Here is a 115,984-nt window from a genome sequence, read left to right as displayed (position 1 = left end):
TGGTGACGGTTCTGGCGGAGATCCCGCTCCTCTCTTTTCGAAGTTGCCCCACCCCTGATGGCTTGCAGTAGCTTTGCGCGATTTAGGGTTCATCCTAGACCCATGACCTGCTGTCTGTCATAGGATTTGTCACCGGGATCGAGAGGCGGGGAAAGAGGGAGGTTTGAGATATGCAGTGCTGGTTAACGTCTAGCGTCCTGTAACTACGGACCAAGTAGACCAGGAGACCAAGTTTGTCGTTCCATGGTTTATTCTTCATTGTCCCTGTTCAAGGCGCCAAATTCTCTTATCGCGTTTTCCTGGTTCTTTCTACATCGCGCTCTATATAAGCTCATGATAATCACTTGAAGTCATACCCTGTCGCATAACTATCTAGCCGCTTCTCAACTCGATTTCGTCAGTCAGCCTATTGTAGCTCATGGCGCATGCTCCAAGATGGTCCAGCAAGTTACCTTACCGTTTTGGGTAGCAAGACTTCCGTCATGGCCCACACCAAGAAAAACAAGGTTCGGAAGAGCGGCTTATCGCTGCAGAACAAGGCACGGGACCTTGGGATGCGATGGCGGGCCTCCCGCATGTTGTCAGATGGAAAGTATCGGTACCTTGGAGGCCGATGATCCGACCAGGACCACTAAGGGAAATATGTACTGGGACAACCGCGTTGTACCACAGACAGAGAAGTTCAACTAGACACAACCAATCACGCGTCTGACAATCGGTACTGGATTTAAGCGGACCCCTTCGGGATCGTCGATACCATCCAAGCCGCTTAGCAGCCTGGTGTCGCATCGCGCCATGATGGATCTCGATTTCGTACCTCCAGGGCTCTCACCGGACGAAGAGGAAAATCCTGAAGATATGCAACCGGAATTCCCCTGGTCGAATTCCAAGTAGTCTGCGCGACTCGTCAATTTCGAGGCTAGCGGCTTGGGCCGGCTGTGCAATGTGGTTGGTCAGAGGCGTCCGGCTTCCGTGAGCAGGTCTGCACCCAGATTCAGGGAGCTTGGCCAAGCAAAGGGGAAAGAGTGGTGAGACCCTTTGATCCCCACAACGTTTCCAACGTAAGGGAATCAAACACTGCCAATTTGCTTCATCCGGGCTGTCATTGTTGTTATTTCGTCGTGTGTGTTATGCCATATAGAATAACACATGAGTAGTTAGTAGAAAATCCCATCATTATCAGAATGAGTTTATTCCGCGACGCCTACTCAATAGTTAGGTATATTGTCTCCACCTCCTTCAACACGATTCCATCAGACTTCTTCCTCCTAGCCAGTATACAAGGACGAGGAAGACCAGCGGCAATATGATTTTGAGGAGCTGCGTCACGGCCATCCCGAGTTTCCTCCTCCACCCCCGCGTCCCTGTTCGATGACCCAAGCTGTCTCATTGACGTATGGCTTGCCGGTAATGAAGATACAGCCTTGTGGTGAGCTTCAGTACTAATCTTGGCAGCAGTCGCTTGATGGCCTCAACAGCCCTTTCGACTTCTCTAGTTGGGAAACCGGTTTTGATCGCAATAGCCCAGTATGTACCTATTGTTGCAGTAACACCGGTCACACAACCTGACTTGTTGCGATCTAGAGTCCCGCACCCTCCCCTGGCATAGGATGTTCGCCAGACGAAGTGATTTTCGCGCAGCCGCCAGTTGTGTTGACGGCAGAGGATCAGTTACGGCAGTTTGAGGAAAAACGACGAATGCAGGATGTAATGGCACGCGATTCGCCATAAAGACTTCGTCCGCTGGCCACGTGTCGTCACATATTGAACACTTTATATCGCAATGATTGAAGGCTTCCATATGTTGGAACCGCGCCCGCTCGGAATCGAAGTAGCGGGAGCAGCTGTCGCACTTGAACGCCGGAGCACGGTGGCTCGTGGAACGGAGATGGTTCTCGCGAGCCTGCCTGCGGAAGGGACTAGGACCGTTTATGAATGGCATCAGTTTATTGTTGGTTCCATTTGCAGGATTGCACTTGGGACCGTACTTTCTTGCATGGCCGGTGAATCAAAAGCTCGAAGATGGCTATGGTACTATTGTTTCGCCTACGTAAGATAACTTCAGCTGTGTCGGTCAACCGGTGGCCGCATCAGTCAGAACTACAATACTCAAGAGCCATCCTAAGCTCTCGGGACAAACGAGCCTGAGGGCGATCGCAAAGAATATAACGGGGGCTTATAATTCTAGATGTATCATACCAGTAACAATTCGTCCTTTTTTCGCAAGAACTCAGACACTTCAATTTTACAAGCGGTGAGATAACGCTTCATTGATATACGTGACGCATAGGAAATGTCGTGTAACTATGTCCTCATACTATTTATTGCCCAATGGGCTACTGACACACAGCCGATGGCGGTCATACCGTGCGGAATGCATGCCATAGTAAAGAAAATCTGAAGCGGGCGTCCGCCACACATACGTCTCATTGACGCGCGGCCCTAGAGAGCTTGGTCTTCAAAGTAGCTTGAGGAAGTACTGATGCGATTTTCATGTGGCTTTCTCTATATAAAATGAATTCGGAAGTTGACATTTCTAGAATAAAACTGAGGGCGCGAATACAGGAGGCACTTTGCCCATATGGAGCGACCAGATGTCAACGTCAGCGTACTTCATATGCGCACACCAGCCCGGCAGTAGCAGGTTTAAGTTTACGAATCCATTGCACAGCAGCGGGATCATGCTTAAGAGCGGGTCAATAGGCGGCAGAGCCCGTAGCCGGTTCTGTATTAATCGAACGACCACGCTAGCCTATAGTAAAATGGCAAACATCAGCGGGGAAGTGTCAGGCCTCCCGCAGGGGGCAATATTACAGAATGTGGCCCTAAGCCCTAAGGCGGGGTTTGAGACGGGCTGGCCCGTAGCTTGATTTAGGGTTGGGTTTATAATAAGCATACTTCGAGAGGGAAGAAAGCGATTAAGTGATAGTCCTTCCACTGGTAAGAGTACCCTGCCCTCTAGGCAGAAAAATATTCAATTGGAGATAAACAAATGGCTATTATGTAGCGGCATTGGTACGGCACAAGATGTGTCTCGAGGATCACATATGTATGAGTTGGTCATTCCCTCCGTTGGTTGCCCTGATGGGAGTCGAGTGCACTTGGCGGTGCGATTGGCAAGCTCACCCCTGAACCCCCTGAAGGGTTAGCAAGGGATGCTCCAATTCAACCATGAATATGCTTGCTCTTCCGCCTTCTTATCTGACATGAATAGTGGGAACAATTTAATTCTGTAGAAAGTGAGACAATGTCTTTCACCTTTTGTAGGAATAAGGGGGTTGTATGCAAATTGGCGCAGTATCCACTGTAGCTATTTCGTGTCCCTGTTAAAAGGCCTGGTAGCTGCAGTACATCGCGGCTGTGCTACGTGAGAGCAGTTAGATGTTTTTGCTATTTTATGCCGAGGATCCGATTCACCGTTCCTTATCTGCCTCGTTCGTACTTTTCTGCCTCAATGGTGCGTCGACTATGTATTTACCAGGTATATGCCAACATTAGTTGAGGTAAAGCACATGAAAAGCAGTCAACAGGTCATCACCTCGTGAATGTCGGGGCGAGATTGAAATAGGTTTAGACCATGACACGATTCTTGTTTCGCTGGCTGTCCATCATCCATCCATCCATCCCGATGAGACGGTGCACTTCTGTGGTTCAATGCCGTTGGTGTAAGATTCTGCACAAATCCAGTCCAGTTTTATCACCTTGGGTATATATACCACTATATTGCACGCATATAGTGGAGTTCTATTTTGCATACGATAAGTTTCAAGCCAATACAGAGTGATACCATGCCCCCATACAGTGTCTGATATCTGAACTGTTGATCCCCTTGTTAAATCTTTACTTTTCTTTTCATCCATGTGTGTTGGCAGTTTCGATCGCCGGTATGGGCTGGTCACATCTCGTCTCATCTCCTGCTGCCGCAGTACTAGTCACTGCGGGAGGCCCATCTTCTTTTGTTTTGATCCCCCACGACAACAGTTGACTGCAGGATCGCTTAGAACCAGGTCGTCCACTGTATCACTTCTTGGGCTAGCCTCAATATTCCGATATAGTCTCTTGCTCAATCTTAATTGTTAGCTCAGCAGCTTCTTGCAACAAGCATATTTCCTTCATCTATCAGGTCATCGTCTCTGACCAGGGAACTGATATCTCTCCGTTCCCTGGCACAACTTGCTTCCCAGCTTGATTGATGAAAATCTACAGATTATTTAATCAATCTATTCGCCGAGTCTTTTCTTCTATTTATCTTCGTTCATCGCTTCCCAACCAACCCTTCAACCCGACCTGAGCGGTCTACTTCTCCACATCCACGCTTAGTGATTTCCACTGGCAGAAGGTACACATGCTGCAGTAAAAATATGGCGCCCTTCCTTGCCACCATTTTTGAACATCTGGTGCTTCCTGTTAAGCTCCCCGGGCAACAAGAGGAGAACCTCGAGGCTATTGAATCCGACATTGTAGAGCGGATGTCGCGAGCCTGCAAGTCTCTTGCTGAACACACGAGGCCTGAATATACCGCCGTCTGGGACTCTGTACGTCACACTCTGCACACCTGCGTTGATGTGAACAGAGGCTTCCTCGACAGGAACCGTCTTCAGGACTGGTTTCAATCGTTGGAGGTTGGCCATTTCCTGGTTTTGCACATCCGGTGCCAAAATGCCGGACTACTCGTTAGGCGTGAACACAGGTATGTTACCAAAGTTTCGACCTTCGTTGTTATGTCTCTGGATCTTGGAACTGACTGAGGTAGGGACGATTCCGATGTCGTAATATTTGAAGTCATGGAACTTTCGCCGCCATCTGAAGCCGTCCTGGCAACTGAAAATGCACTCCAGAGGGAGTTTCCCGGCCACGCAGTAGAGATACAGATTGACGAGTTTCGAGACGAATGTTTCCAAAAGTCTTTATCCCAGTTTCTCGATCAGGCAAACTCAGAGCATCTGTACGAGTTTGCAGCACACGCCAGCAAGGCCGGTGTGGCCCTCAACGAAGTTCGTGGTACGGTCAACCCTGCCTTGATCACACAGATGCTGATGCCGATGCTGGAGGCCGTTGGCAAACCATCCCAGGTTCCACGTCTGCGAAAAAGCACCAGAGATGATGCCAACCTCTCTCCTCCCGGCATGCCTTGGCGAAGATTGCCGTTCTGGCTGTTAATTCGCGTTGCTGTCCAGCGCCAGCTCTATTTGGCCCACGGATCGGCCGAAGGATATGCGTATTACAAATTACTAGTTGCTACAATGCTCATGCATCTTCTACAGGACGGAGTTGATGAATTAGCCCTCGACTCTGTGGGCACTCTGTCATCGAAGATTTGCCGCCGACTGGCAAAGCTCGAGATGGAGAAGGCCAAAGCTGTTCCAACATCACGGACGCTGAGTGTTTTACTCGAGAATACAGGCCAGATGTTCAAGGACGCAGTCAAGACCGCCACGGATCATGTCATCAAAGCTTGGGATGACTATAAACAGAGGACAAAGAGACCGATCCCCCGCTTGCCTCGTCATGCCCAGCCCAGAGACCTGCAGCTTTCGCTTCCTAACAGTGGCGCACATATTCAGAGACTTCTCAACACCAAACTCGTGTGGGACCAGGGGCGTATCAGCCGCGCACTCCCAGAACTGACGGGCTCAATGAAGCAGTTCAGCGAATTCTCTCTGTTGTACTTCCAATTAGCGAGTTCCGAAGACGAGGTCATGGCGAGAGACGTTGACTCCCCTCAAACTTCATTCCAAGCAGAATGTATTCACCTGGCGCAAAGCATCGATACTTTGATGGGAAAGCCTCTTGAGTCCTACAATTCCAATGCCGAGCAAATGAGCAACCTGGTCCTGAAGGTGTTTGAACGATGGACCCAGCTCGATAAGCTCGTCAGCTCGGCTTGCCCGCTTCTCAAGGAGTTCCATCCTATCTTCAAACCGGAACTTCTCAATTCACTACAAATCAGCACCTACACAGGTCTCCGTAAACTCCGTCAAATCCAGGACCATCTTTCTATTCGTGTTGCAGAGTCTCTCGATACGAATGGATCCATCCTCTCTGCCACTGGCCAAGACTCCTTTGCGGTCAAGTACTACAAGCAGTCTACGAAGCTCCGGGGCATGGGCAAAAAGATCGAGGCCGACTCGAATTTCTCACGAAATGCCAAGATACAGGAGTGGGAGTTGTATAATTCCAATTACGTTTCGTTGACTCAAGATGGCCAAGCCGCAACTTGCACTTGCTCTATTGGAACAGACCGAATCAGGAACTCCTACGGCTGTCGCAGATGCGGTATTTATGGAAAACGTTCCCGGTTGAGCATTTCTATTCACGAGGACTACCTTCCATCTGAGGAGCATCATAAAGCCGTCGCCTTATTTGAACTCGAGATGCCATTTCATTTTGCAGTGTATCGGGACGTAACCTGGAATATTGTCGCCACTCTGGCACATCCGGGCAGAGAAGCCGACCCAACACCCCCGACAACACTTCTGGATCAGTACGAGCAGCTCAATTGTCATCTCAACAAAAGTATTCCTCGTGGCAACATCACCCTAGCTTCAATTCCGAAATCCTTCTTGGGCACTCACTATAAGAAGCAGAAGACTAGAATACCAGTGAAAAATGTCACGCTTCCCAACGCTCTCAAGTTCGAGTACTATGATAAGACTCGCAAGCTTTGGACGAAAAGCCTGCGCAACGAGCTGACGATACAACATCTATGTGGTATTTACGTGCCACAAGCATTACGATCAACGGTTATACCACCTACTGAGCATCCTCTACCTTATATGTCCGGCCCGACATCGTACGAGATCGTGGCAAACCAGACTTTATGCCCCCAGGATGTCCCAGAAAAAGAGTTCACCACAATGCAGCAGCTCCTTGCGAGTAGTGGCTTGCGATGGCTCACGATGGTTCGTGAGCTAAATTCGCCCAATCTAAACTTCAGTACCGACGAGACAGTGCGATTCTTCAGTGCCCTCGCAATGCAAGCTGGGCCTGCCGACGGAGCGGCCGATGGTTTAGGTGTTGTTCACTCGGCGTTTAGGGATCCGACATTCCGCCAGCTTCTCCTTGACCAGATTGACAACCGTCTACGATCAATCTCGCCGAACTGGCGAGAGGCACCTTGCATGGAGATGCTTCTCACATTGAGTCTCCAATTATACGAACTTGACAGATCCGAAACTCGCTTGAAGGCTCTCAAGCTCATCAACACGATCCGCAAGACAACACTGGAATGGATGACATCCTTGCGACAAGAGACACGGCTCTCCGAAGATCCACATACAGTCCGTGTCACAGCGGAACGATCATTGTATGCTGCTTTGCTGTGTCGGAGAACCTTCACAGTTCTTGTGCAGACTCGCTCGACGATGGAGGAAGACGAACTCGCTGCGTATGTTCGAGCAACCATTGCGATTCAACTCAACCTCGTCATCGACCCGGAAAAGCTGCAGCCACAAGTGAAGGCCATGCTGATTCGAGACATCAAGTTGGCCTTCCGACTTCGTGATATCATTCGCTCGGCTATCAAGTGCTGTTCGAATGGTCTCTCGCGGGCAGTGAACGAGATTTGGTCTGATGTTGGTGGCAGCGATACTCAAGTTTTCTCCGCCTGGGAACCTGTGCACACCACAAAAACACAGGGCTGGAACAACAACACCTGGTTCGTATCAGTTGCAACTCGCACAATAGGGTCCAACCGCTTCCAGCAGGCAATTCACTACAACTGTCTCGAGGGCCATTTGCTCGTAGACGGAAAGGCCTTGGGCAAGCTTCCGTCCGAGATACGAGAATCGGAAGATGTCAAGGAGCTCTTTGGTAACGCTCATCTCATAACCATCCCCTCAAGGATGCCGGGGATGACGCATTCGTTGATTCAAAATCCGAAGGGACATCAGATCCATTTCGGATTGCGCAGAGACATGGTGGTGATCCGTGACCACACAAGAGAGGGCTTATTGGAATTACTTCCTCGAGCCAAGTTACGGGCAAGAGGCATCTATGACTTACCAGCAGGTTTGATAGACGACTGTATTCACTGGCTTCATCTCGACTCCGCTCGCCTTGAGATTCGGCGAAAGCCAAATATCTGGAAAGTAAAGAAGGCAAGCAACTGGATTTTGGATCTGCACAGCCGCACCGCTACCAAGAAGAAGGTCCAGCTTGTCGACCCTCATTCGGTGCTGGCCAGAGAGGTTGCCCTCGTATTCAAGAGTTTCGAAGACCCTCGACGTCTCACAATCTATCAGCCCAAATCTGGCTCCCTATGCGTCGAGCTGAAACATTTAGATCTGAACTTTGCCGTGCGTGACCAGTTGCTCTATTGCCGGGAGCTGGAGATGGAAATTGACCCCGATCAAGACGCAGGGACTTTTTGTGAGTTTAACAACCAATACTTTGAGCCGAGTGATTGCCGAACGCTAATTAAAATTGGATTGAAGATGGACTAGAAAGCAAAATTGTCCTCCGAGGCACTGAGAACCACAACAGTCGCAGTATTATTACTCCCTCAGGCCCCCTGACCTGGAAACGTGACGGCATACACGTTGCTGTTGATGCTGCGAAGGGGAACGAGTACTTCCGGTTTCATATCGACAGCACCCTTGGGAGGCTCACGTGTATTCCCGAGTCTCGACTGCTATACACGAAGGCGCTTTTCCATGCGATTACCTCTTTTCAACTCCCCGACCCCCTTACTGGGCGGACGGGTTCAGAAGAAGCCTTGTCGCTTCTCACATCTGGCATTTACCAGCCCTGGCAACCTTTGATGGGCGGGCACCGGAAAATTCTCGACACTATTTCATCACTGACCCCCAAGCGAGAATATTACCCAAAGGATAAACTGATCCTACAAACAGTGGTATGGGATACACATGCTACAACGACCATCCAAAGCGACCTTTATGCCAGTGTTGCCCGCCACATATTATCAACATCGTCCGACCTCTGCAATTTCAGTCTCCCGCCACTGCCCCAAGATTCCACAGCAGACGATCCCGAGCCTTCTCACCTCAGACGGAGAGGCGAGTTTTATAGAAGTCGATACGAGAGGTCAAATGCGGCGTCGGAAAAACTCCCAGCTGCAGTAGACAAGACGTATGAGTCGCGCGATGGCCATGCCCGGACATCACCACGGTCAGTAAATGTGTACCAGATCGCTATGTTCCTACGGGCACCAAAACTACGTTTCACAATGGCCAAAGATATTTTAGATCTGCTCAGCAAGTGGAAGTTCATCGGCGGCTTCAACGAAACTGATGACGCGGCAGCGGCACTTCCATTGGATGAACTCATCGACACGAGTGTAGATGAGCAATGGGGGAACCTCGTGAACTACTGCCGCAGATCGACACTGCAAACCAGGCCGAGGGTTATGCTCCGTCTGTGTTTACTCGCATTCAGCCGCACATCCAACCTGGACATGATCAAGATGTTCGTTGCATTTGCTAGCATCCCTCAGTTAAAGGACCTTGTACCTCCGGAAAGAACCTCCTTCATAGACTTCAAGGTCGACGAGCGTCCAGACCCGGCTAGACTGGAGGCAGCTATGGAACCAGCTTATGTGGACTATGTTGACGTACGCCGTCTGAAATCTCAAGCTCAGGCCATGAGAAGACAGCAGCACCGTATGAACATGCGAGAAAGTGGCCGGAAGTTTGTGGATTACCTCCTTGCCCAATGGCCCATCCATACTCCGGCTGTTGGAAGGTTTAGCACTGAATATGTGAAAACACATGCAGTGCTTCAGCTGATAAAGCCAGAATGGGACCGACTCGTCGGAAACAGGCAGCTAGTCCACTATGTTGAGCAAGTTCAATCGGTTCTCGATACGATCCGTGGATCTGAGGATGAAGCAACACCGACCCAGTGGATCATGGAACCCGACATTGTCGGTCCACGTCCAGGTGGCTTAGTTGTGCCGTCATTATCAAGAGACCTGATGTCCAAAACAAGATCGGCGAGCTCATACGTAGAACAGAGCTGGACAAAGGGCTCTCCGACATTCCCATCGGCCGCAGGTCATTCCAAGGTGACTGCGCATCCAGCAAGCACTCTTAAGGCCATGGAAGAGTTAGGCCGTATACTGCGGCATTTCTCGACTTCTCAGGACCAACTCCGCCAGCGGTACACATCGGACTTGGAGAATAGCCTTCGAGCCTACAAGGCAAGTTCTCCGAAATCCAAGAATCAGCATGTACCTCCGACCTGGGAGGAAATTGAGAGTTTAGTCAATACCACCAGCGAGATGGAGCAAGAGCAGTCGACTCTCATTTGCCAAGCATTGTCAGACAGAGATTGCCGACATGTATGGCTTAAGGCAGGACTTCTTTGGCCCTGCACGACACGCATAACTCTCTTGGAGCAGCTCCAGTCCCATGTTCGACTTTCACTCGACTCTGGTATGAAGAGGATGCTGACCGATCTCGGGGTCCTCATCACCACCTTACAAAAGCTTCGCCGTATGCAAGGAGCACTGATTCAGGGTCGTAATGACAGGTTTTTGGAAGAGTTGAGCAATGAGGGCCACGTTGGTTGGAACCCTGTGGAATATCCAGAGTGGCTTCTTATTGAGATCGACAGCGACCTCCTCATTCGACCTGACCAAGTCAAGGTTGCGCACGCAATCATCTCGCCGAAGTCTGAGAGGAACAGTTTGCTTCAGATGAATATGGGTCAAGGTAAGATCCAATGACTCGATGCTGGCGCTCAGATGTGATGACTGACAGAACAGTAGGGAAAACATCTGTGGTTATGCCTATGGCGGCATCGATCATAGCGAATGGTGATCAGCTCGCAAGATTGATTATTCCGAAAGCTCTCCTGCTCCCGACTGCCCAGGTACTAATGTTACGAGTGGGTGGATTGCTCGGGAAGAGCGTACTTCATATCCCTTTTTCGCGCAAGTCTCCAACAAGCACACACATGATGGATAAGTACATACGATTCCATCAAGAGACCAAGCGACGTCGCGGCGTGGTCTTGACTACGCCCGAGTCCAAACTCTCTTACCAACTAAGCGGGCTCCAGCGGCTCAAAGATGGCCACGTGGCAGAGGCGCTGAAGATGATTGAGTTCCAGGGGTGGCTGACGAAGAATGCTCGGGAGATCATGGACGAGTCCGACTTCACCTTGGCGGTGAAGACACAGTTGATTTACCCCAGCGGCTCACGGGAGGCTCTAGATGGGCACCCCCAGCGATGGGAGGTGGTGGAGAATTTGCTACAACTTATCGAGGATCACCTACCTGATCTCCAGAAGAAGTTTAAGAACAGTCTCAACCTCGTCGCTCGCGACGGTGGCTTCCCTATCGCCCACATCCTGGACGACAAGGTGGAGGAAGAGTTGAACAGATGGCTGATCCAGGATATCGCCAAAGGCACAACGCCGTTTCTTCGACTCGATCGTCTAGTAACGCCCAGACTATATGCCCAGATCATCGACGCCTTGTCAAACCGGAACACTACCTGCGACACGATCGAGGGGCTTTCGTCTAAGTTCAGCGACCCCCCTTCAGCCTATAAAAACCTTCTGCTCGTGCACGGCCTGCTAGGCAATGGGATCCTGGTACTTTGTATCAAGAAGAGATGGAATGTGCAATACGGGTTGCACCCCAAACGTGACCCGATCGCTGTGCCGTACGAAGCCAAGGGGGTGCCCCACGAGCAGTCTGAGTTTGGGCACCCGGATATAGCGATCGGCTTGACCTGCCTGTCGTTCTATTACGCTGGAATCTCGATGGAGCAGGCTCGAGAGTCACTGAGGGAGGTTCTCAAATCCGAGGACCCGGCCGCCGAGTTTGATCGGTGGACAGGGTCCACACAAGAACTACCTGACGGCCTTCAACACTGGAGTTCGATCAATATAGATGACGATAAGCAGATGATGCAGATATGGACTTGTCTTAGGCGCAACCGAAGCGTCATTAACCACTACATGAATCGCTTCGTATTCCCTGTCCATGCAAGTCAATTCACGGTCAAGCTGCAAGCATCCGGCTGGGACTTGCCTCAATTCTCTCCTAAGTCGGAAGGCGGTGGAGCAAGCCTTACCACTGGCTTCAGTGGGACGAATGATATTCGATCCCTTCTCCCCATGACAATCCGGCAGGATGACCTGTCAAGCCTGCACCAGACCAGCGCAGAAGTCTTGACCTATCTCCTCCAGGAACGGAACCGTGGATACTGCCTAGCCGCAAAGTCCACCCAGGCGTGGACCGAAGAGGAGCTTCTGAGCGACCTAAGAAAGAGGCGTATCAGGCTGCTCATAGACGCGGGGGCCTATATCCTTGACATGGATAACGCGACAGTCGCAGCCAAATGGTTGGAAATTGATTGGGAGGCGAAAGCGGCGGTCTATTTTGGGAACGACAATCGAGCTTGGATCCATCACAGAAGCGAGAAAGTGGACACCCCTCTACTGGCCACGGCTTTCGCGGACAGTCTGGGTGAATGCGTTGTCTACATCGACGAAGCTCATACTCGGGGTACTGACATGAAATTTCCTTTCGATGCGAAAGGCGCCGTTACACTGGCTCTTGGTCAAACCAAGGACCATACGGTCCAAGGTACACCGAACAAATTCAAGGCTTTTACGATGAAATTAGTACTAATCGTTTGACAGCTGCCATGCGACTTCGTCAACTAGGGACAACTCAGTCTGTTGTCTTCTATGCTCCGCCAGAGGTCCATCAAAGCATTCTCGATGTACGGAGCCGAGGCAATTACGCAATGACTACTGGCCCAAGGCCTGTCGCGATTGACTCGGCTCATGTAGTCGTCTGGCTCATTGAACAGACCTGCCGTGGCATGGAACAGCTCCAGGACCTCTACCAGGCACAAGGGGCTGACTTTTGTAGCCGTGCCAGTGCCGCGGCGGAGCACGCCGAACTCCTCGGAGATTCTATACATAGGCGAGCCTACCTCGACGTGATTGAGCAGCACGAGCGCCAGACCCTAGAGAATATGTATGGCGGTGTTTGTCTCGATAGTGGCGGCGATGCACCCTCGCGTAGTGCGGACATCAGATTGCCTAAGCTAGCCGAATTTATCAAGAAGCTAAGGAACCATCGCCGAGCTGCTACTAGCGCCACTTCCCACGCCGCGGCCGATCTCTTCGCCGAGGTCGAGCAGGAGCGGGAAGTCGAATTCCAGGTGGAGGAGATTAGACAGGTTCGAAAGCCTGTGAAATACACTGCGCTCGAGTTCTCAACCGTTGACGACGACATCTTGAAATTTGTCAAGACGGGTCATGGTGATCGCTTGCTAAAGTTCATGCATGTTTTCGAGTCACTTGCAGAGACAGGTATCGGCATGCAGTACGGCATACAGCGCACGCTGTCCCACCTCTACGTGTCCGACGAATTCAGGAGGACCATCCATCTTGCACCAGGTCAGCTGAACGATAACTTTTTAGTAAGTCGAAATATCACACGGGATTCAGGCTATTCTAGAGATCGGCTAACTTTTACTGTAGCGACCGGTGGAATGGGTCCTCTGGAACCCGTCTAGCAAGTTGGCCCTGGTTGTAATTCCAGAGGAGGCAGAGATCCTGTTGGAGACCATCCGACGGCAAGAAAGACCACACGTGCATCTCATACTATACGCAGCTCCCGCCAACAAATCCATGCGTAGCCTTGGAGACCTGACGTTTTACGTGGTGCCTGAGCTGCCGGCTGGCTACACGATGCCCAGGTGGCTTACCATCGAGCTCGGCGTCTTTGCCGGTCGGCTCTATATCGATTATGGCGATTATGCAGCGATCCGAGATGGAATTCTAGACGTCTACCCAGAGGCCGACTCGAATGACGGAGAGCCGGGGCTCGCCGGTACGATCACGGCCACCAACCCTACGGCATTCCTCCTGGACTGGCTTACCCTCCGGCGCCGTGGCCAGGACATCCTACACACCCCGATGGGCTACCTCTGTCAGGGCCGCTCTCTCGCTGCGGACCACTACCTGTTCGCGGCCGTTGAAGGGAGTCGGAATGGCATAGCCAAGAAGGCTACGCAGTCCAACGGTGTCTATAGTACCAACGGAGCCCATGATATCGACGATCATGAATCTGAGATTGAGGAAGAGGAACATGAACCCCGCCACGCCATGATTCCGGAGGACTCTAACTAGCGCCAAATTAATCGTTGTAACCGTACCATCACGTCGTTATATATATTTATTGGAGGCTGGTAGATTGCAAATAATATGTATCTACGGCGAACTGAGGAAATGCCACAATTGCTTTCCTGTCCCTTCCAACTCTCCCCTCGTTTTCTCTCGCGAAGCTTGGTCTAAAGCCTTTAGTATTGAGGACAGAGCTTCCCAGTTAGGGTTCGGATTTTTGAGTAAGCGGTATTGCGCTGGCGACTTTGCGAATAGCTTAACTTTGATCACATATTATGTCCACCCATGTGTAAATCCACCCGTGAATAACTTTATTACTACTCTACCTATACATTCAAGCCTCCCGGTTGATGGATGGTGAGCTAAGGAGCGGCTGCTGGAAGAGCTTCGCGTCCGCAATGACGGCGAGGATGGAGGGAGTCGAGACGTGCCCGCCGCAGCCGCAATCGAAACCTCGACCCCGACCACCATCTCCACGACAGCCAGTGTGACAAGGGCAATAAGGGCTTGGTTCTGATTCAGCTAATAATTGGCTATGGCACTTCTAGGGGCTCTGATCTGATCTGTCTTCTCTCCTTCTAGGAGGGTGATTCGCCTGACTTATATACACCTTGTCTGGCATCCTTTAGGCCCCTGTTTGTTTCTTTACCGCTGTATCCCTTCAGAAATGTGGTTATCCGTTGGTCCGGTGTGTATGTCTCTGCCTGATATGCATGTGACAGTTTCGTTAGACGCCTCGAAAATCGACCTCCCAGGCCCGGCAGATGGGGGCGCAGCGCTTGATGGCCAACGTAGCGCTGCATCAACGAGAAAAATGCCACAGGCAAGTGAGGTGCCGAAGGGACAGGAGCATTCAACTTCTACGGAAATGGCCAAGGCATATAAGCAGTATCAGGAAACCATCAAAGCGATTTTCACTGACATCAGCAATGGTGTCCTGGTTTCTGCCAGCACATCGCTGTTGAATGTTCCGACTGGTTGCTCTCGGAAGTTATGGAATTGGGTATGTATGAGGAATGTCTCTATGGTAGCGGCAGTCCTGCTGATAATAGGCTCTCCAGGTCTGGCTACTGATAATCCACAACTACACCATGACCGCATGAAGCTTTGGCATGATTTCAACCATGCATGGCTAGCTTTACTGCAGAAGCAGAAAGACATGGATGGCTGTCTCAGGCATGGCACCTCAGAGGGGCCAGGCACTCGTGAGCAAAGAGAACCTCAAGACAATGGGCAGCGATATTGTACGGCTTTGTGATGCGATCGAAAGACACGGACTTGTTGACTATGAGTACGGTGTGTGGGAAGAACCCATTATTGACAGTATGCTATCTCTGCAGGTGGAGCTCACCCCACGACTTGTGAGTCTTGGCTGATTTGGAAGTAGTTCTTACGGAATGTCTCGACTTCTACGAAAATACGGACGAGTCCGGAGACACATCCCTCGCGAACCCTTCCGCCTCGAGGTAGTATCGTTCTGCGTAGTGGCTCCGAGTGGCATGCTGACCCCTGAATCTGATGGATGATTACGACACGGAGACTTGGGCAAAGAGTGAATGTCGTTGTCATCTAACTCGGAAGACTCCTATTTTAACCTCACAGCCCGGCCTAGGCCATCTACGCGAGGTGTCGGATACACTTGGAGAAGGAAGTGCATACACATCAAGACTGAGATGCAAGATGTGCCGCGGAAATGTAAATACCATTAGCATCCTCGCAGCAGAAACATGTCCCGCGGTTGTTCATGCACTAGCTATCTAGTCGCTTTTTCACTTTCCATGAGAACTACTATTGGTTACATTCCTCGATGCAGTGCTGCCGTTGGTGTACAGCGATTCGGAACGCTTTCTAAATAGCTGGTGGGTCGTAATTGGCCGGGTCAAGACCAAGTGCATCGAAAGGGCTATACTCTAGCCAGGATGATTGAGGGTGGTGAGGGTGGTGAGGATGGTGAGGATGGTGAGGATGGTGAGGATGGTGAGGATGGTGAGGATGGTGAGGATGGTGAGGATGGTGAGGATGGTGAGGATGGTAGGGTGGGGTAAATTGGATTGGCAAATAAATAGTTCACATCCATTTATCTAGACTGGAAAATGGTTTCACCGTAAACCGGCGAATGGTAAAGCTTACACCGCCCACTTTCCTCCCGTTATTTAGACTAGCGCACAACACATACCAAGGACCCTGACTAAAATGAGGATACTGCGACCTTTTACGTAGAAACAATGATAGGATAGGAAGATTAGTAATGCTTTAAGATTGTTTAAGATTTAAACCACAATCTGACTTTTGCTTGCATTGTTAGATTCAATTATTAGCTGAATCAGAACCAAGCCCTTACTGTTCCCAACTCCCCCGAGTTGAATGGGAAGTGCGCCGGCCGTACGTCGTGTGCAATCTCTTCCCACCAGGATCACCGTGGAGGCTAGGACCAAGGGATCACGGGAGCGCAGAAGGGACGACAGTAGCGTTAGATTGTTGGTTACTGTACCGAACTAGAGCTGAAAACATGCTTCAACATAAGCATACACAGAGTTGCCGTGTGATATTTGACGCATTAACATGTGCCACGTCTTCACCCGAACTGCATGCCGCTGAGACTCGTCCGAAGGTCCTCCAGCATTCCCACCATCTTCTTTGCCAAGGTGTCCCGCTGCAACTTGCGTCTATAGTCCTTGTAGTAGTCTGGCGCGTGCCTCGCTCCATTCTGCACAGATCCTCTTGGACGGCTTGCCTGCGACAGCTTTGCACCGTTTCCCCCATTCTAGCAGGGCATTGCCGTGGTTGAGTCGACACGATCCTTGAGGTCGAGAAATCTCTGCACTGTAAAGGATCCCTTCTCATCTGTCCGGTTGTAGATGTTCACGACGTAGAAGTTCTCTATGGGCGTTTCACCTGCGACAACCAGCCCGTGAGCCTTTGCGTTTGCTGCAGGAACCTGTACTCGATGTCAATAGAACGATTGCGCTGGGCCGAACACACGGCGACTTACAGCTGTTCGACCTTCTGTGTGCTGTTCAGTCCTGTGGTTAGACATACACATCGCTCCGATGGCGCGGAAAGCCTACAAAGTCGTGAAACCGGTGATTTGTGGGTGCATGTAAGTCGGAGTCTTCTGCTGGTGGTAGGATGGTGGTATACTTACTTTTTAGTGGTGGGCCAGCTCGGACTGGACAGCCTCGAACTTGCCCAGCAACTCATTCACCTTGTGCAGCAGTTGGGTATCACCTGACGTTCTTCATTCTCAGTACAACGCGTAGACTAGATGTAGTGACCTTGAGGTGACGGCGAGCTGAAGGGAACTGAGTCGAGGCCTTTCTTTAAGGACCCGTTCAAATCGGACTCTACCATGTTTCGTCAGAGACGGAGAAAAAGAATATTTCTATCCCAATATTCGACTACATCTAGCTATTATAAAGGAAGATATGTGTATAACCAACAAGAAGGAAGAGGAAGAGCGTCTTGTTTGGGTAAAGGCTTTTACCGAGAATAATTGGGATTTGGTGGATGAGGAATAATAGTACTTCTCGAACCTTATAAACAAGCCAGCTAAAACAAGAAACTAACAATCAAACACATCCATCGACTCGATGGTACAGTAAAATTCAGGTTCAGCGTCCGCCATTCAAACATGAAAAGAATAAGCCTCAGGTACAGTACACTAATCTTCCACTAGCACATACCATTGGTTCCGGAGAGGGGACGTGCAGTGCTCAAGTACTAGATGGGAAACATTCGTATGTTAGAAGTGCAGCGGCAGGTATCAGTTCCATCCAAACGAAACAGCAGACAAACAGCAGAAATGGACAGTGCAACACGCCGCACCAATTAACGCATAACACCCACAAAGGACCACCTTAATCGTCAGGCAGTACGTCGATGCGTCTTCCAAGCCAGTAGAAGTAGACCCTCTTATCCAATTATCCGCTTTTCAAGTGAGAAGGAGCTTGACGAATCGATTCCCATTTTGGATTCTCGTTCCTTCGGAGGAACCTTTGTCATATTCCCACCGTCATCGATTTTCATGACGAAACAGTGTTCGTCTCCAATGAAACGCTGGCCGTTTATTTCTGATTCGTGGTCCTGTCTCTCGGCCAATTCGTATCCTCGACGGGATAGAACGCCCGACGTCTCACATAGTAGACCTGAGAACGGGTGGGCGAAGACTCGAAGGTAGGGTTCCAATGGAAAGGACCCTTTGATGATGGAAGAACGGAGGGAGATGTATTGTTGGATATAATCAGACAGAGGCTGGAAAGAAGCCTGGTCCATGTTCTCGGGGGAAAGAAATAAGTATTTCTTGCCCAGTGTCAGTTTTGGGCAAATGCACACAGCGTACTTTGCAGTCATGAAGCATAAATCCTCGGTGGTGATGGACGTTTGAATAAGGTATGCTTGGGGAGAGATGTCGTCGACACACTCCAGCACAATAGATGACTTCCTGGATTCGAGTAGCCGATCAAACACATATGCACCAGGCTGTGTATTGATCTGATATCCTTCGCGCTGTAATACCTTTAGGAAGGATCCCAACGCACGTGGAGGCCCGATGAGCCTCAGCTGCTTCGTATAGATCGGCTTCCCTTCAAGCAATGATACAGGTGGTATGACGAGTATTGCTCCAGATTCGTCCAGTGCGTTTCGGAATTCTGTGGGATTTTGTACAAAGGAAGCGAGCACACTATTTGGTGGCAGTACTTCGCTTTCTGCGTCTTCGGTGCGTTGCTCCAGCTCCTTCGGCTGATTCAATAAATCCTGGTTGTCCATGGTGGCTACAGCTAAGTGTAGAAGAGACAGTAATCAATAAGATCGGCAGTGCGCTGTCAATGTACAATGGCAGTTTCTCATTTGGGTATTGGAAGACCATGTAGTGAGAAATTTGACAGACCGAGGGATCTTTCCTGTCCCCCTCCCGTGAGGAGGTTTTAAGCTGGACATTTTGATTGCACTAACAAGGATCGACGGTGCTTTTACAATCCCTGTGGAACGTCGTGGATGCCTGATGACCCCAGAGTGTTGTGGGCCTAGGCAGCAAGGACGCCCAATTAAGAGATGCTGGGCCATTCAAGCGTCGGGGATGCGGTAGGGCTCAAGTCGCTTTATCTCAAGACTCCTTAGCTAAAAGAAGCGAGATATTGTGTACAACCAACTTTCGTCTGGTCTTATCTCTTCCATTAATCAATGCATATCCTCTGGGAGCTGAGTGGGCATTGACTGCTTTGAACACAGCATCATCCAATTCATGTTCCACTGTTGCTTCATGAATATTTGGAACTGTTAAAAGATAGTGAGGGCCAAAGGGCAGCGAGTACCCCGCATGCTCAAAATAGTACCAGCGCGGTCGGATTGCTACTATGGGGCCAATAAAGGTTTGCGATCCCCAACAGCATGCGATGAAAGGGAAATAATGGAAGTAAAACGCTGAGCCCATTGACGTCGCCTTTATGGTCAGGTAGCAAACAGCGGAGGCTGGAGTACCTCTTTTTCCTGCTGGATTTGTTTGGAATAGCTTGCAAGGCCAAATAGTCTTCTACCGTTCGCAGAACAAATGCTGCATCTTTGCATTATGTACAGTACAGTGTCTACATGCAGTGTATATGACTGAGAATCGAGTGTTGCCTATATTAACCCACATAAAGACCAACTGCGAAGTCAGCCTGCAGGAAAAGTCCAACTGCATGGATACTTTGCCACGAAGAGCCATTGAATGGCTTTTTTATGCACCGCCTTCTACGTCACCCCGAGCCCACAACCTCACTCTGGGTCATATCTGTGCGCCCTAGCCTATTGTTACCTAGACTAAGGCGCGTCGTCCTTCATCAACTAGTGGAAGGGGGTGTACAGTAGTAACGTCCGATCAGCAACGATTGTTCCTCCCAAACGTGTCTCTGAGCCCAGTGCCGAGAGCGCTGTCTGCCTTGCGGCTTGGCTCCACATCAACCTATCCAAATTTAAGGCAAAGAAGGTGGGTAGGCTGGGACAAGTTTTGCATTGCAAAATAAAGCTGCTTGCTGCCCCGCTTTGTTTATTAAGTAGTAACTCACCCACCTCTTTGTTTCATCATCTGGTTTATCACTCTTCTTTTCCTATCAGCCCTCAAACCCGTCTGGTTTCTATTCCCGTTCAACGCAAAAGACACTACTCGAGTCGTGAACGTCATCTCAGTGCTTTCACACAATGTCCGATATCAGACAGGATCCTTCAATCATACTCAAAAACAAGAACAAACGCAGAAAACTCGAATTAATGCGGCAAGACATGATTAAGAAGGCAGATTACCTTCAGGCCAACTATGGCGGCTCTGTTCGTATTGAAGGGGAGAATCTACGGTACTCTACAGATGGCCAACGCCAAACTTTAATATTCAAGGAAGGGCCAAATTGGCGCATAGAAGATTCCGGCGCCAAACCACCAGACCTTGCCGCACTCTTTGAACAGGCGCGTAACACTACTGCATCGAAATCCACTAGCGATCATCCTCCCGGCACAATTAAGATACCACAAAATGAATGCTCGGTTTCCACGGATGCGCTCCCTGCGTCCAGCTCCAAAGCGCGTCAGTCGGCTGGTAGAATTAGTAAGTCAATATCCAGCCCGTAATAATCCCGGCTGCCCGCGTGAAACCTGACTCCTGTTCTTTTTCCCATCATTTAGAGCGTCGCAGTCGATCAATGGGCAAGCCAGCTGGAGTAGAGCTTGGCTCTAGTCCGACCAAAGCATCGACAAGATAATCAACAACCTTGGCGCAACTCAACGGGAATACTGCAGAGGAGGACAGAGCAAAAGCGTCCAAGGTACCCGTCGCCCATATGGGCGGTGGAGGTTTGTCGCATTCCGTGCCCGTATTTCTTCTGGTCGCATACTAATGGTTGATGCGATACGTAGATTTCCTACAAAACAACGGTGTTGTGCCCGCTGCATCAGACAAGCCCGCCGACAACGATTCCGACCACATGGTCCAGAACGCACTCAACAAGCGAAAACAAAGCTGATGTTCGATAATACTGCGGAGGAAGGCGAGACCGAGATTGACAAGCTGCTGAAGCATCGCCGCCTCGCCCCCTCAATTACTGACATGTTCACGGCGGTTAGCCCTTAAATCTTGGAAGGTCTTCGATATGGACAGGCTGCACATTGGACTCAGCGCTTGGTCAGCTCGTTCTAAATTCCGGTAGAACTAGATAACACTCTAGGCCCTAGCCAAAACTTAGAATCGTAACAGTTTCTTCTATAAGATTGCCATTGCAGAGCGATACTATAGATATGGAAGTGGCGAGAGCTGTTTATTAGCTACAATGAAGTTTCGCAACGGTAGATATAGCTTGGTTTGCAGGTGCCAAATGGGGATGGCATGATGAGCACGAATTGGGCGAACGTCGCCGGGGAGCTGCTCTCCCGGTTCCGAACCCATGTTCAGGAGGATTGGGCAGTTCGTTCTAAATGACGCGGGCTCGCGAACCAGCTCTACGCTAGTAATGGTGGATTCTAGGCCTGGTCCGCTGGCTAAACTAGTGCGCTAGTGCGCCATTGCTACTCTTCCGACGCTGCACTCCAACAGTAGGGCCAACAGGTCTGCAGGCTATGAAGCCAGGACCGGAAACAGCGCGAGAGGATCTTCCAACTCTTAACGGATGCAGCGATAGGAGAATACGCTGCTGAATGATTCAGGCTCCAAGGCGACCGGCCTCTAACTGTCGGTGAATAAGCGGAACGGTGGGAACATCAGGCTCTGTCCTGCGCACCAGAATATGGTTTGCATCACAAATTGTCTGTCCGGCGTTCATTCCTGTCTCTCGGTTCCTATTTTGCATCACAAGCAGACCAACAAAACTCAGGGCCGAAAACAACCCGGGAGACTCTTCGAGCTGATGCAGCAAAAAGACAGTACTGCATGTTACTGGATGATTTTGATTCCATTCGGAATCGGCGCACTTTGAAAAGGGTACAATGGGAGACTACTGTGGTGCGGACTAGAATGGTTTCCACTCGGTGGGAATTGGAAAGACCTGAAAGTGCATCGTGTGAGCCAGCAAGTGCGCCACGGCCAACAACGGAATATAATAAAATTGGCGTTGCTGTTCGCTGGCTTTGCTCCTTTGGACCGGCGGCGCCAGCAGCCCTGCATCGTGAGGTTTACATCTGCCCTACCGCAGCTTAGCCAGTCTAGACTCTGTAGTCAGAAAGAATGCCGCTTTGCAAGTTGAACTGCGTCTAAGTCGCGTCCGTACTGTACTACACCGGTCTCGTGCTGACGACTGTACCTTGAGGTACGAGGCCACCAGGGCAGGAAGTCGCTTTAGGTAGCATGATCAGAAACAGATGCAAAGAACTGAGTTATGATACTGATAGGTACGAACCAGAAGAGCTGTATTGAGGCTTTCGGGTATAAGGAGCGCATGCTACTATTTTAGTACCTGGGAGAACAACCAGATGCGTTTCTGCTACCTCTCGTGAACGGACCGAACTAGCCCAAAGCAACGAGCGACAGAAGCACTTCGGCAGCTACGAGGGGCCCATACACATTGGAAGCGGTGGAATTGAGTCGTTGGCGAAGTCCAGCCATGGGGTCAGAACCTGTGCCAGCCGTGCGAGCCAAAAACTACCACGAAGTGGACGGCAAGGGTCACCAGCCGTATGGTTATTATGAGCAGTATGGCGGTAGCTACGGCGTGGCAAGCGGACAGCGAGAATGTCTCACACGCCCATAATGTACATACCGTACAGTACAGTACTCCAGGAAGCCGTAGTAAAGGATTTGACGAGAGTCACCATGACGACCACGAAAGCGCACTTCTACCGCCCCTAGCACTGGAAGCATTCGGTACTCTGGCATGGGCCAGGTCCGTTTTCAGACGTCCGCTGGCAACCAGCATGTCAGTGGGCGCTGGCAAGCGGTACAAGCGCTGCGAGAGCCGCTCCTTCAGCACCTACGGCAATACGGTAGGCGTCTACGTTGCGTATGTACGGGACCACAACTACACCGGCATGGAATGTGACGCAACATGGCTAGACCGGCTGCCAAGAAGCACTTCCTAATCGAGAAATCGGTATCTTCGCAATATGATCAACCCCTAAATGGCAGGTTGGGTACTGTACTGTGTGTTGTCGGGGCGCCTGTGGTTAGATGTATACCTCGTTGCGACAGCGGTGGAGACCTACAAAGTTATGAATCTGGCGAGATGTGGGCGTGCGTGAGTAGGAGAGCTCTGCTGTACGAGGGCGGGGATAGACTTGCTTTTCGTTGTGGTGGGTCAACTCGGACTGGACGGCCTTGATATTTTCCAGCAGCTCATTCACTTTGTGCAACAGTTCTTGGGCGTCGCCCGGCGTTCTTTGTTCTCAGTACAACACCCAGACTGGTCGTAGAGGGACCTACGGTGGCGGGGAGCTGAAGGGGCCTGAGCCGAGGCCTTCCTCGTAGTCGAATAAGTTGGGAATGCCTGGAAAGGACAGTGGTTGTTGGCTCTGAGGCTGGAGCTGCGTTGCAGAAGGGGCGACGGTCTTGGGCGCAGTCGCAGGCGCAGGCGCGGGTGCAGTCGCGGGCGTGGTGGGCTCAGTCTCCAGAAGTGACCAGCGCAATACAGAAGGTCGAACAGCTGTAAGTCACCGTGTATTCAGTCTGGCGCAGATCGTCAACTGACATCGAGTACAGGTTCCTGCAGCAAACCCAGAGAGTCACGGGCTGGCTGTCGCAGGTGAAAGCCCTGTTTGAGCGCTTCGTCCCCGTGGCCGATGCTGATCCCTTGGGCGACAGCTTTTTCGATCAGGTATAAGCCTTGAGACAGGGAGTGTTGGGGCGAATTGGGCCATTCGCAAACATGATGATCCCTTGGCGCGGACCCGTGTTGTCTTCTGGCATTGTATGTGTCGACCGATGGTGCTCTATTCCTCTGCCAATGCGCTGGCCTTTTGTAGCTCGTCAACTCTTTTCGCACGGATCATGCAGCGCTGCTGAGCTGCCGGTCGGACAATCGTCGAGTAGGATGCGTCTATCGTGCGATGATGCGTGTAGGTCAGTCGTGGCATGCCTGTCATGCTGGTCTTGGAGGACTAGGTAGCCTCGTTGGCCTCAAGGAGTTGCCGGCGTGCTTCGGAGTTCGATGATGATTCGAAACAATGAATAACAACCGTGGTTGCTGTGCTATCGTCTCTTAATTGTCGTCATGTTGCCGTGCTCAAGTCGCCAGCTTGTCCCCGCTCCTGTTGTGCTCGCCGCCATGCTGTGTCGGATTTCGACTCCTGTTGTCGGTCGTCTGTGATCGGTCATCGGTGTACGTTATGCGGCGCGCTGCCAGGGCGATAGAAGAATCGTCTTTTTCGTGCGTCCTAAATTACGTTGTTATGTCGGATAAATCGATTATGGCATTTGTTGCTGTTTCGAGCTACTGCAATTGAACTGGAAGCCTGGCCCCAGTGGCACAGCCGCCTCTCCTGTGGCTGACACCAGCCACCCCCTTAACCCGCTGCTTCCACCGTCCAATATTCATGTTCTTTTGACACGTGAGCCGAATAGCTTCCATGCAATGGTGCCAATTACAACAATCTTTCAATCATGGTAGTGAACCTTCATTTTTGATATTCTACCAACAATTCTACGGCAGGTCTCCGTGCTAGGCTAGCACTGCTAGCTTGTTGAGATCTCCAAGTGCTGCAGAATGTCATGTGCATCTCTGCCTTTTGTCCTCTCCCAACAAGGCTTGGCTCGCCTCCCGCTTGCCATTACTTTCTTCGTGGCTTTCCATCACGGCAGGCTCCGCTAACATCATCAGCGGACTGATCCGGGGAACAACGGGAATTGACTGCCATGCGCAAGTGACAGGAGCCTTGAATTTGTATCTTGGTAGCAATCGGTCGTCATGCTACCATGACCAAGTCGGGAGCTTGTCTCTGCACCAGTTGTGCTCGCTGCCATGTTGTATGGGATTGCGATCATGTTCTCGATCGCCAAACGTATGCTGCACTGTGCAGTCGGCGTGTTTCTCGGCTGCTCAGTTATGTCGGATAATGGTTATCCAAGCATGTGTCGCGGTTTGGAGCTCTACTGCAATTGAACTAGCGCCGGCTATCCAGGTTCCGCCGAGAGCGCCTGAAATAGGAAGACTTCCTACACGTACAGCAATGCGCCGGTTTCTTTTGGCAACCGTATCTTGAGGTACAAAGCCAATAAGGATCATGGTAAATAATGGTCCTAGGGAAGAGCACGGTGATGTACCTGATTTAGGCCCACTCTACCCCTCCCACCACTTCAACCTCCGCAGCGCTGGGTCAGATCATGATGGAGTACGAGAAGCTCACTGATGAGCACGTGGGCAAAAAAGGCACGCTGGCAACGGTCAAGGTTCACTGGAGACCTTCGAGTGTCTCGCTACAAGACCTGCCACGAACCGCTCTACCAGAGGTCCGTGAAACCTTTCTCAAGGTGTATTCAGAGAAAGAGTGGGATGGCCAGATGGAACGTCTCCAAGGCTCAAGCAGCCCGTCGAAAAGGCGAAGATTAGGGCTAGCTAGGTCCTCTTCTGCTGCTGATTTCCATTCGTTTCATAAGCTCAGCCCTTGTGTTTATGTCAACCATCAGTCGGGAAGCGGTGCCCAAGAGGCAGTGATCCTCTCTTATATAGGCAGCATGGAAAGCGAGTGATGCGTAGTAGAAATAGACATCATCGAGTAGCTTAGTCAAAGTTTAAGCTAGGACTGATCGTGCTGAGAACCAGTCATTGGCGTATATTAATACGAATAAGTCGCTAAGGGGTCTGTGACTGGTGGCTATCGTAATTAACGGCTTGTATGAGTTTCTTCTACTCCGCGATGCTACCCCGTCGCTTTGGGCTTCGACCCCGACCGGACTTCCTGCGGTCCCCCACCCTTCTCCTTTCCGTGTATAATCGTCCACTCCGCGTTCGGAGCTTCAGCTTCCACTCCTTGAGTAGCTCTGCCATGTCCACCAGATTGCTATCAGGCTCGAAGGTCGGCTCCCACTGGACCCTATAGTGAGTCGCACCGTCCAAAACTTCTTCTCCGATGATAGTACCCAGCCACTGATCACAACGTTGCAGCACCACATGGCTTTCCAAGACAGAATCACGGTTGGGAGCAACCAAATTGTCCATCTCGTCCCGCCACGTCTGTAGCAGTGTTGTGCTTACTTCCGTTTCAGGCACAAGAGTGGGTTTCCAGCTGATCAAATAGTACGTCTTCTCGCCGACGACATCCTCGTCCAGGATTTCCTGCGCCTCCCATTCCTCGGGAAGCCGGAAGTTGGTTTCCCGTGTCTTCGACATAGTTGAGCTAGTATCTTGGGAGTATAATGGGTTATGCCTTCCCGTTGGGGTGGGCATTGGCAAGTTCAGTGAGCGGCGTGACATGGAAGATTGCATAAGCCCCTGTGGGACTTGTTCGTTACGGTGAGTTAATATATATTTCGTAGAGTAGGTGTGGAGGGGTAGCTGAGGTGTAGATATCTACAGGTGATTGCTTATGTAGTCTGGGCGTACACTCAATGGGCCGGAATTCATGAGTCAGTGCCATGGCAGACAATAAGATATAATATTCATCCAATGACAACAAAACGACATCCGATGGTGGAGATGTGCAGATATGGACATTCTATACACCAGGCCTGGCTCTTGTTCAGCTCGTGGAAAACTCCAGAACTGGCTTAGTACGGCTCTTCCGCCGCGGCCGTGGGACCAAGTCATGATGACCTTCTGGCGCAACAAAATTCATGGCGCGTGTCGTGTTCCGATTTTCGCTCGAATCGCTTCTGACGCCACCCCGTGCCGTTACAGAACGGCTCCATTAACAAATCCTCATGATAGGGCCAAAGGTGGCAGTTTACCGCATCTAGGCGTGAATTGGCAAATCCTCTATATTTCAGGGAAGGGATGTGCGCGATACGCAGCCCACGGCGCCAGACATTAAAGCGACAAACCTACTACTCCTGTCGAATGGAACTTAGGAAACAATTGCCTTACGGATGAAGCCGGAGGGCGGTAGCGTTGCCCTGGTCCAAGAAGAGTTGGACTTCAGAGTTGTGTAAAGGGGCGTAGCAAGGCAGACACCATGGACTGGAACTGCGCCGGTTTTTGTTGTGTATAAAAGGGAGAGTTTCTCTCGATCAATGTTCAGTCATGGCATACCTCCTTTAATCATACCAGTCGTATACTAGCCTTTTGCATCCGTCTATCAATTTTGTACAACGCCTGGCGTAACTGTGCGGATACACGGACGCCCTCTTGCCTTCTTTGCCGCTTTCCATTTCCTTCTAGCCAAGCTACTCCCGCAATGGGCGCTTTGGACGTTCTTCCAATTTCGGCGGCGCTCTCCCTGACCTTCATCATAGGGGGTACTAATATCGCCCTGTACTCGTATTTTGCCTGGTTCACGAATATTCCCCTTCGCTCTTTCTTTGAGAGCCACAAAATGCCCACTGATGCCAAGCATACCCGGCTCGTCGTGGCGCTCTGCTGTCTGGGCGCAATCCTCTCTGGCTTGCTGGTTTTGGCATCCTACAGCGTCCTCTATTTCGCTATGGAAAGCAACAGCGTCACCCTGATCTATATCGCCATTGGATGCAAACAATATGAGCCGTGGAACTGAGCTGTAAACTGGGATCGGTGACGTGCTGCTCGATCCCTAGCTTACTCTGCGTTTGCCGTATCGGTGAATTGAAGGAATAATCTTGATAATCGTGATCACAGTTTAATGCATTGTAGCGAGGTATGCTCCGACTTTTTTTGCCTTGCGGCTCAAAGCCTACGTACCACCAACGTATGGAGGCAGCTCCCTATCTTACGGCCATCTTACTGCATCTCAGGCATCTTGTGCTTAGAATAAAAGGAAAAGTTATAGGAACGGTGTCTGAAGAGAATAGTCAGCAAGCGGCTAACATCTGGATAACCACAGGTATCTATTCAGCTAGGTCACTATCGAGGTCTTTTGAATTCGCTTCGGTCGCTGATTAAATCGTCGAATGCCGTCGTAGAAGAAGCTGTGCACGCCTCAGATACCCACCGCGTAGCTTAACTCCATGCCATTGTCACCGCCATTGTCACCGCCATTGTCACCGCCATTGTCACCGCCAAGATAGATTAGCGGCGACCACACTCTCCAATGAAGAAGGCCAAGATGCGCCAGCCTGGCAGCTATGTCTTCTATTCCTCTTTTCGCCTGGGCTTCTTGGGTTGAGATACCTATTGCATTACTGGACATAGGATGAGCGCTTGGCCCGCCCCATGGCACATAGTTACGGCGACCTACAGCTGCCGAGAAGAGGCCGAGACTGCCAAGGGGTTTGAGCGTCCTGACACATTCTTGAAGCTCCGCGATGAGGCGGATCCAGAAGTGCGATTCAACCTCTTGGAAGAGCTGCGAATGGGGCTGGTAGAGATGTTGGCCAAGCTCTTCCTCGACTTGACGAAGCGCCTCTGTAGGCGCATTCGTGAAGCGGAAGATCTCAACTGCGAAAGAATCCCTCATCAGCTTCCTTTCGCTAGCAGTCCCGGCACTAGCTGGGGCTGTCGACAGGAGGTCCGTGAGGGCGATGTAGAGGTTATATTTGCTCCTTTCCGTGTCTTGCGCATCTAAGATATCTTGGCGTAACATATGGTTTGATGAGCGGCAAGGCGACCTTATCGTCTCGGGTGCCGCCACGGAGAGTGAACCCAATGAACTCGTAATGGAGCCGAAACCAGGATCTTGCCCGTCGCTCCTGGCGTAGGTGGAGCCAGGAGTGGCTGGACTCGATGTGATTAGGGTTGGGGTAGGGACAGAGGTAGGGATGAGGGTACTTGTTCCCCTCGAATCTCGGTACATATTCTTGAGTTTGCTGGACAGGCGCATGCATATTTCCAGGTGGATGTCATTGAGTACGTCGCTGCGCAGCTTTGTTATTTGCTTCTCGTCAAAGGCGAACGTATTTGGGAGTTGCTGGGGGGCTGGAAGGAAGGATCAACCTGGATAAAGCCTCGAAAAACACTGCCATACCGCCGAAAGCAGACGCGGATCCGGGACTGAGGCCAATATCCCTAATGGCTGTGACATACCATTGGCTTCCTGGATGAGGGTTGAGCCTGCCGCTCTGGATCTTGTTACAGAAGAAGCGCTTTTCGAAATTTACAGTGTCCTCGATCAGAGTGGGTTTCTAACAGCGAATAAAATGGTTTGCAAGGTCGAGCTTCATCCCTTCCAGTAGGTTCAAGAGACTACGCAGTCCCTGAATCAAATCTCCCATGTCGTTCCTTCGGTTACCGTTTGCCAGCTTGTTGTACATTTCGTCCACCAGCTTATCCCTCCCAGGAGCACAGTAGGTTTTGAGCAAGCTGGAAAGCCAGGACGCTAATTTCTCCAGGTCGGTGGTTCCTTTGTAGAACTGCTGCATGATCAACTCTACGTTGAACCCCTCATCAAGGTATACTTGATCCTGAGAGGAGATAAGAGTGTGCAAATCTCCTTCAATTCTTTCAACAAGTCTGGAAGACACCAGTCGCGGTCCATTCCAAGGCGTTGCTGGGATGATGCCGGAGCTGTAATATACTCGTGCAATTGGTCACGAAGATTGGCCCAGAATTCATCCGCCTTGGCCTGCTTCTTCCTGCCCTTCTCGCCATCGCAGTTGGGTCGGAATTGCAGCTCCGGGCCAAAATTAAGGTCATGGCGTAGTCTATGATTGTTGGGAATCTTTTCAATGTCCAACTCGCTCAATTTGGCTTTCGTTACCGGCGGACTTGCATTGTGCGATCTGTACAAGTCTGTCAATGGGTTTCCTGAAGCCATTTCAGGGTGGTGGTTGTTCTGGCAAGACTGGCTCAGTTTCTTTGCTTCCAGACACGATGGATCTGCTCTCGGCTCAAGACCCCAGATCTCACGTGAATTTAGACTAGATTGCGGGCGTTGTCGTGGTTGTTTTCTCCCGTCCTGTTACCACCAACCTGGTCTCTTGTTTGGCTCAGTTTTGTGGGCAACAGATAAGCAAAAGAATAAATAAAAATAGTTAATCAGCCTCAGAGTATAAAGGTGAAGTTTGCGGAAAACGTTTTCTGGAAGTTGATCTAGGCAAAATTCGCAAGGATAACAAGCAATCAAAGTTCAGCCAGAAAAGGATTGGAATAAAGCAAAGCCAGGTAGTCTCTACCAAGCGAAAGTGGCGTACATTTATTTCCCAACACGCCCAGCCCCTATTATTTGCCACCGTAGGCTACATGGGCCGAGCAGGTGAGAAGCACCAACTGTTATGTCCATAAAAAGCCCTTACCATGCAGGAAGGTGTCAGTCATCTAACTAAGCCCCCATGCATCGAGCGAGCGGGTAAAAGGCAATGTACTCTGCACTGCCTGCTCATTGGTGAAGAGCGATCGGGTTAGATGGATGGGTGAATTATTATTGCATACAACGCAAACCCTTCCCTGCCTAGCTTCGTACGAATAACGTTGCCTTACCTAGTTGTCACTTCCAGGGACATGGAGGGAGGGCAGCTGGTTCCTTCGAATCTATTTCTTGAGCTGGCAGTCCAATGAAATAAAGGTGCTACTTGGGATGCTGAACGACGGCAGTCAGGCATGTCACGAAAGTCAGCATGGACATATCAAAAGTGAAGAGAGGCTCAGTTGATGAGATCAGTACAATCCGATGTGGCTTACCTAGTTTTGCATCGATAATGACATGCTTGTATGCATGGAGCCACTTTCGATAGGGATAATGACCTCCTCCTTGAGCGCTATAAACCGGGAGTCACAGCTAGATACTTTACAAGGGTTTAGATTGGCAGGTGTATAGTATTCTGATCCAATAACGAACGATCCGGCACCCTTAATCACCATTATTCGGTCCATAATGCCATACCCCTGTAGGTGGTGGCGTAGGCCGACTGACAGCATCTGGTGCTTCCCGAGGCACTCCACTGGGTCCGCCCTGGACACTGGCTGAATTATGATCTTGATGCGCTGGGTGCATTCTGGGCGGCGGCGGCCAATGAACAGAGAAGTGAGGAGAGGTATCTCCCAACACAAGGTCATTTCTGCTTTCACAGTGGCACACCGTACATGGTACTCAAGAGAGTGCAGATGGAAAAGCAGTAGTTAGTACAGTAAGTAACGCCAATTGCGTTGGACCATCCATGGACTTTCGGGTTCTATACTACGCGGGATCAAAACAGCTGGTGGATGAAGCCTCATTGTTTTCGGGTCAAAGCTACAACCAGTCGCACTGTGTTCTGTTACAGCTCTTCAGAGCCGCTTCGCCTCCATATAGATCCTGACTCACATTCACATTGGCTTTACTAGGGGCGCCCTCATCGACGGATGGCGCCCTTCTGCCTGCCAACAGAGAAGAACTTTTATTTCACTTCACCTCATGCGCCTGTAGCTTCAGAAGGGACGCAGCCCTCAGGTGCTCGCGTAATGTCCACAAAACTCCAATTGTTTCCCATGTGCTGTTCCATCGCCAGAGCCCGAGGCAATATCGGTCCGCTATCGTCTACCGTGAAATCCATTCTGCGCACAAAATTGCGCTGGGTCACAGCATATACACCAGAACCAATGGTTTGTGAGATGATTTGACAGCTTTCGCTGTGGCCGACTTCGGTTCCGTCTCGTTGACCGTGAGTCGGGGACAGCAATCACCAAATCCATAAAAGAAATGAGAACAAAGGCTTATAGTTTAGTATCAACCCGAATGTTTTACTGTCAATATGATTTTGTTTTTGGCATTCCCTTCCCCATCCATAGGCACGGCTCCTACCAACGGTAAATGATTGCTCAGGAATGAATGGAAAACGTCTCAAGAAAGAACCCAGGCCCTGTGCTGCCCACGCGTAAAAGAAGGGATAGAAGCAACGAAAACATAGCGAAAAACTGGAAGACATGGGTGAAAAGCAGTCGAAGGCTTCAGCGTCGATACGGAGCAGAGGTTTACATCTATATCAAAGCGCCCCGTAGGCGCAAACAGTATCTCTTCGTATCTCAAAGGGGCATGTCACCGTTAACACTAAGCGACGTTGTAAGCACCCCTCCCCGCTCCCCCTCCGCGACTCACGTGGCCACCGAATATGCCAAATTCCACTACACACTAAATAAATAACCTAGGAAAAGCAGTATCCGCCACCTACGGTAGTTGTTGGGAGTGAGTTGGATAGGCCGGACCAAAGCAAGGACGCAGCACCAGACACTGTTGATCGCGTGTTTTAGTCGAAGAAGGCAGGAATTCAAGGTATGTCCGAATGGGGCAGCCCCAACCAAGCATCTTACGGAACCGCAAATGCAGATGGGAGCGATTGGGTTCCCTGGGTAGACAGGGTACGACGGCTTCGTATAGAATTCAATGGATATTTATAGCCTGCGATGGCTACTGTCGCCGTCCAATCCTAAACTTGACCACAAGTCTGGCAGTATATGATCCTTATAGCTCCAACCAGGAGGATGGTCGAATCTCATGCCATCCAAATCGAAGTCTGTGGGGAAGTCCCCCTCGTTATTGATTCGAACTTGGTTTTCGGCATCAAGTATAGCATTTGAGCTAACGTATAACGCTTGAGTATTTGGCGAAGACGCTCGGGGGACTCCTGTCGCGAGCATGTGTAGCGGTATTTCAGCACTTGTGAGGTGAGAGGCTTCACACTGATAGAATACTTCAAACCCTCTTCCAGCTGGTACCACGTCGTCTCGAGCGAAACCGCTGGTTGTTGGATGTCGAAACTGGAATATTCCAGAACCGCAGTCGGTGTTCCTGGCTGGGTGACGCATAGTGTGTCCAGGTCCATTTTCCAGGTCCTGGAGTCTCCAATTCGTCGATGACTCCGGCTTAGTTCCTGGTGCGGGCTTGCATTCACCCCTAAACACCAGCCAAATTCACCACACCTTGCGATTTCGGCTCGGACATCCTTGTCCGCCCCTTTCAAAGGAAGCACCTCGTGGTCGAGAAAGGTCGTCTTGGGGAACACCGAGTAAGCTTTGTTCCAGGCGATGAAGTTCATCGCCTGCGTGGTCGGCGTGCGACTGAGAATAGCTTGGAGGGGTATGAGTCGTGTTTTCCTCAATATGATGAACGACTCGCCACGTCGTAACCGTGTAACCGACCCTAACCGGACCCGTTCTTCCCCAACCAGTAGGTATCCTTGCGTTTGAAGGTACGCCTGGACCGGATCCGCCTTAGTAGCCTTTGCCATAATTGCCAATGTTTTCGACGTCGTGCGAGAGAAGAACTCGGTAGCAAAGTCGCCATAGATCAAGGCCTCGCTTGCACCGAGGATACTGCGGAAGGCCTGAGGGTCGTGAACGAAGGGCATCAGTTTAGTGTTGATGTTCCATACACAGGATTGCACTTGGGATCGCAGACCCCTGCAAGTTTGGCATAAAGAAACGAGTGACTTGGTGTCGAGCGCACCCATCAGGCTCTTGAAAACGGGGTAGTAAATGGAGAGAATTACTACAAGGGATAGACCTGGTTGGTGTGGTAGACGCCTTCCAGCGTGACCACGCTGAACTGCCACAGTTACCGTCATTGAAGAGATGATGTATGACGGGAGCGTACGGAGTGCTAGGAGTTTGTTTATATTGTAAACGAGATAGAGTAGAGGAGCATCTAGCGGAGAAGCCAGTCATTTATATACCCGAGCTCGTGTCTAGCTTACGGTAGCCAGTAGTGCTTTCATCATTGAGGCCTACTCTCTTGCCACTGTGCATAATTACCCCTATCTGAGCTACACTAGGCATTCAACTCCAGCCCAACGACGTCACCTATGATTATGCCGTAAGCAATCACCATATAGCCTTCCGCAGCTAAACAGGCTCTCGCGATACATGGCTGCCAGGACCGCATTTACCCACGCAGGTCAGGCAGCCTGGTGGTGTTTGCGTGCAGAAATTTAGTCCCACCATTGTCCAATGAGTCTAGCAGTGATGGTTCATTCTCTCTTCCACCTCCGGCACTCTCTTGACTGCTACACCTCTGCGAAGGCCATGCCTGTCTCCTTCGTACCGAATACACTCCAACCTCACCAGTGCTTCGCGCTCAGCCAAACGAACAGCACCCTGCAAGCAAGCAGAAGACCTCGACTTGTGGAGGAAGGGATGCTGTGAAGCGTCAGCCGTTCTTGTTCGTATGGCATGCTGTGATCTCTTACAATCATGGGCGGCAACTGTCCTGCGTATAGTATGTCCAGGAAATCCGCAGCGTCGTAGGACCAGTAAAACCCCTTGCGAACTAAACCCGTCATGATCTGTTCTACGTACGAGACCATAAACCGATGCATTTCTCGTCGGTAACAGACGTCTGTCGATAGTCTTCCACTCAGGTCGAGGGCTATTGTTTCGTCATTAGATCAACTCATCGATTTGTTTATACTGGTCTGTTACTTAGTTTCACCGTCCCATTTGACGCAACACGTACATCCGCTACGCGGGCGTCCGTGGGCAGGGACAGAAGATACACGATGGCGGATACGATCTGTTGCCGCCGGTCAGTAGCTAGAAATGTTGCTCAACCCGGAACACATACCTGCATCATGATACTTGCAACCTCTATTTCGGATTGCAGTGGCGCGATGGCAAAGAGGTCCAAGTCCAAGTGTTCATGGACCACTGATGTGGTACGACCGTTGCAGTATATCCCTAGGAGTTGTGCAATACTGGGATGGCTGATTTCGGAGAGGACCCCCAACTCCGAGACCGTGAACCGGGGGCCTGCCGTACTTGTACGACGTGCCCGACACCCGACCGGTGCATTCCAAGCCAACCACTACCGTTGGTGCCTAGGTGGCGATAGTGGGTATGCGCAGTTTGGTCGATATAGAGTGGGGGCCTTGCCCGGACCGTCACAAGGTTGCGGTCACGGCAGAAGTCTGGCATGCGCTTGAGAGACATGATTGCCGTCAGGCACCATTACTTTGAACTTTACATATGGAGCTTATATACATTGCATAGATGGTTGATGGTTTATGCCACTTGGATACAGCTGGTGCCGCAACTATCGCCTGAGATAAGGGCCGCATGCGACGTGAGCCGTTCTGTGAGGTCTAGAACCACCGCAGTGGTGCTTTGAAACGAAATAGCACAATACGATATTTCAGCCTGTCAATTACTAGTTAGCTTTTGCGAAGCTAACGGACATCCCGGTTAGGAAGTGCTTCTTCGTAGCCCAGTCAGACGCGTCTTACTCCCAGCTCTGCATTCGCACTATGGGCCGGTACTGCATGTTAGTATACTACTGGCTCACATCTACCATTCGGGGGAAGAACTAAAGGAAGCCTGTACCCAATGCGGCCAGCAGTCTATGTATCAGGTCGGACCTTGGATGGTTCACGTCTGTCAGCACCGTAGCTGATATACAGCCGCCGACACTCCAAATCGGGCCTGACCCGACGCTCCGCCCATTTCAGAGTCAACTGGCGCGAACTAGAACCTCTGGACTTGGGCAGAAGGCGATATAAATGGTTCGAGCGGGGCTATTCTGCGATGGCTATCTGGGCGCACCACCCGCGATATCCGAACTGCGGCGTCAAAACCGGTTCAGCTCCGTTTTCGTAAGGCTTCGCGACCTCGCAGATATATACCAGATGAGCTTTCGTCCTGCCGTGTATAAAGGGCCTTCTCTCTCTCCGAGTCGAAGAGACAAAATAGAGTGGTTTCTCCAGCATGCACCAGGCTGATTCCCATACAGACCAACGTTCCGCAAAGACTCCCAGTTCACTCTGAATACGTATCACTTCCTATCTCGCAGCTCCCATCATATACCTTCATATTGTTTCTCTCCTAGGCCTATCACTATTCAGCACAATGAAGACTTCCATCCTGAATCTTTTTATCGTGCTTGGCCTCAATGGCCTCGCCAACGCCCTTCCTCAGCCGGTAGAAACGTACCCGTCTTTCGTTGTCCGCGACAGCCATGGCCCCGCTGAGCCTGAAGAACTTCTTGAGGACCAGATGAATACCAACGGCAGATCCGGATACAATCGGGTGGAGGTGAGAGGCCGCTCGGGATACCACCGCATTGGGGAAGCAGGGGCGGAGGGCGGTGCGAAGACAGAGGACTGGTCTGGGTATGATCAGATTGGAAAGGTTGAGGCAGACGGAAGGTCTGGATATAACCGCGTCCGGGTGAAGGGTCGGTCAGGATATAACAGCATCGAGGCGGATACCATGGGAACGGAGGGCCGATCGGGCTATAATCGCGCCTAAACGAAGGGTCAGGATAGACTTGTGTGCCAACACAACCAACACAGGGGAGGCGGAGGATCCGCAGATATTACGCTACCCAACAACTCAGGTGAAGTTACTGGAGAGTAGGGCTTAGTTGCAATATTCGCTTAGACGGAGGTACGGAGTTTTTTTGTATCATATAGCTCCCTCTGTACATCCCAAGCGATCGTACTTTATCCAGTATTTATCACAAGGTGGGCAGGTGGACAGTATTATTCATCTCTCCCAAACCGCACGACCTAACCATGTACCCTAAAGACAGAAGGTATCTACCTCGGTGGGCTCATCCGTCTGGAATTGACTTTCTTCTTATGCCACCTAAAGGTCAACAATACGCCCAGGGTAACCAACGCCAGGCCCCCGACCCCAGCTCCGACCCCAATGCCCTGTCGTGGCTGTAATACTAGTTTCAGGGAGGATATAGCTCGTTGCTGGCGGCACGGCGGTCATGGACGGGGCTACGGTGGGAGTCGGCCCAGTGTCAAGGGCCAGGACACTAGGGATGGAACCTAGGTTGATGCTCACACGCCTTGGTAGAGACATCGGTGCTGTCGAGACCCTGGAGCATCGACTTTTAGTTGCTCTTGTTCCGGGATGAAGCTGTGGGAGGATTCGTCCAATACGGGGTGATCAGACTGGACGAACCACGAATTGAACTCAACCACTCGTTTCCCGACTTAATGGTCAGGGACGGCGAAACCACTAAGAGACTCCTTCGTTATTGTTAAAGTCGTCGTAAGATGTCCTGTTGCTCTGTGTGCAATTGAGTGAATTAGGTAATACTCGTTTTTCATGCTTGTTGTCCAAGGTGGATGTTGGTGGAAGCAGACCACGCCTAGGACAGGCCTTGAAACGGTATGATGATGTCTTTCAATGAAATCATTCCAATTCGCAACCCAATTCAGGACTGGCATGCAACTGACTGAGTCACGACTAGGAGTTGCGATGATTCAGGACCATGACAAAAGAGGCCTTGTAGAGTCTAGTAAACTGCCCAAGTGCTTCTGGGAGCTTTTTTGTCTGAACTGCCACCGCGACAGTCAGCTCCAAGCTGCTCTTCTGTCCAGGGTGTAATCCACTGGCCCACTGTTGGCTCCAAATCAGCTAGAGTTACAGGGCTTAGCGGTAGCGGTACCTATCAGCGCCAAATATGCAGCCCTACAGAAGTCTTGGTGATGACTGTAAGCTGCGGTGGGGCAGATGTAAGTCTCAGGATGCAGAGCTGCTGATGGCGCCGCCGGTCCAAATGAGCAAAGCCAGCAAACTTAGAGTGAATGGGGACCCTAAGCAGACGCCGATATAGTTGTGTCCATTACTGGGCGTGGCGCACTTGCTGCTCACGAGAGGCACTCTGGAGTCCCTCCAATTCCTACCAAGTAGTATGCAGAAATGATACTGGGAGGCCAAACTACCATTCTGGTCCGCACGACCGTTATCTCTCGTTGTACTCTTTTCGAAGTGCGCCGATCCCGAATGGAGCCTGAATCATCCAGCAGCGTATTCTCCTTTCGCTGCATCCGTCGAGAGCTCGAAGATCCTCGCGCGCTGTTTCCGGTCTTGACTTCCTAGTTGCCTGCAGACCTGTTGGCCCTACTGTTGGAGTGCAGGTCGGAAGAGTAGCAATGGCGCACTAGCGCAGCCAGCGGGCCAGGCCTAGAACCCACCGTTATTAGCGTAGAGCTGGTTCGCGACCCCGCGTCATTTTAGGACCAACTGCCCAATCCTCCTGAACTGCACAAGAACTTCTCCTCAAGACACGCTAAAGAGAAGCTGGCTCGAGATTCCTCTCGTCAATATGGGTTCAGAATCGGACCAGCAGCTCCCCTGGTGAGGTTCGCCCAACTCGAGCTCATCATGTTATCAACGTTTCGCGCCCGCAAACCAGCACTTGCTATATCTACCGTTACGCGGGACGCTATTGTAGCTTAATGGACACTCCAGGAATACGGAAACTACCAAAGAGTGGGAAGGGGACGTAGGTTTCGCTAGTGACTGATATTACAAAATAGAGCCATGGAACCCATATCCATCGAGGCCCCATAGAGCGCGTCTGGTTCCGTACGCCCTCGGGGCAAACGAGCAATAATGGCCGACGTCCGGAACGAGACAGCCATGGATGTACTTAAGGACCGCTGACCCGCAGTACCATCATTCCTCGGTGTCTGGTCAAGATGAGATTGTCCATCCCCGTCTTGCTCGCCCCCATTGTGGGTGTGTTAGGCTTGGAAGTCTCACCTGGGGACATTGTCAAGTTCGAGTTCCAGGTGGGAACGCTCAAAGCCATAGGCTCCCTAGAGTTCGAACCGGATTACTGCCCCCACACACAAAGCTCGCCGCAACAAACGACGACAACCACTGAGAGTTCCTTGGATGCCCCGGCAACCAACGCCAACACGGGTGAGGCTCAACGTATCACGAGAACTGTAATACAAACTGTGTTTGTCACCATCACGGATTCCACCCCCAACCCAACTACAGTCCTGCACTTTGGCTCGGCCCGGACGGCAAGCGCCAATTGGACAGGTAGCGCAAATGGGACAACCCGCACTATGGGTATCATTGGTACGATGATCAGTCTCATGCCAACTAACAGCACGTTCGCCAATGTCTCTTTTATTCGCTCGCCGACCCCTACGGCAGGTCTAACGGTCACTTCAGATGGAAATACTCTAAGTCAGCCAGTCTGGTACTATTTTACGATGTTGATAATTGCAAGCCGTGTCTTAGGTATCTAGATAGTCCATAGTAGCATACATGGGAGAACCCGCACTACGATTAGATCTAACGACCAATGCGATCCTATCCCTGAGCCTTTCCAAGCGGAAGTAGGGGTTTGCGTTGCCATATTGTATTATGAACTCACGTCAACTGTGAATGAACCTGACAAGACTTAATGTGCGATTTGGATACTAACCGGATCGTAAACACTGGTGAAAATTTGTACCGTGTATGTATGTAGAACCGCCTCGTTATATATTGGTTGCCATGTTCCGGTTACGGCGTCACAGCACATGAGTACGTATCTGCTACTATCAGCCCAGCGATCAATTTACCCAAGGATCATAGTCGAAGACATCTCTGATTTGGGACAAAACACCAAGTCCCTCTGATCTATCTAAACTTCTAGTCTAACTGGCCTCTGCCTGTGTTACTACTCCGGTTATGGGGTACTAGGCTACCGTCGGTGGCGCAGGCGCAAGTTTCCGATATTGGATCAGTTCCTCAGTTTCGCAATATAGTTTGACTAGGTATTCCATAGCTGGAGCGTTCTTGAGGAACTTGGCCACTTGAGTACCTGCACTAATTAGCTGCAGGACATTCCTGTCGTCTTTTAGCGGCCGCGATTGGTGCTTTGCAGCATGGCGCATCTCCAGAGAGTTTTCTAAGATGGTACTGTCGCTAGCGAAACCAGCGTCCTCTCTCCACTCTTTGACAGTTTCCGTTTTAGACCCTTTTGCAGGGGTAGCTGTTGACGCCATGTACCCCGCCATGCTCACAGGTACAGACCCGATTTCTGCCTTTGCTTCTCTTTTCCTTGTACATCCATAAATTGATTACAATATTCTTGAATTACTTTATGCTCCATAAGAGCCAGAGCTAGAAACGCTTGACCGTCCTATTTGCTCTCCTCGGTACTACAGTCGTTCCTGTAAGGGTTGTAAATAGATGTCTTAACACGAATCCAGTCAACGTCGTATTTGGTGTTGAGTTGCGTTGAGTTATTACAGTAACGCTGACAGATTTATGGCGAAAGATCTGTTTGCAGACGCTTACAGGAAATTGCAGTGCCAAGTAGAGCATGTGCAAAACCTAGTGAATAGGGGACACCGTCAGGTGTTGTATTCGATTTATGGATGCATAGAGGAGAGATAAGCAAAGCCAAAAATTGACTGTACCTGTGAGCATGGCGGGGTACATAGCGCTAGCAGCCACCACTGAAAGGTGGGTCTAAAACGAGAGCTGTCAAAGAGTGGAGAGAGGACGCTGGTTTCGCTAGTGACAGTAACCAACTGCTTAATTTGTCCACCATAAATGACACGGCTCGGAATCCTCCTCTTGGTCGCCAGGCTCTTAATCAGGGCCACCCACTCCGTCCATTCCCGATCACTTGGTCCTTCGACCGGCCGCTTATCCTGGGTAAGAGGGACCGGAAATTGGTATTTTGCCACGAAGTCAAAAGCACATTGAGAGAGCCGGTCGTTGACTTGATTCAACACGTCATCTTGTTCCTGCGCCAGTAAGTTGGTGGGTAAATGCGGCAGCTCTTTGTCGAGCGAGTTGATATACTCCTGGGTCAGCCGTGGGAGAAACTGGCGTGGTCCGTCAAACCCGCCTCGTAGGGTTCGATTTGCATTGCTGCTATTGCCTCTCGCCATTGTGTTGCTACCCCTGTCACCGCCGCGGTATTCGATTGAGCCAAGGGCTATATTCGGCTGCCTATTCGATCCATAGGGCGTTGGTGTTGCCGTGGGGTAGACATTGTTGCCGATGCTTCTGGTGTCCAAGAATGAACTACTTCTTCTCATCAGTTCTCGTCACAGCTCGCCAAAGGGCCAATACCATATTTACTAAGAGACATCATCAGTTCCATCGGTGAAAGCCATAGCCCTTGGGAGGGGTCGTCGTTGTTGTTCAAGAACGACTGGTGTGGTGTACGTAGCCCCATAAAAGGTTCGATATGGTCAAGTCGGGGGCACATGAGTCACTTCCAATTGCCTGGAATTGACTGCCATTTGTGGCTGCTAAAATGAAGTAAGGACGATGGGAAAACAGTATCGAGAGTAGTACTATAGCCTTATATAGATGGACAGCAGCCCATTGTGCAGGCAACCGCAGTCCCTGCAGTTGTTTTAACGTAGGCCTAAGATATGATGACGGGGCAAATGGATGACCCACAGCACTCCAACAGGGCACCGATGGTACACCGAAGGCTATAGGGCGCTGGTGCTACCGTCGGGCGGAGGCCACGAGGCTAAAATGGCAAACGACCTGGCGTTCCCGGCTACCGACTGCTGCGATTGAAGAAATCGGTGTCCCAAATTATGCGTAATGCGAAAGACCGTACAGCCAGTGACGGAAAATCCTGTCTAAGAAGTAGACTTTTGTAATGCTTCTTATCGGGCCTACATCTTATCATGAGTCAAATCGCGTCTAGTCTGTTGCTTCCCGCATCGAATATGTTCGTCTTGGCTTCTTGGACCGACAATCCCACGAAGCGAGACTCCTCGTCAGGGAAGAGGTGATCTCGGCTTCCTGTATGTCATTGAGCATGGCAATACTTTCTAAGTGTTGTTGTAGTAGTAGCGTGGAAGAGGAATGCTACCTACGCACTGCCAGAACGCCATGGCTTCGTGTGACAGCGTTGGGAGTCGGCCGTGTACGATCACGGCCTCAAAAACACTGCCAAATCCTACGAGCCAACTCGTATTCAACATAGTAGCCTCCTCTTCGGATGGTCCAGGCGTGCATGACAGATAGGCAGCCTCAGATGCGCCCTATCTCACCTTGCATTTCGACCACATAGGAGATGAACGGCACTGATCTGTCAGCCGCAACTGTACCGATTTAGATTAGAGGCTGGCAATGCGGTACCTAGTCATGGCATGCCATCCATTGCACGACACAAGATATCGAGGGAGGCCTCCTTGAGAGAAAGATTATGGATGGCTGTACCGAGAAACAGGCTTTCAAGTCGACCAACAGGAAGCTGCCTCTAAGTCGGATGTGAATGTCCGCAGTCCTCGACAGCACTCGATGATCGATCTGCCCCGGCACAACTATAACACGTACATCTTTTATTAGACAGGATCCGAATTTCCTCCTTTTCTTCACTTTTCGCAACCACAAGCCCTCCATGACGATGTGCAGCGCCAAAAACATCACCATCGACACTACTAACGAAGCACACGGCTTACCCATCATGGCCTTGCCGCAGAAAAACGATCGAGCCCATCAACTAAAGGCAGATTATCATTCCTCCTGCTTCGAGTTCTCCTATCATAGTCTATCACTCGAGCTTGAACAGCTAGGCAGTAAAGGTATCATGCCTATTATCCCGCCGCGGACAGAGACCTCGAGTCGATCCTTGATCCCAACCTCCAGGAACGGTTGCTCCGTGAATGAAGGGTTTGCATACACGAAGTGGCGTGCGTTGGTCTGCCTGAGGCCCCAGGATAGCCGACTTTACCAAAGGCAGCTGGATTTATAGACTCTACTGGTTATCGATTAGTATCCCTTCGCGTAATTTCATTCAACCTTGAAGGGGCAGTGTCACATCGAGCCGGGATCAAGCTAGCCATTTTCGACATAACATACACCTAATAACCATGCGGCGGTGTTAGGGTCGCGCCAATTCGGCCCTCCCTCAGCCAACATACACCCGCTTGCTGCAGTGACGTTCTCCGAGAGTGGCCGATGAGGTAGCCAGCAGAAAGTACGTACCGGGCGAGAAAGACCCCGTGCCGCCAGCAACGAACTACATCATCCCTGAAACTAGTATTACAGCCACGAGATGAGCAATATCCCCAGCAGCAAGGTCGGCATTGGGGTCGGAGCTGGGGTCGGGGCCCTGGCGCTAATTACCCTGGACGTATTGTTGATCTTCAGGTGGCATAAGAATAAAGTCAATTCCAGACGGGTGAGTCCACCGAGGTAGGTACCTTCTATCATTAGGGTACATGACTAGGTTGTGCCAGGGATATAACCGTACCGTACGCGGTAGTGGAAATTTGTACCGTATATGCGTAGAACCGCCTTGTTATGTACATATTGGCTACCCTGTTTCAGTTATGGCGTAAGAGCAGATTGTGACTAGTCGTAGATACGGTCTTCGGTGTCTTGATGCGAGCCAGATGAGCAGGCGTTGCTACTGTTACGAACAGGCTAACAGGCTGCCCTGAAGCGAGGACGTGGCGCTATCGTAACCTCGCTAAAGCTCTCCAACTATCAAGCCAAATCCTTGTATCATGCCGTGTGATATGCCTGCCAAGTTACCAGCCGGGTTGTGCGTCCAACTTTATGCAGGGTACCAGTCAAATTGCATTCCCGGTTCAACCACGCCATTTTGGCGCACCCGTCGTGATCTACATCCGGTCCCATTAGCATCTTCTCGGAGCATCTACTCAGAGCAACTAGCCCTATTAAAAAAGGATATTGGGGAGGGATCTGTAAGGTGACATATTCCTTCACGAGCAAGGTGTCAGGGTCGTGTACGATAGATTGAATAGATGCTCATAGGGGTATAGGTGCCCATTCACTGGAGCCTGGGCGACTCTGAGAGGCCCATGGAGTATTTGCATAAATATTGCATATGACAATTACTACATGTAAGCTAGCGTAAAGGGAGATGGATGAAGACGTGATCCTATCTATATATTCTTACCTTTGCTCTATACCCCTAGAAGCATCCACGTTCTTTGTTCAAGTCAACAAACTGTGGATTGTACATCGAACATGTGCTGTTAGTACTGGACTTATTCGAGTACTACAAATGGCTAACAACCTGGTGTATGTAATGGTCCTCTGCCTTTACAAAGTCCCTAATTTGTTTTGGCTTGTCATACCACGTCAGTGCTTGTCGAACAGTACTAACCTGGAGATTAGGGATCCTCCCCAGGGAGCTCGGGATTATATAGAGTACTCCACAGAGAATGGTCGAGCCTATAGTACAAAAGGGAATTACCTATTTCCGATCGACGAGGGGGAGCAAGATAGGCTGGATCGTTTCCACAGCTTCTTCGTCCAAATCCGCCAGGCGATGGGTTCTGTCCGCGGCTTGCATGCACGACCTATAGAGAACAACGCAGTGCTGAGAGTTCTCGATCTCGGCTGTGGTACAGGAATTTGGTGTAACGAAATGGCCGAGTACTGATCATAGCACTCACTTGGAATGGGCATTCTTGACTGACTGATACATATAGACTCTATCCATCTGCAAAGGTCATCGGATTGGATACATGTTTAAGAATGCAGCCCAAACTGTATGATAACAGCAGATTTTGAGAGCTTTGAGGATGCTAATAAAAGCATAGAATCCCCCCGGGCGTCAGTTTTCAAGGACAGGATATCACCGACCCCAATTGGGACCTTGAAAAGGGTTCCATGGACTTGATCCATATGCAGCTTCTGGGAGGATGCGTTGCGAACTGGACGACCCTCTACCAAACCGTTTTCAAGTCAGTTACCACGTATTTTGTCAGATCTACGAAATAAAAGGCTAATTCTGTAACAAAGCCACCTGAAGCCCGGCTTGGGAGTTTTCGAACATATTGAGATCGATTTTCGTCCATTCAGCAAAGATGGCAGCTTGCCACAGGATGCAGAGATCTATCGCTGGACGGACCAGCTGTATGAAGCTTTTGACACACACGGGAAGCCTCTATGGCCTAGGGAGGACCTTGCCTCCACTCTCGAGGAGCTTGGGTTTGTAGAGGTGGAGCATCAACAACAAGAGATCCCATTTCACCCTTGGCCTGAGAGCGAGGACCAACAGGATATTGGACGGTGGTTCAATTTAGGGATGCAACCAGCGATTTCGTCCATGTCAAGAGCGCCATTGATGCGTTACGGCAATTGGAGATTGGAAGATTTGGTACTGTTTGAGAACAGAGTGCGACTCGAGATCTGCACTCATTCGAAAAGGTTTTCATGCACCATGTGAGTAATACAGTGCCCAATATGTAGCAGACAGCCTCTCTTTGATGGCAAGCAAGATATACTAATTACTTCTAAAGGCACGTTTGGCATGCGAGAAAGCCATAATGGGTGAATACATAGCTGTTTGAAGATGAAATTGGGATGAATTGAACGTTCCTCTAAGTTACTTAAAAATAGTTAATATAGGCTAAGGCACTTCGTCCAGAACTTCGCCTCTGTCCATAAGTGTAAGTGATGGATCAGTACTTCCCAACTGGGAATTCCAATTCCGTGCCTGACAGCCCAGCCGACCAATCGTGTTGAGCTGGCATCCATGCTTTGCTGCTTCATTACAGCACTGCACTTGGCCAGCTGTGGGGTCGAGGATCTCTCAGTGAGTTGCATATTCCACTACCTTCGTCCGCATTGCTCTCCACCTGTAATCTCTATTCTTCCATCCATGCCGCCATGCTTCCATCGCAGCGATACGGTGCGCAGTGTCCGCGCCAGCCACGGCAGGCCTGACCATCAGCAGGCCGCGCCACCACCGCGCACGCATCTGAACTTTATTTTAATCGTTTAAAGCATCTTTCCAGACGAAATTGACATATAGACAGCATATTTAGGACAGCCACGGCAATGCAAGCTAACAACCAGCTCCTCACAAATTATATTGGGAAGCACGGATACACAACGAAAGGGATGACGTGGGGACATCAGAGCGGATGTGCTCTGAGAGTGGTACTCACGCCAAGCGCGATGATGAGAATTCCAGGCTCTATAGTCATGCGAACCAGAACTGTCGATATATAGCTATCTACGTATAAGTTACGAACAGACTAGCAGGTCCCCGCGCAGTGTAATGGTTCAAGCGGTTGATTCAACGGATTTGATCCCACTACATACGAGTATTCTAAACCTAAAGAAAGAAAGGAAAAGGGACCCGTTTCGGGCTGTGATTGTGGTCGTGTAGAAATAGCTTCGTGATGGTTCGAGGGACGCCAAGGCCTTCACCCAAGCCATAGCCCGTGACACTACCCAAAAATGAAATAGAACAGAACGAACAAAACAAAGTGGAACGAAATGGATAGCGTGGTGTGTAAATGCCAAGCTCCCTTGCTTCAGCCTATGTCCGCGCCTCTCTCCCTTCCCCCTGTGCCCTTTATCCGAGCCCCCATCAACGTCGGCGCTGGTCAAAGATGATGTCGACGACTTTTTGAATACCAATATAGGCGGCCGAGGTTATTGCACCCTTGGTTACCCCCAAGCCAATGAACGAAGGAAACCCCCGTCATCCGGGGTCTTGTGCGAATGGCGGTGACTGCGGTAGTCTCCGTGGCACTCTGGCTCCCTGCGTCGGCCGCCACGATGCTCTTCTGTTTTCTTGAGATAGACTCGGTCGGGGCTAAAGTTGCGGTTTGCACGGGGGGGACAGCTCATCCGTGAGGTCTCCCTTCTCCCGTATTATTTTTGCGACTGTCCATCCCGAGAATGTTAACCACATAGCTCCTTCCGTCCAATGTGGGGGTTATCTAAAACACTGAGGATTACTTACAGGCATCTTGCCGAGGCTATGTATGTATATGAGTTTCTACTGAGCGATCTTAAACTGGCGATGATTTTGTGCGGATTTTCTGAATCTGAACGTTCTGTGTTCCGCGAGATGAAGACCTTTCAAAGGGAACGGCATGATACAGTCTTATAGTCGTCCAGCAGAGTCCTCTGACCGTGGAAAAGGCAGCAGAGCCGCATATTTTCCATTGTAGGGCACAGGGATTTTCCACTTTGTTATTTTGGGCGCTTATGAGTCGTATCTGCCCAGCGTTCCTTCGACCAGAGGCCCAGGCCCTCCTGCCAGTTCCTACGAATAGAGACCATGTGAACTACTATGATGTCACGGGCACAAAGGGGCGCGGAAAGGTCTATGCCCTTCTCGTGATGATGGAACTCGAAGCAGAGCCTCATTTTCGCATTCGAGAAGGACAAATGCTTCGACCACTCTTGACTTTCTCGGTGGGAGTTCCAGATTAATTACGCCCGATAACTAGGTCTACGAACACGTCTCACGCCGAATTCCACGAACAGGTGACTGCAAAGGCTAAAAGGGAAAAACGGGGGCACGCATATTGGGCTCAGGCTTTCTAGAACGACCGAGACAAGGCAGCCCAAGGTGGTATGGCCCTTTACTTCTTAGTCACATGGTGGCACAGCAGGACTTGGGGCCTGGCATGCCGCCGGGCAAAAAAGGCCGAGCAGTTCGGGTACATCGACCGTCTCTCTCTTTCTCAGGTTATTGGCTTTGTAAATTATTGTCCGAAAGTGCACTCTGAAAATCACTACTCTTCCTGACATCGCGCGCATCAACCCTCCTGAACCCTGTTCTCTCCAGCTTGGCTACTGTCAACAAACGTTCCCGCCCGTCAGCCAGCTGCTGCCTAGAGCAGCCCAAAACGGCATAACATTTCTTCATCTCAGCAGTCAAACACCCCATTACATCTAGTCTACGGATCACCCAAATATTTCTTCAATTATTTTGGCTATGCATTGAAGCATCCCTTGAACGTGTCCTCTTCGATACCCACCATCCATCTTCGGTTTTTAATTCCGTAGGGTAACTCGACCTCTTGAATGTCAGACAAGTCCACCAAACTCTACTGAATACAACATACCCATACTCCGTACCCCCGTAGCATCCTCCCTTCCTCGGCTACCTACCTACCTAAGGTCATGGGTCAGATCCTCCTCTGGCATGAACGGCTACCTGTACAATGACAGCAAGGCTGAGCTGGGCTTAACAAGGATGCCGCAAGTCAGGACCTTGCCCATGGGCGCAGCAGGCAGACAGCGTGGATATATTTTCCTCCCGTGTGTCACGGTCGTTAGAATAAAGCGTTAGGCGTTTGTAGGGTGTAGAGAACCCGCATTACGATTAGATCTAACGACCAATGTGAGCCTATCCGTGAGCCTTTCCAAGCGGAAGTAGAGGTATGTGTTGCCATATTGTATTATGAACGCACGTCAACTGTGAATGAACCCGATAAGTCTTGAGGTGCGATTTGTATACTAACATCGAGGACAGGTTCCTACAGCCTTCCGTCAATCCTCGCTGATACATGCACGGCTGTATTCCACTTCGCCCGACGCAAGTGCGCCCGCCACGCGTGCCTCGCCCTCGGCACTGAATGCGCTCGAGAAACCCGACAGCCTAGACGAAGCCGAGTCGTCCATCTGGGACAAGCTGACGGCCGAGTTTGCCCCGATCGCACTCCAAGTCATGGATGTATCGGGCGGATGTGGATCCATGTCATTGAGATAACCTCAGAAACGTTCCGAGTCTCAAACATGTTGAAACAGCAGCGCATGGTCAATGCCGCCCTCGAGACCAGATCAAGTCATGGCATGGCCTCCAGCTACGAACAAAGGTACCCGCCTGAGTACGGCCCGAACCTTGAATTTTCGAACAAAGGCTGGGTGAAGAGAGAGACATGCAGAGGAGGAGGCACACAACTGTATAACATCATCATCACTGTGGAATGTATCTTATCACCGACGAGGGCTTCTCCAGGATGCCTCGGACTTGGACCATTCACACCCACTGAGCTGGATCGAGCTACATGTACATACTTGTACAAAACTTCGACTAATAGACGCTATGTGAAGGATAAGAATGTTCAAGGTCTCGCACGTCACGATCTTCTTGCCCACAGCGGCCTGGATGATGACCTCGAACACCTGGCGTTGCATATGCTCCTTGAACTTGTTGACCCACTGCAGCTCCACCCGCTCGGCCTGCGACGTGTGCGCGATGCGCGTGATGGTGTCGACGGGCTCCTTGTTGGGGAGCAGCTGCAGCTTGACCAGGCTCGATCGCATACCAGGCGTCCTCGTAGTCGAGTGTCGCGTAGCCCTTGGTCGCGCTCTTGAGCTTGTCGAACAGGCCGTCGACCAGCTGCGCCGTTGGCAATCGGTACTTGATGATGAACGACATGCTGTGGAAGAACCGAATGGTCCGCAGAGGTAATTACCCAGCCCAGGTACTCCCCGTCGTTGCGGTTGCTGAATGTAGGCGACTCGTCTGTCTTCCTGGTCTTGCATTTCGTGCTCGGAACTGCCATACCCCCTGCATAGTATTGCAACCAAGGTCTGGCCGGCAGTTCGAGGAAGGGTTGATCGTGCTCTCTCAGGGAATCTGGACAAGCTCGTCGCATCTCCAAGGCCGTCTGGGCACGGTCGGTGGTATTGGGGAGAACTTCAGTGGGCTGGCTTGGGTGATTATCCGTGTCATGTTAAGAACGATGAGCAATGCTGGCCCGCACCTTCCGACGCTCCGCGGCCGCCTTCACTCAAGGTTGACTTGCCAAATACTCTCTTGTGCCCTCAGGGGCGAGGGAGCCAGGGCTTCAAAAGCCTTGGCAGCGGGAAGGGAACTCGCTGCAGACCCTGGTGGCGGTACCTCGGAGGCGATTGTATAACTTGCCTTGGCTGTGGGCGCACCCGTGAAAGACATTCTCCAAGCCCAGACGCTTAGGAATAGGAGCGCCACTGGTGAAAAAAGCCGGCAGAAGAGGCAACCGCCCTGTCTGGGACCGAAAGAAACTTGCATCCGGTGAATCTCGCTGCCATTGCCACTGGCAGAATCGCGGTCATCAGTAAGCAAGTTTTGCTTCTTGGAGTTGGCTCCTCTTACGCTGCCTATTGATGTTTTAGCTTCATTGGCGAGTTCACAACAAAGGTCGGCAGAAATTCAGCATCATCGCTCATCTTCGCCCTAGAGCAGGCTGCTAAACCTCTCCAATCAGGTTGTATTGGAAGTTCACCCCTTTTTATTCCGCACTCTTACCAAAAACACAAAACAAAACATACGAAATGATGGCAACTCTTGGCCTGCATGAGCATCCAATTGTAATTTAAACCTATCCCGTCCTCTAGATACCTGTGGATACCCCTGGCTATGACGAAGCCCTTGATGTGACCTATGCTCGAGGTTTCTACCAGTATCGTAGGGTTACTTGCTTCAAGCGGCTCCCCTCACAAACCATGACTTCTTTAACCATCGTGATCCCTCTAAAGATGCTGCCGTCACGATCCACGGCCCATACATCACTCTCCTCGAGGATTATCGCCTGTCAATGAAATGAACATAGTAAGACGTTCGCCAATCCGTGTTCCGAGCCGTGCTTCCTCTTCTGCGACCCATCTGATGGCGTACGCGACCTGCTGCCCGTATTTTCTACACTGCAACCATTCACTTTCCAACTTTTCCAGCTGAGACAACGAGATTATGGGACAGCCCAAGTGGACGGGCTAAAGCATTATTTTACAAGGACCACGACACCTGGTAACAAGTCATCCGAACCGGGCTCTCATGTAATAGAGCAAGGGGAACGAGCCAGGTGCCACAGTTGTATGATCCTAATCGCTGCACGTATAGTATTATTGCTTCGTCGAGTAATACGAGGATCCGTTCGTAATTGGGGTGCTCTGGTGGTCCAATAAAGGGGTAGATAGGCTGCCCAGGAGCACAACAACGGTGCCCACGAGGAGGGGAAGCGAGATGAGTACGGAGGCTATCCATGTAGGATCAAGAACGACGGGGAAGAAGCCGGCCTCTGTGACCAGTCTTTACCAGGGTGACTCATCACTTTCCTTCCCTTCAGCAACCAGCCTGTTAACCTGAGTGGCGGCACGTACTGGTACCGTGACGCTAAATATTCCAAAAAAATCTCAAGTCTACGGGCGGCGATTGAGCATCATCGCTGGTCTGTGCGGCTGCTTGAGTTGTCCCTGACGGTCAAGTCACATACCACTTAGCCTTGCGAGCAGTGGACGCCATACGCCTGGATGCGTTGGACCAACAGCCTCATGATACTGGTTACACCCACGATCACGCTTCTCGTAAAGGCCGCCTATCGAGCAGCTGATGACATGTGGAACGTTGGCTGTATCAGCAACCAGATTCTACCCACCGTTACGGTGGACGTGAAAGAAACAGGGGGGTCGCGGGAGACACTGAACTTCCTTTACCAGATCCTAATTTACCACAACCTCTCGCTACCACTGGGAACAAGGGACAATGAGTACCTCGCACTGCCTCATAGATCTAGCGATGCGAACGGCCCGGCAACCGCCCGCTCAAACACCCAACTATCGTCGGCCTTGTCCATTCTTCATATTTTAAAGGCTGTGTCAACTTGACGGGCACGCATTTATACAGATCGATCAGTACTTATTTTCTTTATATATTAGACAGTTACACTGGGTCCGCGCCAGGTTATTTCTGAGAAACGATCCGTCCCGCCTTAGTGAACAAGCTGAGAAATCCAGGCGGTCGACTGGATTCGTAGAACTTCATGACCAAACGTCTCTCATGGGCCCGGTGTAGGGCCCAGAGCGCCATGTTGTAGAATTTTGACGAGATCAACAAGTCTATCCTGACCCTTACCTGGACAATCCCAGTTCCTGTCCCCTGTATATTTGCATGGCCGGCTTCAGCTACTTACATGCTATTCCCCGTTTCTCGGCCTTTGCAGGGAAAAAGCTTACCCCCTAACTCGAATGGCTTAGCGGTGCTCCTTGCCGTATAAATACCAATGCCAGTGCACTTATTCGTCGACTTATAATCTTCTCATCAGACTCCCACGAGCGTCGCCAAAAAGCCTACTTTCGAAGACTTCAATACCTGGTATATATTCCTATCTCCTGTCTCCTATTTAAGGATCAACATTGTCTATGTTACAATCATGTTAGTAGTAACACTGAAAGTAGCCTACCACCCTCCGTCCACAAAAAGACCATTACTTGCCACAGCATTGCCTTCTTGCCTTCGTCATCCCCAACCCACGGGATCCCAGTTTCTGCGAGGCATATAACGAAGGTACGCCATAAAGTCTCTGGTATATATTATTCTAGTATTTCTTGTTAACTACGGTTTTACTTCAAAGTACGAGGTCTCTCGGACATATCACGACATAGCCTATATGGAGCGAGGTGCATATGACACAACTGGCGTGCCCAAGCCTCCCCCACGGCCGAAGCCATCATAAGAGTCCCAAGCCTGTATTTACTGCAGGGGATAACCAACATCAACTAACGAGTCGGGAGGAGACTTAGAATCATGGGCGAACGGTGCATGTACACTTGGCTAGACTGATAGAATGGAGAGTTTCTGAGATTCGTAGTAGGCTTCATATGAACACGCTTTAGTAGAGGCCTCGTAATGCGAACCCCAGGGACGTATTCACTACCAATATGAGTTGATTATACATTTATGGCTTCTCTTCCCCTCTCAGTCCCAACTGGGCTGATAGCAATCTGCAACTGAGTTTGACCCATAGTGATTGTAAAGGGGGCTGCCGGATTGAGTGTACAGGTCTGGTGCTTTGGAACGTGTCTTCAGCTTGGTTCGCACCTGTTGTGCTTGCTGCTATGCCTTATTGGATTGCAATCATGCTGTCAGGAGGGGGCTACACTGAGTTGTCGGCGCGGTTCCCGACTGCTCAGTTCCGTCGGACAGAGGTTAGCCAAAGCACGTGTCGCAGTTTGGAGCTCTGTCCGTAATTGAACTAGAAGCCTAGTCTCACGTAGCACAGCCACATTCTTCTATGGCTGACAAGAACAGCCACCCCCTTAACCCGTTTCTTCCGCCGTTCACAGCAGATTGGCGTCGCGCAGGTCGCCGTGGTCCCCTCCGACAAGTGACGCCTCTGCGCCTCCAGCTCCTGCCTTGCAACATAGAACCCTCTCGTCCATTCTTGTATAGATATCAGTTTTGGTGTTGAGTTTAGGCACACCCCATTTTCTATGGTGACCTGTAAGAAAATTTGCAGGTAGTGGTCAAGGCGGCGGGGGGTACCAAGGGGAAGCCCAACTGTGTAAGATCTAGGATACACAGATTCAGGTGATCCTGTGTCATGGAACATCATGTGGCGATCAACACAATGTTGGAACGAGAGTCATTCGTCTGGATCGTCATATTTTCTTGGTGTGTCATCCCTTGACAGCTTGTCAATCAGAGGCCGTCCATTTTGTGCATTCGGTTGTTTTCTCTAGTTGAGCGCATGGCTGATCATGGCCTGAGTAACCAACCTACTAAACTTAATCAAATTTAGGCGTTAACCGCTGCCTGTCAAGTATACCGACCTGTCCTATGCGGGGTTGGCGCGACCATTCCCGTCAAACCTTCTGTCACTCTTGATAACACCCACGATCGCAAACATTAGTCATATTGACAACCGCACAATGGGCACAGATAACGAAAGCCCAGAGACTCATGCGGAGTCGACTCCTGCATCCGAAAAGTCGAATTCGATACGCGAGAGTGCCGACGCATCTGCACCCCCATCGGTTCGACCATTCTCACACCCAACACATCACATCGATGGCAGCGTAATGTCGCACGATGATGTTGAGGTATCCTTGTCTAAGTGCATTTTCCCTTTCTTCCAGTAAGCGGTAGGAATTCCCTCCCAAAGGTATTCTGGTCCAATAGTGAACAAGACAGCAATCCTTAACCACTGCCATTCGGTCCATAATGCCACGCTTCTATAGAGGTGGTGGCGTAGGCCGACTAAGAGCATTTGGTGCTTCCCGCTGAACAGGAGTTAAGGCTCGAGGCGCTCCACCGGGTCCGCTTTGAATGTCGGCTGCATTGTAATCCCGATGCGCTGGGTGCGTTCCGGGCGGCGGGTAATAAACTACGTGTGGTACATTTGATGGCTTTGGGTGATATGGATCGATGGAACGGTCCGCCTCTTCAACGTTGTTTTTAGGAAGCGGATCTTGCCCATCACGTGTGTTCGTATCATCTGGACGCTTGGCCTTCTTCAGAAGAACAGACGCCAGAATTGCGCCAGTTAATAGAGCTAAGGTACCAACTCCAACGAGAAGACCTACCAAGAGCCCAATTATGATATTATCATTAGTTCCGCTAGATTGGATCGTCAAAGGATAGTAAGGAAGGTCTATTGGAGTGGTTTGGTTTGCCATGGTGTAATTGATAGGCTCCTCTGCGTAGCAGTTTATATAGCCTTCGAAGTTCACAAACATATAGATAGAATGCTGAACAACCTAGATATATATGTGTATTCAATACATCATAATACTCCATTAATGGTGAAGCATATAATATACCCCCTCTGGCTTTTGACTGGCTTTAAGCTCTTTTAACTTGGAAGCAAAAGTTGCTCTCGTCGATCGGGACCAAAAGGGCAGTTTCTGCCATTCCACATGTACTTGCATTTGTGGACCTTGGTTACCATCTTTCGATCTATTTCTGACTTACGCTTCTTCCCCTGGCAGCTCAGAAAATACTGCCAAAACAATTACCCAATCCTGGCTTGACAAGATCAAGAGGAGGCACATCATCGGACCGGGTTCCATGATCCGCAAAGCTTCAGGGACGGCAATTCCACATCCTCCAGCTTTGTCGATACCGCATACTTCTAGAAGTGTAAGCCCTTACTCGCTTACAGATTAGGGCGCACCGCCTGCGTCGGCAAACGAAAAGAGCGATACACCATCCAACTTCACGGATTTCGAGATGAGCGGGTACAAATACCCTCGCTCCCAAAGCGCGACATCGCTGTCGAGTGCAGAGCATAAGCCTCATAGTATAATAGGTTACTCTTGTCCATTGCGCCATGAATAAGCTTCCCAACTAGTGGAGCAGCACCTGTGACAAACAGCGAGAGTACAAGGTCAGGCTGGTCCAATGCGAGGCATTGGCCTATGTAGCCGCCCATGGAGACACCAACGACATGCGCTTTCCCGCCGTGGGCGTGCGATTGAATAAGCTGTGCGACATGCCAGGCTGAGTTGTCGGTTGTGGCCGGTTTAATGCAACGGGACGCGGAATGCAACGGGAGGTCGGGGAGAAGGACGTGGAAGTCAGAGAAGTACGGAAGGACGAGCGCAAATTCGAGACGACACGTAAAGCCTCCGTGGAGAAGGACGATAGTTGTAAGTTTATCGTCATTCCATGAGGTAAATCACAATGACTTGGCCGGTGTGTCTGCTGGAGAAGGCAAGGCCATGGTGAGAAATGTGAAGGCGAAGAGTCTTTGAAGTGGAATCAGTAAACGTACAGATTAGTTTAGGTATTCTTATACGTGTTGACTCCGGGCTCTAATCGCATGTTCTTGAATAGGAGAGCCCGAGTAACGAGAGAAGTTGTCATCAGTTCGGGCCAATCTAGAGGTCGAGCAAGTGAGCGGCTCCGGGCTGGCTTCGGTGCCCGAGAAGGAACCCGAATTACGGTGGTACATTAGATAATAGGTTGGATCTCGCTGCTGAAGCTGATGAGTCAGTCAGTAGGGATTGTGGAGGCGGGATTTTCGGTGCTTAGTTGGTTCGCGCGGGCACTAGCTTATTTATGTTTATGGTGGGGTGTTAAACCTCAACACCCCACATAAGTGTTCTTAGCTCGTGCGTTATGGCGCTCCCTAGAACATTTTTTAGGTGGAATCAGGAAGATGCAAAGTGAGCATTGACCAATAACAAGGATGCCGATACATCTATTATGAGAGCATTGACAGAATTGGATTGATCATTCTTAAGACACGAAAGTGTTCTCTTGAGCACTGATAACATGGCCCGATCAACTCAATCAATTACACGAACGGAGTTTATGGAGTGGAAGTGAGGTCCACGGATTTGAAGACGTGGAGTGTAGTAGATTGATCCGTGCAGGGGTTGAATGCAACGCTATTCCGAGATTGCGATGCCGAGTGGATGCCCAGAACTATTTATCTTCTGGATATCACAACCATTCGCTGGTCTGACCACTCGCATTACCAGTATCCTCGTCCGAGCGGTCCCTGACTTCGTGAGTCTCCACCTTTCCGTTTGTCGGTAAGAACAACGGGTCTAGCTCCTCAATCAGCCCTGCTGCCAGCCAGCTAACTTCACAACATTTCGCTCATCGAAATGGTAGGGCATCATCTCCCCGGAAACAACATAAAGTGGGCCACTTAACCTTCAACTGTATCAGCGAATGATCCAACACCATCCCTTTTACATACTATCGCTGTTCAACCATGGTGACCAAGGAAGTCTATGGATGAATGAATACCAATATGGAAAATGACGCATTATTGAAACGTTTGAAAGAGCTAGAGCGTCGCGCCGAAGAAGCAGACCAACGCGCCGAAGAAGCAGAGCAGCAACGCCAGCTGGAGCGACAACGCGCCGAAGAAGCAGAGCAGCAACGCCAGCTGGAGCGACAACGCGCCGAAGAAGCAGAGCAGCAACGCCAGCTGGAGCAACAACGCGCTAAAGAAGCAGACCAACGCGCCGAAGAAGCAGAAAAGGTTAACCGCCTAACGACCCTCTCCGAATATCTCGAAGCCTGCCACGAGTTTGTCTACGCAAAATTCCAGGTCGAGCCAGATAAAAGTCTTACATCGAAGGGTCCAACCACGAACCCCCAAAACAAATATTGCCCAACGCGCCTCATCCCTTGGTCAGACTTCATCGACCAGCAAAGGACGGTGTTCGGCGACCTTTATTCACTATACCCGACCGAAACTAGAGCTTTCGAGAGTCTGGCGTTTTTGCACGGGCTTGGAGAAAGGATAGCACGAAAACGGATTGCCAACGAAAAAGATCTCGAATACTTCCAGCACATCAGTGTGGAGGATCCGGTACGATCAATTGTCGAGCATCTTGTATCTGTCGATGAGGTCAGGGAAGCTTTTGCTCTTGGGGATGGTATCGTGTTTGAGAACCACCCGAATGCTATTAGCGACATCTCCGAAGAGGTCGTTGACCGCCTTGCCACCTCACAACGACCACGCACCCCCGACCAACCTCGATTCGAACGCCTTCGACTCCGGCCCGATCAAATCTGCATTTACAGGCAGGAGGGCGAGACTTCGACACAGCGCACAATGCTGTACATCAACGAGTACAAGGCGCCTCACAAGATCACTCCCCAGCATCTCCGCGTAGGGCTTCGCTCGATGGATATATACAAAGAGGTCGTGAATCGGGCTACGATCCCAACCGCAGCGGACCCCGAGGCTCTGTTCCAATACCATTCGGAACGGCTCGTCGCGGCTGCCATAACACAGACGTTCCACTACATGATTGAAGGTGGACTGGAGTACGGCCTGGTCACCACAGGAGAGGCAATTGTCTTTTTGAAAGTGGACTGGTCCGACCCTACGACCCTACAGTACCATCTCGGCGAACCGCGGGCAGAGGTGGTCGCGCACCCGCGTGATGCGCGTTATTGTACGGCGGTCAGCCAGATGCTTGCTTTCAGTCTGCTAGCGCTGGACTACTCCCAAGGTAGACGGTATCATCGCCAGGACGAGCGTGAAGCGGTCATGTCCAGTCTAAAGACCTGGTCAGAAGATGTCGAGACCATACTCAAGACGATACCAGTCGATCAGCGGAAGGCACCATCGAGCTCGCCTGCCTATGAGCCTGACCCATACAGCGATGCTGACCGATCGCCATGTATGTCGCGGAAGAGGAAACCAAGGAAACCGCCCGGGAATATGACGAGGATTGGTGTGCCAGCGCATTCGCCGGAGTCATCCGACGATGAGAGCACGAGGCGAATGCAGGAGACGCCCACGCCGCTTGAGCCAAGACGCAGCGGACGGATTCAAGCGGCGCAGCGGGCCTTGCCCAATCACACGCGGAAAGACGGCCACGACGCCTACCGCAGTCGCCAGCAAAACGATGGATACTGTACGGAGGAATGTCTGCGCGGTTTGACGCTACAGACGAAGACGCGGCTTGATGAAAATTGCCCCAATGTTGCTGCTCATCGACACGATGGGGATGGTCTCCACCACCGCATTCGCCATGCCAGATTTGTGACACTGCTCCGCGACCAACTCAAGCGCACTCTTGACGACGGGATCGAGAGCCTCGACAAGGGAGGTGCTCGTGGGGTCCTCTTCAAGGTGACTCTTCTGGCATATGGGTACACCTTTATTGGCAAGGGCACGGTGCCAGCATTTATCGAGGATCTCGAACACGAAGCAAAGGTCTACCAAGTCCTGCAGCCATTGCAGGGTAGAGTCACGCCGATCTTTCTCGGGGCAATCGACCTACGTACGATATCACGCACTTACTACTACGACTTCCGCGTCCGAGTTCAATACATGATGTTTCTGTCTTGGGGTGGTGATAGCTTGGACTCGGTGCGCACTGCAGGCGACGATGGCGATCTAAGCCGTCAATTAACCCACGCAATCCGTGCTCTGCACACTTGTGGAGTTGCACATAAGGATCTCCGGTCGCCTAATGTGCTGATCAATCAAGAGAATGGGCAGATTAGGATATGCGATTTCGAGAGGGCCGTTTTGATGGAGCGTCCTCGGCTCCCTCTTGGGTCGGTGGTGCCAAATAAGAGAAGGCTCCCGGCGAGAAACAGCGGGGTTGGAAAGATGGGTCGTAACTTGCCTTATAAACGGCAAATGCGCGAGGATTTGAACGCAGTCACCATGATATGCTTGCGATAGGTATAAGTACGAAGATATCACAAGCGGCAGCTTTGACTGGTTATCTTGCAGCATATTTTCAGGTTCAATTCATTGGCAAACGCTCTAAACGCTAAATGCTACTCCTTCTGCTCCCGTGACTCCCTGGTCCTAGTCTCCACGAGGATTCTGGTGTGAAGAATTAGTGTGCGACGTACAGCCATTTCCTATTCAAATCGAGATGACTTGGAGAACATCGCTAGGATGGATAGTAAAAACTTCATTCCCACGGATTCCTCCAGGTAGCTGTCCTCGGTATCTACAGACTCGAAGTTAATTAGTTCGCTTTCTGTACTTCAATACAAGCATAGACAGAGATGCCGCTTGTGATACCTTCCGTATCAACATGTGCCACGTCTTCACCCAAACGGCATACCGCTGAGACTCGTCCGAAGGTCCTCCAGCATGCCCACCATCTTCTTTGCCAAGGTCTCCCGCTGCAGCTTGCGCCTGTCGTCCTTGTAGTAGTCTGGCGTGCGCCTCGCCGCATTCTGCACAGACCCTCTTGGACGGCCTGCCTGTGGCAGCTTTACACCGCTTCCCGCCATTCTGGGAGGGAACTGCCGTGGTTGAGTCGACATGATCGGCGCCAAGGGTCTTCTGGCCGTCACCCGGCTATTCCAACGGACAGCTCTCTGCAGCGACGCATCCATCGCGCCGTGGTCGGGGTATCTTGTGGGTGCTGGCCAAGCACCTGCATTCGTCGCCGCGGCTGGTGCAGTGTTTGTCGTGGAGCTGGGCTCGGTGCGGGCGGGTTGCGCCACTGTTTGTCGGGGAGCTCGGGCGACTGTTTTATGATTAGCGTCACGCGGTTACTAGCCGAGAAGCTGTACTCACCTTGGGGTGTTTTGGATGGAGGCAGCTGTCTCGGACCCATCTGCCTCGTGGGACTGTTGAGAATGACAGTCCCGCCGTCATCGTCGGGGATGACGTCGTAGACAGACAGAGGCTCCGCCGCGGCAGCGGGAACTGCTGCAATATACTCGGGGTCGGTTTCGTACTCGGCATCCGCATCGCTGTCTATGCCAGCAACGGCATTCGCGTCGTCGCTGGCGTCCGCCTGGGCCTCGAGACGGATGGCTTCGACTTGGCCGCTCGATCGTGTCGCTCGGCCGTGGCTCGGCCTCGCGTGGGACGCGGCTGATTGTCGAAACTGCGGCTGTCAGCAACAGAGCTGGATACACTCGACGGAACGGTAACCGGGACATGGGGACGGACAATCCTGTTGAGGTCCGGCACCTGCTGCCCGCGTGGGACGTGCATCGCCGTCTCCATTCGCTCGTGCGTCGGGTTCCAGTACGCAAGCGCGCTGAAGACGTCGCAGAACCGCCCGAGGTCTTTTGTCTTGTTCTGCAACGACAAGCCGCTCTTGCGAACCTTGTCTTTCTGCGCCTTGGTATGGACCATGACGGAGGCCTAGCTACTAATATGGTTCGGGTAACTTGCTGGACTCTCTTGGAACATATTCCTGGTGTCCATGGAGCTTCAATAGCGTCCCGCGTAACGGTAGATATACTGTAGTCACGCTTGGCTTGCGGGTGTCAATGGGGATGGCATGATGAGCTCGAGTTGGGCGAACGTCGCCAATGCAGCTGCTGATCCGGTTCCGAGCCCATGTTGGCGAGAGGGATCCCGGGCCAGCTTCTCTTCGACGCGTCTTGAGGAGAAGTTGCGCAGTTCAGGAGGATTGGGCAGTTGGTTCACAAATGACGCAGGCTCGCGAACCGGCTCTACGCTAAGAACGGTGGGTTCTAGACCTGGCCCGCTAGTGCGCTAGTGCGCCATTGCTGCACTTCCGACACTGCACTCCGACGGTAGGGCCAACAGGTCTGCAGGCAACTATGAAGCCAGGACCGGAAACAGCGCGCGAGGGTCTTCGAGCTCTCGACGGATGCGGCGATAGAGAATACGCTGCTGGATGATTCAGGCTCCGAGGCGACCGACCTTTGCCAGAACGGTACAAGCAGAGCGGTGGGAACGTCAGGCTCTGTCCTGCGCACCAGAACATGAGCTGCATCACAAGCTGTCCGTCCGGCGTCCATTCCGTCTCTGAGTGCCACTTGAGGACGGTTCCGATTCTGCATTAGAATCAGGCCAACCAAACTCAGGACTGAAACCAGCCCGTGAGACTTTTCGAGCTTACGCAGCAAAAATACAGTACTGTATGTCACTGGATGATTCTGGCTTCATTCGGAATCGGCGTACCACGTCGATAATGGTACAATTGAATAATACGATCGGGCGGACCAGAATGGTAGTTGGGCCTCCCAGTACCATTCTGCATACTACTCGATGGGAATTGGAGGACCCCCAGAGTGCCTCGTGTGAGCCAGCAAGTGCGCCACGGCCAACAACGGAACACAACAATATCGGCGCTGCTGTCCGCTGGCTTTGCTCCTTTGGACCGGCGGCGCCACCAGCAGCTCTGCGTCCTGAGGTCGACATCTGCCCTACCGCCGCTTAACGACGCAGAGCTGGAGAGATAACTTTCGACCGACTACGAAAAGGCATTTCCTGATCGAGAGTCTAGCTTCGCAAGATGAACTGCACGTAAGTCACACCGTCAGTACTGCACCGGTCTCTTTTGACGACTGTACCTTGAGGTACGAACCCAATAGGACCGGAAGTCGCTTCAGGTAGCATGGCCAAAAACAGGTGCAGATAGCTGAGCTATGATACTGGTAGGTACGAGCCAGAAGAGCTGCAGTGAGGCTTTCGGGTACAAGGAGCGCACGCTATTATTTGAGTGCCTGGGAGGAGAACAACCAGATGCGTTTCTGCTACCTCTCGTGAACGGACCGAACTAGCCCAAAGCAACGAGCCACAGAAGCACCTCGGCAGCTACGAGGGCCCATACACATTGGAAGCGGCGGAATTGAGTCGTCGGTGAAATCCAGCCATGCGGTCAGAACTTGTGCTAGCCGTGCCAGCCAAAAGACAGCAGAGGTCGCCAGCCGTATAGGCCGTATAGGCCGTATGGGCCGTATGAGCAGTATGGCGGTCACTACGCATGGCAAGCAGGCACCGATGACATCTCACATGTTGACCAAGTATCCAATCTGGAGTAGGCCGTAGCAAAGGACTTCACAAGCGTAGATGACCAGCGCGACCGCGAAAGCGCACTTCTACAGCCACCACTGGAAGCATTTGGTACTCTGGCATGGGCCACGTCCGTTTTCAGACGTCCGCTGGCAACCAGCATGTCAATGGGCGCCGGCAAGCGGTACAAACGTTGCGAGGGCCGTTTCTTCTGCATACTGTAATACGGCAGGTCGTCTACGGTACGTCTGTACGGGACCATAGCTACGCCAGCATCGAATTTGACGCAACATGGTTAGACCGGCTGCCAAGAAGCACTTCCTAATTGAGAAATCGGTAGCTTCGCAACATGATCAACCCATAAATGGCAGGTTGGGTACTGTATTGTATTGCGCTGGTCACTTCTGGTTACTGGACCTCGAGGTACGAAGCCTGGAATATCGGAGTAGCTTTCGGTAGCATCATCAGGAAACGGTGCAAAACGAGTGTGCTTTGCCCAGAGATACGGGGAAGTACGAACCAGAACAGCAGCACGGGGGATTCGGCGTACAGTGACCCCGAGCTACTCCGGGACTGCGTACGAGTACGGCCAGATGCATTTCGGCTGCCCTCGAACGCTGGGTATGTCGTAAGGACGGAACTAGCTTACACCAGAAAAATCCTCTGTCAAACTCTTGCGACTGTCGGCTCCCGTTCAGCTTGTCTGGCCGAGTGGGCGGATTCAACCCTCAGGCTCTTCGCGACATAGGTCGCTCCTAGCTGCCACGGTAGACACTGACTTCCCGGAAGGCCCGCTGTTCCTGGAATGGCAGGTAGAGAAGACCCCGACGCTGAGATGGTGCGAAGCAGTGAGGAGCACAGGTCGGGCACGGTGCTGTACAGTCATCTTGAAGGGGCTTGCGTTTTTGCTCATGGTGGCTCGGTCACAACTACGAGGAGACTACAGACTACAGAGACTACAGAGACTACAGAGACAGCTGTCGTCTCCCAAGTCTAACCTCCGCCAAGGTCATTAGATTCAGATAGACCGCTCCGGACGACTTCAGTGATGGCCCTCTGACGGTGGCAGTCAATCAACTTGAGCATGGTAAACACGAAAGCTGGAAAAAGTCGACATGACATACAGGCGCAGCATGAGCAAAATCCAATGTCTATTGGGTGACAGACAATCAAAAGGCGGTCCGCGCACTGGCACGATGCCCAAAGCAGCTACGACCTACACAGCTCGACTGCTTGGCCGGCACAGGCCGAACACCCATTGGCCCATCGGGTGGGGTTAGCAACACCTGACCTCGAACTAGCGCCATGCTCTGCCCATTTTGTTGGGCCTGTCCTGCTGTTATAAAGACCACTTGCCCCCTTGCGTCCCTTTCTCTAGTGACCCAATCTGTCGGGACACATTCCTTCCTTCGGAATGCCCGAGCAACCGACAATCACCGACAATCACTGACAATCGAGCAGTAACAACATGCATCACCGAGACGAGATGCAGCGGCATGGTCAATCCACTCCATCCGACGGCTGAGGATTGTGACACGGGTCATGGAGCGAGGTCATATCGAAAGGACTACATTATCGAACCGATTTCAGTGTGACGAAGTGGTGGCCCATGGTGGACATGTCTGTCGCAACTCTTCCAACCTGCTTTTCACAGGCCTGCGCGTTCCCAGTCCTCATCCTGGCACGGAACCTCGCGCCGATTGCCAGCGCTCGCCGGGCGGCTTGACGAGGATGCTATGGCGAACTGCTGGCCAAGGGTGAGCGGCGATCCAGCTTCAGCTCGGTCCGAATAAAGGCGTGTTCGAGCGGTTTGGATTCCCCCTCTTCCTACCGAATGCGGTGCGATTTCCAATAGTGTGTCAGCGCTTATGCTGCGCTAGCAGAGATTGCGCTTATTTAGGAAGATTTGGGAAGTTGTTTCGCAAAATCAAGGACAAGATGTACAACAATCAGTAGGTCGCTGGTGATGTCGGGCTTTCATAGCGGGCTCATATCCGGTCTTGCCCAGGGTGCTTTACCAGGGTGCTTTACCAGTACGGCAGATGTGCTCTAGGAGTGTTGACGAGACGCGGTGCGTCGGGACTTTCGTGACGTAGGTGCGTCGCAGAAGTTCAATTGTATATTTTGCCCACTTACCTGTGTCTTTGCCCGTGATTCGGCGCCTCTAAGAGATCGAGACGTTTAATCTTCTTGTTCTACATTCGCTTGTACTGGCGTTCCCAGGGCCAGGCCTCGCTTAGGTGTCCCTTGGACGCTGGATCCGCCTTGCATGCGTCACCAGGGCGTGCCAGTCACATACCTGAACTAGGAGCGGGGAAGGCCTCCGCATCCTTGGCGTTCATTGGAACACCCGAATGCGCATGAACGTCTCCACATTGTAGCTCCCACATTGGGTGTAGGATCCGATCAGGTGAGCAAAATCCGATGCGGCAGGTCGGCGGCTGGCGATTGGCGATAGTATCCAGGCAAGAGGCTGTGCAGCAGGTGTTGGCCAGTACAATGCCACCTTGTTGCGCCTCAAGATGTGGTGAAGGCAAAGATGCTAAACGAGCTAGGACGGGACAGAGCATGGCCACTGCACCGTTTTCGTGTGGTGCTCACCTTGTCTGGCGCGGGCGTAAACTCGTCTACGTTGAAGATTGTATGCGGAGAACTCAGCTTGGAGATTCGGTATGACGCCTGGTTTGGCATGACATGGCACTGCTATTGGTAGGCGGCTCAGGTAGAACTGCGCTTCACGTCTGATAGCTCGTTTCTTGACACAGATGTTCTAGTGCAAGCATGCTCGGCATGCCGAACCGGTAGGGAAACACGTCCTTGGAGCATGGGTCGTTCGGCTTGTGGGACAGCCGCAGAGGTGGTATGTAGTTGAGCAGTTGCTCTGTGTCTTGCATCTGGCTACAGCACGCTCAGGCTCTTTGTCGGCCCAGTTCGTTTCCTATCTTGATTGCATCTTGCGAACGGCGTATCTGCGTCCCTTGTCTGGTCCGAGTGCTCCGACATTGGCTGCGCTGGGAGAAAGCCTGCAGTTATTAGGCCGCATCGGTAGGCAAGCGCTGGGTAGGCCATAGTAACCTGGCGGCATCCCGGTTGTCTCCTTTGCATGACTCGTGCCGAGTCCTGTTCTCTCCCGACCGTAGGCAGCCAACCAACAGCAGAGGCGGCATGGTTCATTGCGCCAAGCGTAAGCGGGAATGCTGCCACGCCGAGCCTAGCCGGGTAGTGGCATTCTGCTGAACGCGAAATTGCGGTCCGTGTAGTCGGAACCCAATCAGCGGCCATCACGGTCATGTCTGCATCCGGGGACGGTCAATTGTCGCTGCTGCGGGGTATGGCACTGCACGGGAAGAGAAAACCAACGAAGAGACTTCGAGCGTCACCGCCCCGTACTCGATTGTTCATCGTCCGGGCTGTCATTGTTGTTATTTCGTCACAATGTTGGAGGCAAGAGAATGGAAGTCGCATTAGAGTTACCTGGACTACTCGGGCCGGCTTCTGCTCTGACCGACCCATTTGGGTGTGGAGCGACTGGTCTTACTGCAGGGCTCTCGTATGGGTCGCGACAAGTCTCACTAGCGAGCCATGGCCGGGGTAAATGGAGCACACAGAAGCCCCATCGTACTTGTAGCCACTAGTCAATCAATGCAGGCGCTCGGATACTCTAGGAAACAAATCGCAAGAAGTCGGCCATGGTGCATTCGTTGGGAAGTAGAAGGAGCCTACGAACATCGGAGCCAGTCTCCGCCATTCCGTCCAGCCAGCCATTTGTCCACTTGCCGTAACTACGCCAGAACAGCCGAGCAAACTGATAGGAGTTATGCGACGTCTTCGTCGGGCGCTGCCAGTAGGCCAAAGCCGACCGCCGGTTGGTATTGGGAGCAATTGCGTGGGTGGGCCAAATGCTAAAGTGGAACTCTTCCGTGGCTCGCAGTCTCCTGCGTTGGTCCTGTTGCATGAATAGCCGGACCATGGTAGTCACTGGCCTTGCGTCCTCCGATCGAATCCTCCGCGTAGTATTATAGGCAATCCCCACTGCCTGCGTCTCGGAGGTACAAACGCCGATCGGGTGCTTCCTGGCCATGCACGACCAGGTACGTTTCCTATGACGGCCGTTCCGTTGTGGCCTCCGTTGTGGCCTCGAAATGGCGGCGGTCGCGCCTCGAGGTTGTAGGGATTGCGGCCGGATACTGTTGGGAGATTCGAGTTACGCAGTCGACGTTGAGCGCATCGTGCGGCGGCGGGCATACTCGCTGACTGGCAATGTGACGGTGGAGCAGTCTACTTATGGAAGACGAGTGAGGGGGTATCAGACAATGAGCGTAAAGTAGGTAAGCGTAGTGGCAGCAAGAAGAGATGGGAAGCGAAGGAGGGGAAAAGAGAGAGGCGGAACGAGGGGAAGTGGAAGGAGAGTGAGAGGGAGAGACCGAGAGGGAGAGAACTAGGGAACAAGAGAAGGGACGAGAGAGGGCGAGAGGGAGAGAACGAGGGAACAAGAGAGGGGACGAGAGAGGGCGAGAGGGCGACGGGACGAGGGAACGAGAGAGACGAGAGAGACGAGGGAACGAGAGAGACGAGGGAACGAGAGAGACGAGGGAACGAGAGAGACGAGGGAACGAGAGAGGGCGAAGGAATGGGCAAGGGCGAAGGAATGGGCGAGAGGGGCGAGCGGAGCAAGAAAGGGAGCGAGAGGGAGCAAGGGAGAAAAAGAGGAAAAAGAGAGGGAGGGACAAACATGGCCCAGGAGGTGAAGAGGGACATAGATGCAGGAGTAGATCCTGGAGCCGTGACACTGGCAGAAGGGACCAGAAAACACTCCCCGAGAGGCGCATAGCCAGCTTTGGAGGAGAGTCACTCATGTCGCCGGTTGTGCCGTAGCGGTGGCTGGGATGGCAGTGGACGTCTGTAGAGGAGCCGAAACGCCAGACGGAAGACATGGGCAGGAACCACACACAGCATGTACGTAGGGGCCCACCTTGACAGACCTTAGCCGTCGACACGATTATATAAAGGCGACCTTCTCCAGCGCAGTCAAGGTTTCTTTTCTTCTTTCTTTCCTTGTGCATCCTTTTGGATCACCCCCTTCCCCTCCAGCGACTTACTACCTCCTGGGGATGGGTTTGCCTTTCAGAGACTTACTACCTCCTGGGGTTGGCTCTGCCTTTCAGCGACTTATTACCTCCTGGGGCATCCTTCCTTTCAGCGACTTATTACCTCCTGGGGCACCCTTCCTTTCAGAGACTTACTACCTCCCTGGGGTTGGCTCTGCCTTTCAGCGACTTATTACCTCCTGGGGCATCCTTCCTTTCAGCGACTTATTACCTCCTGGGGCACCCTTCCTTTCAGCGACTTACTACCTCCTGGGGTTGGGTTTTTTTCTTTCTTCTGCCTTTCAGAGTCTGGGGTTGGCTCTGCCTTTCAGCGACTTATTACCTCCTGGGGCACCCTTCCTTTCAGCGACTTATTACCTCCTGGGGCACCCTTCCTTTCAGCGACTTACTACCTCCTGGGGTTGGGTTTTTTTCTTTCTTCTGCCTTTCAGAGTCTGGGGTTGGCTCTGCCTTTCAGCGACTTATTACCTCCTGGGGCACCCTTCCTTTCAGCGACTTATTACCTCCTGGGGCACCCTTCCTTTCAGCGACTTACTACCTCCTGGGGTTGGGTTTTTTTCTTTCTTCTGCCTTTCAGAGTCTGGGGTTGGCTCTGCCTTTCAGCGACTTATTACCTCCTGGGGCACCCTTCCTTTCAGCGACTTATTACCTCCTGGGGCACCCCTCCCTTCAACGACTTTCCTCTTGGGGTTGGGTTTTTCGTTGGGCTCCGGCAGTCCGAGTCATCTCCTGCCGGATAATCCAACGGGCTCTGCCACCCATCCAGTCGAGCATCTCCTGCGGAGTGGTATCGAGCCTGGCTCTGGCGTCCGCAGTTCGAGTCATCTCCTGCCGCCTTTGCCACCCGGGTTTTCCTCCTACATTCTAGCATCTCATGTACCGAGGTTTTTCCCTGCACCTGCTAGTGGCAGTGCGGCCAGCGAAGCCGGCCTCTGCGCCTGTACGTGGTGCTGGCTACGAACCTGTTCGCGCGGATCGGGCAGTCCCGACCCCGTGAGCAGAGCCAATGCAGAGACGCGAATAGAATAGATGAATATAATGTATTGGTGCATACTTACGTACATACATGGCACTTTGCCCTTTCCCTCGCCGTGCTTCTTGAATGGCAAATCGTCGCCGCCGCCCGTAGTTTTCCATGACCCTGCGCCCTGATTCCGCGCTCGTGCGGTCACTCGCTCTCGTATTGTAGCACGGACTGCATAGATCCATGTGGTTTGGCAACACGTACTCGTCAAGGCGTACTGCGGTGGACATGCCGCCGCCGGAACCACTCGTGCTCGTTCGCCAGTGCAATGTCTGCCCGTGTTCATCTGGGGTGGAAACGACTGCGCTTGGCTCTAAGGAGGCCGAAAGTCGAATGGACGTTCGCCAGAATGGACGCACCCTAGAACTGGTCCACGACGATGCGAGACCTTGCTGCTTCGCCTCTCCGAGGGTATGAACATCCTCACGCGCTCTTTCCGGTCCTTGATCACAATGTCGCCCATGCAATTCTGCAGACATCTAGACTGGCTCGGGAACGGGTCGATCAGTGGCGCGCCGAAGCCATCCAGCGTCTAAATCGGCGACCCAGAACCAGCACCGAAAGGGCTGTTCACGCGCGGGGGCGGAAGCGGTACTGGAGCCGCTCGGGTGTGGGAAGCAGTGCTAATCCAGAACCGGATCCCAGCCCCGGTCCATCTCGTTCTGCTGATCTGGCGCTCGACTGAGGACCATAGGATGGAATGCCTCTGAGTCAGAATCCACGCCAGAACACGGTGGTACGTCCCACGCGTAGAGTCCGGACTGACGGCAGCTGCAGATGAGCCGCTTGCTCACGAATAGGCCAAAGATCCGAAATCACACGCTGTCGGCCGCTTTCGGTGCAGGCTCACTTCGACCCTCCGCCACGTCTGCTCCGGAGTCGGATGCTGCTAATCGGCTCCTGCATGGCTATGCTTCACAAGTCGTACTTTGTCCAGAACGTCGCCTCTGCCCATACGTGTAGGCTATGGATCAGTACTTCCCAGCTGGAAAGCCCAACTCCGCGCCTGACAGCCCAGCCACCAAACCGTGCTGGGCTCGCATCCATGCTTGCTGCTTCATTACAGCACCGCACGAATCGGGCCACAGAAATACCAGTTTTGGGGCCAAGGCTCTCAGTGAGTTGCATATTCCATTATCCTTCGCCCACCTTGCTCTCCTTCACCTGTAACTTCCTCTATTCATCCGTCACTTCCATCCACGCCGACATGCTCCCTTCGCAGCGATACGGTGCACAGCGTCCGCGCCACCCACGGCGGGCCCGACCATCAGCAAGCCATGCCACCACGGCGCCCGCGCCTGCACCCGCTCCTGCCCCTGCGCCCAAGACTGTCGCTCCTTCTGCCACGCAGCTCCAGCCTCCGAACCAACAACCACTGTCCTTTCCAGACGTTCCCAACTTCTTCGAGGACCAAGAAGGCTACGACTCGGGCCCCTTCAGCTCCCCGCCACCGTAGGTCCCTCCACATCCAGTCCGCGCGTTGTACTGAAAACGAAGGTCGGGCGATACCCAAGAACTGCTGCACAAGGTGAATGAGCTGCTGGAAAAGGCCAACGCCGTCCAGTCCGAGCTGGCCCTCCACAACGAAAAGTAAGCCTATCCCCGCCCTCGTACGGCCGAGCTCTCCTACTCACGCACGCCCACGTCTCGCCAGATTCACGACTTTGTAGGTCTCCACCGCCGTCGCAACGATGCGCTTATCTGACCACAGTGCCCGGACAGCATACAGAAGGTCGAACGTCTGTAAGTCGCCATGTTCATTCTGGCGCAGGTCGTTCAACTGACATCGAATACAGGTTCCTGCAGCAAACCCAGAGGGTCACGGACTGCTTGTCGCAGATGAAATCCCTGTTGGAGCGATTCGTCCCCGTGGCCGACGCCGACCCCTTGGACGACACCTTTTCGATCAGGTGTAAGGCTTCGCAAGAGGATATTGGATATCAGTGGATTGGGCCATAGGGAGTCGCTGTGTGCCGGCGTGCCTGTTTCGGGTTCGACGGTCATTCGAAACAGTGGATATCAATCATGGTCGATGTGCTGTCGTCTCTCTTGTAAACGGTCACCTCAACTGGTATTCTTGGTAGTAACTGTCGTCATGCTGCCGTGCTCAAGTCGCGAGCTTGTCCCCGCCCCCATTGTGCTCGCTACCATGCTGTGCTGGATTGCAGCTTGTATTGTCGGTCGTCGGTCGTCCGCGTACGTTATGCGGGGGGTTGCCAGTGCGATACGAAGATTCGCCGTTTTCGTGCCTACTCAATTCCGTCGATATGTCGGATAAGAAGTTGATCATGGCATTTGTTGCTGTTTTGAGCTTTGCTTGTAATTGAACCGGTAGTCCGCCCCCACATGGCACAGCCGCGTTTTCCTGTGGCTGACGAGAGCCACCCCCTTAACCTGCTTCTTCCACCTCCAAGCTTCATGCGCTTTTGGCACGTGGGCCGAGCGACAATGACTTCCGTGCAATGGTCACAGTCAAAATAATCAACCATCAATACAGGTAGTAAAGCTTCATTTCCGATATTCTACCAACAATTCTACGGCAGGTCCCCCATACTACGTAGCACATTCCGTGCTAGCTTGTCGAGATCGTCAAGTGCTGCGTAGTCATGCATATCTCTGCCGTTTGTTCTCAGCATAAAAGACCTGGCTTGCCTCTCGCTTGCCATGACTTCCCTCGCGACTTTCCATCTCGGCCGACTCTGCCAACACCATCAGTGGGCTGATCTGGGGAGCGACGGGGCTCGGCTGCCGTGCGGGCATCGACAACCATGCGCGGGCTGAACGGGTATCGTCGAATAGCGACCATTCAGCCATTCTGACACAGAATTGGCGAAGCCAAGTTATCGTGGCATGATGATGATGCCCTTCCAGCGAATGGTTTGTGTAGTATTCGAGGAGCAGTGCACACAGTTCCTAGATATTGGGATACTGTCTCAATAGCGTCTCTCTATTGCGCCTGTCCTTGCGAACTCCCTTGCGAACTCTCTGAGCGACAAGCCGAATATCCTCAAGTTCGAAATCTGGAGGCTGCGCTTCTTTGTCGAGCAGCAGCTTCGCGAGCGCTGGTCTACCATGGTGCGTGGAAAGAGCATGCGCAATAGGCGTCATGCCCAAACCACCCCGCCCGTCCCGTTTTGCACTTGCCGTGACGCCTCGGACCTATAACTCTACGAGACAAGACTCATCCTTAGTAAAGACATAGACTTGGCGCGGGTGAAGACATCGAATACTGCAGTGGTTCGTCTCGCTCTGACTCTCACAAATGCATGGCTATGAACTAGCGAGTAATATCATGCCACGCCCGATCGTAGTAAAGCCAAGTACAAAGAAGCGAGCTCGTATATAATGCCAAGCTCAACCCCAGAGATTCCAAGAAATTCGCGAAAATATATAAGCCAGTGATTTCTTCTTAGACAAATTTGATTTTTTTTCTTCTTTCGTTCTTTCATCATTTTATCCACGGGCACAATAAATTGAACACGAACAGCTTTTCACCTCACAACGCCACTGCTGTAGTACCAAGCAACTGGTGTATTTTCGTTTCAGCCCAGAAACCAATCATCCGAAATGTCATCCCACAGTGAGTTACTTGCCTGATCATGGGTGTATAGTGGTTGACTTTTTTACAAGGCATCTTCGACGTCCTAACAAAGTTCGAAGCACTACTATGCCAGCTTGAGGATGGAGACATACAGCACAAGGACACGGCTATGGAGTTCAGCGATTTGTACTTAATGGCTCAGGAGTACTACAGCTCTCTCGATTATCTACACCAGCTGAATTTGATGGATATGTTCGTGAGGAGTTCTTGCTTTATCAAGTTTTAGTTACAACACTACGGACAAGCCGAAGTGACTAGTCACCAGAACTAGGGGTTGTCTGCTCGAACATGGCTCTGGACACTCACTGGGTTACGCTCTGGATAGCTAAAGGTGCCACAGCGGGTGGCGGTCCTACTGAACACATCGCCATGCTTCTGGCGCCGGAGCTACCACTCCATCTTGGGAGTCACCATGGTAGCCTACCTAGCACCAATACAAGCGGAAATTGTCATAAGCAGCGGTTGTAGGCAGCAGATACATGTTACTGATCCCGCCCAAATAGTCGATGAGCAAGTGAGAAAGGTAGGACGTCAAATAGATGGGGCTTTTGCAGGTCAGTTGCTCCACAATCGGAGGGATCTCCGCCAAACCGGGTTCGGGTTTCCGACCGTATATCCACATTTGATATGGTCAATAATATGGACTCCCCCTATTATAACCAGAGCAAAACGGAAGAGGCCCAGGAAGATGCTCCGGGCACTGCAAGGATACGAGAAGATACGGAGCCCAGATAATTCGTCTTCCCTTGGACACTGGGTTAACTCGACTAGATCGAGTTCCTCTGCTTCCCACGGCCTCGGATACACTGTTAGCAGAAAAGAAGAGTATGACAAGTACTCGAAGGTGCTTGGGTCACATTACAATCATATTGGAAGTCGCTCAGGCCCTAAACAATACTAAGAAGTGGGTACTAGCTATTTAATTTCAGTTGTGTTGAAAGTTCTTCTAAATTTGGAAACGAGGATAGGATTTTGTGCCGCTATATATTAGGAGCCCGCAAGTATAAAATTCATCATTCCCAATCTCCACGCCTGAGCTCCTCCAATTGACGAGCTGCCTGCTTTCTTGGCACAGTGCTCTGAAAGTATCGGCGCCTGTGTTGGACAGCTTGTTAGAGGGGCTGGGTAGCCCAAGGGGATATGAGAATGCTCGTAGCCTGCTACAGTCCATCCCCCATCGACGATATGTCATCCACATCCATCGGGACAGTCATGGTAGACCAGTTGAGGCTTGTTCCCTGACCATCAAGCAACGGTGTGGCCCACGTTGGTGCTCCCAGACCCTGCAGGGACTCCGCAGTCAAGACTGCTGTCGCTGCCGGGCAAATGTTGCCCAGAGAGGTGCGTGAAGACATACTGAGATCCGACAGGAATATTTCGGTAGGCTCTGTTGCCACGTCGCCCGTAGATCCATCATATCCATAGCTGCTATGCGACTTTAGGCTGTTAGTGCTCTCGGCAATGGAATTGCCGAAGCTCGAATCGAGGCATGCTGTAGGCAGGGGCACAGCCTGGCCATTTGGAATACCATTTAACATGTTCAAGTAGACCGGGTGTGTATTCTGTTCTTGTAGCTGGTGTGGAAGGGCGAGATGCGTCAGGCCAAAGAAGCTACCAGAATTCCCAGGCATGGTGGCTTTGAGGTGGTGCTGATTGGCCGCATTCGGCGTTATTGTGATAGGGATGTTTGGGCTGCTAGGAAGATACGTCCGTTGCTGATGATCATGTGACATTGGATCCAGTTTTGACAAGAATCGCCAGGTTGTGCCAGCCGTCGCCCTAGTTTGCTTTTTAGACCGCTTGCCTCTAAACATATCGGCTTTTTTACAGATATCAGAAAAGGTCCAGAGCACTACGCATCGGCTTCTCCAGGCGGGTTTGCCCGAACCCTCGTCGGGTGCCGACATGATTTCTTGGTACATGGCAATTTGCTGTAGCATATCGGACTGCGTAAGCAGCTTTTCGCCTTTGCTGTCACGCTCTCGCTTGGTTCGCTCCGCCCCGTCGTATTCAGCAAGCCGGAAGAAGGTGTTGGCCCAACTCGCAGCCGGGAAGTCGACCGTGATCTTGTCGCAAGAGCCGCCATGTGGTGAAGGACGACATGTGGCTCTGTAGTCCCATATGAGAGGCTCCAATGAGTCGAGGTACAACTCTCGAGGCTTAACGGCATACGTCGAGCAGCGCCACATATGATGAGCAAGCTCCGGGCGGTTGATGTGGAACTCGACACATCCATCCAGATGGGTACCTGCTGGGAACCGACCTGTCCCATGCATGTCCAAAACAACGTCCATGTGGATGACATCGCAAGGCCCCATAACTCTGCGTGCCATACTCGTGTGTGAGGAATGCGTGTCGTCGAGAGCCGACGTAAGCCTCTTGTTCAGCTCAGGGAATTGTTGGCCCCACTTGGCCGAGATACCACGCACGGAATTGGATTCCGTTTGGGTAAGAGACTCGGTATATTCATGAAGCAAGTAGGTACGTGCTTCTTTTCGATCACCGTGCTGTAAACCATTGGGACGGCGTGAGATAGTGGGTTTTATTAGCCGAGAGTTTGAAGTAGATATACAGTATCTGCGACCAGTATTTCTTGAGCCCTGGATATGTAAGCATAGAATGACTCTGAAGACAGCCAACTAAAAGCTGCCCTTCTATGTATTCAGGGTGTAATCCACCGATCCACTGTTAGCTCCAAGTCAGCTGTAGTACAGGGCTTAGCGGTACACCCGGCTTACCAAAGCGAAGCTGCCCGGTATTTCACAGAGGACTTTAAGAAGCGGGGATGCAGTTGCAATTGCTTTCATCATGGAACTTCCAACTCCTCTCATACACACATTCAAACGGTTACGGCCTGATAGGCTCGGTACAGTAGTAACACGCGATATTTACTTGAACAGATATGCCCATCTTCATAGCATCTCCGTAGCCAATGCATCCATTTAGCTACAATTTATTCTTGTTTATTTCGTAAGAGCAAACCTCTTTTACCATAAGAGCAACAGGAGAAGTTTTCGAAGACCCATGTCTTTACGTGTGGAGGCAATCTCGGGCGCCTCCCCACAGCAAGTTGGCGGGATTGCGGGGAAGACGGTAAAAGTCCCGGCCCATAAATATCTACTACATGTAGGGCTGATGACAGTCCTGTTCTCTTCTGCCCTCCAACTGGTTAATTACTACTATGCCCGTCTGTGCCTAATGGCTAGGCCCCAGAAGTTCCAGAGCATAGCGTTAAGCTTTGCGGGAAAAATCACTGATAGTTCTTGCAACTTTATTCTCAATACCGAGCACCACCCATTTTCCGGTGGTGAGTGTGTCGTCTTTGTCGTGGAAGCCAGCATAAAAAAGCTTGTAATTCGGATCGAGCATGACTTTTCCGCTTTGAGGCGTCTGAAAGTCGAAAGGGAGATCCATCATCTGGAGGCTATCAAGAGAGAACAAATCACCCATTTGCGTCTCTTGGTTGGTCTATGCACTGTAGCAATGATCCCACTTAGAATCAATCGACGTATCAAAATTGGCTGGCGGGGGCGGGGTATGCAGCAGGGATGCCCAGTCTCCGGGGAGATTTCTTGTTATCAGGTACTTTTGAATCGTGGCGTGAAGGGTCTGAAGCTCTCTGGACAAAGCCTCCTTATCGTCACCAATCGCTGTGTCAATCGTTTTCTCCAGCCTAGATACCTCCCGGTATTTGATTTTCAAATAGGAGTACGGGAGCGCATGTTCTCTGCCGTATTCCTCTCCATAATCCGTCACAAGCTTGTCGTTGAATCGATCGAGTGGCTCGTAATTCTCATTCGCAAGCTCTTCAGGCGTCTTGTTAGGATCATCCTACAACAACGACATGTCATGATGTGACACTTGCGGCGTTCGAAAACGAGGATAGAAATCACACTATGGCCTAATTTCAATTCTTCGGTCTTAAATCCGGTTCGTTACATACTTCAACCTTCTCACTGTTGTGTGCTTTTTCCTTTTCCATCGATAACGTTTTGCTCTGCTGGTTCACGTGCTGTTTTAAGGAACGACGCCCCTTGAAGTGCAGCAGCTTGAGTTTTCCAGATCGGTGTGGCAAGTGCAATGAACTGCGGTCCAAAGGTTTCGAGCAGACTGTGAATGCGGTCTTCTGGAACATGAAAGGAGGGCTCCCTCGCATCATCGTTTCTGAATGTGGCAGCCTGCCACGACGCCTTCCAGGTACTGAGAGCTAATAGTGCATCGGCATGGCGCGGGCGAACCTTCGTCGCCACCATGTAAAATGATGATCGGATGGCGTGCTTCCGCTGAGGTTTGAAGAGATACACATTGGAAAATTGTGTGAACGTCCTGATTAACTCAATGTTCTCCCACGCCTCTGGTTTATGCAGTAGCACAACAAGCGACCCACCGTCGCATATGCGTTGGAGCGCCACGACTAGTTGACTTGTTGTGAGACGCAGCCGCTCACAGGAGTCTCGATAGGCGGCCCGGGAATGTGTGCGCTGCACCGCGGCGCCACAAAAGATGATATGGAACTGCTCATCAAGAAACGGCCTTTGTGAAGAAAAGTTGGCCGAGTCAGCGTGCGCAGGAGATATAGTTGCTGCGGGAACTCCCATCTCGTCCGCGAGTAAGGTGACGTCGAGAAATATCAACTGGATCCTCCTATCCGATTGCCACCTAGGTATCATGATTCTCAGCCCTCCAGCTTCTGGAGGCAGACTAATTCCCCGTACTGTCCCTGTAGGGTGTCGCCTCAGAAAAGCTGAAGTAAATCCACCGGGCGCCATACCCATATCTAGAGCCCAGGGTGCGTTTGTGCCAGTTCCTGCAAGCATCAGAACCGACGTTACTTCATCTAGTTCGTCGCCTATCATGCATGTCATAGCAAAAAAGGCTCGTGCTTGTCGCTCGTCGGCGTTGTCTGATTGGTTTCGTCGCTTCTCGAAGAAGCGGTCGCCCTCCGTCGTCTGCCAACCCTGTAATAGGTGAGCGCCGACAAAAGAGAGATCTACTTGGGTAGAAGCCCGGAAGTGTGGGGTAATGAAATGATTCGTACCTTTGCGCGGAGATCTGTGAGCTTCCTGAAATATCCGCTGTTTGTCAGGAGGAATTGCTTAAGAATGTCGTTCATTGTTGTTCCATTTGCCCCCAACGAAGGACTAGGCACCAAGCCGCTCTCCATCATGTCGTCCGATTTAGAAATCTGATACCAATTGAATAGACATTCAGTGCTGGGCCGAAGAGCAACAGTAAGGTTTCGGTGCAGTCTTTTAGTTCTTCTGGTGTTCATATATCCTGAAGCGTGGTGGACGCCTCAGCGCCAACCAGTATATCTTAATATCAATGCTGCCAGTCATTTTACTACGGCAGTAATCTGTCGTGTTCAATACTGATTGGCTCCATGATGTAACCAGGCCGCATTAGCGAAGTCGTGGCTTAGGAGTGCATTCTAGTATCGACGACGACTCAGACAAGCCTGCGAAGTCCACCCCAGCGAATGCAGAAGTGGATATATACCGTCTCACTAGCTTCTTGAGGGAGTATTTTTAGGCAACGCTTCTAATCTATAGAATCCTCACTTACTTCTTCAGTTTTTGGAGGCCGTATTGGATGCTTAGATGCGAACAAATTGTATGGCAGATGCATATTCACTTTGGTATGCATTATGGAAGATGTAACTGCCGGTCAGTGAGAGATGGACAGTCAAGTTTTCACAAATCTAGAGATTGAATGGATACACGATGCTGATCGAAATGCTGATAGATTAGGCGGTGAGACCAGAAAATGATTGAACGCCAGGCCGAGGGTGGCATGGGGCTCCATGACATCATCGGACCCATCAAGCCTTTAGCGAATGAATGGCGTGGCGTTTCCAGTAATGTATTTGCTCGTGCTACCGTAGCCTGAGTAGGTGGGTACTGATGCTATTGTCGTAATGTATAAGATGGGTTCGGAGGTTGATGTCACTAGATCGTAATTGAGGGTGTGAGACAGCAGGCACTTTGCCCATATGGAGCGACTAGATGTCAGGATACTTCATGTGCACACGCTAGCCCGGCAGTAACGGGTTCGAGCTTACGAATCCACTACACAGAAGCGGCCTCGTGCTTGAGAGGGTCAGCAGGCGGCAAGGACCGGACCGTAGCCCGTGCTGTAACCATCGAAGAACCACGCTAGCGTAAACTAAAATGACAACATCCGCGTGGTGGCAGGCCTCCTGCAGGGAAATGTGGCAAACATCGAAGAATGCGGCACTAAGCCTTGAAGTGGGATCCGGCACGGGCTGGCCCGCAGCTTGATTTAGGTAGGCATCCATAAGACTTATGCAGGAGTCCTGCCACTAATACTGCCCTCCCCCTAAGCAGAGAAATATGGAATATGAGTCAAGCAGATAGCCGTTCCGTAGCGGCATTTGCGAGGCACAAGTTAGATCTCGTGATCACACACATGACATGCTCAGTCCCTTCATTGGTTGTTCTGATGAGAGTCGAGTGCACTTGGCGGATACGATCGGCAACCTCACCCCTGAACCCTTGAACTCTTGAAATGTCAGTCAGTGATGCTCCAATCCAGCCATGAATGTGCTGAATATTCCGTCTCCTCATGTTGTTGCTATTTATGTTGTTGGGGGATGCCACCAAAGCCAGTATCCAAGCGGTTGCCATGCACATCCCTCAGTATGTGCTGTGCCCTGGTGCTTATCATTGGAACATTCAACTTGCTGTAGAGAGCAGGGTGTCGAAACGGAACGTCCATACTTTCGCTGATTTGTTTCTAATGAACCTCAAGATTTTGAGACCCAAACGAGGGACTGGATGCGGGGGTCAAGCAACGGATCGCCCCGTCCAGTGGGCCAGAGGCGATCGAGATGGGACTGAAGCACCTAGGTATCTGCAATAGACTCGCCCATAGGACTTATTGCTATATGTTGTTGGTAACTCGGTCGAAAGCCTTTGAAGGTGCCGTGCTTGTTTTAGACAGGAAAGGAAGCTCGTCTCACTAAATATTAGGCGTAGATAGTATTTGCGTTGGATGCGCGTTGGGGTCAAGCCTTTTGGTCAAGCCTGAACCAGCAACACCAAGCGGATATCCAATCATGAATCGCCAACAAAATTGTCTCAAACATATTCAACAAGTCAAGCCAGCTCTAAAGGTTCCCAAATCCTCACCACAGAACCCGGAGCGTTCAGTCCGTCCATGAACTGCAACATTATTACTGTTTGCCGCTGTAAGGCAGCTGGATGGCAGTCAAGAGCCATCAACTTATCTAATCGGACGTATCTTCGAGAGATGGAAGAGACCTCTTCCTCAGGAGGTAGTCGGCATCTCTTGCTAGTAGTTTACACGGTTGTTGTTCGTAATGGCTGAATCCTATGTGGGGCCCTACTTGCAGAGAATTGCCTTAGATGATTGTTTCGCGGATATCTCAACAGGATCCCCTGGGCTTTCTGTGGGGGTATTCAACGGCAGGTCCAAGGATGTGTGTGTCAAAGCCCTTCCATCGTCGTAGACTAAGGAGGAAGCTGCTGTAGGCATACATCTCAAAGGTATTGGTGATCTACTCTCTCGTCTGGAAGGCCTCACTGATCCCAAGGATCTGCAGCGGAACGGGTCACCCCTGGTGTATTTTGCAGGTGTAAACCACACGGGACGGCTCAAACGGAATCTCATGCATAATGCTGGAGGTATCGCGCCTCACACCAGTGTTGAGTGGAAGCGGTAAGACAAGGCTGCAATCATGTATGTGAAACTTGGGATGTAGCTATGTTAGGCAACTACGTCCAGGCTATCGGCCAATGCCCCAGTGACACGTACTCGACAGCGACAACGACTTACTGTACCACGAAGCTGCTGTACGGAGAAGATAGGCTGCCAACGGTGCTTAGAGCTCTGGATTTCCTCTACGAGGCGGACGGCATCTTTGGAACTCTTCAACCAGTGCCGAATGGGCATCATCCGAGGGAGCAAGCGTGGCGTCCTGCCGTATTGGTGAACCAACTGGCGCCTGTCTTTTGACGCACCCCCATCGTCGTCGGGAATATTGCACTCAAATACAGGATCGGTTCCTGTCAGCTCACGGCGACCCATCCGTTGATGAAGCCGAAGCAGAAGGTGAAGAGATCGTTAGTTGAGCCAATCGACGAAAGAGAAAAGTGAAAGAGAGAGCGGCAGAGGGCAGGCGTGGCCCAGGAAACGCAAGAAAGATGTTAGCCATCCCAAAGGCACCCAACCAGCCACCCCCAACACCCAACAAGCAGAACCGAAAACAGTCCGTGGGTGTCTTAGAGCTGATGCAGCTGAAAGACAGGACAGTATGTTGTTACTGAATGATTCTGAACCACGTTTTTACCGGTGTCTGCCGCACTCAGGTAATCTCAGTGGCTACGTGGCGCCTTTCCGACTTATCGATGGAGGTAAGAAACAGAACTGCCTTATCCACTACGACCTCCCAACCCAGCTAAGGACATCTTCATGCCTCTTGTTCAAAGACGAGATTCTGTCCCAATGCCGTCCAAGTTGAGGAGAGCGCTCTTAACCCTAACGTGAGAGAACAGGGGACAGATGATCCAGAGCATTTGGCATTGCCGAGCGGCAAGAAGCGGCTTAACAAGCTTGGCCACCACCGCACATCAATTGCTTGCGGTGTGCTACATGCCCAAACTCTATTGGTCTCCTCTTCAAAGAACGCCTTCAAAGATGCGGCAGCTTACTGACACCTTCCTCTAAGGTCATTGCCGACGCGGAAAGATCAGATGCTCCTTACAGCCAGCTGATCCCGGTAGCCGGTGCATGAGCTGCATCCGACTCAACAAAGAGTGCAGCTTCTCCCCTGTAGATCTACAACCACGCACTACTCCTAGACATATGCAATCCATGCGCTCCACGGTAGGATCAAAGATCCAATCGGTACCCTCAAACTTGGGCATGGCGACTGAACGAACACCGGATGCGGCGCGGTACCAAATGTATCCGCAACTTAACACTGCGCACTCGCTGCAGCACATGGGCCCTCAAACTATGCAACACGTGTTGGCGGACACTTATGTAGTGGCCTCTGAAGGTAAGTCCAGCTTCTTGTCCGTTCTCACCATCCTAATTTCCCGAAACAAGGCTCAGCTGTTGAAGATGATTTGTGTTTATGCTGAAGAAAAATAAAGCTCCACGAAGCGCCCCTTGGACGAGAGCCTACGAATTTAGCCTTCAGGCACACCATTGGATAGCGACAGATGCTGGTGGTAACAGCTCAACCAAAAACTCCGACGACCTGAACATGTCGTGGCGGACTTATCCCAGTGTACCCGCCATCGATTTCGATATCAACTATGTCGGGAGAACTGGGAGCCGACAGTGCGACATATTATCACATGGCGTCGCCCTCAGCAGATGCAGGCCCGGCCCCGAATCATGGGACATGGCCAACTGGACTGTGGGGCGAGGGCAGATTAGCGCAGTGGTCGGTCCTTCACGCCCAAAGGTCTCGGAACTAGCTAAGAAGAGTTAAGTTTATATTAATTAGTGGCCGGCATAGGCCCCCTACCCCGACTTGTTTAATCCAGCTCTTTCGAGGGAGAAGCTCGGATCCCGTCGCTTGAATTTAATTAACGAAAATCACATCGTCTTTCAGATGCATTACTGGCTACGATTGAGCACTTCAATTCTAATGGCACTCCGCTTAATTCAAAAAAATTCACATGCCGTACTCTTCTCTGCTCTGGTTTCCCGGCTCTCCTTCGAGTTGGGTTGGTCTTCATTCCACTCAATGTTCGGCTCGGTGTACTGTACTTAGAATCGTTGTGCAGCTTCCAGATGCTGTTTCAGATGAAACCAATAAGCCAAGCGCTGCTTTTCTCCTATGTGAATTGACTTCTTAATACCACAGTCATCAGCGCTGTTAGCTCCGCCCTTTCGACCTAGCGCAAAACTGAGGCTGAAACCGAGGCCGCCGTTTTATTCCTCGCCGTCCTCCGGCTTCAATTGGTCGATGGCCAAGCAGTTCTTCCCCGTCAAATCCTTGACACCGTTATTTCTTCATCACATAACTCGCTCTGCACATCCCCAAGGTGATCGCACTTTATCCAGTGTAATCCTCTTCGGTGTCCATGCCTTCCGTCGAAACATGTGGGCTCATCCAAGCCATTTTCACTATGAATGGTGGTAAGTTAAATTGGCGAGGTTAGGCCATTAATCGAAGTGCTTGCCGCAACTAACGAAGAGGAAACGTAGCTCGCTACTTTGTAGTGGACCATTCTCTGCCCTACCTTCCGACCCCCGGTTACTTCGCTGCCCAATGAGCATCTTCGTCCCTTAGATATCCCCTACTCTTGGGGTAAAGCAATCAAATCGCTCACTCCACAACGCTCCATCATCACTCCTCCACTCGACATCTGTTTACTCTTCAATATACGACCCACCATCTTAACATACGTCAATTACACGCGCGCTCGACTCAACGTCATGGACGACGTAGTATACTTGGGTACCTTCAGGAAGAAGCACGAACCTGAGGTCTCGGCTCGACAACAATCCACTGCCCGCAAAAAGTCACCGCTGCTGAGGTGTACCCAAAAGCGTGAACAACCTCCTGCTCGCATCAAGAAGAAAGCGCCTCACGCTAGGGCTCGTAAACCGACAACGCTTCACGAGGCGCCCATACCTACCGAGTTCGTCAATAGGCTGGTAAAAGTAGGCCACGCACGTGCAGGCATTCACGAGGGCCAAGACGTGTACGCCTTCTTCAATCCACATTGTCGCCTTTTCCATAAGGTAGGCTTTGAGACCTATCAAGCTCGCAACAGTATTGTGCCCGGCAATGTCAACTATTCAAAGCACCTTAGAAACCTTTCACAACGCCGAATCCGTCAGATGGTCTTGAAGGTTTTGAGAAGGAACATCAGCACATTGGATGTTGGCGAAGCGTAGGCCAGTTTATTATCTATCATGGTTGGGGTTGTAATCGGAATGAAACGCTTTCGGCTTACCGCAATCTCAATGACAGCTAAGGTCCCACGGAGCGCAGGGGGTGACGGAGGAAGTAATCGAGGCTGTACCAGAGACGGAGCCACTGCAGGTGGAGTTGCCACCAAATGCGAAGTTGGCGTCTTAAACCGCGCCGAGCCAACGTTACATGTACCGCAAGCGGGAGAAAGACAAAACACGAAAGTCTGGGGAACCTCTCCAGCGAAAGGTGCTACCACTTGGAGAGATGTTCAATGTTTTCAGTTTAACAATGTATTGGTTAGCCAGGGCGTTGTTCGTACTCTGTCCTTCGCACATCTCTCGTTTAGCGTCTGTGATTTGATTATATAAGTCATGTTTTGTTGCAGAGATGTTGTGCTCTTTTGGGTCGATGGAGAACGGCAGCATTCTCATCATCCTCTTCGCCAGGGTGTCCCGCTGCAACTTGCGTCTGTAGTTCATGTAGCCGCCTGGTACGCACCTCACCGCATTATGTATAGCCATTCCTTGACGGCCTACCTGCGACAGCTTTGCACCGTTCCCCCCATTCTAGGAGAGCATTGTCGTGGTTGTGCCGTCATAATCGGCGCCAAGGGCCTTCTAGCCGCCACCCGGCCGTTCCAACGTACAGCTCTCTACAGCGACGCATCCATGGCGCCGTGGTCGTGGTATCTTGTGGGTGCTGGCCGGGCGCCTGCACACACACACACACACACAGTTTATTAACGCCCGGGCGGCGAAGCCGAAAGGGCAACTAGCGCTAATCTACCGTACATTCTTGAATCGCTTACTTGAGCACGTCAAGATTCTCGGGGTCATTATTGACACGAAGCTCAAGTACAAGGAACACATCGCCGAAGCCGCGGCCAAAGGGCTGGAGGCCGTCCTGGAACTGCGACGGCTCAAGGAGCTCTCCCCTGCCACGACGCGGCAACTCTTCACGGCCACGGTAGCGCCAGTGGTAGACTACGCGTCGAACGTGTGGATGCATGAATGCAGGTACAAAGCGGCGGTGCCTGTGAATCGAATCCAGAAAATAGGGGCCCAGGCTATCGTCGAAACGTTCATGACAGTGGCGACAAGTGTGGCAGAAGCAGAGGCACACATTTCCACGACGCAGGATCGGTTCTGGAGAAGGGCGATCAAGATGTGGGCGGACATCCACACCCTCCCCCAACAAACCCCCTGCGCAGCAGTACAGCGCGGATACGGAAATTTAGGAGATACCACCGGTCGCCATTCTACCAAGTGGCAGACGTATTGAAGGACATGCCCATGGAGAAACTCGAAACCATTCAGCCGTACGCGCTGGCACCATGGGTGAGCCGGGTACCGACGGTGACAGACGAGCCAGAGGGGGTGCCGAGCACAGCCGCGGACTGGACGGCACGCATCGCCGTGAGCAGCTCAGCAAGGAACGGTCTCGTAGGATACGGGGGGCCGTCGAGATAAGGACGTCCGCGAGAACGAGCCCTATGTGCGAGACCCGTGCTGTCATTCTCGGCACAAGAGAAGAGCAGAACCCGTTCACGGGAGAACTAGCGGCTATTGCAGACATGCTGCACTCACTACCGAAGCTTCGCTACCGGCACATCCTTTTGCACACGAGGAATAGAGCAGCAGTATTTACACTAAAGAAACCACGCCAGCAGTCGGGACAGCGACATGTCTGCCAAGCCTACAAAGCCATTCAAGAGCTCAGAAGGGAAGGAAATAGTAAAACTATCGCCTGGTTACCGACGGGCGAGGAAACTCAACTTATGGACCGAGCGAAGAGGGAGGCCAAAAAGCACGACGCAGCTAGGCGCGCATCCAGGGGTAGAGACCCCCCGGAGCCAAGTCGACGACACTGAACGTGGCGCGGACGAAGCAGGAAGCGAATACAAGCCTGCTAGAACACGTCGGGCGATACTCCAAAAGGATCGACACAGCTCTACCAGGAAAACACACACGACAGTTATACGATCTTCTCTCGTGGAAAGAAGCCAGCATCCTGGCCCAGCTCCGGACAGGGATGGCTCGACTAAACGCATATCTCTATCGAATCGAGGCGGCATCGACAGACCAGTGCGACTGCGGACAAGCAAGAGAGACGGTAGAACACTTCCTCTTCCGATGCAGCAGATGGACAGCATACCGAGCAGAGATGCTGCAGTGCACAGACACCCACAGGAGCAACTTGTCGTTTTATCTAGGTGGCAAATCACCACCGGACGACAGGTTTTGGTCTCCCGACATGGAGGCCGTTCGAGCAACCATACGATTTACTATAGCGACAGGCCGACTGGACGCAAATCAGAACCAGTCACCTCACTAACATAATACTAACCATCCCGTGCCTCACACAGCAGGCGCCGCTTCAGCTGCCGAGGATAGGATGCTGAACACTTGAAGAAAGGCCTTCAAGCTGGCTTGCTAGGGAACGCTACTAACACAAGGGACCCCATCTAGGAAAGTACTGACGGAAAAGGAGCGACATGAGCCGAAACTGGAGTATGTAAGGGCCTTGGGTGACAAGGAAACAACTTAGGAATGTACTATAGACTAGCGATAGTTGCCCTTTCGGCTTCGCCGCCCGGGCGTCAATAAATTGTGTGTTTGTATGTTTGTACGGAAGCGAGCATGTCAAAATAGCCTTAATTAGGATCGGTCAGAAATCGAGGAAGCATGTGATCAGATTAGAGGGTACGAGCCAGAAGGGCCGCATTGAAGACTCGGGGTACAGCAAGCGGATGTTGATTTCTGGGAACTCGTCAGCAATTGAGAGTATTATGAGGTGGTCGGAGCTAGGATCAAGTTCTGGTTGGGCACTGCTACTCCCCCAGCACCGAACTGCCAGCTTGGACGATGGCCCGTTTCGCCGCGCGACATTCACTTCGACAGACGTCGGCTTCTCCAAAACTACAGTACTGTACAGTGAAACCGGGTTCAGCGTCCGTATTTCAATCTGAGATTCTTGGCAATAAAGTAGTACGGGGTATATGTACAGTAGACAAAGGCCAAATTCTACCCCAACACCGGCTGTACCCCAAAAACGCCTGTTACGCGTTGTACCGCATTCCAAGGACCCTAGTTTGGATACAGACGATGAGCCTGGATTTAAATTGTATAACGAAGCGCCAATGATGACAAGAGTCGGGATCAGCACCATTCAAAACGTCTGATGCGGATTCTAGTTGACACCTGTCCTGCTTTGCCACCCACTGAGCAGCCAAATAATTTGCAAAATCCAAAACCCCATCTTTACTTTCAACAACTGGACTGATACTGGCACTTTTTCGCTAACTACAATGAATATAAATATGGTGGGTCAACCAGATCTCTAACCTTTCGTTTTCTGTTATTCACACCTCCGCTCCCCAACCAAGAACTACTATACAATGGCAGGCTCGAACAATCAAACTACGAAGCCACTTTCTGCTACAGCTGGCGTTAGGAAGAACCCCCCAAGGGGTACCACTGAAGCGGGGAAAAAGGCCCTTCAAGCACGAGTAGCTCATATGGATTCTTCCACTCCAGACAAGAAAGCTGAAAAAGTTGCCGCAGAGGCAGAGCTAGATGCAATGGAGGGAGTTGAAGAGGAAAACAACGAAACCGAGGATATCAAGACGGAGGAAGGTAGCCTTTTCCTTCAAACCCCTACAGAGCCGGCAAAGCAATTATCGGAAACCACACCATCGAACTCAGGCAATGGCGAGCCTGTACAGCCAGGAACCAACTTGAACATTGTCGTCACTGACAGTGATGACTCAAAGCCACCATCACATAAAGACCCTGAGGATGTAGCCGACTTAGCTGATGTCCTTGCCCAGCTTGGTGTAGGTAACAGCTACGTCGATGATAGCGGACTGGAGGCTGTTGGCTGGACAGTCGGCATGGGACATAATCAAATTATCCTGCGGGACGGACCACCGAATGCGGCAAGATACCGTGCGATACCACAAAACCAGTTTCCTACGACTATCGTCCAAGACAGGGAAATGAACCTAAGAAGTTACAGACCAGGCGAAGCAAAAGTAGACGGAACGTGGGCTGTGAAGAGAGGTACCCATCTCACTATTCAAGGCGTAGCCTGGGTTTATCCGAATAACCATGATTGCCCAATCCAACTATTGAATCCTGATAACTGGCCAATCGCGAATGGGAGGAACGGACCTAAGAGAATAAGCCCTTTCACTCTGATCAAAGTCAAGTTGGGGGACGAAAAGGGGTTCGTGCGGAGCTGGGAAACGAGGTCTACGGTCCGACGCATACTGGGGAACGCGAACACGACATTAAATAAAGACCTCATGATTGGCGAGTCCGTTTTAGTTCCAAAAGCCCAGACCATTGGAATAGCAGATGTCGCCATTATCATAGGGGCCAAGTTCTGCGAGATCCGCCATGGCGAGTGGGTGAAAAAGGAACGGAGCAGTCTCGATAGGTCTCCGTCCCCCAATCCAGAGGCCGATATAGTACACGGAAACATGGCCAAGCTGTAGAATTGAGAAACGCTATCTGTTCTTGGGTAGATTTGCGATTCGGGTGCATGGGCTACTACACGGTGCTTTTTATGTCAAGCAGGCCTTGATATCTCCTTTGTTATCAATATTCTCATTTCTCCTTCGAAAATTGGATTTTTGTATATCTCTTTATTTTCCTGGTTGAGTTGTTTTAGTCATAGGTTACCGCGCAATCAAAGTTCCTATCTCGTCTTCAAATCCATTGCACTTAAGTTCGTGATAAAGATATGCTACCTGAAGTTATTTCCAGTCCTATTGCCGAGCTGATTTCGTAACCGACGAGATTGGACAGGTGGATTTTTCTTCTCGACAGCTGGCGCTTCGTAAAGTCGAAGAATCGAAGTACCCATTTTCGAGTCCTATCACGTCCGTATTCCGAATGTGTGCCGTAGTGGAAGGCGCTAGATGGACTATCGCTCTAAAAACGGAATATCTTCAGTATCAGGATATTCTTCCATGAGTATAGTGCTACAATATGTTTACTGCATATTGCCCCTACGAAGAAGGGATGCCGATATGATGACGTTTATTTACCTCGTATACTCGATGATGGTGCTCCTCTATGAAACCGTCCCGGCTTTTGAAGTGACGTGGATGGAATGCCTGGGCGACCTGGGTCGGTACAGGATGGCGATCGAAGATGATGATTTACGAGATCGAAAGGTCTGGACTTGCGTGTCACAACGTTGGTACTCGAAAGCCTCCGATGTCGTCCCGTATACTGGTCGGTTATACCATCACCTCGTCATTCTAGCACGCCCGAACGCGCTCCAGCAGCTATTTTACTATTCAAAGGCCCTTTCCGCTTCGGAGCCCTTTGAATCGGCCTGGGAATCGATCATGACTTTGTTTGATCTGTTGCTTGGCTCTGGTAGTCAACGCTCGCGTCTCCTACCTATTGACTTCGCTTTTATTAAGGCTCAATGTATTATGTTCAGCGGCAAACGTGGCGATGAATATCAAACTTCAGTGACAGACTTCCTCGGCAACCTTGATAACCACACTAGCAGAACTACTCGAAACTAGACGGAAAGCGGGTAAGTTATTCGCGCACTTCGGATGCCGTGCAATAGTTGACAGTGAACAGTTACTACATTGGAATCTCCAGTTGCTGCGCCTTGTTATGTAGGGGCAAGGAGAGTAGCAGTTCCATCTACGAGACCATCCGGACCAGAAGAAAATTAGGCTCCCGCAAGGACGATGACGAGCAATACAAGAACAGGGCGATCCCCGACCGCAACCACCCTCACAACGCAATAGGCCCTGGAACAAGCTCAGCCAATTTGGACCCCGAAAGCCGAGTTGGTCTGGATGTTCTTGATCGTCGAAACTGCGGCTGTTAGTAACAGAGCTGGGTACACTCGACGGAACGGTAACCGGGACATGGGGACGGACAATCCTGTTGAGGTCCGGCACGCGCTGCCCGCGTGGGACGTGCATCGCCGTCTCCATCTGCTCGTGCGTCGGGTTCCAGTATGCAAGAGCGCTGAAGACATCGCAGTACCGCCCGAGGTCTTATGTTTTGTTCTCCAGCGACAAGCCACTCTTGCGAACCTTGTCTTTCTGCCCCTTGGTGTGGACCATGACGGAGGCCTAGCTACCTACTACGGTTCGGGCAACTTGCTGGACCTTCTTGGGGTATATTCGTGGCGTGTCCATAGAGCTACAATAGCGTCCCGCTGAACGGTAGATATAGCAAGTGCTGGCTTGCGGATGTCAAATGGGATGGCATGATGAGCTCGAGTTAGGCGAGCGTCGCCAGGGGAGCTGCTGTTCCGGTTCCGAACCCATGTTGGCGAGAGGATCCTGAGCCAACTTCTCTTCCGCGTGTCTTGAGAAGTTCTTGCGCAGCAGGAAGATTGGGCAGTTGGCCCTGAAGGCGCGGGGTCGCAAAACGGCGCCACGCTAATGATGGTGTGTTCAAGGGACCTGATCCGCTAGTCGCACTAGGGCGCCATTGCTACTCTTCCGGCTCTGCACTCGTACTCCAACAGTGCAGGCAACTATGGAAGCCAGGACCGGAAACAGCCCAGGAGAGTATTCGAATCTCGACGGAATGCAGCAGAAAGAAAGCAACAGAAAGAAAGCAGCCGCGGGATGACACTGGCTCCAAGGTCACCTGCCTCCCTGCGCCGGAACAGTACAAGCGGAGCGGGGGAACATCAGGCTCTGGTTCCATTTGAAATCGGCGCACTTCGGGAAGGTTCAATAAGCGACTACGGTCCCGCGGACCAGAATGGTAGTTTTAGCCTCCAGTATCCTTTCTGCAACTACTCAGTGGGAATTGGAGAGGCCTGAAAGTGCCTCGTGTGAGCCAGCAAGTGCGCCACGGCCAACAACAATATCGGCACTGCTGTTCGCTGACTTTGCTCCTTTGGATATTTTCGTCGTCATCGCGCGGCAGGGCGACGAAAATGCAGTACGGGGGCTATGTGGCGCCATAACCGACAGTGACCGATATTCGCCGCTCCTGATGTGCCGTATATGGCCTCTAATACGAAATTCTGCCCAAATGCTGCTGTTGTTCTTGCGCAGTTTGTTCTAAAATGACGCGGCTCGCGAACCGGCTCTACGCTAGTGACCAATAACGAAAGATATGTTATAATTACTGTAAAATCCAGGTTCAGCGTCCGGATTTCAATCTAGGATTCTTGCCAATGAGGTAGATCGGGGTATATGTACAGCGGACAAAGGCTCCCAACGCCGGCTGTACGACTTCTCTATCGTTTCTTTACTGTAGCTTATAGATTCAATGTATCACCGCCCATACCCCCACTCACGCTCACGATCCCGATCTCTCGGATCAGAGCAATCGGTATCTCCCATCGGAGATCCCTCCCACAGCAATAGTGAGGGATCTCAGCCATGGTACACGCCGTCCCGGCTGCTGCTCTTCCACAAGATTCCTTCGTGGCAACAAGACAACGAATACATTCTATCGGGCTACAGGCCCACTTCCGGCTCTGTTTGGAGGTCACTCACAAGCCTCTTCTACCTCCATAACCAGACAGTCAACGCTTATTCGCACCTTATCGGTGCAGCCGTTTTCATTGCGCTGTCTGTATATTTTCGCCAAGTCGTTTACAAATTCCAGTCCAATAGGCAGGTAGTCGACTTGGTCGTTGTGTCGACGTACTGTCTGGGAGTGGCGGTTTGTTTTCTCTTTTCTGCAACCTGCCATATCCTATGGAACCACAGCCATCCCCTAACGTCGTTCTGCAATAAGCTCGACTATCTAGGGATTCTCATATTGATGTGGGGAGCTGGAATCCCAACTATCTGCTATGGATTCTTCTGTAACGAAAGTCTGCGCTTGCTTTATTGGTCCTCTACCAGTGGTACCGCGCTGACTTGTGCTATTCTTACGCTTGATCCGCACTTTGCTTCGCCAAAGTTCCGCAGCTGGCGGGCTTGTTTCTACGCTGGCTTTGGACTGAGCTCTATTATTTTCGTCGTGCACGGACTTCTGGTTTACGGCTGGGCTGTGCAAAAATCGCGCATGTCGTTGGTTTGGATGGGCTGGATGGCGACGTCAAATCTCGTGGGCGCTGCCATCTACGCGGCTAGGATTCCTGAGAGATGGGCACCTCGGCTTTTCGACATCTGCGGCGCAAGTCACCAGATTTTCCATGTGGCTGTAATGATTGCAGCATACATCCATTTCGATGGAATTGTATCCGCTTTCCGTTTTGCTCGATCCCAACCAGGTGCATGTTCCGTTGTTTAGATGAGGGGCAGGTGCAGCTCCAAGAGGAAGGGTCGGGGGAAATTCCGGACAGTCAAGTCGTCTCTTTCTTCGCGGCCTCGGTTGTCTGAGCTGCGTTCGCTCCCCGATACGAAAAAAGAAAAACAACAACAAACAGACAAATCAATTTTTTGCGACCGCTGCATGGAAGCTATTATTCAACTCAGCCAAAAGCATATGAACATTGGAGGGAGGTGGAAGAAGTGGGAAAAGGGGGTGGCTGGTCTCGTCAGCCACAGGAGAAAGCGTCCGTGCTACATGGGGCGGGCCACTAGTTCAATTGCAAGTAGACTCGAAATAGCGACACATGCTATGGCTTACTTCTTGTCCATCATAACTGAGCAGCCGAGTAAAGGCCGATTCTTCGGAAACGCGCCGCCGACATGCACAGCGCACGCCTGACGACCGACGATATGAGTCAAAATCCGACACACACGGAAGCGAGCACAACAGGAGCGGGGACAAGCTCCCGAATTGGTCATGGCAACATGACAACAATTGCTACTAAGAATACTAGTTGAGGTGACTGTCAATTCTGTGTTGCAAGAGGCGTTCGCGACCCCGCGCCATTAGGGCCAACTGCCCATCTTCCTGCTGTGCAAGAACTTATCCTCGCCAAAGAGAAGAAGTTACCAACGCCAACATGGGTCCTGGAACCAGATCAGCAGCTGCCCTGGCAACTTTCACCCAACTCGAGCTCATCATGTCATCAAGATTTCAGCCCTCAAGCCAACCAACTTGCACGAGACGCCGGAGGCCTTCATCGAGGATGCCCAGCTCATCTTTGACAACTGCCGTAAATACAACATCGGGACCACACCTTACACTAAAAGCGCCAACAAGCTTGAGCATTACATGTGGCAAAAGCTAAAGGCCGTTCCAGAATGGTCGCACTTGGAGGCTTAGGAACCCATTTGCTTATGCCGCAAGGGCGCGCAAAAGGCAAGGATATATCAGAAGGAGAATCTTATTGAACGCGCCGTAGAGGCCTATTACCAGAGCATGGAAACCAAAGAGTATGAGCATTCGATGGGAGAAATAGAAAAAAGGCACTTTCCACGATAAAATAGTTAAGTCTCAGCACTGCCTCCTTTTATGCCATCCGTTTCAGCCTTGTGGATCAATACTATCTTCCCCCTTAAGAAACGATTGATATATTATGAAGTAATAACGAAGGCCTCGAGCGAATACCTTGTAAGTGCCTCTTACATCTGTCTGTTCTAACATAATTCAGTTAGCAATCGTTTTCATGGCCTAAATGCTTGAGATATACATACGAAGCACTCGTCGCTATTGTGCTCATTATAAGACCATTGGCGCCAGTGCTTGTGAGGCAAGGGCAACGGGGCCTCTCACGCCCTCCACTATCCACGGTCACGTTGATATTCTACGTATATTTCTGCTTTAGTTATGTACCAGACGACTGTAGCTGCATATTGCAATGAAGGCGGTACTTACAGTACAAATATTGGACGAAGAATCGTCCTCAGGAGAATAGTCGTCGATGGTGACAGCCCTGTTGTCGACGGCGACAGAACTGTCACCAACGGTACCAAATACACTCCAACCTCACCAGCGCTTCACGCGCAGCCGTGCGAACAACGCCCTACAAGTAAGCAGAGAACTTTGATTTGTGGAAGAAGGGATGCTGTGAGATGTCAGTCGCCAGGTTCGTATGACATGCTGCGATCTCTTACAATCATTGGCGGCAGCTGTCCGGAGTATAGCATGTACAGGAAATCCGCGGTGTCGTAGGATCAGTAAAACCCCTTGCGAAGTAAGCCCGTCATGATATGTTCTATGCAGGACTGCGAGAAACATCACTGAGTGAGCATGGCCATTAGGATACGTCTAACAAGAGACCGAAGCCTTCAAACAAACGAGGCAGCAAAAGGAAACATGGAAATATAGCCGGCTTTATGAACCTTGGCCTAGCAGATCCTAAAGACCAAGTCGTGGCCAACAGCCTGATCAAGGGGTTCGATTGCAGCCACTTTCAACGCCTGATAATCGGATCGCTAACAGTCAGCTATCCTTGCGAGCAGTCGAGGATGTTGGTTGTACAAAGATATTTCATTCAGACTATAATTACTGAGTGTCCTGCTCACTGGGATGACGCTGCTGGGTGTCGGCGAATTCATTGAGTGGTCAATAATACGGGGCGAGAAGACCCAATGATGTTTCGATGGCTACTGATAGATATAAAGACCATGTTGCCCCATGTTTCTGGCCTGCGTCGTACAGCGTTCTAACCTTTATCTATATCACGCTCGCTCGTTACCGTCCCTTCTCTGTAGTACTGATACCAGCATCTCATGGAGCCAAACAATTCTAGACTTGCCATCGCCAGCGGAGCGCTATTCATCGAAGTCCTGACTACACTCTGGAACTGCTATGCTGTTCAGAATACTTCACGGGATGAGGTCTCTACACCGACGCCGCTCAATGTACGTTACCGGTATACATTCATGACCTACTTTATTTTCATAACAATTGTTGGAACATCCGCGTCGACGGCCCTTTTGGCCCTATCCTGGCAAGGATATGCTTCCTGCTTTCATTACTTGTTGATGACACTCTCACTATGGAGTATGCTCCGGGAGGTAGGTTTTGTCCCGACATATTCTAGTTATGGCTTCCTAACAGGCAAAAGTCTCTCCTCGCAGGAGGGACATGGAGCCCCGGACAACGGCCATTCGCACCTCTGCCTCTCGCTTGCATTTCCCTGGGAGCCTGCTTGTGCTTCTCAGTTGGTGTTGTCTCTGAAGTGCTCTTAGTATCCTGGAGTGGGACTCTGCGTCGAATAGCGACAACTTTATTTCGACTTTGGCTAGTCTGGGAGTGGCTTCGGGTAGCCCAGGATATGTCGCAGCGCCGGTCGTATATAGCTGCCCACAACGTGCTTCGAGTTCTCGCCTTTGGCGCCAACATGCTAGGCTACTCGGGCCAGGGTACGACTGAAGAGCTTCTGGTATGTATGTAGCTGATGTTTAGAGGACTGGGCTAATCCTGCAGATCACATCAATAACATGCGCCACGTACGACCTGACGACTACTTGCCTGACTGCAGGCTCGATGTTCAGACAGCACTTTGTGCTGAGGACTGCCACTTTAGAGTCCTCCATGCCCATTAATCTGGTGCCGATCTCGACTGGCTCCTTATGAAGCCAGCTTGGTCGAGGCTATGGCAGACTGTGGCTTGGGACGAGCCATGCTTATTTAGTGTGGGAGCAGGGAAATAGCATTTGGTACTTTGTTGTTCAGATCTGGGCTGGTATGTCTAGCATTCTTGTGCAAGTTATTAAATGGTGTTGACACGCGACACAGCCATACAAGCCTGGGCTAGCCTCTTGACGCTGCTGTCGGGCGGCGAAGACGAAATTTCAAGCGACTGCTTCATAGAGTCCGCAGCATCACTGTCCCCAAAGTCCGCTCTGTCGCGGAGGACGTCTACTCCAGGGTGCTGTTCTCGTTCCGTCGCTTTGGGCTTCGACCACGACAGGACTTCCTGCGGGTCCCCACTCTGCTCCTTTCCGTGTACAATCGTCCACTCCGCGTTCGAAACTTCAGCCTCCACTCCTGGAGAAGCTCCGCCATCTCCACCAGATTGCTATCAGGTTCGAAGGTCGGCTCCCATTGGACCCTATAGTGAGTCGCACCGTCCACCACTTCTTCTCCAATGATGGTACCCAGCCACTGATCACACCGTTGCAACACCACATGGCTTTCCAAGACAGAATCATGGTTGGGAAGAACCAAATTGTCCATCTCGTCCCGCCATGTTTGAAGCAGCGTTGTGCTTACTTCCGTTTCAGGCACGAGAGTGGGTTTCCAGCTGATCAAGTAGTACGACTTCTCGCCAATGACTTTCTCGTCCAGGATTTCCTGCGCCTCCCATTCCTCGGGAAGCCGGAGATCGGTTTCCTGCGTCTCCGACATAGTTGAGCTAGTATCTTGGGAGAATAACGGGCTATGTCTCCTCGTGGGTATTGTTGTGTTCTGTGAACGGCGTGCCATAAAGGATTGCGTTATATCCATGCGGACTTGTGCGCTACGGTGATTTAGTATATATTTCAGAGAATAGATGTGGAGGGGATACCTGAGATATACATATCTACTGGTTATTGCTTATGTAGTCTGGGTATTCCATGCTCAATGGACTAGAGATTCATGGTGCACTGCATGGTGGGCAATGAGATATGATATCTATGTAACGTCAACAAAACGATATCTGATATGGTGTAGATAGGCATATGGACAGTCTATGCATCGGGCCTGGCTCTTGCTCAGTTCATTGAAAAAACCAGAACTAGCTCAGTACGACTGTTCCGTCGCGGTAGTGAGAGCAGGCCCTGATATCCTTCTGGCGCAACACAATTCAAGGCGCATATCTTGTTCCGGCTTGCGCTCGAATCGTTTCTGACACCAACCCAATTCCGTTACAGAACGGCTCCATTAATAAGTACTCATGATCGGGCCAAATTTGGCACGCTATGTGCACATCTAGGCTTGAGTTGGTAAAGCCTCCATGTTTCAAGGCGGGCAAGAAGCTGCTCGTGTTCAGAGATAGAGTGTTCCGAGGGTGGCAGACAGTTCCTGGCTTCTGGGTCGGGATGCGCGCTATACACAGTCCAGGATGCCAGAACTTGAAGCGACAAATCTACTACACCGGTGAATAGACCTGAGGAAACAGCCACCTTACGGATGAGTTTGAGTGTCACACCATTGCCCCTAGGCCAAGAAGGGTTGAACTTTAGAGTTGTATAAAGGGGCGAAGCAAGGCAGAAACCATAGACTGGTACTGCGCGAGCCTTCGTCGTGTATAAAAAGGGGAGAGACTCTCTCGGCCTCAAAGGTCGTCAGCCACTCGCAGTGTTCGTCATGACATACCTCCTTTGATCATATCACTCGTATAATTACTGGCATCCTGCATCCGCTATCAATATTGTTCACGCCTGACCTAACTGTCGGATACTTGAACGACCTCTCACTCTCCTTGCCACTTTCCATCTTCCATCCTTAAGCTACTTACGCAATGGGTACTTTACACGTCCTCATAGTTTCAACGGCATTTTCCCTGATGTTCATCATAGGGGGTATCAACATCGCCACATATTCGTATTTTGCATGGTTCACGAATACACCCCTTCGCTCTTTCTTTGAGAGTCACAGCATGCCCACTGATGCCGAACATACCCGGGTCGTGGTGGCACTCTGCTGTATGGGCGCAATTCTTTCTGGCTTGCAGGTTTTGGCATCCTACGGCGTGCTCTATTTCCACAGGGAAAGAAATAGCAAAACTCTTGCCGATATTACTGCTGTATGTTTGATTATAGAGGCTATCTATACCGTCTCCATCGCCATTTTGGCCGGCTTCACGGCAAAGTACTGCTGGGATTGGTGGCATTGGCTTGCTGGTAGCGGGGAGGATTACCTTGCGAGGAACTGTGAGGCGTTCGCAATTCTACTCATCATACAGCTGTGTTTCTTCGTTCTTTATTACGTCTTTGTTCGAAGGGGGCGCGAAGCTCGCCAACGTTAACGGCTATTTGGGAAGGTGGTGGTACTGGTCAAGGGTGGCAACAACCAATCCAATCCAATCCAATCCAATCCAATCCAAGTTATGCTTCCTTTCGTGATAAATAATCTATCCTGACGGTAAGCTGCGATGTGCGACTATAGTTCTGTACGGTATGTACTAGTGGGAAGCTTTTGTAGAAGCGTGTCTGGATGGCGCTTTTATGTGGATTCCGCTCCCCTATTCCGATTATGGCGTAACAGCACCAGCTGGGTAGCGGCATTATTGACGACGTAGCCCCGAATAGACTTTTTCCGTGTACACTATATCCGATTTGGGTCACAGTAGGCACATCTAGCACCAAAAGTCGATCGAGGTAAAAGTTGCCTCCTTATGAAGGCGGTTCTATTACTCAGCGTGGTTGCTTTAGCAGCGGCTCATCGGGCAGTTGCACAGCCTTTTCCCAATAAATGACTGAAAGACCGCAATCCCTACCCATTATAAACAACACTGGATGATCGCCTGGATCTCTCAATCTGCACTGTACCAACATCCAAGCTTTGTAAAGTCATTGCGTCTTTTTGGGATGGCACTGGCGATTCCATCAATGTGGATTTCCTGCCGGATAGGGGGTTCAAGAAGTTCCCAGATGCTCGTGCATATAGCACGATTTCCGTGCTGAACAAGGCCAGGGTGTGTGTGTGAATGGCGAACGAGTTATGGTGCATTGTGGCATTGGGGACTCTGGAAACTGGAAACTGGCGAGAATAAAGTGTTTGGGTCTCCAGGGCAGATAATGGAAGGGCGATGCCTCACGTCAACATGAACTGAGGTAGAATCAGCGGGACCACTTCTGGGTCATTAGCCTGGGAAGAAGGGGTACGAGGAAGCAGACCAAAGTGGAGCAATTCTGGAACTAATACAAGACAACTGCAGCCGATAGTATTAACAATCTATGTAAGGCTATTGAGAGTTCTCGTTTTAGATCAAGAGAACTGCTAGTCCACTGTCTGAACTTGCTACTGGGCCGCTCTTGTTTAATTGAGCTATGCGCGGACTCCGCCTCGGCCTATTGTTGTCCCCCTGAAAATTGGCACAACGCACAACCCTTCCGGCAACTTGTGGTGGGCATGACGACTGTGAACACTTCACATGTTGTATTTGCACTTTCATTTCCGAGCCTGCCGTGGTATGTTGTGGGATATCCGTGATTATTATGCCGGCCCTTCTAGGTTTCTTGGAAGGATCCGGGTCTGTTGAGACGGAGTCGGTCTGGTATTCTTCGCCAGGAATGCCTTCAGGGAACAAATACTTGTTCATCTCTTTAATTACATCGATATCATCCTCTTCGTCGTAGACCAAAGTGTTGCCATGGAAATTGCAGTTCTTGTTGGTCGAATCGAAAATGTTTTCCAGACAGCAACCATCTTGGTCATAGGTTTCTAGCGACACAGCCTTGTTCTCCTCCGCATTCTTCTTGTCTTGCTCCGTCTCCGGGGGTTTCAGGCCGGGTTTGTAGAAGGATTGGTGATGGTAGGGCGGGTGCGTACGATAAATGAACTCGGGATCGTCACTCAGAAAGTAGGGCATGTCGCGGCGAATAAGGCCCAAAGCTCTGTCAGTGAGGCCATTGCTGAACTGGCTGTGCTCCTGGAGCACGCGGAGGTTGTCGCGGTGGAAGCCCTCCCAGTCGCCCGGGGAGAGGTAGGATAGTTCGCAGCCCCCGCCGTAGAACTCGGACGTGTAGTCGAAGAACGACATGATGGCGCCGGTCGTATCGTGCGAATATTCTTCTTTGGCGTCCTGCTCACTGACTTCTCGCCCTTCGCTCGAGGCAGCTCGAGGCCGAATCGCAAGAGACTGACGTTGAGAAAAAGGCATGCTGTCCTAGATGATAGAGTCGCAGGTTATGGTGGGAGAGCCCGGAATCACGGAATTGTGCTACTCGTGGATATTTATAAGGCTACGCACGTCCTAAGGTGTGTTATTAATTGTCGAACGTGTGTGTGGATACATCCGATTTTGGCGCCACCTAACACGAATTAGGACGGCCTTAATTGTGACGTGGCTTGAAGAAAAGTTGGATATTGGCTTCTTCCTTAGAGGAGTTACAAGACAACAGTTCATGGCCACGGTGGTCCCTCGAATCTACACACACCTCAACAAACGCGGACTCTGTACAACGCAATATCTAGCTGCTAAACTTATATCATCCAATCCTCTATTATGCGCCGTTCCTCTGCGGTTGAGGGGATGAGAGCGTCCACCAAGTGCTTTCCAATTTAGGCATACGCAAGTTGTCCACTTTGAAAAGGAGGTTAAACCGACCCAGCCAACAATCCTCCACATGCGTCACTTTGATATCGCGAAGCCCGGGCGTCTCGTCAAATAAGTAAACCAACTTCGTCGAGCGGTTGTTCCTGACGTAATTGGAGTACTTGTCAACATTGAAGATAAAGAGGTTGGATGGCGGAGCTATCCATAGCACTACGCGAACGTTGCGAAATGACATGACCTTCTTATATTCCAGGTTGGGATTCAGGAAGAGGCTGTGCCCCTCTCCATACCAAGTCAAGATAAGGTGTATCGGGGACGATTCGTCTGCTGGGGTGCTTAGAGCTGTACAATCGAGCCGGGGAAGATCGTAGCCAATCAGCATAGCATTTCCCTGTCCTTGAAAGGCTTGCTTTAATGTAAACAAATATCCAGGCTCCAGAAGAGCGGAGAAATAGTCTATTGTGTTATCAGCCATAGCATATGTTGCTGTTGTACTGTTGGTGTTGAATCTTCTTATAGTTCGTAATGCTAATGCTGATGATATAGCTCGAGGTTTTATAGTCATCACATTCAACCAAAGTAGATCCGAAAATGGCCGGCCCTCCTACGCTGCGGCCATTTGAACGTCATGTATCGTACATCAGGCCTTTGCATCTGTTTCTGACCATGCCCCCTAAGGCGACTTCCTGCCCTGGTGGCCTCGTACCTTAATGTACAGTCGTCAACACGAGACCGGTGTAGTACAGTATGGACGCGATTTAGGCGCAGCTCAACTTGCGAAGCGGCATTCTTTCTGACTACAGAGTCTAGACTGGCTAAGCTGCGGTGGGGCAGATGTAGGCCTCAGGATGCAGAGCTGCTGATGGCACCGCCGGTCCAAATGAGCAGAGCCAGCGAACAGCAGCGCCGATATTGTTGAGTGTGGTATCCAATTATACCCTTATTGGCGTAGTACGCCGATCCCAAATGAAACCAGAATCATCCAGTAACATCCAGTAGTGTCTTTTTGCTGCTTGAGCTCGAAGAGTCTCACGGGATGTTTTCGGTCGTGAGTTTTGTTGGCCTGATTGTGATACAGAATCGGAACCGTCCTCAAGGGGCACTGAGAGACAGGAATGGACGCCGGACAGAGAGCTTGTGATGCAGCTCATGTTCTAGTGCGCAAGGCAGAGCCTGATATTTCCACCGCTCCGCTCGTACCGTTCTGGCAGAGGCCGGTCGTCGTGGAGCCTGAATCATTCAGCAGCGTATTCTCTATCGCCGCATCCGTCGAGAGCTCGAAGACCTTTGCGCGCTGTTTCCGGTCCTGGCTTCATAGTTGCCTACAGACCTGTTGGCCCTACCGTCGGAGTGCAGTGTCGGAAGAGCAGCAATGGCGCACTAGCGCGATTAGGGGGCCAACTCCACGGCCTCTCTGGACGGCGCAAGAATTTATCCTCGTCAAAGACGCGCCGAAAGCAAGCTGGGCCACAAATTATTCTCGCCAAAATGCGTTCTAGTATCAGAACAGCAGCTACATATCCAGTCGAACCATCTTCACCTAACTGGCATCTGAAATCACGCCCATCTGCGCCAGGAGCGGTGCAGACTCCGGTTCCTACCCGAAAATCCAACTATCTCCCGTGCGCTGTTTCTATCGCCGTGATCCAATTCCAAATTGATCCGCAATAGAAGCAAGGCGAAAGCCACGCGCCAGAACATGGATTACTCTCAAGAAGGACTCGAGAATACGTAGATACAGGTCAGTATTTTCGTACGCATACCTTTCACTGGCGCGACTGTATCACGCCGTCTTTGTGATACTCTCCAGTGATACCCCCAAATCCACTCCGATGGCATCTGCCGAAGCTCAAAGAAGATGCTCATTTCCTCCGAGAGCCTACACAAGGTACAACTGATTAACACGAATGTTGCTTTAGGGGACTACAAGAAGCAACTAGACGCATTTCTTGAAAATACACAGGTACGGCTGCCACATCTCTAGTAGCATTGCTTTTTCTCTAACGAGATGTTCACAGAAGATGGACGAGGAGAGAGGGTTGACGAGCTCTAGGCATAAAGTAGCTCTACTGGAACACTTGCCGAGAAGTGCGAAAGGAGATCGGGGACCAAAAAAGAGTCAAGCATAGGAAAGGGGATGAGTACGAGGACTGGGCACTAGTTGGGAATGAAGGTGTATGTGACACTAAGCGAACAATACTTGAGCCTCTATTCACTTTCGCTATGTCCCTGAAGACTTTCGTGACATGCCTGACTGTCGATGCGCCTAGAGGAGCCATGTTAACGCAGCGTGCCATCCGCGTCATTGGGTTGAGAAAGCCATGACAGAAGCAAGCCATCCCCAGGAGACGGCTGATAAAGCATCGGCTAATAATCGCCCTGGCGCAACGGGCTAGAGGCGAAGGGGACGACGGTAGAAAGCACGCGGCCTAACGCACTGGCGCCCACTTGTATTCCATATTTCACATCGCACTTGATAAAGGTATCAAAATGTATTGAGTTTATTTCTTTGTTCGCAGCTCGGCATTCGCCTCGAAGCTTCCTTCTGCGCCATCTACGCCGGCTGCCGACGATTGTAGAGCAGGCCACGCTTCCGAGAACAACCCTCGAGCCGATCCGCACCATGCTTCCTCTTCCTCCGGACCGCAGACACCTGCCGGTGTTTGGGTGCTGGCCGGAGGACGGCTTGGTCAAAGTCAATCACCATAACACGCCCGCGCTCCACGTTCCACAACAGGTTGGCATCGCGCAGGTCGCCGTGGTCCACCCCCGCCGCCCACACCGCCTCCGACGAGCGACGCCTCTGCGCCTCCAGCTCCGCCGCCTCCATGCCCGCGTCCGCCGCTGTCTCGCCGCCCCACGACATGAGCATCATGTGCACCACCCTCCTCCCCCGGTAGCACGTACCCCCAATCCAGGTGCACCAGGCCCAGGTGCACTGGCACCACCCAGCCCTCGAGCGTTGCCAGCCGCGCGTAGACCCGGCACTCGTGCTGCAGCTGCTCGAGGCCACCCGACAGTGTCCCCTTGCCGACTAAGGTGTAGCCGTATGGTTCAAGTTCCACTTTGAATAGCACGCCTGTCGCACCCCTCTTACCCCACCCACCTAGCCCTAGGCAACCTCGGTATGGACTGTCGCGCAGCTGCTCACTGACCAGGCGTGTGAACTCGTCGGCCGTGACAGGGTGCCGCAGGCCATCTCCGCCCGCGACACGATGCGCGAGCACATTCGGGCAGTTGTCGTCGAGGGCCCGGCCCCTCTTGAGGCCCAGCAGGCACGCCTGCGAGCAGTATTGCCGCGTAGGCGCCGAGTGGCGCGTCTCATCTTCTTCGGAGCTGCTATGCGATGGGCCCCCCTTCCGCTTCTCCACCGGCCTTGTCCACGGCGGCGGCAAGTCATCTTCCGACCCGTCCTCGTCCTCGTCCTCGCCCTCGTCATCCTGGCGAGACGACGCTGGTGGCCTACAGGACGACCTGGGCCGCAAGGCGACTTTCCGGCCAATAGGGCTTTCGTCAGGTACAAAATCTGGATCGGCTCGTCGTGCAGGGGACGATGACGCCGCCTGCGACGACTCCGTCTCCTCTGCGGAAAACTGCGCGGCATCCTCGTACGGCTCTGCCCATGTCTTCAAGACCGCCTTCGCGCTCTCCAGAGCGGTGTCGAGAAAAGGTCCCTGAAGCGCATCTGATTGGAGACTCAACAGACAAAAGCTGCTGAGCTGCGCCACGGCCGTGTAGATCCGTTGGTTCGCCCAGTTTTCGCACGATGTGTCGTCCACATCTTCGCTGGGCACACACGGGTGGCAGAACAGCGTTTGTGGATCGGCCCGGTCGACGTGGAGTAGCAGCAGCGACTCGCCCGCCGCCACATAACCATACGCAACCCCGTAGGTGACCATGTAGTCAAAGACTTGGGTGAGCGCCATGGCCAGCCGTGCTTCGGCTTCAAATTGATCTCGCCCGGCACCCGTCCTCGACGTAGTCCTATTCACTTGTTCAACGACTTCCATAAACAAGGTTTCCTTCGCAATGGCCAGCTTCACATGATCGGCCGCCATTTTGTGAGCGGCCTTGTAGTCATAGACAAACGCCAGGCTTTCGTCCCCGCCGGGCCGCGTTCGGAGCCCGGCTCCATCCGGGTTTGTCGATCGAGGCTTCCTTCTCAGCTCGGATGCTGCTCGTTTGTTCGGCCCGGCCCTCCGCCGCTCTGGCTCTTCGGTATCGAGGTCCTCGTTCGGCAGTGGGGTTCCGCCGCTCGCGTGCGTGATTTCGCGATTGTTGTCGCTGAACCGTAGCCGGCTGAATCCGTATTTCGCACGTATGGCTTCCTGGCCACCCAAATGCCGGAGAATAGCAAAGACAGGGTCCTCGACTGCGACCTTTTCAAAAGAAGCGACCGCGTTCTCGTTGCCCGCCAGCTTGTGGGAATTGGTGCTTCCTATGTCTCGGGTTGTGCTTTCTTGGTGGAAGAGTCGCTCACCTCCACAGGCGTCCACGATGACGTCAAACTGTTGTTGGCGGAGAGAGTCGGTAAACGGGGTCCAAGGACGAAGCCATTTCGGGTAGAACTTGCCGTCGACTTTTGTGAATCCCGTGGAAGATACAGATTTGTCGGCGCGCTTGAAGATTTTATAGAGGAGGGTGTGGCAGTTCCATAGGTATTCATCCAGCGTAGTCGGTTGGTTTTCGTGTCTGAGCTGCTCCTTCTCGCGTCGCTCTTGTTCCTTCTCGCGTCGCTCTTGTTCCTTCTCGCGTCGCTCTTGTTCCTTCTCGTGTCGCTCTTGTTTCTCTCGTGCCTCTGCCGCCTCCCTCTCGCGTCGCTCTTGTTCCTCCCGTGCCTCTGCCGCCTCTCTCGCGCGCGTGAGCTCTTCGATTTCGCGTCGGAGCTGTGCAATCTCCGGATCAGACATTGGGGATCGTAGTAAAGCTGCGGGGTTGATCGGCGAATCCTCGCTGTCAAGGATGATCGTTGAGAGTGCGGAAGAAAGATCCTTCAGTTTCTTAAGACGGACAAGGTCAATTACCAGAATACATCAAGCAAACCCAAGAAGTAACCTTTTACAGCGTGACATAAATGGCCGGTGGTAGGATGTGCAATGGCCGGTTGGTTGATTAAGGCAGGGCAGGTGCGAAAGGAAGTGGTGATGACGAGAAGGAGAGTGGTGTTTGCCTTTCACCGCGGTGACGCGGTTTCCCCGCATACGCTTCCACGCAATTAGAGACTCCCTGGCCCACTCGGTGCCGGGCCGCAATAGCTGCTCCTCTGTTTCTGTACCCAAAGATCCAAACGAATTTATATCCAGTTTTGTCCATGTGCAGCTACATAATATATTCTAAGACAGACCTGAAGGCAAGCGTTGCATTGATAATGGACTCATACGAGAACAGGAACAATATAGATTCAAAATTTGCAGCGCTAGAAGAACAAGAGGAACCGAGCATTCGACCTCTCCAGGATCACAATGGCCGCTAGGAATTGAATCAAGGGAGCCGATCTCGCCTCAGCGCCTCCTGAGCTAGCGCTAAGGCGACGGCCGCCAACGCCAACCAACCCCACAACAATTTTCGCCGCGTCAAAACTGTCTCGACCTACAACTTCTCCAAAGCATCCCTGATTACGCCTACGCAACCCAGACAGAGATGCAGTACGTGCGCCTTACGAAGCATGGCAATTGCGCTGCCAGCGCTCAAAGCGACTTCAATGGTTTTCTGTTAGACTCGATGATGCGCAGGCACGTGTGCCGGCCATACCCTCCGCTGGGTCTACTTCACGCAGACTATAAAGCCCCGATGCGGTCTCGTCCCGTTCAAAGGCGATGAGTCTTATCGCCCTCGTTCTACACACCCGAAATCACCATCCAGAAAGGGAGATAAACGCAATCCATGGCAGTCTACGGCATGATCGACAATTACGAATACGATGCTAGCGAGGGCGAGTTGTGCGTCACTCCAAAGCCTCTGTCAGAGTCACGCCTTCCGCACCATCATGAAGCTCGACACGTTCTCGACGCCACCGAGGAAATCAGCGCGATCTTGATGCAAAAGCTCGAGGGCTTTCAAGAAGACTTGCGGTTATACCAGTGGGAGAAGAGCCGTAGCCGTGATGAGTTACAAAACATGAAGAGCGAGATGATGCAGGAACTGTGCATGGCCAAGGAACGGCTGCTGGAAGAGCTCGCGTCCGCAACGACTGCGCGGATGGAGCGAATCGAGACGTGCCTGCCACAGCCGCCATCGGAACCTCGACCCCGACCGCGATCTCCACGACAGCCAGGGTCTCACGCAGTGCCGGGGGACGTGACGGAGGCTGCACCAGAGACGGAACCGCTGCAGGTGGAGTTGCCGCCAAACGCCAAGTTGGCGTATCAAATCACGCCGAGTAGACGCTACATGCACGACAAGCGGGAGAAAGACAAAACACGGAAGTCTGGAGAATCCCTACAGCGAAAGGTGCTGGCACTTGGAGAGATGTGCAATGTGTTCAGCTTAACAATGTACTGGAATATTGTCCATGCCCGGATGGAAATGGCCATGTACGTTCCCGGAGGCCAGAAAATCCCCGATCTCGACCAGGTGCCTATTGAAAGACTCTAGCATAGACAAATAGCCTAAATGATTTCATCGTCGCTGGACTCGTCGCTCACCTTGTCACTCACCACGTCGTCGCCACTCCAAGCCCATCCTACCGCCTGTTTGGCCCTCTCCTCGTCGTCGACGATCGACGATACCTTGTCAATTCTCTCTTTATCGTCGTAGGCCATCAGGACAGGGTCTAAATCCCTGATAATGCCTGACCTGTACCATGAACTCGAGAAGCTAAATATCCGGCCAGACACGTCTCTTGGCACTGCAGGCGTACGAGCGTTCAATTGGATTCGAGACCTCTCCAATCTTGTAGCCACTCGTGGTCTTGCCTGAGTCTGGGTATAGCTGAGATACACAGGGATCTGTCGTATAGCATATTTTGCACACTGTGATGAAGCATCGATAACGTGGCCAAGCTTACCATGTTAAGTGTGAGCAGGGCATAGATCTTGATCAAACCGTGGAAATAGCCAAAGAGGACGGAGATGGGGTAGAAGAGAATATCCTGGGGGTAGCGACGCCAGAGTCCGACAAGCTTGACGACCTTGGTAAAGGCGAACATCTAAACCAGCTCGGCGATCAGGGCGTAGTGGCGGGTTTCGGGGTCCCAATTGGCTGTGCCCCACCAGAGGGACAGAAGAATCAGGGGGTCTCCAATAAAAGCCAGCGAAGTGAAGGTCGCCAGGTGAAGAGCGTAGGTGCACCACGGCTGCTGACTACAACCCCAAAAAAGAAATCGTATTAGCTTAACCAATCAATAAAACCAGGGTCGCTCCAACGGGTGTACTCACGTAATCACGTAGCGCTCCTTAACCAAGCTCGTCCAATTGCTGCGCCAGTTACTGCGTGCCCATCGGGAGCATTGGTACATGAACTTCATGCCGTATTCCAGCGTCGTCTCGATTTCGCATTCCTTCTCGTACTGGATCCAGGTCTTCCACTGGTTGTTGACGAGCCATCGGGTCACAAAGTTGTCGTCGTCGGCGTTAAGGATGAACTTTCCCCAGCGCTCTCGCTGGAAGCCGTCGAGGAAGTCTCCGCTCGAAAGAATCTCGGATCGGTAAGTACCGGTGCGGCCAGACATGCAGGATGTTCCGCCATCCATGTTGTGGGTAGCCGAGATCTCGAAGTTGCGTCGCTCGATGTAGGCCGCGCCAAGCCAGTTCCAGATGTTGTCAGACCACGATCCGTTGCGTTCTCGGCGTACCCGTTGGCAGGTGCCGACTCCTCCGATCTTGGGATCCTCGAAGGGGGCGAGAATCCAGGGGAGCAGAGTCGAGGGCCACCAGACGTCGTCATCCGCCATGATGGTGATTTGAGTGGTGACTTCGGGCAGGGCCTTGCAGACTTGAAGGCGCTTGTTGGCAATGTCGGTGCAGAGAACGCGGATGTTGTTATGCGGCAGAGTCACGACAAGCTTCTTCAGCGCCATGTACTTGTCTCGGGTAGTAATCATGATCATCTCGTAGGGCTTGCAAGCCAGGATGCTCTCCAGCGAGGTACGCAGCTCCTCGGGGGCGTTGTGTATGGTGGGGATAACAACGGTCACGTCCGAAGGGGTGTATTTGGGCTCGTCCGGAATCGGCTTCGACTGGTATCTCCAATGACTAATTGTATGAACAATGGTACGAGTGTAGCGCCATAGCCTGTATAGATCAGCCACCGTACATGAACAAGGGATATGCATTAACCTAAAACTAAGTCGTAATATACCGTGACTTACCAGAGACCAATGTGGAATTTGAGCCACGAGGGTGTCAAGATAAAAATCCAGAACGCTCCGAGGAAGTAAGCCCTGTCGGACATGATGTCGAGATCAGCGAGGTTGGGATTGGGACTCGGACTGGCCGAATGCCTCCTAGCTGTAGTTGGAGACCAGGAGCGAGATGTTGTTTTAGGGTGCTAAAGCTGATGAACAAGGATACCCAAGATTTAATCAGATGTCTTCGAGGGAACCAAGAGCTTTGTTCGTAAAAGTGGCTGTACTCAATAGTATATAGATGAGCAACAGGATAGACAGGGCAATAGATGATCGAGCGAGCCTGGGTTTACACGAAGATAGACGACCTTCGAGGAGTATCAACAAATCGAGATAATGAGACGGGAGCAGAGACTAAAGGATGGTGAGGAGTATCCTTGAGCCCTCATGAATGAGGAGCATAGGCATGTGGAAGGAGGCACCACATAACAGACATACTACAACCTACATACAATGATGCCAAAACCCTAGGGAGAAGAGCCCATGGATCTGCATCAGGAGTGAATGACTGCTCTCGACTTCTATCTGTCGAGTCCTCCTGTAGCCTGCTGGATTGGATGATCTGACCTGGATACATGCGGGCTCTAATCCTGCAAGTCGGGGCCGTTATCACAACAAACTCTTGAGGAGTCGCCATACTTGCCTAACGTGGCAATCTTTATTTGCCTTTCAAGTCATGCAAGCAGTACGAAAGTGCATCATCCAAGCGTGGGATGTCTGGCTGCCGGAACCACACAGTAGCCATTAGCTCAACCAGTCACAACAAGCTCGAGAGGAACGCAACAAGTAACGACTAGTGATAGCAAAGGCCTGGAAGACTCTAGATTCCGACCTCTGGTAGGGCAGAGAAATGGTTTACTTGACCATATTGGCTTGCTGACCAGAACAAAGCCAGCTTAGGCGACTGCTTTGACCAGCTGTGTATAACCACAGCAATACTCTAGATGTACTCCCACATCCCAAGGGGCGTCGTCCAGGGGCCGGAAAGAGACTATACTTGCAGAACATGCTCGTCATGTTTGAGGTATATGGCCGGTCAATATGCGGCCACAGTTGGCCCCTGGCCGGCAGGACTAGCTTCGGCCCAGTCACTTATTGAACATCGCATACCGCCACGGCATGCGCTGCAGCTATGCAGAGTGCTCGTTCTGGTACCGGCTTATGCAAGTCTCGTAATGCCTGCCCAGAATCCATCCTGGTACGCATGCATTGAAGTATGCTATCGCTGGCCTGTATCCACCACCTCTCCTACCTCATAATAGCACCATATTAATCTCGGCCCCTGCACTTTGGCTGGGGCAGTGGTTCGTCATGGTGCTGGCTCCGTTTTGTGCTCGCCGAGAGATCATGACAATACTTCTGTACATTATGCTTGTGTTGGTTCAGGGTTCCTGGTGACCATGGCAACCGACACGCAAGGAATTGGCGAATGGATAACTGGTTTGATTCAGCAGGGCGGACCTACCAGTAGTCAACCGGTGGGATGCCATGCAAACCATTGTAGCACCATTTGGCCAAAAGTGACAAGAGTTCTTTGTTTGCTTGATGCAACCCCCTCTGAATGTTGGAAAGTCAAGACACATTGCGACTGGCTGGTCCGCTGCTCTTCCCAGTGCGAAAAGGTCGAGGCGGGTTATCACTTCCACTTGGCCCTTAGCGTATCGGGCCATTTCATGACCATCGGGTAGTGACTTTGACGCGCAGATGTGTCGTCCGACTAGGTTTGTTGTTCTTGGCCAGCGTCAACGGCATGTTTGATCAAGCATCTAAGTGAAAACTGGGGACCATTTGGTATTTAGATCTCAACAGTGGTAGCCACTCTAGGGGCCTATTGTTAAAACGGAGCTTAAGTTTTGGTCGGCGCGAGGAGCTCGAGATAAAGGTAGCCAGGAGCGCCGCCACAAAGAGCAGCTGGGCTCATGTAGGTATTCCTCGATCTGGTGTAGGAGTAGTGTTCGTTATGTCGGAGCCTCCGCACGCATGTTGAAACATGACGTGGCAAGAGACCAGATTCCCGAGAACCATTAGACGAGAAGGACTTTTAATACGAAGCTTCGGAATTGGGAGAAACGGGCACTGTTTGTGACGGTGGTGGGAGATGGTTGAAGGCGTCCGTGGCAACGTCCTGTGTGAAATTTGTGTACGTCGACAAGATAAAACCAAACAGGTTGGATAATTTCTCAAGGTGGTCTGTGCGTCGGGGTACCCGAGTTCTGCTCCACCACACTGCACCACGTACATAGAAACCCTTCAGACGCCCGATATTGTAGGTAGTACACCAAAATCTGATAGCAACTGCATCGCAGTGATCATACGCGCGGGCAGCAGACGCATAAAGAGGGACTTCTTGCTCGACTGAGCTGGCTTGCTCGTTGTGCATGCTAGACTATTGAGGTTTTGAGGTCACATGGACTACTGGGGACAAGCCGCAGACAACTGGATGCTACATTAATGACTAAGACCTCGCGATGATCACATACCAAAGGGCTGAGCTTGAAAACGACAGAATTGTCTTCATTCCAAGAAGATTCTGGGCACGGTCTACATGAATATATTCATGTTTGAGCGCTGTCTCTTTGCCTCCTTTATAAGATCAGCGCCATCCAGAAACTAGCTGGATGTACGATTTCAACTTGGGTATCTGCAATAAAAGTTACGGTGTCCCTATGAAGGCATCGGCTCAATAGACGGTTGATGGCGACCTGAATCGTGCATCTGGGCATGCTCTAAGCTTTGTCTACAGCACCGCCCTGCAATTCGCTGTTCAACCCCATGTACACATCGAGCCGATCTCCCACGGCGCACCGGCGTTATCGCTACCCAGTGCCTCGGCCGCTTGCCATTCTAGGGTGTTTTGCACTACCTGGAGCATGGCAGGCGTCCCGCATTCCCATCGTGATGAATTGTGTAATTCATACAGGAATCCAGCCTGGGATCGTCTCCGGCGTTGGCACAGCATCTGGGATGAGGTGGACGATCGCCTGCGCTTCTTGATACCATTTTTCACGGCAACGTCTTTGCGCTTCTTCGGTACGATGGGTGCGGCCAGAATCGCTCCACCAGCCCTCAGATTGGTGATGCTGATCTTGTTGCATTCAATCGTAACCGGGCATTTCCGTGGGTGTGACGATTGCACAGCATAGTTCAGGCACTGTTGTTGTGAGGGTACGTGCTACCCTTCGCTAGTTATCATGTCGACGCGCACATCTTCGTTCCGTTTGCTTAGGTAATTCTCGTGGCAGCGAATAGCCGTGGAAATGTCCGTCTCTAGCATCAGTCCAGTGTATATTGTTGTCTGAGAAAACGAGCAATAGTGGTTAGTCGCACTGGAAGTCATGAATTATCAAGCCATCCAGCAGAGTCCTGCAGGCATGTTGAGACAGCTTGCTCAATTGGCCAAATGTCGCATTACCGGCCGGTGACGGTGTGCATTAACAGCTCAGAACTCAGGAAGCCAGCACGACGGTAATGCCGCAGGAGCAGCTACGAAGGATGGACAATTGAGCTTGGGATTGCTGTTGAAGGGGGATGGTGGCGTGCCAAAGAGTCATAGTAATAGAGTTTGCTGATGGCGAAGACCTGGATGAGATTGATAGATGTTTCCGCCCCACCACGGGCGAGATCAACACAGTATCTCGTCGCCGCTTTACCCCTCGGTCGCAATCGTACCAGGCCCGAGCGCCTACCCACTCTTAAAGCGCGAGTTGACTCCATATAGCCGCGGTCATTCAAGATCTCCACCTCCCTCCGTTCTTATTTGAGTCGTCCAGGACTCACTCGTTCACCCAGGTTGTATTGTAACCAACCACACCATCTCGAGTCTCTTCTGACAATGTCCATCCTGCACGTTCTGAACCACTACCCGACAATACCCTCTCAGAGTCCTCCTCCGGTGATAACAGAAGAACCCCCTAAGAGCACCAAACCTGCTACGGTGGATGAGATCCTATCAGCAAAACTGCACCCTCTTCCCAAATCAAGCAATCTGAAGACCAGAGCTTACCTCGGCCATGGCATTGACGGCGTAGTGTTTGAAGGTGAAATCAGTGGTAATACACGTGTCGCTATCAAAGTTGTACGTAAGTTTCTGCGTTTCTGTCGTTTCACCATGTTAAGATCGGTCTAGTTCTGGCGTTCGTTGCGGCCTTCTTCTAAAGTCGCCCATTGGCAGGAGTCCAAAACTATTGCCATGGCCTTTTGAGGAGGAGTGTCGTAATGCGGTCATGCTCCAGACGGTACAGCGAGCTATGCAACTCGACGCGAGGCCATTGCATGTCAAAGCTGTTCCCAGTACGATGGAAGACGTTAGAAGCAACCTTGACGCCTTCTGCAATAAATCGTCACTGGCGACTCCCATTGCAGAAGGGTACGTTGCTCTCAATGAATTTCCACCTCTACCTCATTGTTACGGATGGACAAAAATTGAAAGAGGGCAACTTGAAAGGCTTCTCCTCTTTCATCCAAAGGAATATGTTGATGACGCCGACTTTCACTATGTGCTGGTGTACGAGTATATACCCGATAGTGAGACCTCAGGAAGTTTGGGGTCTATGCAAGCTCTCCGTGATTTTCTACGCCTCATAGGTTTCACCATGGAGCAGTACAAGGAGAGCAACTGGCGCGGTGGCATACTCGTTGATATGAATGATGTTCATGCTCCTTTCAGCATTGCTTGGCGTTTGAAAGACCTATGTTCTCCCACTATGTCTACATATCCACCTCAGTAGCTATTATGGGAGGTTTCTCGTATAGAAGTATGTGTTCGTGCCCTCGAAGACCCATACGATCTTTCCCTTATGCATCATCTGACGCCACTCATTCTCCCGGACCCGAGTGTCACCGGAGCCACGTTGGAGATATGGTTTGCCATTGTGCATGACGAACCTCGCTTCCTTGACATCCTTTTTGCCCGCTTTGAGCGATTCCAGTTCGGCCCGGCCCTTCCCCTTGTCTTTCAACGAGGTACCAGCCTTAGCAAGGCTACGCTCCCTACGCCTCTTCTCAACGCGTTCCGCTAGGTCGGGTTCTGTCATGGACGATTGTCCCACAGAAGGGCCTGCTAGCGTCGTAGGACCAGACTGTTCTGAACCTGCCAGAATGTAGTTGTCCTCATGTCCTTCCCTGTCCTCCTCCTCCTCCTCGCCCTCTTCCTCCTCGCCCTCCTCCTCGCCCTCCTCCTCGCCCTCCTCCTCCTCGCCCTCGTCGTTGTCGTCTTCCCCTCCATACCCAACAAGGACACAAAGCATAAAGAGAGCTAGCCTTATTGTCATACAGCCTTTACCCCGGTTTGCCCAAGGTATGATTGCGTATTTGGCGGTATGGTAATCTCGGCCCCTATCTGTGTCGGTATATGACTGCTGTCCATATGACTTGGCAGAAATAGACATGGCCTCGAAAGAACCTGACAGGGAACTTTCATCCGAAAGAACTCGCCGGTGTTTTGACTCTATGGAACGAGGGTTTCGAGTTTTCGCTATACCAGGATTAATGTCCTGGGGAATAAAGTGGAACACCACCAATAGGTTGTCGGTAATCAAGAATGAGTGTTTGCATCCAATCTCATCAGAGTATGACAGAACTTGCTGGATGGGCCGCCTCCACTCCTCAGGGTTCTCAATGGTTGGGCTCCACTTTTCTGCGAGTTTGGTATCACCGGCCATCAAAGGTTGATATTTCGTCTTGTTATAATTGCCTTCTTGTATGAGGACCCAGTCAGGGTTCATTCTGGCATCTTCTCCATAGTCGCAACGACCACATCGACCCAGATGAAGTGGGGGTAAGCTCCGAGATACGGCAAGCTGTTGGAGAGCATGGTTGACGGAGGGGATAATGTCTCGACTCAAGATTTGCTGCTCAAAACCATCTTCATTCCCATAGGTGAGGTCAAGCGGCGTGAGGCTTGGTCCTGAAAACGAATGGCTCAACTTGATATTGAGCATTTTCTGGAAATGTGGAATAGAGCGGAATCTTTCGTAAGTAAAATCATCCCAGAACCCCACGCATTCAAAATCCAGCCAGCTCACGTTCATTGAATTCGGACCCGACCCAATGGCTATTGGCCTAGGTCTTGGGTTTGGTCGAGCCAATAGTGAACCAATTGTCTCTCTCATCTTGGGAAACTGGACTTAATGATAAGGGAAAATGCGATGGCAACTCATGCATAGAATTGCTCGCAAGCATGGGGTTTTATAGATCTTTCCTTAACTGATCATGTCACTGTCAAACTGCTGGGTGCGATAGGGCCACGAGACTGGCCAAGGTTCTGGCTAGTGATACTCCCTGCAACTGCGAATGTTCTCGCGATCGCATGCTTCGTACTTCAGAAGTGCTTCCAGAGGTGGCTGCTAGTAACGTGTATCTACCTGCATATTACCCGCTCGCAAGTGATATCTGTCACTGCATCCTTTACGGCGATTCAACACGGCATTTCGGCCCTACGGATGCAGGAGTCTCGATCTTGTTTCCTCTGCAATTTCTGCTGCACCTAGAACTCACTCTATCTCGACGAAAAAGGTGTGGGAGAGAATGCAGTGGCATATCAAGGCAACCTTTACTCACATGCAAAGAGCTTTGTACAGCACCAATGTGCGTGGATTGGAACGCAGCGATCAAGTATCGTCGGTTCCCCCGCTTCTTTCGCCAAAATCTAGGTGTACACACCGCCATTACATTGGTTGCAAGCACAACCTCATGAGGTCAGGAAAAGGTGCGTTGATCAACGACATGTTTATACCCGGATAAACTCACCTTGCCTAGAAAGAAGCATCGTGACTGAATACGTAGCACCGCACCTGCAACTTGGGGGCCCCGCTGGTCCGGATAAGAAAGGTAACGGAAGCACTATTCGACGCGCTAGCATGCGCGGCAAAGGGCTTGTTCTCGTATCCATGGGCGTGAATGTGACTCTCCTAAAGTGTCGCCGATTCCTCCCATAGAGCATCCTCACTCATACCACAATTCCAGTCTCTCGATCCCCCTACCTTGATTTGCTGGTCCAACCCCTTTCTAACGTAAAGGTGTAGACACCACGAGCCCATTGCATGATATGGTTATCCGGATGAACTGATCCTGGAAAATTTGCATCATGGCGCGCGCTTTGTGAGAACGCACTTGTTACCGGAAGGTGTTCACCCCATACTGATAGTCCAGTACCGGTAATCGAAGGCCAATCTGTGCAGACACTGCAGGCCAGTATCAGAAGCGCGTCTTGAACCTCAGTGCCTAGACAGATATTATCCATGTTAGTACATACCTCCAAGTTAGTGCCTCGTCACTATGGATTAAACAAGTCAGGGCACTCAGAGAAAGAAGACTGCTCGCCGGTATGGCTACCCTTGGATGAACTGATCCTGCCGGGACACCCGCATTACACCATATTGGATGCACTCAGCTCTGAATATGAAGTCCTTTGGCCGCGACTTGCATAAATTGACCCAATACTTGCAGGTGGCTCAATGTTGTTGCTCGGTTCAGGGGTTGAAGGAAATATTATTGTGTGATTGGTGTCGAACGCAACACTTACAACTGCAGCAGACCTTGCATATCTCGAACGGGTCAGGAAAGAAGCATGAAACCGGCTCCAACGTGTGCGACGAGAAACTTTTTCCGAGCCAGCGATGCTGCCTCCTGGTCCGGGGGTGGTCGAGGTAACAACGTCGCAATGTAGGTAGACATTTGACCTGTATTATGATGCGACTTGAATAAACTTGATGCACGAAGGGGGTTAAACTACGGAAAGAAACACAACTAAAGACCTAGGAATCACCACACAGACAAGGGGAACTACATGAACATGGCACCAATGCGTGTGATAGACCGAGATATCCAAACCACCGATGTTGCCTTGCTGGTCAGGCTGATCAAGGTGAAGAAGCAGTGTGTCTAACCGCCCATGGCGGTGAATGTGTGCAGTGGGCCAGCTTTCAACGTGTACATAGAGTGGAGCTCTACATTCTACCTATTCTCGAAATAGTTATTCAGTGACATTACTAGACCGATAGGATGGGACAGGGTGGAGACCAACACGCTAGGGTAGACGACAAGCACATCAGGCTAACTCGCATGTGAGTGACTGCACTTCATTACTACCCCGGCTACCCCTTGCATCATCAACCGCAGGAAAAGCCCATTTTAGCTCGCTTACCCTGCCTCATATTTGGTAAATCGCCATTGTGCCGGATCCTGTCCGGGGTTTTCGAATCATATAAATCGTTATGTAGAGCCGGTCCAAGTCAACGTAGAAAACTTTTCTTGCCATGTTCTTGTGAAAAAGATTTCTTGCTATTTCCCCGCAACTCTTTTCCACCACCACTCCCCAGCACAACCTTTTTCCCTCCGCAACGATTGTTCCTTTCCAACCTAACCTCCACTTCGATACGAAAAGGGGCATTAAGATCATGCCTGACATAGAAGAGCATGCAAAGCTGCTTGTTAACGCATTGAATCAATACAAGAACTTTGATCGTGGACCGCACTCTCTGAAAAAATGTTGGTACGATTTACAGGATTCGCAAAATACTGAAAGCGCCGCGAACATCGAAACAATCTTCCTCGACAACGGTGGTTTTGTGGCATGGTGTGCTTTCTTCATCGCCAAGCATGTTACCGGCAGTGAACAGAGATTCACCGCGAAAGCGCAATGCAAACAACTATTAGACAACGACCTTCAACAGCAATATGACACAGCAGAACAAGCTCAACTAGCGGGGCGTGTCGCCGGTCTAATCGAACTTGAGTCACCGCTCAAGAATAGGATAGACCAGCTTTATAAAAAGAGGATTGAAGATGAGATGTCGCAACCAGCCAGTAAAAGGCCACGTGAGTAGAGGGCTCTCTTTTGGAAACCCTCATTCAAGAACCGCTCTAACACTTTTAGGTTTGGCTGAGGATGCAAGTCCCGCTGGTATTCCCAACCCCGGAATGACATTGAGCAACGACAGCTTACAGCCCACTCCTCATCCAGCGACCCAATTAGTTCTGGACCAATCTGGCAACATTCCCGGCTTTGAACAGGCGGCGGGCGTTTTCCTCGCTGGCAGAGGGCAAACGCCTATTTGTCGACACCGACGTCATCGAAGCCATCGCTAGACTTCCTACAGACTACATGCCTGGTGTAAGGATGTATTTCGCAAAGCCAGGTGTGAAGGAAATCGGATGCTGCATGGAGATCGAGATTGACGACGAGAAATCGCCTGACTATATCAGGGATTTGTTCGGCGTATCTTTGAAAACCGACCACCAGGGACGATATTTGTATTTTCCTATAAGCGGTTCGATACTCAGACCAGGCTCGCACACTATCCTGGAACGGTGCAAGCGAGCTCCTATCCAATCTGTACTCGGTCTCCCCATTTGGCGTGCAATCAACGCGACATCTATGTGCAAAGAGGAAGAAATGGCAGGCCGTGAGTACACAAGATGTGTATGGGCAGTAGCATCAGCCCAAATCGACATCAAGATCAA

General features: G+C 51.5%; 19 protein-coding genes across 19 annotated transcripts; 14 read left to right on the top strand and 5 right to left on the bottom strand.

Moving 5' to 3' along the window:
* Positions 1–4,361: 4,361 nt before the first annotated feature.
* On the top strand, positions 4,362–14,118 carry PG998_014368 (uncharacterized protein; the record flags this gene model as incomplete). The annotated part of the gene is made up of 6 exons (XM_066881184.1): positions 4,362–4,690; positions 4,754–8,370; positions 8,436–10,673; positions 10,730–11,630; positions 13,055–13,406; positions 13,468–14,118. The coding sequence occupies 6 exons, from the start codon at positions 4,362–4,364 to the stop codon at positions 14,116–14,118; spliced, it is 8,088 nt and encodes a 2,695-aa protein (XP_066723715.1).
* A 3,906-nt stretch (positions 14,119–18,024) lies between these two features.
* On the bottom strand, positions 18,025–18,879 carry PG998_014367 (uncharacterized protein; the record flags this gene model as incomplete). The annotated part of the gene is made up of 1 exon (XM_066881183.1): positions 18,025–18,879. One exon carries the CDS (start codon positions 18,877–18,879, stop codon positions 18,025–18,027), a length of 855 nt encoding a protein of 284 aa, XP_066723714.1.
* A 1,410-nt stretch (positions 18,880–20,289) lies between these two features.
* On the top strand, positions 20,290–21,104 carry PG998_014366 (uncharacterized protein; the record flags this gene model as incomplete). The annotated part of the gene is made up of 3 exons (XM_066881182.1): positions 20,290–20,689; positions 20,881–20,934; positions 20,998–21,104. The coding sequence occupies 3 exons, from the start codon at positions 20,290–20,292 to the stop codon at positions 21,102–21,104; spliced, it is 561 nt and encodes a 186-aa protein (XP_066723713.1).
* A 12,808-nt stretch (positions 21,105–33,912) lies between these two features.
* Positions 33,913–34,964, bottom strand: PG998_014365 (uncharacterized protein; the record flags this gene model as incomplete). Its single annotated transcript, XM_066881181.1, has 5 exons — positions 33,913–34,175; positions 34,226–34,404; positions 34,458–34,548; positions 34,600–34,784; positions 34,838–34,964. 5 exons carry the CDS (start codon positions 34,962–34,964, stop codon positions 33,993–33,995), a joined length of 765 nt encoding a protein of 254 aa, XP_066723712.1. The 3' UTR covers positions 33,913–33,992.
* Positions 34,965–35,876: 912 nt separating this feature from the next.
* On the top strand, positions 35,877–36,278 carry PG998_014364 (uncharacterized protein; the record flags this gene model as incomplete). Its single annotated transcript, XM_066881180.1, has 1 exon — positions 35,877–36,278. One exon carries the CDS (start codon positions 35,877–35,879, stop codon positions 36,276–36,278), a length of 402 nt encoding a protein of 133 aa, XP_066723711.1.
* Positions 36,279–38,470: 2,192 nt separating this feature from the next.
* Positions 38,471–39,409, top strand: PG998_014363 (uncharacterized protein; the record flags this gene model as incomplete). Its single annotated transcript, XM_066881179.1, has 2 exons — positions 38,471–38,861; positions 39,366–39,409. The coding sequence occupies 2 exons, from the start codon at positions 38,471–38,473 to the stop codon at positions 39,407–39,409; spliced, it is 435 nt and encodes a 144-aa protein (XP_066723710.1).
* Positions 39,410–39,469: 60 nt separating this feature from the next.
* Positions 39,470–40,675, bottom strand: PG998_014362 (uncharacterized protein; the record flags this gene model as incomplete). The annotated part of the gene is made up of 2 exons (XM_066881178.1): positions 39,470–39,750; positions 40,216–40,675. The coding sequence occupies 2 exons, from the start codon at positions 40,673–40,675 to the stop codon at positions 39,470–39,472; spliced, it is 741 nt and encodes a 246-aa protein (XP_066723709.1).
* Positions 40,676–43,788: 3,113 nt separating this feature from the next.
* Positions 43,789–45,059, top strand: PG998_014361 (LaeA-like protein; the record flags this gene model as incomplete). Its single annotated transcript, XM_066881177.1, has 6 exons — positions 43,789–43,805; positions 43,902–44,162; positions 44,219–44,278; positions 44,330–44,473; positions 44,532–44,954; positions 45,032–45,059. 6 exons carry the CDS (start codon positions 43,789–43,791, stop codon positions 45,057–45,059), a joined length of 933 nt encoding a protein of 310 aa, XP_066723708.1.
* Positions 45,060–47,682: 2,623 nt separating this feature from the next.
* On the top strand, positions 47,683–48,249 carry PG998_014360 (uncharacterized protein; the record flags this gene model as incomplete). Its single annotated transcript, XM_066881176.1, has 2 exons — positions 47,683–47,742; positions 48,013–48,249. The coding sequence occupies 2 exons, from the start codon at positions 47,683–47,685 to the stop codon at positions 48,247–48,249; spliced, it is 297 nt and encodes a 98-aa protein (XP_066723707.1).
* A 26-nt stretch (positions 48,250–48,275) lies between these two features.
* On the top strand, positions 48,276–48,857 carry PG998_014359 (uncharacterized protein; the record flags this gene model as incomplete). The annotated part of the gene is made up of 1 exon (XM_066881175.1): positions 48,276–48,857. The coding sequence occupies one exon, from the start codon at positions 48,276–48,278 to the stop codon at positions 48,855–48,857; it is 582 nt and encodes a 193-aa protein (XP_066723706.1).
* A 5,927-nt stretch (positions 48,858–54,784) lies between these two features.
* Positions 54,785–55,202, top strand: PG998_014358 (uncharacterized protein; the record flags this gene model as incomplete). Its single annotated transcript, XM_066881174.1, has 2 exons — positions 54,785–54,890; positions 55,111–55,202. The coding sequence occupies 2 exons, from the start codon at positions 54,785–54,787 to the stop codon at positions 55,200–55,202; spliced, it is 198 nt and encodes a 65-aa protein (XP_066723705.1).
* Positions 55,203–56,005: 803 nt separating this feature from the next.
* PG998_014357 (uncharacterized protein) lies at positions 56,006–57,681 on the top strand (the record flags this gene model as incomplete). The annotated part of the gene is made up of 2 exons (XM_066881173.1): positions 56,006–57,629; positions 57,671–57,681. The coding sequence occupies 2 exons, from the start codon at positions 56,006–56,008 to the stop codon at positions 57,679–57,681; spliced, it is 1,635 nt and encodes a 544-aa protein (XP_066723704.1).
* Positions 57,682–75,151: 17,470 nt separating this feature from the next.
* PG998_014356 (uncharacterized protein) lies at positions 75,152–76,311 on the bottom strand (the record flags this gene model as incomplete). Its single annotated transcript, XM_066881172.1, has 2 exons — positions 75,152–76,156; positions 76,237–76,311. 2 exons carry the CDS (start codon positions 76,309–76,311, stop codon positions 75,152–75,154), a joined length of 1,080 nt encoding a protein of 359 aa, XP_066723703.1.
* Positions 76,312–80,105: 3,794 nt separating this feature from the next.
* On the top strand, positions 80,106–80,682 carry PG998_014355 (uncharacterized protein; the record flags this gene model as incomplete). Its single annotated transcript, XM_066881171.1, has 2 exons — positions 80,106–80,241; positions 80,402–80,682. 2 exons carry the CDS (start codon positions 80,106–80,108, stop codon positions 80,680–80,682), a joined length of 417 nt encoding a protein of 138 aa, XP_066723702.1.
* A 643-nt stretch (positions 80,683–81,325) lies between these two features.
* On the top strand, positions 81,326–82,100 carry PG998_014354 (uncharacterized protein; the record flags this gene model as incomplete). Its single annotated transcript, XM_066881170.1, has 2 exons — positions 81,326–81,335; positions 81,490–82,100. 2 exons carry the CDS (start codon positions 81,326–81,328, stop codon positions 82,098–82,100), a joined length of 621 nt encoding a protein of 206 aa, XP_066723701.1.
* Positions 82,101–85,699: 3,599 nt separating this feature from the next.
* On the top strand, positions 85,700–86,617 carry PG998_014353 (uncharacterized protein; the record flags this gene model as incomplete). The annotated part of the gene is made up of 1 exon (XM_066881169.1): positions 85,700–86,617. The coding sequence occupies one exon, from the start codon at positions 85,700–85,702 to the stop codon at positions 86,615–86,617; it is 918 nt and encodes a 305-aa protein (XP_066723700.1).
* Positions 86,618–89,390: 2,773 nt separating this feature from the next.
* PG998_014352 (uncharacterized protein) lies at positions 89,391–90,365 on the top strand (the record flags this gene model as incomplete). The annotated part of the gene is made up of 1 exon (XM_066881168.1): positions 89,391–90,365. One exon carries the CDS (start codon positions 89,391–89,393, stop codon positions 90,363–90,365), a length of 975 nt encoding a protein of 324 aa, XP_066723699.1.
* Positions 90,366–93,246: 2,881 nt separating this feature from the next.
* PG998_014351 (uncharacterized protein) lies at positions 93,247–93,548 on the top strand (the record flags this gene model as incomplete). Its single annotated transcript, XM_066881167.1, has 2 exons — positions 93,247–93,358; positions 93,454–93,548. 2 exons carry the CDS (start codon positions 93,247–93,249, stop codon positions 93,546–93,548), a joined length of 207 nt encoding a protein of 68 aa, XP_066723698.1.
* Positions 93,549–96,882: 3,334 nt separating this feature from the next.
* Positions 96,883–97,662, bottom strand: PG998_014350 (uncharacterized protein; the record flags this gene model as incomplete). The annotated part of the gene is made up of 1 exon (XM_066881166.1): positions 96,883–97,662. One exon carries the CDS (start codon positions 97,660–97,662, stop codon positions 96,883–96,885), a length of 780 nt encoding a protein of 259 aa, XP_066723697.1.
* Between the last annotated feature and the right edge of the window lie 18,322 nt (positions 97,663–115,984).

This window comes from Apiospora kogelbergensis (genome assembly GCF_038363985.1).
Source record: "Apiospora kogelbergensis strain CBS 113332 chromosome Unknown utg000011l_segment0_segment0, whole genome shotgun sequence".
In the NCBI taxonomy this organism is placed as follows: Eukaryota; Fungi; Ascomycota; class Sordariomycetes; order Amphisphaeriales; family Apiosporaceae; genus Apiospora; species Apiospora kogelbergensis.
This window is presented reverse-complemented; position numbering and strand designations above follow the sequence as displayed.